At 46.0% G+C, this 134,116-nt stretch overlaps 8 protein-coding genes, 3 long non-coding RNA genes and 1 other non-coding gene across 16 annotated transcripts; 5 read left to right on the top strand and 7 right to left on the bottom strand.

Annotated features, from left to right (window-relative positions):
• The first annotated feature begins 10,043 nt into the window (after positions 1 to 10,043).
• Positions 10,044 to 11,655, top strand: LOC117834233 (uncharacterized). Its single transcript, XM_034713857.2, has one exon. The coding sequence runs from the start codon at positions 10,044 to 10,046 to the stop codon at positions 11,646 to 11,648; it is 1,605 nt and encodes a 534-aa protein (XP_034569748.1). The 3' UTR covers positions 11,649 to 11,655.
• Positions 11,656 to 20,598: 8,943 nt separating this feature from the next.
• LOC117866652 (uncharacterized) lies at positions 20,599 to 21,943 on the top strand. Its single transcript, XM_034750928.2, has one exon. It carries the CDS (start codon positions 20,953 to 20,955, stop codon positions 21,649 to 21,651), a length of 699 nt encoding a protein of 232 aa, XP_034606819.1. The 5' UTR covers positions 20,599 to 20,952; the 3' UTR covers positions 21,652 to 21,943.
• A 1,523-nt stretch (positions 21,944 to 23,466) lies between these two features.
• On the top strand, positions 23,467 to 28,511 carry LOC117833728 (uncharacterized). 3 transcript variants are annotated; one of them, XR_011898934.1, is made up of 4 exons: positions 23,467 to 23,970; positions 24,129 to 24,258; positions 24,713 to 26,684; positions 28,290 to 28,511. It is a non-coding gene; the product is annotated as an uncharacterized lncRNA (long non-coding RNA). The 3 variants fall into 3 exon arrangements; XR_011898933.1 differs by lacking the exon at positions 28,290 to 28,511 and having other exon boundaries at positions 23,470 to 23,970; positions 26,195 to 26,846; XR_011898932.1 differs by lacking the exon at positions 28,290 to 28,511 and having other exon boundaries at positions 23,470 to 23,970; positions 24,713 to 26,846.
• LOC117833727 (short-chain dehydrogenase TIC 32, chloroplastic) lies at positions 26,970 to 29,472 on the bottom strand. 2 transcript variants are annotated; one of them, XM_034713326.2, is made up of 8 exons: positions 29,301 to 29,472; positions 28,509 to 28,740; positions 28,326 to 28,405; positions 27,993 to 28,146; positions 27,815 to 27,893; positions 27,646 to 27,727; positions 27,477 to 27,535; positions 26,970 to 27,380 (listed from the first exon to the last, which is right to left on the bottom strand). In XM_034713326.2, the coding sequence occupies exons 1-8, from the start codon at positions 29,470 to 29,472 to the stop codon at positions 27,192 to 27,194; spliced, it is 1,047 nt and encodes a 348-aa protein (XP_034569217.1). In that variant the 3' UTR covers positions 26,970 to 27,191. The 2 variants fall into 2 exon arrangements, with proteins under 2 accessions (XP_034569217.1, XP_034569218.1); XM_034713327.2 differs by having other exon boundaries at positions 27,119 to 27,380; positions 27,663 to 27,727.
• Positions 29,473 to 33,366: 3,894 nt separating this feature from the next.
• TRNAR-UCU (transfer RNA arginine (anticodon UCU)) lies at positions 33,367 to 33,439 on the bottom strand. The gene has a single exon. It is a non-coding gene; the product is annotated as a tRNA-Arg (tRNA).
• Positions 33,440 to 45,232: 11,793 nt separating this feature from the next.
• Positions 45,233 to 47,051, top strand: LOC117833018 (uncharacterized). Its single transcript, XR_011898898.1, has 4 exons — positions 45,233 to 45,403; positions 46,119 to 46,203; positions 46,283 to 46,672; positions 46,751 to 47,051. It is a non-coding gene; the product is annotated as an uncharacterized lncRNA (long non-coding RNA).
• A 779-nt stretch (positions 47,052 to 47,830) lies between these two features.
• LOC117833017 (nifU-like protein 2, chloroplastic) lies at positions 47,831 to 50,516 on the bottom strand. Of its 2 annotated transcripts, none has more exons than XM_034712356.2 (4): positions 50,326 to 50,516; positions 50,113 to 50,227; positions 49,129 to 49,439; positions 47,831 to 48,209 (listed from the first exon to the last, which is right to left on the bottom strand). In XM_034712356.2, the coding sequence occupies exons 1-4, from the start codon at positions 50,410 to 50,412 to the stop codon at positions 48,018 to 48,020; spliced, it is 705 nt and encodes a 234-aa protein (XP_034568247.1). In that variant the 5' UTR covers positions 50,413 to 50,516; the 3' UTR covers positions 47,831 to 48,017. The 2 variants fall into 2 exon arrangements, with proteins under 2 accessions (XP_034568247.1, XP_034568249.1); XM_034712358.2 differs by having other exon boundaries at positions 50,134 to 50,227; positions 50,326 to 50,514.
• A 961-nt stretch (positions 50,517 to 51,477) lies between these two features.
• On the bottom strand, positions 51,478 to 56,352 carry LOC117833016 (MLO-like protein 4). The gene is made up of 15 exons (XM_034712355.2): positions 55,891 to 56,352; positions 55,722 to 55,779; positions 55,055 to 55,263; positions 54,851 to 54,967; positions 54,694 to 54,754; positions 54,512 to 54,603; positions 54,178 to 54,252; positions 53,980 to 54,065; positions 53,533 to 53,582; positions 53,394 to 53,434; positions 53,124 to 53,294; positions 52,996 to 53,031; positions 52,701 to 52,768; positions 52,302 to 52,362; positions 51,478 to 52,002 (listed from the first exon to the last, which is right to left on the bottom strand). The coding sequence occupies exons 1-15, from the start codon at positions 56,011 to 56,013 to the stop codon at positions 51,712 to 51,714; spliced, it is 1,539 nt and encodes a 512-aa protein (XP_034568246.1). The 5' UTR covers positions 56,014 to 56,352; the 3' UTR covers positions 51,478 to 51,711.
• A 9,197-nt stretch (positions 56,353 to 65,549) lies between these two features.
• On the top strand, positions 65,550 to 66,667 carry LOC117866878 (uncharacterized). The gene is made up of 2 exons (XR_011898913.1): positions 65,550 to 66,160; positions 66,269 to 66,667. It is a non-coding gene; the product is annotated as an uncharacterized lncRNA (long non-coding RNA).
• Positions 66,668 to 69,134: 2,467 nt separating this feature from the next.
• LOC117833446 (transmembrane 9 superfamily member 1) lies at positions 69,135 to 74,684 on the bottom strand. The gene is made up of 12 exons (XM_034712932.2): positions 74,503 to 74,684; positions 72,953 to 73,145; positions 72,718 to 72,822; positions 72,575 to 72,592; positions 72,396 to 72,484; positions 72,172 to 72,324; positions 71,890 to 72,024; positions 71,408 to 71,574; positions 70,652 to 70,746; positions 70,143 to 70,516; positions 69,673 to 69,946; positions 69,135 to 69,595 (listed from the first exon to the last, which is right to left on the bottom strand). The coding sequence occupies exons 1-12, from the start codon at positions 74,590 to 74,592 to the stop codon at positions 69,528 to 69,530; spliced, it is 1,761 nt and encodes a 586-aa protein (XP_034568823.1). The 5' UTR covers positions 74,593 to 74,684; the 3' UTR covers positions 69,135 to 69,527.
• Positions 74,685 to 91,412: 16,728 nt separating this feature from the next.
• LOC117866581 (uncharacterized) lies at positions 91,413 to 92,907 on the bottom strand. Its single transcript, XM_034750823.2, has 3 exons — positions 92,587 to 92,907; positions 92,333 to 92,462; positions 91,413 to 92,164 (listed from the first exon to the last, which is right to left on the bottom strand). The coding sequence occupies exons 1-3, from the start codon at positions 92,717 to 92,719 to the stop codon at positions 91,585 to 91,587; spliced, it is 843 nt and encodes a 280-aa protein (XP_034606714.1). The 5' UTR covers positions 92,720 to 92,907; the 3' UTR covers positions 91,413 to 91,584.
• A 12,876-nt stretch (positions 92,908 to 105,783) lies between these two features.
• On the bottom strand, positions 105,784 to 116,314 carry LOC117833455 (DEAD-box ATP-dependent RNA helicase FANCM). The gene is made up of 22 exons (XM_034712949.2): positions 116,156 to 116,314; positions 115,539 to 116,082; positions 114,760 to 114,903; positions 114,565 to 114,647; positions 114,338 to 114,452; positions 113,974 to 114,065; positions 113,751 to 113,805; positions 113,546 to 113,667; positions 113,356 to 113,469; positions 113,055 to 113,248; positions 112,073 to 112,197; positions 111,212 to 111,272; positions 110,756 to 110,832; positions 110,129 to 110,178; positions 109,706 to 109,871; positions 109,481 to 109,602; positions 109,093 to 109,407; positions 108,923 to 108,983; positions 107,569 to 108,666; positions 107,353 to 107,407; positions 107,042 to 107,200; positions 105,784 to 106,727 (listed from the first exon to the last, which is right to left on the bottom strand). The coding sequence occupies exons 1-22, from the start codon at positions 116,216 to 116,218 to the stop codon at positions 106,184 to 106,186; spliced, it is 4,359 nt and encodes a 1,452-aa protein (XP_034568840.1). The 5' UTR covers positions 116,219 to 116,314; the 3' UTR covers positions 105,784 to 106,183.
• Between the last annotated feature and the right edge of the window lie 17,802 nt (positions 116,315 to 134,116).

Genomic DNA, 134,116 nt, shown 5'->3' with positions numbered 1-134,116 from the left:
CGTGATGAGTTCGCTAGAGGGCCCTTAAAAACTTAGGACCGGCACTGTTTATAGTCCGATAGTCCACCAGGAGGTTACCCAAGTGGTTGATTTGTAGGCAGAGAGGATTGCGAGAACAAGAACTCGAAGGTGATCACAAGAACACGATGATTTAGACAGGTTCGGGCCTTCGTTGAGTAATACCCTACGTTGTATTCTGGTGGTTTGTATTGCTTAAGAATTGAGATGTCCTTGAGAGGCACCCTTGTCGGTGTTTTAGACCGGCAACCCGCCTAGGGGTACCCTAGGTGGTCTTTTATGCGGTAAGGGTCGTCAAGAATCAAGGAATCAATGGTGACGCAAGGAACACGATTTAGACAGGTTCGGGCCGCTAGATCGCGTAATACCCTACGTCCTGTGTGTTGGTTTGTATTGACGTATGTTCTGGTCCTGAGGGATCTATTTTGAGGGGGTCCCTGCCTGGCCTTATATACCCGGGAGGGCAGGGTTACAAGTCTGAGCCCTAGTCGGGTACTATTACAGAGTTCTACTCGGTATCGGACCGAGTAGTTTTCCATAAACACAAGACTAGTCCGAGTAGGATACGCCCATCCTTGTTCTTGATCACGTCCGAATACGTCCCTTAGTGGGCCGTCCAAGGCCTACTCGTGGGTCTGGGGAGTAGTCCCGACAAGCCCCCGAGTACTTTGTAGTCGTGCGCCATAGTCTTGGGCACTTCAGGCACTACTCGAGTAGTTTTGTAGACTGAAGCGCCCAAGTTCTATCGCGTGGCTGGAAGGTACTCTTTCTGCAGCTTCGAGTTGTCTCCGTCCAGAGCAATTTTTATATGGTAGTGCGATGTCAATCGCACTCCATATGGAGTAGCCCCCGAGCCTTAGGTTGAGTTGAAGACTCAGGCTTAGGGTCAAACCAGCTTTTGTCCATTTTACCCTCGGGGATCTTGAGAAAAGAAAAAACTAACCATCGGGTACGGTACCCGCAGCCCCCGAGCACTTAGGCAATTTATGTCGTTGAAGTGGTCAGCAGTCCGTTGAATGTAGTAACCGTTGGGTGCTTATTGCGATTAGTACACAATTTAATCTATCCGTTGTACAAACGACGCGTCGAATCCGGAAGCCGGCGGAGATAAATCTGGAAAGTCCTCTTTTCGGTTGTTGTGACGCCGCACGGGCATTTAGATCTGTTTCTTTCCTCCTCCTCTGTGCCTTGGCTCGCTGTGTCACTGTCGCCAGTGCTGCTGCTTCTGCCACTGCCGCTGTTTGAGTTAGATCTTAGTGGAAGCCTCTTCCCTAAGATGAGGTTGAATCCATCGAATGCGCTCCAAGAAGATGGGCAAGAAACACGAGAAAATCCAAGGCAAGGCTCCGGCGACGGGCAATGTTAGATCCAAGAAGGGGAAAGAGTTGGTGCTGCCGGTGCCAAAGGTGGGGCCGACGAACCAGACTGCTCCGCCGCCACCTGGGGCAACGTGGCAACACTCGGTGATGAAGGAAGAAGCAGTCCAAGCGCTGGTCGATGCCAAGCTCCTTCAGCCGAAGGAAATCGTGCAGTGGCACCCCGCATTTCCCAATGCGTGGCAGTTCGGGGAGCATCCGGCGAAGACGGTGATGCTTTCTCACTTCGTTGAAAGGGGATTGGCCGTGCCTACCTCCGACTTCTTTAGAGGTATTCTCGAGTACTATAATCTTCAGCTCGTCTACTTGAATCCCAATGGAGTACTCCACATGGCTATATTTGTGCATCTGTGCGAAGTTTTCCTAGGAGTACCTCCAAGCCTCGAGCTATTTAGGAAATTGTTCCATTGCAAGCCTCAGCCGAGTGCCCAGTGGACAGAGGTCTTTGGAGCCGCCAGGTTCCAACTCAGGAACTCGAGTGCATACATTGAGTATAATATGACCGACTCCCATGGGGATTGGAAGAAAAGGTGGTTCTACATCGGGAATCATGATCCTCGCCTGCCTGTGGTGACTGGTCACGCGCCCAAGCATGAGGAAAATTGGATAAGCGAGCCCGAGGATACCCCGGAACTTGATCTTCAGATGCAGCAAATCACTGAGTTGAAAGCACTCGGTCTGACTGGGATCAACGTGGCAGCCAGCTTCCTGAAGAGGAGGGTCTAGAAACTTTAGAAACGGGCTCACCCGGGAAGTGAGTACAAAGGTCTGAAGGATCCATCGCGTATGTCTGAAGAGGACATATCTGACGATGACGTGGAGGCACTGCTGGCAAAATTTTTCAGGAACTATCAGGGAGTTCCAGTGATCCCTGCAGCCCTTCGCCAGTATGAATCCTGGTACGAGCCAGAGGTGGTAAGTATTTCCTTCCTGACTTGTTTTCTTTTGACTTGTGATTCTTGTTGCTGACACCGATTTGCTGTTTAGAAGTCCCGAGTACTTGACGGCTACGTGGCACAGTCGGAAGAAGAATCAGAAGCCGCCGTCGAGAAGTCGGAGGACAAGCCTTCTCCTCCTGTCAAGAGGCGCAGAGTAGTCCGTAAGATGGCTGCGGCTAAGTCTGTTGCAACCACTGAGAAGTCTCGGGGTACCAAGGTATGTAGTCGGTAACTTGTATGTTACTAATGAACTTGAGATGCGTTATTGATGTGGTGAATCTTGTCTTGCTTTATTTATGAAGGTTGTAGATGAGACTGTCTCTGAAGAGATAGTCGCGTCCAACCCTGAAGTCGGTGATGCGGCCGTTGCCACATTGCCGGAGAAAGTGCCATCAACAGCTGTGGTAGCCCCCGAGTTGACCGCGCCAACTCCATCAGCTGTCATGACGTCCACTGCTGATTAGGCAGTTCTGGGGCTGCCTGCTGGAATGGCAAAGGAGGTGTCACCAGTACTTGCTACTGGCACCTTGCTATCAAATGTGATCGCCAGTGGTAAGCACTTTCCTTTTCAATTGTAGTCATTTGAGTAGTATTGTAGTCTTGACTTCGGTTTTGTAGGTTTTGGTGAGAAAATGGCACCGGCGGCCGTTCCCACGGCTCCGAGTACTCGGCCGCCTGTCACCGGGAAGAAACGTGTGCAACTGCCGCCACGTTCAACCCGGTGAGCTCCCTTGTCCTTTTGAATGATGTTGCATTGTCTGGAAATCATGTAGTAACACTTTGGCGGTGCAGGGATGCAGAGGAAACTATCCCTGTAGAAACAGGGGTAGTACCGAACCCTTTGGCCACAACATCTGTTCCTTTTGAGGACATGATTATTGAAGAAGTACCCGAGGTTGACCCGGGGCGTCTTGGAGCTACGATATCGATGCTTCAAGACGTGATTCGCTCAGTAGAGGAGCCTGCTGCTGCATCAGGCTCGGGAAGTGTCGGCCTGTCCTCATCCTCTGGCGGAGTGCTGGCTGTAGTTGAGAAATCCAAACAAGCGACTGCGCTAGGTAAATGCCTGTATTTTGTTATTTTAGTCGTAGTCGGTAGCTGATATGGTGAATGTTATAGGTGCTGCTCTGGGTACAGTTCCTCTTTTGGAGAGTACCCAAAGGCCAGTACTCAGCCCGCCTTCCAACTTGGAGCTCCAGAGGGCCATGGATGTGTTCCGGGGCGTCCAGGTAGATATTGCTGATGCTACTACAGGACCCAAGTAGTCGTGAGGCGTGAAACTTACCACAACACACTTGGACCTTTTCAGGAAAGAAACAACCAGCTGGAGCAGGAGTGCGCCCGACTGAGAGAAGCGCTTCGGGTTCATGAAGTCGGGGCAAAATCTTTTGCCGTGGAACGCGCGGATCACGCCGTTCTATAGGAGAAACTCGAGAGCCGCTATAAATCCTTGAACAAGAAGTATCAAGGTAAGCATTGCGACTACTTTGGGTGTGTCCAACTGTAGTTGGCGGTGGCCTAAGTTCTTTGTTGCTTTGTAGAGCTCAAGAAACAGGAGGCGTCTTCAAGGAACCAAGTCATTGATTGGAGGAACGCTCATGACGGAGTGGCAGATGAAGCCGAACATCTTCGGGCTGCGCTTGCTGAAGCAGAAGCTGCGTGCGAGCACTAGTGGGATCGAAAGATGCAGAATGGCGTGATGCTTGCCATGGCCATGGTGGCATGCAGAGACCATGCCTAGACCTTGGGACGACTTCGGGGCGAACTCCGAGAACTGTCTGGAGCGACCGAAGATTTGGTGAACGTCATAGCTCCCGTGGAAGGCGCAGGACCGCAATCGCTAGTAGAGCGACTAAGAGCTGCCCCGAGTAAAGTAGCGAGACTTTGCAGGACTGTTTGCAAACAGGTGCTTGCAGTTGTGAAGTTCTACTACCCGAGGGCAGATTTGGCGGCAGCTGGAGATGGCGTGGCTCGCAACTGCACAGAGGAGGCCTATGTGCAGTACCTTGAGGAGGCGGAGCCCATTGCAGCCAAGATATCGGAGTTTGTCTCCTTAGAAGAACTTTGAGTTTTTTGTGTGTACTCTTGTTCTTGTACCAAGTATGTTGATACTTTTGAATATCAAGATTTTTGGATCTTGGAGTTGTTTGTCTCGCAAAAAATAATGTTGAAGCTCGAAGTATTTTGACTCTGCTGTGCCCGACCCTTCAAGGGTGGAACTCCGCCTCGCCCAACCTTGTGTCCTGGGGTCGGGGGCGCTCGACCCCTCGAGGGTAAAAGTTCGCCTCGCCCGACCTTAGGCCCCAGGGTCGAAGTAGTCGGAGCCCCCATCATCTTGGCTTGTAGTGGTCCCGAGTGTCGAATAGTCATAATACTGTGTGAGTACTCGTCTTCTGAGGGACACAGGTGTACTGTACTGGGCTATCCTTTGTTGATGTACTCTTCGGGAGTTGGTGGTGCTGGCAAGTCTTGCATGACTCGGCGCATGCTGTAGTAGTCCAAAGCGGAGTGCTTGCTAGTCGGGTGCCATGGGCACTGCTTTTTGAGTAGCTCCGTGAAGGTTGGTCCGTCATCGTTTCTACGCTGGCCCTTTTTCCCGGAGCTGGTCATGGAAGCAACAGTGTTGTCGGGCTTCCTTTTGCGATTATGATTACCTGGATAGGAATTCCGAGCATCGTTATGATGAGTTTTATCTGTGTCATTGTTGTGGGTGTTGTCGCGCCCGCGGTTACGGTGGGAACCAAACCGTTCGCGTTCTTTGTCTTCTTCATCGGCCCACTGTTGCACCATGAGTTTGAGTTCTTTGACATCGGCTGGCCGTCGGCGACCGAAGTCTTGGTATGTTCGTCGATCATAGAGTTCGTGTTGGAAACACTTGATGACGTCTGCTTCGGAGATGTCTACTATGGTAGCCTTCTTTTCAAAGAACCGTCGTAGATAGTCGCGCAGGGTTTCGCCCTCTTTCTGCTTAATTTGTTGTAAGTCAATCTTGTTGCCTGGTCTAGCCATGGAGCCAGCGAAATTGTTGGTAAAAGCCTTTGTCAAGTCTGCCCAGGAGTCGATGGACTTGGGTTTGAGTGACTCAAGCCAGGTCAGTGGTGCGGGCTCCATACATATGGGGAAGTGAATGACTTTGGTGTCGTTGTTACCCCCGGCTGCTTGGATGGCTAGTGAGTAACAGCGGAGCCATTGAACTGGATCTTGCTTGCCGTCGTACTTGGTAATGCCGGTTGGTTTGAACTTTTCGGGTAATTTAGTTTTCATTACCCGGTTTGTGAAAGCAGGAAAGTGGTTGTAGCTGTCGACTTCCCGTTCGCGCCGACTGTTGAGGATTTCTCGTAGATCGCTGACGTTGGACATCTCGCTATTCTTCCGAGTAGGGCGAACACTTTTAACCGAGTTGGTGCAGCTGGCTTCACCTACATCTTTCTGTTGAGTAGGAGCTTTATGCTTGCTTGGACCTTGACTGTGTTGCCGGGGCTGGTTGACTAAATCATCATTTCGCGGGGTGACATCTTTATCTGCAACCCCTCTGCTTCTGTCTGTAATGCGAGGAACGGACGGGATTGGTGATTCTTTGTCAAGCAGTTTGTAATCTTGCTCCGCGAGTTGTGTGATTAGTCCGTTGCCTCGCTGCACGAGTTGAGCTGTGGCTACGTTATCCTTATCTTGAGGCATTAGAGTCGTCAAAAGGTTGATTGAAGCGATAGCCGCGAGTGGCGTATTGTGCTCCTGAGCTTGAATTGCGTTGAAAGCCCGTTCAAGATTTGTAATAGGGATATTTGTAGCCATCGACTGTCGACGCTCAGCTCGAGTGGTATTGCGCGCCCTTCTTTGGTTGCGTTGTTCGGGAGTTTCATTGTCGGCTGTGGATTCATCTTCAGAGATGTTGTCGATTTGTGCTAGTCGCCTGGGGGTTCTGTTCTAGCTAGTGCTCGGATTATTATTCTGAGTAATAACAAGGATTTCTCTATCCGGATAGTAGCTTCCGAAACTTGATGTAGCAATCTCTGTGTAGCTTGCTTCGAGGTTGGACGTAAGTGGAACGCCTTCTTGATATGGCAGGTTGTCTATATGGGCGACGAGGCGCGAGTCGTAGCCACAGCCGAGGGAAGATGGTTGCAGTCCCGGCCAATGGACGAATCTACCTTGTGGTGTAGAAGTTATTACCAACCCTTGGTCTGGACCGGATAATGGGATTTCTGGAGAGTAGGATGAGTCGGAGTCAACGTCCTCAACATGCCCGAGTTCGACTCGAGTTCGAGCAAGAAAATTTTGATAGAATTTTGTCACGTTGCGGAGTCCGTGTGGGAACCACTTTGAAGTCAAAATTGATTTGGATGCTGACTGGGGCCGTCGGATCCGAAGCGAGTCCGACCCTGAGTCCAGAGGTCGGCTGAGCCCGACCCTGTGAGGGAGTAGCTCCGCCTCGCCCAACCCCGAGTAGAACTCCGCCTTGCCCGACCTCGAATCCTGGGATCGGGAGAGCCTGGCCCTATGGGAGGGTAGCTCCGCCTCGCCCGACCCCGAGGCCTGGGGTCGGCGAAGCCTGACCCTGTGGAAGGGTAGCTCCGCCTCGCCTGACCCCGAAGTAGGCTCCGCCTCGCCTGACTTCGAGGGAGGCTCCGCCTCGCTCGACCCTGAGTACTGGGGTCGGCGGAGCCCCACCCTTGAGCGAGATGTTGGATTAGTCCGAGGCGAAGTCGAATCCGACGCGTAGTCGAACTTGAGCTTGTTGACTTTGAAATCTTGATTTTTTTCTGGTCGCTTCTTCTGGTTTCTTCTCCTGAGAGTCGACGATCTGGCGCCGGAACGATCCCGAGCCTTTGGCGATGCAGAGCCAGGACCCGAAAACGAAGGTGGCGCCGGCTTCAATGAAGAAGATGGGCCTGATGATGATTTTCGCCATTGAGTTCTCGCTGAGAAACTCGACGAGCTCCCCCACCTGGCGCGCCAGCTGTTGGTGTTTTAGACCGACAACCCGCCTAGGGGGTACCCTAGGTGGTCTTTTATGTGGTAAGGGTCGTCGAGAATCAAGTAATCAATGGTGACGCAAGGAACACGATTTAGACAGGTTCGGGCTTCGCGTAATACCCTACGTCCTGTGTGTTGGTTTGTATTGACGTATGTTCTGGTCCTGAGGGATCTGTTTTGAGGGGGTCCCTGCCCGGCCTTATATACCCGGGAGGGCAGAGTTACAAGTCTGAGCCCTAGTCGGGTACTATTACAGAGTTCTACTCGGTATCGGACCGAGTAGTTTTCCATAAACACAAGACGAGTCCAAGTAGGATACGCCCATCCTTGTTCTTGATCACGTCCGAATACGTCCCTTAGTGGGCCGTCCAAGGCCTACTCGTGGGTTTGGGGAGTAGTCCCGACAACCCTTGGCCGCCTTATATAGGCTGACCACCTAGGGTTATAAGTTCTTTTGAATATAATCTAGTCAGTTGTTATATCGAAAGCAATCTGAGTCGGATTATAACACATATCCCGCAATATCCATGCTGATTTGAATTACTAGGCCTCCTTAACTTGTGCTCCAAGTATCTTCACGTCCTTGACCCACACGTTACGGTTAGGCGGGCCCACTTGTTAGGACCGGTCAGTATCCTGGTCGGTGGGGACCTATGGGGTACCCATATCCCTCAAGCCCCCGAGCGATGTGTAGGCCAACAAGAACCTAAGGACATTGTAGCGAAGCTTGGAATGTGGTCGGCTGAAGCTGCGATGGCGTCATAGTGATGAAGAGGCTACGCAGTGCTCATAAAAGAAGAAAATTTGAGTGAACGCAGAGCCATACGAGCAGAGCGATGTCGAGCATCGAGCTGAAGGATGTCGGGCATCTGGTAGGTCGAAGTGAAGGATATGGAGGGCATCGCATGACACTCTCCATATGGAGTAGTTCCTGAGCATTGGATCCATTAGTATAATCAGTCCAATGGTCAAAAGAAAAAATTGATCCCAGAAGGAGGTACTAGTGCCCGACCACAAGGATAGGTGAAGCCAGAGAGGCACGCCGACCAGAGAGACTAAATGTGTTGCAAATATCAGTCCCAGGAGGCTGATAGCACATTTATTCAACAGATAATTCAATTACCGTACAACTCCCGAGGGAGTGGGCGTGAAAGCCACACAGCAATAAGAAGTAAATAAATAACAGCGGCTAACCAAGCGACTCCCAAAAGACAGCACTCGGGACTACACGGCAGCAGAAGCATCTTGCGAAGGCCAACACCACAGGCAGCGTCGGGTGCGGACACAACCTCCTACTCAACTCCTCGACGACGAAGTCCGGGTCTTCCTCTGTAGTAACGAAGCATGGGTGAGTACAAAACTACTCAACAAGTCCAACCCCATCCACGGAGGGGGATACAATCAAGTATATGCACAGAATATAACAAGGATATGCTAAGGTTCATTTGCAATAAAGCTACATTTTCAACACATGCACATGTTTGTTTCCAAAAGAGTTTTTTTTTTGTAAAGCTTTTCCTTTAGTAACCAAAACATTGAGTGGGGTTGATCCTACACAAAGGATCCAAATTTTATTGCTATCGGACTCCCCGTCCGCCATAGCTCACGGCACAACTGCCGGACACTTCCAAAATCCAACACACACGCCACGAAAACCATTCTTTCCAAAGTGCTAGTTATGTGACCAAGCCGTAACTCGTCCAATGCCGTGGACACGGCTACCCAGATAGGTTTTAACTCTGTAGAAGTTGTACACTTTTCCCACAAGTAGGGTACCGCAGCACGATCATCTTAATGCCGGTGTGGATCCTAACAAAGCCATTACCCACCTTAGCTAAGACTGACTAGCCAACATGGGAGCACCCAATGGGGTTAACAGCCCATCCACGAGGTCGTAACCGGGATCAAGTCACCAAGATCTTACTCCTTTTCCATGGGCTCCCGTTGCTCACCAGCACACCCGAAGACCAACAGTTTAGCTAGTGGGATTTATGCCAAGCCGTTGCCCATACAACGGTCGAGTGGTTGCACGATGGTTGAATTAGGCAAGATGACACATCAATTCGATCCTTAACCATGACAACATGGATATCTCCCAACTTTGCTCAACCACTAAGGTACGAGCCTAACATTATGGCATTTCACACAAGAAACGTCCATCCATCTCATCAACACATTCTTTGCCTTTGAACCCGGAAACCCATTTTCTCATTTGAAAACACTCACGCATTTGTTCTCCAAATAAACTATTGTAATCATGATTGAAGTTGAGTAACAAATTCCTAAGCATTCTAGCAGTAATTATCATCTAAATAGAGTAAGTCATATTTAGAGATAAATATAGGATAACAAGAAATAATCGTAACAATCAAGAGGTGGCTATCCAACCATGTCTTGCAATAAAATATTATGCATTTGATAAAACAGGTCAATAGGTTGTGTTTGAAAAAACTAGAAATTGAATATGCATCAAAGGGTGAGATTGGACTGGAAAAAACATATTATTTGGTCCCTGATCACGTAGGCGACATGGATCATGGGCAAACTTTTAGCTGACATGGATCATGGGGCCTGTAGAGAACAAAGGCGTCCTGTGCATCCTGAGAACTGCATCGTGGATACGCATGTAAATATATTTTTCTGTTTGTAGTTTAGTAGATAGAGTTAATTTTCTGTACAAATCATGGGATCTCATATTCCACCCCATCGCAATCCGAGGCAGGGGCACTGTGCAAACATGACGAAAGGATCTCGATCTTCTCGACGCGCAAGGGCAAACCAACTCGATGCGGCGGCGGCGGCGGCGGCGGCGGCGGCGACGACCTACCCTCCATGGGTGTTGCTCCATCGCTCCTGCACGGCCGTGGCACCGGGCTCCTCCATCGCAGGCAGGAACACCCAGGCGGCCGGACACACCACCACCGGCCTTCCCATCGCCGTCTCGATCTGCGTCGCGCCGCCGCCGGAGGGGTCGCGCGTGTGCGTCCAACATCCGGACGGCGTCCAATCCACTTGCGTCGTCGTCGCGGCCCACGGTGACTCCGTGCTCATCAAGGTTTCTAGCTTAGATCGCGTGACTGACCACTTCATCTACAACGCCTTCGACGCGGCCGCCGTGACCCCGCGGCCGCCGGCTTTGTTGCTGCTCCCGGTCTGCTACCTGGATCTTAATGGCACCGGCCTGCTGCGCCGCGGCGAGGACGAGTTCGTTGTGGCGGAGCTCAGGATTGGGTATGACAACACGACGCGGATGGCGGCCGGCGAGCTCCGGCTGCTCCGCTCCGGTGAGTGGAGGGCCACCCGACCTCGGGTTAGCCATGACGGCGGTGAAGGTAAGGATTTTCCGTCCACGTGGCACAACGACACCGTCATCCCCGTCGGCGACGAGCTGCTCTGCTGGGCTGACATGAGGCACGGCCTCATCTTCTCCAAAGTGTTCGACGAGAGCCCCGGCCTGCGCTACGTGCCGCTCCCCAAGGATCCCAATTTCGGCCAGACGGTGTTCCGGAACGTGTGCGTCACCGCCGGCGGCGGCACGGTGAAGTTCGTGAATATCTTTCCCCGATGCTGCTGTGGCGGACCGAGCAGAAGCAACTGCCGACTTTCTGAACATGCCTACACCGTCCACACCTGGACTCTTAACATGGACGACATGACCTGGGTCATGGACGGCATTCTCGACTCTGCTTACCTTTGGGCCCTGGACAGCTACAAGGACCTCCCACGTGTCAAACTGGAGTACCCGGTCGTGAGCTTTGACGAACCCGATGTCATCTGTTTCTTGGTGCGCGGGTGCAATAATCATGACAAAAATAGCGGCAGCACGGTGTGGACGATCGCGGTGGACATGAGGAGCAAGACACTACAATCCGTGTTCCGCTACCCCAACGTACTGGGGTCCAAAAGTTGGCAAAACATCCGTCCCAGCAGGGTCTCCGACTACTTCAATTCTAAACCAAGCAGTTTGAAGCCTGATTCTACACAGGAACAAACTGTGCCAAGCTTGGCGAACAAAAGCCATGCGGAGATTGAGCTGCAAGCCAACGATATAAGGAAATCACTGCAATCTCCAGTCGAGTCGGCTGGAGCACCTATGCAGGCATCGAAGGCCGCAGCTTCACCCGAGGCGACGATCTTGACCGCGCTTGAAGAGATACCTGGCTTGGATCCAGATGATATGCTGAAAGCCTATCGCATTCTCAGCTACGACGATAGTGGCCGCCGGTTCAGATCTCTTATGAGGCTCCCAATGAGTTTGAGGAAAGATTTTGTGCTTCTGGAGATCAAGGGTAGTGAAGCTTGCTTTATCTGCTCAGCGTGCTCGGCGGACCAGCAACTCTAAGAATGGAATATACTTTACCAAGGTACACAGACGAGAAACTGCAGTATGCAAAATATACCTTTGTTTAAAACCGTTTTCTCTGTGAGATGTTACTCATGTATATATGCTTAATACTAAGAACAAAGGATGATGATTAATACTGATGCTTGAATTAAATTGCTTGTTCATTATGCTTGCTTAGAATAAGTGCTTACTTAGAATGGATAATCAACAAGAATTTGCTGCTAAAACTTGAAAGTAAGGACCTATTTTAGAAGCTTTTGGCAAAATAAACCCCTCAGCCAAAAAGCCTTGCATGTCTAGGAGTCGGTGGATTAGATAACACCTGACGGGTAAGTCTTGTTGAGTATTAGTATACTCAGCCTTGTTTGTGGCTATGTTTTCAGGTGTTGTTAACGTGAATGACTTGGTTGCTGGTGTAACTTGGCTGACCCAGCTTCCTCCGAGTTGGACGGTTCGAGTGGGACCTGTCCTCGGTTGGGAGGAACGTGGTGATTGATATAATGGCAGGCTTCACCATGGTATTGTGTATCGACATTAGACTTACCATTTATTTTTCTGCTGCTTTTGAATTCTGAATTCTACTTTATGCATTTGAACACTTGGTTTGTAATAAATTAATTTGGGACCTGTATTATTGTATCTGGATTGTTGTAATCTCTACACTTGTCTTCGTGCGAGTATGCTTTATTTTGATCCGAGACACGTGGTTGCATCGGGTGAAACCCGAAAGGCTACCATTTTAATTCGATTAAAGTGTCCATTTGCATTTGAGGCGATGTTGAGTACACTTTAGTCAAGTTAATTTGGGTGGTTCCGTCATATTGAGAAGATGCAACATGTCCTGAATTTCTGTCCTGGCGGTAGTCTGATCGCTAGATCATATGCGAAAAATAGGAAGGAAGAGGTGGAGCACCTGGCGAAAGTCATAGATGCTTTATAGCTGCTGATGAGATCAAAAGAATTGCCAAAGGTGATAGAAGCAAAGTAAGAAATCAATTTTCCCAAAGGGAAGGACAGGACCGATGATAGAGATGTTGCGGTTGTGTCCTAATGCCATGTTTTCTATTCTTTTCAAACTAATATTAGAATTAATGGATTTTTAGAAAAGTATAAAAAATAGTAAATGAATCAAGAAACTGTGGAATTAAGTAAAATTAAAGATCCAAGGTGCGGGCAAATAGATAGTAGAATTATGCAAAATTAACAATTGGTTCTCATGTGGCTTCAAAATAAAAAAAACCAAAAAAAGAAGTTCATCTCAAATAGATATAAATACATAATTTTTTAGTAAAGAAATACCAAGTAGATTTTATATGTAATGGTAATAGAAAAAATAAACAAAATAATCTTACAAAATACAATTTAGAGTAACTAAATGTTATATTGAGAACAGAAAAAGGATTCTATACGAATATAATATGAGAAAAAGTAAGATAGCTACTGAAGGAGAGATTTGTAGGAGTAAAAATTCAAACAAATATAACCTCCACTTTTCGTGTTTTGCTATTAAATTTCATTGTATACCCAAATTAAGAGACACTAATAACAGTTGATTAGCATGGAGTATGTAGAAGCATCATCATGAAAAGGTTATATGAAACTATATTTCATAAATTTGTTGAGGAAACTTAAAATAATGCATTGGTCAATTGTAAGATAACTATATTTTGGATAAACAATAATACAGAATGAAACATCAAATCTAGCCGTGCTATTTGCACGGATCATCTTGCTAGTTCTTGGGACAGTAATGTACCAGCGTTTGTCGCTGAAATTGTAACGGGCGAATCGCCCGAAGACGTTGAGTAATAAAGTCCCAGTTTTCCTTTCAAAAAAAAGAAATTCCATCAGGAAAAAAAGAAATAATCGTAACAATCAAGAGGTGGCTATCCAACCATGTCTTGCAATAAAACATTATGCATTTGATAAAACAGGCCAATAGGTTGTGTTTGAAAAACTAGAAATTGAATATGCATCAAAGGGTGAGATTGGACTGGAAAAAATATATTATTTGGTCCCTGATCACGTAGGCGACATAGATCATGGGCAAACTTTTAGGTGACATGGATCATGGGGCCTGTAGAGAACAAAGGCGTCCTGTGCATCTTGAGAACTCCATCGTGGATACGCATGTAAATATATTTTTCTGTTTGTAATTTAGTAGATAGAGTTAATTTTCTGTACAAATCATGGGATCTCATATTCCACCCCATCGCAATCCGAGGCACGGGCACTGTGCAAACATGACGAAAGGATCTCGATCTTCTCGACGCGCAAGGGCAAACCAACTCGATACGGCCTTCCCATCGCCATTTCGATCTGCGTCGCGCCGCCGCCGGAGGGGTCGCGCGTGTGCGTCCAACATCCGGACGGCGTCCAATCCACTTCCGTCGTCGTCGCGGCGCAACTCATGTATATATGCTTGGACTGTAACATTAATGGTAGTTGGAATTCCTATTTGCCACTTTACAGCGAAAGACCCGCCGCTACCTAAAGATTTGGAAATCCCTGGTGGGCTGGGCGTGAAACACAACTGTGTGTGGTCACACAGCTTCTGCTTTAATGGTTAAGTTTGAATCCTGATTAAGATTTCATGAGATGAATGAAGCTTAATTACTCTTGGTTGAACCAAAGTCCAGATAACAAGTGTCTTTTTTTGTCCCCAAGATTTTGTGAAATTAACCTGTTAAACCAAAGGCCGACGTTGACTTTTGTCCCCAAGATTTCCCGTTGTACTGTTGTTGTTTCAACTCACAACTTCCATTTTTTTTCCATGCACAAATTTAGAAATTATGCAATTATACGACAATTACATTATATAAATTGTCTAGAAGGTCGTCTTAGGATTGCGTTGCTAAGCAAAAGGCTGACTGCAGGACTACTAATATTCTTGCCCTTAGAGGCTTAGACGGATTAGGAGATTAGTTTACATTGAACATGGGCCATTGGGCCTCCTGTAAGTCTGTAACCCGTGGAACAATTCTTGGGTCACGAACCTAGGCGACGTTCATTTGATTGACTGGTACCACACCGCTTGGCAAAGATAGGATTTCCGTGCAGATAAGCAACCATCCTAATGGTCGCATCACCACAAGGAAGATGTGGTAAGCAATCATCTAAAAGGATTAATGATCAAGTTTGAATTCTATAGCACACTATATGTTGTGCTTAGCGTTTTTTTATTCTCCCTCACCTTTTGATTATGCTGTACAAAGAGGGGGAGATTAGGTGCCATCCGCATAATACTAAATATTCTTGTTTATCCTACATTCCTATTTATTATAAGTAATACGTGTTTATCCTACATTCCTATTTATTATAGCTAATACGCGTGGTACAAAGATCATTGCAGGAACTTCTTCGAGTCATTTTATTTTTCTGTCCGTACATAGAAAACAAATATGTTGCTTCCAAATTGGAAAATCGAAATGAAGCCTGTTTTGACCTATCAAGACCTTTTTGTATGATACAGTAGGAACTAATTAATCGGAAGGAAAAGAAATTCAAGTTCTGAGTTTTTAAGTAGTCATAGTAAATTGGCACACATGCAACCGCACCAAAATGCAAAACCGATTATTAGGAGTAAATTCTCACCACGTACATGCCATCTCTGGCGCAAAACCGATGTTAGGATCCATCTTCACTGATCAACACACCAACCCATCGTCATAGATGGGCATCATCCTCAATACCAACTGTCAAGCCTATCTCTGGTGCTTTCATGGCTCCAAAGAGACACATGCATCAGCTTTGTTGTTAGAGATGATTTTTTTAGATAATGGAACAAATAGATCAACTTCGATTTTCTAATGAGAATTTCAAAGAAATCCCACTTAATAACAAATTCTCAAACTAAATGGTCATGCACACGTACGAGAGGCATAGAACTCTTGGTCCTCAGTTCGCCTGCAACTGAGCCCAAAACCGGAGTAAGTTTAGGTTGGGTTTTGTCAAAAATAACATCATTTCTTATAGCCTAGCAAAAGGCGTGATGCTAGAAGACATGAACACAGGATGACAGGAGTACAAAGTGTGAGCCATGAATAGACGGCAAGTATGCGAGGAGCCGGCTCGATTATTGCGTTCACGGGACGTTGGCTCCGGACGGTGCTGCACGGGATCGGAGTCCGTTTGCGTAAAAACTCATAGGATCCTATCACACCGCAATCCAAGGATGACGAATGGATCTCGATCCTCTCGACGCGCAATGGCAAACCAACCCGATGGGGCGGCGGCGGCGGCGGCCTACCCTCCATGGGTGTTGCTCGAGCGCTTCTGCACGCCCGTGGTCCGGGGCTCCTCCATCGTTGACACGAAGACTCTGGCGGCCGGATACACCACTACCAACCATCCCATCGCGCGCCGTCGCGCTCTGCGTCGCGCCGCCACCGGAGGTGTCGCGCGTGTGCGTCCAGCTCCCCGACGGCGTCCAGCAATCCGCTTCCGCAGTCCTTGCGGCCCACGGTGACTCCGTGCTCATCAAGGTTCCATAGCACACTTAGGGCTAAACTTTAGCTCCTCTATTTGAGCCCATCCAAATAGTATCTTAGTAGGGTGCGACAAAAATGAGAAAATAAATTGATTAATTAAGAAGATAGGATTATTTAAATCTGGGCCTACCCAAACGTGGGACCTTGGACCGTTGGGCCATGAGCCTGGTTGGACTGCGGCACCGCTCCTCTGAAAAAAAAAAACGGTAGTAGCACGTCGCCTGGCAAAGGTAGGATTTACATGGAGATAAGCAAGTACCATAACAGTTAACTCACCACGAGGTAACCGTGGTAAGCAATCATCAATATTGATTAAAACAAGCGTTCTTGAATCTTTGCACACTACATGTTGTGCTTAGCTTTTTTTTCATGTCTTTTTAACACATAATGAATTGGGACAGAAATAGGCAAAGAGCAAATTTACAAGGAAACATTGAATCAAAATATGAATTTATCAATATTTAAGCTTATATTTTTAGGACATAATGTATTACTAATTTAAATTATAGAAAAAGGCAGAGTAAATTGAAAAGTAAATGCTGAATCAAAATTTCAGTTTCACAGTATTCAAAGTTTGCAATGGACCGAGAGCTGACCTATGCCGACCTAAGTTCGAAACCTCAACTCAACACGAGTGCTCGCATGTTTCTAAATTTTCTAGAATTTAACTGGCGTTGTTCTTTAGTAGTAGATGATGTTTGTATGCGTGAATATAGATTTTTCACTGATCTTTCAATAGTATATGACATTTGTATGTGAATATAGATTTTTCACTATTGTATGTGTCGTTGTTGTCATTCAATTCACAACTTCTATTTGTTTCAATGCACAAATTTATAGATTATGCTATTACTATGAAACAACTCAAACACCTAAATGCAGGTGGTCTTCACTTGTCAGAAATGTCATCTTGGTTCGTGAACTTTTGAAAATACATATTCAGGTTTTAAAACTTATTAAAATGTGTCATCTAGGTTCGAAGTGATGAAAATATCCCTAATATTCTTACTTTTAATATCAAAAACTTCACATGGACATGCCGCATCAGCAAGTGTAGTGGCATTTTTGGGAGTTTTTACCTAGATGACCCATTTGGTATTTATAATGGTCCGCATCTGCATCGATCTAGATGACACACTATGAAAAGTTTAAAAGTTTAAGATCCATCCATATATTTTACTTAGCTTAAAAAATACATTATCAAGTTGTCTTTAGCATCACCTTAAAATTACGTGTGTACACCAATATTCTTGCCTTTTGACGAAAATGGGCCGTTGGGCCTACCATGACCCGTGGAACAACAATTCTTGTGCTGGGCCACGAGCCTGGGCAACGTTCATTTGATTAACTGGAACCACATCCCCACAAAGAAATGAAAAAACTGGTACCACACCGCTTGGCAAAGGTAGGATTTTCGTGCAGATAAGCAACCATCTTAATGGTTGGATCACCACAGGGAAGTTGTGGTCAGCAATCATCTAAAAGGATTAATGATTATGCTTAAATTCTAGAGTACACCACATGATGTGCTTAGCCTTTTTCACTCACCTTTGATTATATATTGAGATAACATCGTTAAGTGTCAATAGAAAAGACGTTTTTTGCCCCCATATTTGAGATCTCAATGCAATTCTGTTCGTAAATTTTAACAGATAGCACTGATGTTGCTTGCATCATTTTTTTTCATCACTTATAACCAAATTTGCATCAAATTTTTTTGCATCATTTAGAACCAAATCTGCAAATCGGACAGAAGCATGATTACCACACATAGACGAGGTGCCTTTAGGTGCGCTATGTCTGGACTCTGGAACCGATCTCGAGGGCGAGCACCCAGTTCGACGCCGGCGCCTCTACTCACTCCGGCTGGCCATCGAGGCTGGCTCCCGCTGCTCCTAGACGGCCGTCAAGGCCCGCAGCTGCCAAGGCTCGCGCCCACTGCTCCTGCACGGCCCGCGCCCGCCGCTCCCAGACGGCCCGCGCAGCTGCCAAGGCTCGCGCCCGCTGCTCCTGCACGGCCCGCGCTCGCGTATCGTCCGTACGCGCTGGCTGCCGCCTCAGAGCTGCCGAATCTCCCCACCGCTGCCACTGGGAAATTCTGGAGTTCGGGATGAGACGTGAGAGAGGAAGCAAGCAGGTGAGAAAGGGAAGAATCGATTCCCCCGGTTAGACTGGCATGGGGGTAAACGGCTCTTGGTCAAGTCTACTTTTGTCCTCAGGAAAAAAACTGATAGGTCTCCAAGGCTTTGACGGCAGGGCCTAACGGAATTGGTAGCGGTGTCATTTTGGGATGAAAGTTAAATCAATGTTAAATAAGGAAGGAAATTTTTTTTTGAAACATTGACAGGAGCACTACTTTCATTTAAGGAGATAGAGATAGAGGTTCAGGATTAACCTTGCAAATTGTAGACTATTACATATTAATTGTTTGAACTCGAGCACCACTAGAACTAAAAGGCAGCATAATTACTTAAGATACAAGGATCTCCTCTCCTAGCAGAGGAGTCCCGCATGCTCTTCGTCTTGTTATTACGTCATTTTGAATCAACTCAAACACCTGGTCAAGCCGAAGTGAGGAGTTGTCAAAAATCCTTGGGTTCCTCTCCTTCCAAATGTTCCATATTGTATACATCACAATTGCTGCAACTGAACATCGTTGGTTAGCATTGAGAGGCTCCAGAACCCTGTTCCACCAATCATAAATATCGCCATCAGCAGCATTGTAGAGATTGCCATCAGCACCACAGAGGATGCTTGCCCCCGGTCCCATCCAATTGGACACCAGGAACCAAATTTCTTTTGCGTAGCAGCAGTGCATACTGATGTGAATTGCCATTTCTGGAAGTTGATCACACAAGACGCACGTCTCTGAGCAGGGTCAATTTCTAGCCAACAACTTATCAGCCGTGAGTATCTTGCTTTGGATCAGTAGCCAAGCGAAGAGCTTATGTTTCCCTTCTGCGTGTGCTTTCCATATGTTGCTGCCTTCCAAAGAAGGGTACGTTCCTTGTAGCTGAGCAAGGTACGCCGATTTTGCCGTGTAAGCACCATTTGGTGTCCATCTCCATCTTATGCTATCTTCTTCTGCATTGAGTTGGAAATTCTGTACCATATCCCACAATGTGGCGAACTCAACCATTTCCTCAATAGAATTCATACGCCATAGTCCTCTCGTCCAGCTGTGATTGGTTAATTCTTCCTTCATTGTTCTGTGCTTTCTCCATTCCAACTTAAACAGATTCGGTGCAATGTCCATTGGAGCTTTACCATCCAACCAGCTGCAATGCCAAAATTTGGCTCGTGTACCGTTGCCTACTGCTACAACTGTGCTAGCTCTGAATAATTAGCGATAAATGTTGTCACAAGGTGTTGAAGTTCCAACACAGGGCCTATCAGGATTACTCCATTCATACCATAGCCATCTCAATCGCAATGCTCTACTGAAAAGGTTCAAGTCCAGGAGCCCCAGACCACCCATTTGTTTTGGAAGCAACACTTTTTTCAAATTAATAAGGCAGTGTCCTCCATTTGCACTCTCAGTCCCCTTCCACAAGAAGCTTCTTCTTAGTTTCTCTATCTTCTTTAGAGCCCAGTTTTTAAGAGAAAAGACAGTTAGGAAGTATATGAGCATTGAAGTGAGTACTGTTCTTACTAGAGTCACCCTTCCAGCTCTGTCCATGAGTTTCCCTTTCCAATTAGGGAGCTTTCCTGCAATTCTATCAATTAGATGTTGAACTTCAATTCTTGTCAGTCTTCTCAGACTCAGAGGCAGACCAAGATAGAAGGAAAAAATTTTAAGAGCCAAGAAGGGAAGGAGTCATTTTACTGATATTAAATAAAGAATTATCTCTTATATGGTATGCAAAGAGGGGAGATTAGGTGCCCTCAGCAGAATATTTTTCTTTTATTATTGTTTCTCCTCCTTTCTTATTTAGGCCTTTTGATTATGTGTACAAAGAGGGGAGATTTAATTTTGTGCCCTCTCAAGATTTTTTTATTCTTATTTATCCTTTTTTTTCTTTTTTGTTGTAAGTAATACGTTGTGGTACAAAGTTCATTGTAGGAAGTTCTTTGAGTCATTGCGAATATGTTATTTCCAAATCGAAAAACCGAAATGTGGTTTTAAACATTCTAGACCCTAAACGTGCGGCAATACAACTTTTGTTACTGCATGCAGACAAGTGGTTTTCGATATTGACCCGGACCCGGTATACCAAACATTCAGGAAAAATCCCTCTCCTAACACACACAGACACACACACAGCAGCAGCCAATAATCGGCGACGATCGAGCAACACCACAAGTGTGAACAAGCACCATCCCCACTACGAAACCAGCGACCAATCACCCTGACACAAAGCGCATTCCACTTCGACGTGCCCGCATGGCCTTCCAGTTCGTCAACGCACCACCACGCCGCCGCCCCAATCCCCGCCTAACCGAACGTGTCGTCCTGCTGCAGAAAAATCAGGCCTGACTTGTCCGAATGTCCGGTACCGGAACACGAAGTCAAGCAGAACGTGGAGCCCCACGAAATTCAGTTAACCTGCCACTCACTGCCACTCGGTGCCAAACCGCCGGCCGGTGCCCGATCTCTAGTCTCTACGCCGGCAATGACCACCGCACTAAAAAAGTTCAGATAATCCGCCACTACCTGACTGACTGATGACCACGCCAATCCAATCCAATCCGCCCCCTCCAATCACTCCTGAATCATCGCTCCGCACAATCCACCACCTCTCTATATAAAGCACGCCGCATGATCATTGATTGGTTCATTGATCAGGGACAGGGAGAGGAAGAAGATAGCAATGGCGGGGGTGGTGGTCGACGACTCGTGCCGGCGGCCGGGGTCGGTGCCGTTCAAGTGGGAGGTGTGCCCGGGGACGCCCAAGCACGTCCGGAGCAGCAGCTCCAGCTCCGCCAGCGTGGCGCCGCCGCCCTACTACTCCTCCTCCCCGTCGTCATCCGGCGCCCTCTACTCCTCCTCCAAGGTGGCCGTGTCGCCGAAGCTGGCGCCGCCGCCGGCCATGTCGCCGTCGCCGTACCACTCCCCGCGGGTCTCCTACTACGCCGCGCGCTCCGCGTCGGTGTCGCCGTGCCGGCGCCGCCCGCCGCACCGGCCCACGGCCTTCCTCGACATCGCGCCGCGGGTCGCGCCCGCTGCGTACGGTCCCGGGCCCGAGGACGAGGAGGCCGCGGCGGCGGCGGCGGCGGCGGCGACGAGGAGGTGCTTCCCGCTCCCCGTGTTCCGGAGGAAGGACCGGGACGGCGGCAAGAGAGACGGTGGCGGCGGCGGCTCCGGGCGGCGGTCGTCCGGCGCGTCGTCGTCGTCGGGCTCGTCCGGCAGCAGCTTCCGGTCTGACGGGGCGCCGGGACACGGGCTGGTGGCCGGGCTGCGGCGGTCGACGTCGAGCTCGTCGTCGTCGTGCCTGTCCCTGTCGTCCAGGAGCAGTGGCAAGCTGGCCGAGGCGAGGGAGGTGGAGGCTGCCGGCTTCTGGTTCTACTGAGACGGCGACCATAGACGAAGAACAAGGATTCGAGGAGAAAGTTTGTCTTTGTGTGTGTCAGAGTGTCAGTGTGTGACGAGACGTTGAGACCCCAGCAAGCTAAGATGATGTAGTGCTTGGCTGGAGACTGTTTGTATGCGCGCGTTCTTGCGTACAAAACAGTTGCTCGTCAATAGTTTGGATTGCAAGATTTGCAGAACTGAGGTGAAGAGGGAAAAAAATAAGCTATCACCTCACGATCGATCTAATGATCTGTAACGAAGGCTAAAACAGAGCATCTTTCTGTGTGCAAGGCGTGGTCTTTTTCTCTTTCCGGCTTGGCTACACACTTGTATTTTGAGCAAGACGACGACGTCGATCGTTGTCGCTGCAGCCGCTGACATTTTGCTTCGGTGGAGTTCAATTGCCAGACGTGCTTGCCCACCCAGATCGCCAAAAGGAAGTCAGGAGCCGCCATGGATCGATCGCTGCGCGAACTAACGCTGTCCGTTTCGGATGCGGCTACTCCTTGGAATGAGAAATTTCGTGTGTGCTTTGTTTTTGGATCAACAACAAATGTTCAGTAAACAAGTGTCGCATTTGCACAAACAAACTTATGGAGGACAAATTCTCGAACAAAAATAAAACTTATGGAGGACAAGAGTCAACAATACTGCAGCGGATTCCTCCTCTTCGTTCATCACTAAAAATCAGTTGTAAAACAACGTAGATCTTCTTGCGCATGCAACTTGCAAAGGCGTGCCTCGCAAACTGAGGACCTCTTGTGCACGCGTGAGGGAGACGGGCACTCAGCCACCCACATCGCTCTTCTCTCGATCGGAAAGATGTGGTCAGGGTTCCAAACGAATGGTGTGCGTGTTGGACGAGGAATAGACGTGGACGGCCGCCTATACCCTATTTTTACCCGGAAATCATCAAACTGTAAAATTATTTTATGGTATACCGTATATGCCGTCTAACATTAAAAAAAATGAATGACAAAGTAGATAGGTTTCCATTCGGGTTGAACTGGCGCGGTTTTCCTAATTTGAGTAGCAAAAAAAAATGGTGAAATTTAGTATAGAGATTGAATAATAGATTATTAAGATGTTAAAATATTATAAATCACTTTAAGTCCAGCTACTTACGTTCCTGGTGTTTTTTTTTCTCTTCGTTTGAAAAGAAAAGTTTAAATTGCATTTCTCCGCGGTGAAAAAACGAAACTAACATCCCGGCCCATTGCTAAGGCACACAACTGGAGCCCATTGTTACTTGGGCCTGGCCTTGCGGTTGCAACTACAACACCATCTCTTTGCAATCATAAATCTTAGCTGGGCCGTTTTGTTGGGCTGGTGTGCCTTCTGGCTGGCTGGGTCGTCCGATTCCTAAGCGGATTCGATTTAGGATGCCCACAAAACCGTGAAGATATCGGCCCAGCCCGACAGCTCCTCTCGACCATCGTCTTCTTCCATCAGACCTAGGATGGCAATGCCCCCGATCCCCAATGGGGATTTCATCCATTAGGGCTAATTTGGCAGCATAGGTATATTAACCCTGTAGGCAAAATCCTACACGGGTATTTTCATGGACCATCGAGTCCCCCTCCCCCTCCCCCGGGGGACTCCCCCTCCCCCGGAAAAGGTCTTTCTCCGCACGGAAAAGGTCGGGAACCCCGTGAGTATATGGGCTGCCAAACTACCCTTTAGGGGCATGAAATTGGGGTCATTTTTCTTCCCACGGGGAGCTTAACGGCAAAAGAAGCCCAGCAAAAGGATTTTTGGGCCAAGCCCACGTTGGCAACTGAAGCTCAATCAATCTTATCCCCGGTTCCCCACAGCAACCCGTCTCTCCTTTTTTTCTCCTCTTGTCAGTCCGCCGTCGCACGCCCTCGCCAAGCCTCGCAGCGAAGCCATGCGTTGATTCCTCTCGCTCGCCAGCAGGCAAGGCCGGAGCCGCCGGACCTGAGGTCGCCTGTGCCCGCCTCCTCTCCCATAGCGAAGCCTCCTCCAACTCTAATGCCATGCAACTGCGCGGCCCGGCCCTCATCTCCTGCCTACGCTTCTCCATCGTTGCGTCTTGAGCTCCGACGGCAATGAAGTAAGAGGTTGTTTCGGGGATTGGGGAAGCAGTGGTAGGGAAGATTGAGTTTCGCTCTGATGGTGATGCCTTCGGCCTCAATGTGCGAGCTCTTCCGGAGTCAACTGCTTCTGTTCGCGGGGATGGGGACCCCGCGGGGATTAGTCCCCGTTGCCATCCCTAATCAGACCTCGCGACGACAAAGACAAACTCCGAACGACGAAGAACCCCAGACCTCCTTCCCGCCGAAGAAGCGCCACAAAGGTACTCTTCTGTCCTCCTTCGTCTATGCCATATGGCTTAGGGTAGTAGAGATCCACCTCTCAGACTTGGATTGATTTCTTTTTAATCATTTGTGTGGAGCCCTAAGCCCCTAACTTCCTTGGGTTAATTTGGTGCGAAATCTAAAACAAAGAGTTCAGATTTTTTTTCAGATCTGTATTCCCCAAAAGGTTTTAGTTGTTAGCTGAACCTCCATGCCTCACGTTCGATGTGCCCTCGCCGGCGCCAAAGGAGTCGACGGGATCTCGAGCGTTCGAGTACACCTTGCAGGTACTCGCCTAAACTGCCTCCGATTAAATTCAATATCCGATGAATTAGAGATCCTGCATTCGATCCGGATTCATGGTCCGTGTTCGTGTTAATTTTCCTTCTATTTCTTCAGTGAATCAGTGTGACTAATCCAGGGCCGGTCCAAATTGCTCGGGGCGAAAGTAAAACTCGAGACCATGTAATATAAATATTATAACAAATATATATATATTGTTACCAATAAATACTTAACTGTATCTAAAAGCAATATTTATATCAAATTATTTATACATATTACTTTAAAAGTTTCTTCTAACATTCCTGAATGCAAAGTCACTTATGATAGGGTTGATGTCAATCTCATCCAACAATTTCTTCTCAATGCATAATGTTGCCAAACCATTTAACCTCTCCCGAGTCATTATTAACCTCAAATAGTTCTTCAATAACTTTAACTTTGAAAAACTTCTTTCAGAAACTTTGAAAAGCTTTTTTCAGCCGATGCGACAGTCACAGATACAATAAATAAGAGTCGGTAAGCAATAGAGACATTAGGATAACAATCCACATTTCCTCAAAAATCTCCATAGCAGACATTACGCCATCTGGCACAGTGAATTTCATAATATTTAATTAAGAAACAAGATCATATACCTCAACATCAGATGAACCATCAAAAGAAAAAATTTCTGCAAATTTAGTACAACATTCTTCAAGTTCATTGTCATTTAATGACTTTAATGTGCTTGAGGTCAATAAAAATCCGAATATATCTTTAAACACCATGAGTTCTTCAAATCTGTTCTTTAAAGAAGTGATCGCCATATTAACCAAAATAAAAAAATATTTAACTTCAAAAGCCTTCTCAGCTTCAAGAATTTCTTCTTGGCAGTTACTTTCATCAAACTGTTTATTTCTCGTAGCATGATGTTTTTTTTGGAAATGATGCCTCTACACCCATTTATGTGTAATACCTTTGCCGGTGATCAGACTAGAAGAAAACCCCTCATTTCTATAATTTCCAAAGTATTGTGTTATACCTTGTATTTGTTTCAAAGTAGAGTTAATGCACATGACTGATGATTGCAACTTTTTGCTCACTTTATTCATAGAAAATAAAATATCATGCTAGATAACCATACCAAGTAGAAACTCAAAGCTGCCAAGTGCATCAAATAAATTTGTTGCATCACTTTTATCCTTAGGTTCAATGTCTGAGTTACGTCATGCTTCTAACATTAAACCTAAGGATAAAAGTGATGCAAAAAAAAATTTTGATGCACTTGGCAGCTTTGAGTTTCTACTCGGTATGGTTATTTGGCATGATATTTTATTTGTTGTAAATAAAGTGAGCAAGAAGTTGCAATCGTTAGTCATGTACATTGACTCTACTTTCAAGCAAATACAAGGTATAACACAATATTTTGAGAATCACAAAAATGAGGGGTTTTCTTCTAGTCTGATCATCGCTAAAGGTATTGCAACAGAAATGGATGTAGAGGCATCATTTCCAGAAAAAACATCATGCTACGAGGAAGAAACAATTTGATGAAAGTAACCGCCAAGAAGAAATTCTTGAAGCTGAGGAGGCTTTTGAAGTTAAATATTTTTTTTGTTTTGGTTGATATGACAATCACTTCTTTAAAGAACTCATGATGTTTAAAGATATATTCAGATTTTTATTAAGCTAAAGCACTTTGAAGTCATTAAATGATAATGAACTTGAAGAATGTTGCACTAAATTTGCAGAAACTTTTTCTTTTGATGGCTCATCTGATGTTGAGGTATATGATCTTATTTCTGAATTAAAGATTATGATATTCACTTTGCCAGATGGCGTAATGTCTGCTATGGAAATTTTCGAGCATGTCGGAGATGTGGATTTGTATCCTAATATCTCCATTGCTTACCGACTCTTATTTACTGTGCATGTGACTGTCGCATCGGCTGAAAGAAGCTTTCAAAGTTGAAGTTGTTGAAGAACTATTTGAGGTCAACAATGACTCGGGAGAGGTTAAATGGTTTGGCAATATTATGCATTGAGAAGAAAATGTTGGATCAAATTGGCATCAACCCTATCATAAGTGACTTTGCATCGAGGAATGTTAGAAGCAACTTTTAAGGTAATATGTATAAATAATTTGATATGAATATTGCTTTTAGATACATTTAAGTATTTATTGGTAATATTTCATATATATTTGTTATAATGTTTATATTAAAGGGCTTCGAGTTTTACTTTCGCTCCGGGCCTCCCAAATCTTAGGAGGGCGTACCGGCACGAGGCGTGGTTGCATGAGATTGATTTGGCCTCTTTGCTCCAAGGCATGATACATGTGAAAAAAGATATAGAAGGAGGAGAAGACGACGACGACGACCCGTGATAAGATTGTAGCAAGGAAAAAAAGCTTCCTCAGCAATCAAAAAAGTTATTGCTCGCCAGCGAGGTGAGGAACCGAGGTTTGCGTGAGGATCCAGTAACTGTACTATAACTAAGCTGCCTCGGTTGCAAGTACAATTGTGTGACATCGGCAAGTGCATCATCTATCACGGGCTAACCATTTATCCGTTGTTTATAATGGGTTATATAGATTTTTCTCTTGTTATATGAGCTTGCATTATTTCTACAAAACCGTGCTCAAACGTTCAAAAATGGACCTATGGTTTCTAATTAATAAAAATACAGTTGGATTTTGGATTTTGTAATAACTGCCTAACGAGACTAGCATACGTCACCAAATGTTGGATTTGTAATAATTCATTAGAATTCATTCTAGATCTTATTTTGTTGCTTTAATTCTGCACAACACCATGAGCAAGCATCCAAGGAAAGTTGGCCACTCAAACTCGACCCTGTAATTCCTAGAGCGCCTTTACAATGTCCAGGGACCCCAAAAAAAACTTTCTTTTCAGATATCTCCTAAATGACTTTATTCATGAATATGCTAGTGCAGTCATGAATCATGATATTCCTGCACCGCATTGGCCCCTAAAAGTTCTTCACTGAATAACCATAGCTTCTTTGCCAGCTCTGCATCTCTTGCGACTGGGGTCGGTGTTGCTTCATTGCAATCCGCAAAGTATTTGCCAGATACATCTTTCAGATCAGGGTGCAATGCCAGGTAGCAAGTAGTTGCAGCTCCCTACAAACCATGTTCGTCAGATGATATTCTTATGAGTTATAAAAACAGTTATTATGTTAATTATAGTGAGTTCACTGGAAGCTAAGATTCAATAACCTGGGGTACGCCCTTCAGAACAAGTTTTGCCACAGGGGAGACAACTGAGAGTAGCGCACCTGCCAAGTATTCATTTATTTTAGTTAACTGGTGAGAGGCTCCAACAAATCAGTAAAAAAAATCGTTTTTGAGTCATCGTTTAAGGGGCTTGAGCTTGCAAAGTTATTACTGTTTCCTGCAATGTACCGGACGATATTGGTGAAGATTACTCCAGGATGCAGGGAATTTGCTGTCAGATTGCATCCTTCTTCCTAAAATTTCACCAAAAGTGGGTTAGTTTGTCAGGATGTAGTGAATGTGCAATTAGGCAATCAGCCGCAAGGCAAGATATTGCTTACCTGAAAACGCCTAGACAGCTCATTTGCATGAAGAATATTGGCCAATTTGGAATGTGAATATGCAATGAATGGTTTGTACCTATAAATTTCAGAGGAAAAAACAATAATTTCTTGTTAAGTTGAGCTCATGGAATCAGGATCAATGACAATGACAACTAAACATTAACTTCTTGCCAACCTAGCCTTATCGTTTAGCTTGTCCAGCTCAAAGCATGTACCATCACTTCTTTTATGCGCAACAGAAGCTACGTTTATGATCCTGCCTTGCACACCAGTCTGACTGGCAGTTGATTTCATCTTGTCAAGTAGGAGATTCGTCAGCAAGAAATGGCCTGCTCAAATTCAATAGATGTTTGTGCCTAATTAATCAAGCATTAATTTGCTTCGGAAGAAGTATAATATTCTTCTGAACAAAGTAGTAATAGCAATTCAGGTCATATCAGCAAAGCAAATCCCCTGATGCTACATTTGGCAGGGAATTGTTGACACGATTGACCAGTACAGTACTAACCGAGATGATTCGTTGCAAACTGCAGTTCAATCCCATCCTCGGACAGCTGGTAAGGGCATGCCATAATCCCTGCATTGTTTCTTCGGATAAACACGTTTCAGATTACCATGCGAGTGAGTTCCGAGAAACACGTTGCAGTTCAATTCTGAATATCTGGAGACTTTCAGAAGTGTCCGTACATACATGAGGATGTTCAGGTGCTTATGAGACGAATTGAAGGACTGCGCGAAGTTGCGGACGGAGCTGAGAGAGCTCAGGTCCATCTCCATGACATGCAGCTTGGAGCCCGGAACCTGTTCAGCAAGGCTCTCTTTCACCTTCAGGCCGCTCTCCAGTGTCCTTGCTGGTATGATCACTTCCGCTCCCCTCAGCGCTAGAACTCTGGCTGTTTCCTTTCCAATTCCATTTGTTGCTCCTGTTTTCAACAAATGAAACAGAAGGGAGAACAATGTGTGAGAGTCTGAGATAGGTCACGCCTACCAACTAGTGGAATCCAAAACAAAACAAAAGTGAAACAAATACAGTATTGTAATCTGAAGATCAAAATAGATACTGTATAGCATCTGTCTTAGTGTGATATAAACGAAAGTTATCCTGCAGAACGTGTTCAGTAATCCATGCTGTAAGACTGAACGATTACAATGTTTCAGGGAAAAAAAACAGACTGAACGTCTGAACAGGAAAAAACAGACACTGAACGTCTGAACTATCACTTTTGTGCACTCCATACTGGTGGCTTTTGTCTGTTCTTACAGAAATTATGTAAGTTTTTGACAGACAAATCACACAATAATTCCGTGCATAACTTTGATCTATATCAAGGCCTGAAAAGTTGGATTGTGGCGTTCTGGCCTTGAACATCCACATGACAAGTGGCACTAACTCTGCAACGACCGGCAGAGGACCGCTAGAGAGCATCGCTTCACTGCACTGAAGGAAACAAAGAAAAATGAAGAGAGGAGGAGAGATGGAGACCTGTGACGATGGCCGTGAGATGGCTGGCGTCGACGCCGGCGGTGACCTCCTCGGCGGTGGAGGCCGAGCCGAAGCCCGACGGGCCCCGGCGCCCCCACGGCCAGCCCCAGAGTCCCATCCCCGATACCGCCTCCTTCGCCAGGAACCAGTAGTCAAGCACCTGCTCAAGCATCAAACATCGCCGCAGCCTGAGCGCGAGAGCTGGACCTGCCTGTCTCTGCCTCTCCCTCTCCCTCTCCCTCTCTGGACACTTGTCTCGGGGTGGATAGGAGAGGGAAGAAAGAGGAAGCTTTGCAGCCAGTGAGTCTCGTCGACGTCGACGCGTGTTCTGCTGGGCCTGCGGCTGCAAGCCGTCCCCGTGGTTGTCCCGCGCGGCCCACCAACACCACACACTGCTTTGGCTGCTGACATTGACAGTTTGACAGAAGTGCCGCTTGACGAGGAGGAGTTCCGGCCCAGATGCGGTAAAAAAAAATCATTGGACCCTACACCCACCGAACAGTGAACACGCTACTGGTGAACGAAACAAAACTCCTAAACAAAAGAATTTTCTTTGAAAGAAAACTACCGCTTATAGTGGAGGTGGAATACACGTTTCATAAAACTACCACTGCTTTGGGTGTACTTCTCACAAATCTACCCCTTTTTACCTTCTACAATATCCATACGAACTGGGGCCCACTTGTCAATGTCACATAGCACAAAACATGGTGGTTCTACTTGGTTTTGCGTTTTACTCGGATGCTTGGAATAGTAGGAAGCAAAATGCGGCAGAATTTTTAGAAAGGAATAAAAAGGTGTTGGTAGTTCTATTAGACGACACTTGAAGTGGTATTTTTGCGATTATTGCGATAGGAATAGCAAAGATCGATTATCAATTGACAAATAGCATCACTGTTTTCTTACTACGCCAGCGAACACATATTTCTAAATGATACACCTGACCACGGTGATCCACCTTTTTTTCCACCTTAATTTCTAGGGAAGCATCGGATTGCACGAGTGCGAGACAATGCAATATGCAGCTCGTCAAGTCCTTTCTCATCTGCCCCTGTCAAAAACAAATGCTATCTGTTGGTTCATTGATCATTGTTGCGTCTAGTGTGGACACATGCTTCTGCCTCGAATTAGCGGCGTGCGGGCTAGAGAATGTCACAGTTGCTACGTGCTTACGCATCGAATACGGATCCTTCTATATTCAAATTGGCTAAATAAATTTAAACTAAAAACTACACCTCGTGGTAGAAATCAAAATTAAGATCTTGATTAGATACTTAGTAGATTGAAATTCAACATCAGCTATAGTTTTTATGACAATAAATCTGCCTGCTCGTTTCTGCTCTTTCTACAGCTGCAGCTGCAGCTGCTGCTGCATGCCAGCCAATCGGTTGGAGCCAGAACCTCTTCTTTTTCCATTCAGTCTGAGCATTTAGCTACAACTGATTGTGGTAGCTACTGGCTCCTATAAAAAAAGAAAAGGAAACTTAAAATTGTAGTCCCAATAATAATAATTAATGGCGTACACCAAAGGGGTCTAGCTCCTCCGCTGTTCTTATGGTCTAAATCATTAGAAATTGTACTTACATTTTTCTGATCTTTCCTAACCACACCACACCGTTTTAGTACTCAAAGATGTGAATCGCCCTTGCACTTTTCGAAGCGCCACTTTGCCTTCGTGTGGGCTCATGATGTCAGTTAATGTCGCGAAGTGCTTGACAAAAAGAGTACAGTTCTTCGTAACATTGTGAAGCATTATATTTGCACCGAGGTTTGGTTATCTTAAATTTTACTCTTGAAAACAAACACGGGGTTCAAAGAACAGGCTTACCGTCCGTCCAACGCGCTACCTTCACCACCAAATGGACGGCTTACGAAGATGACAGGTGGGGCCATAGACACATAGCGTCGCGGGGACACATGAGCGGACCAGCAGTACAGATGGCCAGATGGACCACTCAGCACTAGCCCGATTTGACCTGACCCGGTTAGGCCCAGCACTATCCGGCCCGATAGGTGTTTCGTGTTGAGCCGGACCGGCACTGCATGTCGAACTGCTGGCTTAGATCCGGCACTATGGCTATTTTATAGACCGGGCCAGGCACTACAAGCAAGAGAGAAGTAATGGAATCAAGATGCAAGAATCAAAGGAAATCATCGCATGAATCATCAAAATTCACGAATCCATCACAAAAACACACACAGCCCAAATCCATCCATAAGAAATGAATCCCCGTCGTGGCGTGCCATTCCCCCATGGCGGTGGAGGCCAGCGTGGCCACCTGCCCTGCCTCCACGGTGGTGGCTGTTGCCACGACTTCCACCAGTGGCCCCTGGCGGCGGTGGCCGGCGCGTCGCCTGGCCGTGGCCCCACGACGGCCGGCAGACGGTGCGGCGCCCGGTGGACGGCACAGATCCCAGCTGAAGGAGGGAGGAAGGAGCAGCTCCACGGCGACGGCATCCCATAGGGGCTTCTGGTCGTGGCCCTGGCGAAGGCGCCCGACCATGGCCCCATGGCAGAGGCGGCCGGCGCGGATCCTGATTGAAGAAGGAGAAGGGAGGGAGGGGCGGCTGCCGGCTGTAAAGGTGTTGCCAGCGGGCAGCGGTGGAGGCAGCTGAGGAGAGGGTGGCTGCGGCTGTTGGGTGGTGGAGTGGAGGGGAGAAATGAGGGAGTAGTCTAGGGTTTTTCTTATTTATATGAGCAGGGTGATGTTTTCAGGCCGACGTTGGGCCGGTCCAAAAATCGTGCCGGACCTGGGCCGGCACTACATGCCTATGTGGCGGCCAAGCACTGCCAACATGTAGTGCCGAGCTGGCCCAGGCACTGTTGACTGTAGGCCGAAGCGGGTTAGTGCCGGGCCTCAGGCAACCCAGCGGGCCTGGTCCATCTTGCCATCTATAATCGGCAGCTCTGCTCCTTGCAAGTGGGACCCACTGCCTTCGCGGCAACTCCGCGCCACGTCTGACGTCCAAGTGTTCGACGCGGCCTGCATGAGCACGCGGTCAGTATGCCCACGTTAGCAACATGGTCCCACCCGACCTGAGCCTGTGGGAGAGAGAAACGCTCGGGCTCGGCGCACCTAACGCCATCACGCGGCTCCGAGATCCTATATAAGCAGTGCACCATGGCGTTCCATGCACGGGCATCGATCACCGCATTGGCATCCTCGTAGAGATAAGGAAGAAACACCTGATCGAGGCTCACTTCCCCACCCGCTCCAATCGATCCTGATCAACAATCAATGGCCGCTGCCGTGACCTCCTCGCCCAAGTCGTCATCCCCACCGCTGCTGCTGCTGCAGGTGGCATGGCCCGCCAACAACCCGGGCCGGCATCAGGGGCCGATCCCGCCGCACGTGAAGGCGATGGCGGGGTCCCTGGGCGGCGTGGTCGAGGCGTGCTGCCTGCAGCCGACGGACGTGGTGAAGACGCGGCTGCAATTGGACCGTGCCGGCGCGGGCGGCGCGGCGTACCGCGGCATGGCGCACTGCAGCTAGAGGTGCTGACAAGAACAACCATGCCACATGGGTAGGGGCGGAGCCAGAAACTGATTTTTTTGCTTGTTAGGGGGCAACTGTGTTAAATATTTAAAATTTTTATTTGAATTTCAATTTTTTCGGTGGAAATTTGGTGTCATGGGGAGCTATTGGCCCCTGCCTGCCGCCCACATGGGAAGCACACGAGAAAAGTTGATGGGTTGGAGGTAAGAAGATATCCAATGACCTTGGTTTCAAAAATAAGATATCCGATGACTCACAATTGCGGATCATAAACAATTCATAAATTGGCGATACCTGGATAGCATGGCCTTAGTTTTGGATATTAAACTACAAAAGCTTTTTATAAAGCAGCAAATCAGGCTATTACTATGCTCAATGAACGTCGGCATTGGCCCTTTTGGTTACAATCAGCAACATCGAGGGTAGGGTCTATTTGGACAGTTTGTCCAACTAGACAAGGTTTTAAGGTTTGATTAGAAGTCAGACGCCTTATATCCATTAGAGAGCCTAACTAATAATCGGAATACAAAACAGATTAAAAAAAGAAAACCAGCAAAATCTAACTGGCACACGCCTGGTGGGACTCGAACCCACAATCGTCTGATTAGAAGTCAGACGCCTTATCCATTAGGCCACAGGCGCGGTTCAATGTGCGCGGTAAATCATACTTTAATATAAAATTTTATAGTACAACCACATGCTCACCTCCGGCTCCTTCCAGACTTCCAGCTATTCTTAACTGTATGAGTTTTTAAGCTCCACTGAAAGGGAAGCCATCTGAATTTGACAGAAATTATGAGAATATATATGTATGAAGTGTCATGAACTTATGACACAGCCACACAGGTGTCTACTAGTAGTAATCCAAGTGTGAGCGTGGTTCCATGTCCCACTCCCACCTTCAGCTGGCTGTAGAGACCTAGCTGGCCGTTATCTGTCTTGTTTCTTCAGAAAAAGATGCTGCATTTTAACCAAGCCTTGTTTTTAAGCGACCATTTCAACCAAGCCAATGACAGTGAGTTTAGTAGTTTGGCTGGCGTTGTGAAGATGTTGAAAGCAAAATAGACGTCATCACAGACTGGAGTGGTAGTATACAGCACGTGGAATATTATGGAACGGCTTACCCTTGAGCCTTGAGGGCGCCTGTCACGTTCATTATATAGGACGGAAGAGATCCTGTCCTGGATGAATTACAAGAGATCTCCGTATAGGAGTATTACAAGCATAGGACTCATGGTCCAGATAGAATCCTAGTACATGTATGTCTACATCGCCCCTCAATCACAACTTGCAAACGATTGAGATTGTTTCTAAACTCTTGAAGACAACGCTCGGTTTGAGGCTTGGTAAATCCATCAGCCAGCTGATCATTGAAAGAAATAATACGAACATCAAGTTGTTTCTGAGAAACTCGCTCTCTAACAAAATGAAAATCCACTTCTATATATTTGGTGCGAGCATGAAACACTGGATTAGCAGAGAGGTATGTAGCACCAATATTGTCACACCATAAAACAGGAACCTTATGTTGCAGCACACCCATCTCATCAAGAAGTGTTTGCACCCAAATAACCTCAACAGTCGCATTAGCAAGCACCTTATACTCAGGCTCAGTACTGCTACGAGACACAGTTGCCTGTTTCTTTGCATGCCAAGAAATCAGATTAGCACCGAAAAAGACAGCAAAGCCACCAGTAGAACGATGATCGTCAGAACACCCAGCCCAATCATCATCCGAAAAAGCACTAATCATGGAGGAAGGAGACGAACAATCTTGAGCCCATGCCACTGACATAGCGAAGAATCCGTTTAACTATTGTATAATGCGCTGAAGTAGGGCAATGTAGGTACTGGCACACTTTGTTCACCGCAAAAGCCAAGTCAGGCTGAGTGAGGGTCAAATATTGAAGACCTCCCCCGATACTTCTATACCTCGTAGCCAATTCAACATCAAGTGGATCACTAACAGTGGCTACCAATTTTTCCGAAAGCACCATAGGCGTAGGAGTGGCCTTGCAATCCTTGAGACCAGCTTTACACACCAATTCTCTAGCATACTTAGCTTGAGTCAGCAACAAGTCCTCCTTGCATGATGATACTTCAATACCTAAAAAATAATGAAGCGAGCCAAGATCCTTAAGAGCAAAGGCATCACGAAGATGATGTAAAAGCTTATCAACAGCAGCATCACTTGAGCTAACCACAATAATGTCATCGACATAAAACAAGAAAGTATATAGTAATACCATCTTGTTGAAAAAAGAAAAGTGATGTGTCGGCCTTTGATCCCTGAAAACCAAGGTCTTGCAACTTAGAGTTTAACGAGAATACCATGCATGGGGCATCTGTTTCAGACCATAAAGGGACTTGTCAAGTTTGCATACATAGCGTGGAAGAGCTTGGTCTCATACCCAGGAGGTTGCTTCATATAGACGTCCTCCTCCAGAACACCATGCAAAAATGCGTTCTGAACATCTAGTTGGCGAATACTCCACTGTTTTGACACTGCTAAGGATAAAACAAGTCGAATAGTGGCTGCCTTAACCACAGGACCGAATGTGTCCTCATAATCCAAACCATATCATTGTTTGAATCCTTTAGCAACAAGTTGTGCTTTGTAACAATCAATAGAATCATCAGCTCGTCGTTTGATTTTATAAACCCACTTGCAGTCAATAACATTCTATCCTGGCCAAGCAGAGACAAGATGACAAGTCTTATTCTTCATAAGAGCAGAAAATTCATCATCCATGGCTGCTTTCCAATCATCAGACAAGAGAGCAGCGCCCAAAGACACCAATTCAAGGTTATTCGTTGCACTAAGAAGACCATAACGAACCGTACCACCAGTGAAGACTTTAGGAATCCGGATGCTACCCTATAGGCGTGTACGAGGACAGCGCGGTGACACAGTCAATGAATAGGGCGAGCAGGACTAGGAGGGGCAGGACTAGGAGGGGGCAGCGGCAAACGACTGGAACGCGGTACAACAAAACCAGCCGGTGTAGAAGATCCAGAGGGCGCCGCAGTAGATCCAGGGAGCACAGTCACAGTAGAAGGATCAACCACAGAAGATCCAGGCTCAAATGATGATGCCGGCGCGTCAGTTGGGGAGGGAACCGGAGTAGGGACAGATGGCGCCTCAGGAGTGGTAGAAAGCGAATCAGTTGTTGTCGGCGCCTGGTCGCTCGAATCAACGATGGGATCCACGCCCGTATCAGCTTCGTTTGGTGAGCCGACTATGGTAGGAAGCCCAGAAGGGAAAGAAGCATCTCCAAATGTACCCAAAAAAGGAAAGACCACCATCGGAAGAGTAGTTTGATTATTTTGACCTGCATCCACAGAAGAAAGCTCACATGGCTCAGGTAGAGCATCAGTCACATTAGTACCACCAGATTTCAGACCTCCGTGAGGATTTAAAGTTTAGCAGGTAAAAGAAGAATTTCTTGTTGGAGATGAGATCCGGCATTGTCATGCAATTGAGGAAAGGGAAAAATAGCTTCATCAAAAACATCATCACGAGAAATATAGACACGTCCTGTAGAGATGTCAAGGCACTTATAACCCTTATGAAGATTGCTATAGCCAAGAAAAGCACATTGTTTAGATCGGAATTGAAGTTTATGCTTGTTATAAGGATGAAGATTGGACCAAGATGCACAACCAAAAACTGGAAGAAAAGAGTAATCTTGTTGTTCCTCAAATAAGGGAGTCAAGGGAGTAGAAAAATTAAGGATGTGGCTAGGAATTCGGTTGATAAGATGGTCATTAAGAATGCTTCATCCTAAAATTTAAGAGGCATGGAAGCTTGAGAAAGAAGGGCAAGACCCACCTCTACGATGTGTCTATGTTTGCGTTCAGCAGAGCCGTTTTGTTGGTGAGCATGAGGACAGGAAACATAATGTGTAATTCCAACACTTTGAAAGAAAGAATTAAGTTTTTGATACTAGCCACCCCAATCAGTTTGCATTGTCATAATTTTTCGATTGAACCGTCGTTCAACTAGTTGTTGAAAGTTGAGAAACACTTGAAAGACATCAGATCGGTTTTTTAGAAGAAAAATCCATGTAAATTTACTAAAATTATCAATAAAGCTTACATAATATTGATAGTGACTAACAGACTTGGGGGCGGACCCAAACATCTGAGAAGACTAACTGCAGCGAAAAAGAAGACACACTTGAGAATCTAGGATATGGTAATTGATGATTTTTAGCCTGTTGACAGGCATCACAAACCAACTCAATATGATTTCTAGCAAACAACAAATTATTATCTCTAAGAACATCTCAGTAATCGCCATCCATAAGGAGGCAACATGTTCATGAGAAGAAACTTGTACCAGGATTTCCCTAGTCATGGAGGACAAGAGATACGAAAGAAGCTGTTGATCTTGCACAATCCAAGTCACGTAGGCCAGATTTTCAACTTCTTCCACGACCTTGTCAGCTTTCTCAACGCGAAGAATCACCGGTGGTTGGGGTGATTAGCCCTCCAGGATGCCGATCAGGCGTGACCCACGAATAGCAGGCATGACGTGTGCTCGCCACACAAGAAAGTTATCCCTTGTAAGTTCTCCGAAACCAGGATGCTAAACATTGCCAATGAAGCCGCCGAGGAGCTGGTCGACACCATGAACATCGACGAAAAAAGATTGCTATGCGCAAGTAGATGTTTCTTTGGAGAACGAGGCTCTTATATCATGTGGAATATTATGGAACAGCTTACCCTTGAGGGCGCCTGTCATGTTCATATATATAGGACGGAAGAGATCTTATCCTGGATGAATTACAAGAGATCTCCGTATAGGAGTATTACAAGCATAGGACTCATGGTCCAGACAGAATCCTAGATTCCTAGTACATGTATGTCTACACAGTATACTGGTACGTCTTTCTGATGGGGCTGGTTAGTTGCTTAGTTCAATGCGAAGTGAAAGTGGAAAGTTTTGCTGAAAGTGAGGACTACTATATCAATGTCTCATGTGTGTTACTATAAAGTAAGTGTAGTGGAATTATGTAGCTTTCAGAAACTGTGTTCCTGCAAATTTGTTCTGAAATTCTATCATCTGGTTATCATGTTGACCGCATTATCATGCTGCTCACCAAGAAGCCCACGATGCGGCAAAAGGCTGAAAGCGATGTAGTGGCCAAAGACGTAAACGATGAAGTGATCGAGACAAGAGCTTCGTGCAGCAGGAGAGCTTGCCATGAACAAGGCCTAGAAGCACATGTTGAGCCATCCCAGATCAGAAAGGAGAGCTCGCACTCGCAGATGATGGAGGCAAAGGCAAATAATAGCGCTTACCGGAGCAACAATGTTGTCAAATACTCCCTCGGCGTGGCACAGGTCATTCATGCGACAAAGTCGAAAATTACAAATATATTGTATGAGACTATGAATAAAACAACAAGGTATACGTTAGAGGCTCAGAGCACAACTTAGCCGAGACAGTATCAAGGGCACATTGTGATCTTCCAATTTACAGAGAATGAGTGATCAAGCTATGGTATTCTTTGAAATGGCAGCTTTGAGCTCAACCATCCTTTCAGAATGAGGATGAAGCTGGCTCCTGGCGTGCTTCCCCTTCATCAGTTTCCGATGTGGCCTCAGCACAGTCATCACCACCTAGGTCTGCCAAGCTTAGTTGCCGCCTTCCCTCCCTGTCCATGATACACAAAACAAAAATAAATAAATGCTATGTTTTTTTTAGAAAAAATGAACACAATCCAATTGTTTATAAATGTAGAATCATCAAATCTTTTCAATCATTTTCTATTTTTTTTTAAAGTTTGAACTCTGAACTCTGAAGTAGCAGATTTTGACAGCATTGCTTAATTCATAGATTATACCTTGCCAAGATGTCCTTGCAGCGTTCGCTGACGGCGATCATGTAGCCGAAGAACGCCGCCATGGCCATCATCTCCATCCCGAGGCAGTACACCCAGATCCACTCGCTCACCATTGCGCGGAGGAAGCCGAACGCCATGTAACAGAAGTAGACGCGCGTCAAGGAATCCAGGGAGACGAGAGCTTCTTGCAGCAAGAAGCAGACCACGAGCAATGGCCACAAGTAGAGGTCCATTCAGATCAGCGCGGAGAGCTCAGCCACGACGAAGCTGGCGTTCTCGTCGCCGTAGCTGCGGAAGAAGACCAGCCACGCCACGCGCGCGCCCAGGCCCAGCGTCGCCAGGCTCGCCAGGAACACGCCCTGCACGGCGGTGAGCTTCTCCCTCTTGCCCAGGCTGGAGCTGGGCGGGGTGCGCGCGGCGGCCTCGTCGGCGGCGCGCTCGCTGCCGACGTGCAGCCGGTGCTCCGCGAGAGCGTAGCCGAGCAGCCCCGCGGCCCACGCCGTGCAGAGGTGCGCGGAGGCCATCCCCGCGACGGGGCCGACGACGACGCCGGCGGCGCAGGCCAGCATGGTGGGGTACGAGACGCGGAAGAAGACGGCGTGGCGCCCATGGTGCGCGAGAAGGTGTAGGTCCAACAGGCGAGGTAGGAGCAGACGAGAAGCGAGACAGTCCACACGACGGACACCGTCTGCTGCAGCGGCCGCGGCGGCGGCTCGGCCGCTCCGTCCGCCGCGGCCGCGGCGGGGTGAGTCCGCGGCAGCAGGACCACGGCGAGCGCGACGAACAGCAGTGAGATCAGGAACATGCCGGAGACGGATCCGTTGGGCAGGCCGAAGTAGTAGTGGCGGTCGCAAGAGTTGACTCCTCCAGAACCGCAGGTGAATTGGGGATGGCAGCCGTCCTCGCCGGCGAGGCTCGCGGTGCCGCCGCTGTCGGAAGACGGCGAGCCACCCTTCTCGAGGTCCACGTCCATGTCGCCTCCGGAGAATCTCGTACTGCCGCACCGTGGATCAGCAGGTCGTGGGCGTGAAATAAAGGAATTAATCATCGGCGACGCGAGGGGCATCAGGGCTGCGCCGCCGCCGCCGGCCGGCTTATAAAGAGCCAGCGCGCCAAGGTAACCTTCCATTTTCGGGATGCGAATTCGATCGGAAATACTTCTTCCTCTTTATCTTGTTTTTTGCTTTCCTTTTTCTTGAACTTGGACGTCGGCCCCAACACGATGTCACCCGGCTTGCGCGCACCTGATCGATGGGCCACTTTATCCATTCAGTATGCTACGCACGCTCGATCTTTCCTTTGTTTAATTTTTTTCACTGTTACAACTTACTCCCTCACTTCTAAATTTGCGTACAAGTATATATAAACCTAGAAAAATTAAAACGACCTACAATTTGTAAACTTAGAAAAAACTAAAACGACCTACAATTTGAGACGGAGGTAGTACAGAAGATGAAGCACATGATACATTTAGAAATAAAATATTTTTGAAATGCCAGCAGGACGGTGGTTTTGGTGGCGGATAGGGAGGCATAAGAAATGAATCACGGATGTGTCAAGTTCAATTTTTCTTAAACTTCAAACTAAGCCTTTCGATTAATTTTCACAGTTTTTAGTCGTTCGCCTGTTTCCACCGGATATTTCGCCTTCTTCTAGCTTCATTTTACTAAGATTCTAAATTCTAATTTGATTTTCAGGTACTAAGGTCTATATGGGAGGGATTCTACTTCCAAAACGGACCCAGCTTCTAGAGAATATTCGGAAAATATTTTATTGTAGCAAAACGTCTCCTTCAAATAAACTAGAGTTGGTGAAGCTATTTTTTTTCCTTTTAGAATTCACCAGTTAGAGAAACCGGAAGATTATAAAAGTGGCTTTAAATGGGGGCAGGAGGTGATGGCATAGGATCAGAGCTGAACCTGATTCTCGTCTAGGGCCACTGTGTGGAGTTGATGGGTTAGCTGGACTGGGCCTTCATTGCTACAGTCATCCACAGTGTGGTGGAGAATAGAGCCCAATAAACTTGGCCATCCGGGCCGCACGGCACGGCACTGGCACGGGCACTATCTGGCACGGCACTATATGGCACGGCACTATCTGGCACGAGTCCTTAACCGTGCCGTGCCGTGTAGTGCCGCCGTGCCTAACTGTCGGCACAGGCACGGCACTAACACCCATTAAGCGTGCCGTGCCGGGCCACAGGGCACGGCGGCACTGCAGTGCCCGTGCCGACCCTGGCACTAAGTGTGCCTACCACAAGTCCTCAATACACATAATTACAAGCACAAACCAAAACTATTAAGATTGACAAGTAGTGGAGAACATATCTTGTTGTATTCACAAATTTGGTACAAAGTCACAAGTCACAACAGTCACACAGTTATAGAGATAACAAAATAATATTTTATTGGGAGCTTTAGTGCAATGGCTGCCTCATTAAAAACCTATCTAGGTAAAACTCACCCTTGTGAGAAACCCTAGACAGGAAAAAAGAGTACAGCCCAGCTCCAATTATAAAGTTCATCACAGTCCATAAGTCCAGTACTATTACAGTCCCATTACATAAATGATAACTAATCAAGATAAAGTTCTTCAAAAGCTTCTTCAAGTTCCTTGTCCTCCACCATGTGTTGCAGCCTTGCTTCTGCAGCCTCCCAGTCTTTGATGCAGGTGAGCATCTCCACCATCTCAGGCTTTAGCTTCCTCCGCCGCTCCTCGATGATCCTGCCAGTCATACTAAAAGTGGATTCTGAAGATATGGTTGAAACAGGAACTGTTAATATATCCTTAGCCATGGTTGACAACACTGGATATGTGAGTTTGTGTTGATGCCACCAGTTCAAGATGTTAAAATCATCATCTAAATGATTCACTGTGTCACAGTCCAAGTAAGAAACAAGTTCAGAAACATTACCACCTGAAGAACTGGCAGCATGCAAAAGGGCAGTTGCAGATGTATCTCTAGCCATGCTTAGAGTAGCAACTAGAGAATGCATGCCACCAGCAGAACCAACATCATCATCATCATAAATTTCATCCCAAGCAGACCTTTTCTTACCAGATAGGTTAGGAGGTACAGTCCTCCTCAACCTAACACCTCCATATTTCTCCTCATACTTGTTGTAGACATCAGTAAGTCGAGCTCTAGTGCTAACCTGGTAAGCACTGTAATCTGTACTGGTAAGGGTACCCAACCTCCTGAGCACTCTATTGAAACCTTTCATTTTAGCTCTAGGGTCCAGGATGAATGCAAAAGAATAAAGCAAAGGTATGTCCCTCCAGTATTTGTTATACTTGTCTATCATAGGTTGAACCACATGTCTGATGTGAGTATCATTAGCATAATTCTTTAAGTGCATAGCAATCTTAACAAGATAATGAATCATAAGTGGAGATGTAGGATAGTACACACCAGACAATGTAACTGTAGCATCATAAAAAAGTTCAAGAAATCTTAGCACTTTTTCTGCCATAGCCCAATTATCATCAGATCAAAGCAACTGATCACCTTCAACCCTAGGATATTGAGCAACTATGAAAGTTGTGAATGGGACCTTATGAGGAAACAAATGCTTAAGCATTAGATATGTAGAATTCCACCTAACTTCCATGTCTAGCTGAAACTTTCTAGGCCTAACACCAGTGGCAATGCAATAACTTTTATATGCAGCAATTCTCTGATTAGATGAGTTTAAGAAAGATATTGCAATTCTAAACTTCTCAATCAATGGCTTAAGAGCAGTTAGAGCCTCCTTAACAATCAGATTGATAATATGGCATGCACAACGCTGATGCAAGAACAAAGAATTAATTGAATGTGCATTGTCATCCCTATCATCATCCACAACTTCAATACCAAGATATTTAGAAAGAACAGGTCTAAGCTTTTGCATGGCTGAAACATTAGATGATGCATTGTCCAAAGTAACAGCAAAAACTTTTTCAGTCAAACAATAGTCATCAAGCACAGATGCAACACGATCAGCAATATTTTGACCATTGTGTGAACAATCAATCAGCCTAAGACCAAGCACTCTCTTCTCTAGTTGCCAATCAGAGTTTATGTAGTGAGCAACAACACTGAGGTAGTCCTCTTTGGCATTACCAGACCAAATATCAGAGGTTAGACACACACAATTAACACCAGCAGATTTCACAATCTCAACAAGCTTAGCCTTGCAATCATTGAAGTATTTTAGAAGGTCTCTAGTGGTGGTTTGCCTAGATACTGAAACAAATTTAGGATTATGAGCAGTTCTAATGTAATCTTCAAATGCATAAGATTCACCCAAAGAGACAGGAACATCAAGCCTAGCAAGCAGTCTAACAAGTTGAGTACGGGCAACTATAGGACAGTACTCCCAATTACGAATACTACCATCAGGATTAAAAGAGATTTGTGACTGAGACATGTGAGTTTTCTCACGCCTTCTAGGGCATCTATCCCTATGGCGGGTGAGGTGACCAGTGCCACCACTAGAGCGCCCAGAGTACTCTTTAGAGCAATGGATGCATTTAGCTCCATACCTTTCCTTCTTACCGTTCACCATTTTGAATATCTTCTTGAAATCAAGCCACACGGCCGAGGTAGAGGGGCGTGAGCGCTTACCGTTGTTCTCTTCCCCGTCCCCGTCCACTGCTTGGTCATCGCATGGCTCAAGGATGATGGGAGGTTGAGCCACACGGCCGAAGAGCTCGGCGGCATCCTCGCGCATGTCATCCTCGTCATCATCTCCGGCCAACCCGCAAAGCCGTCTCTCTTGGTTTGACCCACCCTGAACCGTCTCGTCGTCGTCGGATCCGGCCATCGTCAGACGCCCGCGCCCCGGTTCCTCAACGGCTACACAAAAAGAAGAGTTAGGATTAGCATTTAGCCGGTTAGGGATAAGGGGTCGAATGAGCAAGGGTTAGGGTTAGGGTTAGGGTTTCCTACCTTGATAGCCGGAGCACCGGAGTCGCCGGCGACGTTGACGAAGCACAGATCCAGCGAGACCGACTACGGATCCGGCGAGTTCTAATGCGGATCCGGCGAGATCGACGCGGGGCCGAGACCTGGCGAGGCCGACACGGAGATGACGAGAAGGACGACGCGAAGCGAGAATGCGAGATCAAGAATAGCCATAGGTGATAGGAGTATACATGGCCGTGCCGTGTGCAAGTGCCGGCGGAGGCCGGAGGCCACCGGAGGGGGAGGAGAAGGGTAGAAGGGAGGGGATCCGGGGAGGGAGGCAGAGAGCGAGAGAGCCGGAGAGTCGGAGAGAGAGGAGAGCGACTGAGCGAGCGAAGAGAGAGAGAGGAGCGGCGCAAATGGGAGTTAGGGTTACCGTCGCCGCGTCGCGCGCCGTCGGCGCCGGCTTATATACGCGCCGGATCCAACGGTCGGATGGAGCGGGGGCGGCCGATCCGACGGCTGACAGCCGTTTGGCCGTGCCTTAAGCGGGCCGGCCCATTTAGCGTGCCGTGCCCGTGCCGGCACTACGGGCCGAATTGGCGGCCCAGACACGGCACTAACGCCGTGCCGGGCCTGGCACTGGCACGATGGTTCACGGGCCGGGCCGTTTTCGGGCCGTGCTTCTTCGTGTCGTGCTCGGGCCGGCCCGTAGTGTTAGTGCCAAATGGAAATCTATAGAGCCCAATGCCTAGAGCCATGGTCGCATTGGCAAGCCACTGGAGAAATATTATCAGATTGTGCTAACCAATTTCTTAGGCTCTTAGCAAAACATTTATAACAAACAAACAAACAACAACATAGCCTTTCAAGCAAAACATTTATATTGAGTATAAATAAATTATTTATTATTTCTATACTAATTTAAACTTTTGAGCTGGATACAAACAAGGGGTATGGCTTCTAAGCCATCACCTTCACCGAAGTAAAGTAAAAATAATACTCCCTCCAAAATCTATGTATCTAAAAAACCAAAACGACCTACATTTTGAAATGAAGGAAGTATTGACTAAGTTTTTATTAATTCAATTTTTTCCATGAAACCTACAACTATCAATCCCTTTGGTCAGAAAAGTTGATATTTCACACCAGAAAAACAAGCTAGTGGCAAGCACAATTTTTATCAAAACTTCATCTTTTCCCCACCAGAGGGAGTAACAATGTTCCAACTAACAGCTATAGTGGAGTTATAGCGGTTGAAACCAACTGCCGCTACAACAGTGTTATACTAAATAGTGGACTATAGCGGCTGTGCAAATTGTGGCATATCATAGCTCGGTAGTTAAAACATTGGGGAGTAATATGTTTCTTTTTTTTTCTCCACAATAAACTTCCCATGTTTTAGAAGATACGCCATCAGCAAAAAATATAAGGTATAGTTTTGTAAAAAATAAATATCAAATGTTTATTAGCGAAATAAAAATATGTTTAGTGTATAAAAAGTATATATTTAAAAGTCAGATTACATTGTGTTTTAACCATAAAACGGTGCATTTTTTGGTTAAAAGGTTTTGGTTAATTGAGTATCGATTTTTTAATACATTTTATGAGATAGCAATAGGCAAGTCGAATATATTCATTTTACATTTTTTATTAAATGAATACGCATTGTATTCTTTCAAGAAACGTAAAGGGGGGAGGGCTTGCAAAACCCCGATTTCCTCGAACCGCCTCGCCTCCCCAGCCCGCAGTTCGCGCTCGATTTGCGGCGGCCGCGCCGCCACTCCATCGAGCTACCCGGCGCCGCTTCACCAGGGCGACCGCGCTGCCGCTACCTCCTGTAAGCGCTCCTCCGCGGCGTCGCAGGTACGGAACTCGGGCTGGGACTCGGACTCGGACTCGCCTGCTCTCTCGATTTGGGGTTGATTTTGAGCGCGGTTGGGGGGAAGCCGCGGCGCGGCGCGTGGCGATTCGCTGAGCCACGGGGCAGACTAGGGTTTGGATTGGTGGGTGGGGAGGAGGTGGGAATTTGGAAGCAGCGGAAGAAGCGGTGCGGTCGAGTTGGGGAATTCGACCGATTTAGGGGACGCGTGCTGCCGAGGTCGTACGCCGGCGAGAGCACGGGGAACGACCTCGGCAGCGCCCTATCGGGCGCGGGGTGGCGACCGTGGGGCGGCCGTAATCGAGTTGGGGGCGCCAGCAACGGCGGCGCGCGCCCGATTTAACGCGGCACGCTGGCGCCTCGACGCGGCACTGCGTGTTTGCTGAAGCAAATCTTCAGCGTTTTTGCTTGCTGCATCTGTCCAATGTATAGCAATTAGCAAAGCATCAGCCCAATCGAATGCTACACCTAGCATTGGCACAGCCTTCGATGGAACATCTTCATTTTCACTTGCTGTATCAGTTCCAATATATAGGAATGTAACAGCCCGATCGAGCCCGGCCCCTAGCCATGCCACAGCCAGCCTTCACTGAAACTAATCTTCATTTTTGTTTGTTGCATCAGTCCAATACACTAACTAGAAAGCATCATGCAATGCTGACTGGTTGCTGACACAATTTTTCTGTTTCACCATTTCAGATCAGCGCTGTTGCCAATGGTGATTCAGAGCCTCTGCGATATTTTCAGTGATCCTGAGATAGACCTTACAAATATGACACCTGAGGTAAAAGGAAATTCTATTGTTTGTATTGTTGCAGTGTAATAAGGCGTCGTTTGTTCCAATAAGTTATGTGATTGTGCAGGTGAAAAAAGCTATAGCAAACCACAGAATGAAGAAGTATAAGATGATATGTTTCTTTGGAGCGGCTTTTGTTGTTTGGACTGATAAAGCAGCTCTGCTCAACAGGATCTACCAACACAACCATACTTCTGCTCAATTGTGCACATTTTATTTCATCATTGCCCTCGTTTCAGTATTGCTTGGCATTATTGCCTCTTCTTTTCCCGATACTGCTCCTTGGGCAATGGTTGTGGCATGGAATGGCAGTTTGCAGGCCTTCCTATTTCTCAACGCGTGTTTCCACCTTAGGATGATTGAGCTTTATCCGGAGTTGCTACACCTAACAATATCATTTATGGTCACATCTGTGATTTTTAGTATCTACTGGTCTTTCTGGGCACGAGATCCCACGGTAGGTTCCTTGATTACCTTCCAAAGTTGTCCTTATACCGAGTAAGCTTATTTGATTTGTCTGCTCAATTGTGGTCAGGTTCGTTTGGTGGAAGCTGCACGCCATGAGTAGGTTCCTCTGTGGTCAAGAGCTGGATCGGTAGGGTGCATCAAATCTTGAATCATCAATGTATGCCTTCCAAGACTAGTTAGGTGATCAAACAATGGTTAAAGTTCTGAAATTTGGGAAATGAATTTGGGTATACTGTCTGGATTTCTTATGACCAAATGATGATGTGATGGTATGAGTTATCTGGCATCGTGCATGATTTAGATTTAGTTCTGTCTACTGATGACGATTTCCTTGTGGCAATTTGAATATACTGGGATTCTCTGCATAATCTCTTTATGCTGTTATGAACTTTGGATGGCTGCAACTGGTTTATATACTTGCCATTTGGGATTTGTCCCCTGAAAAAACTATGTTATTTTTTTTGTCCTTGTCACATTTTTTTTAATGTGTGGTAGAGTGAATTGCCCTCGTATATCTGAGCTTTTTCAAAGGCCAACTGTTGTTGATTGTGAACCTGCAGCTTAGTTGCGGATCAGTAATTAAAAAAAATGCACTACTGTCCAGTTGGCAATTCAATAGTTGGCTACTAATTTATACAAGCATACTATGTTGCAAAAGATGGAGTCATGTTTTATGATCCTGGGGATTGTATCTGAGGCTTTACGGAGGATAATCGCCATGAAGTCTAAATCTCGCTAGTGGTGTCTGGCATTTTCTTTCCTGGTTATGTGTTGGCAATCTGCAATATGAAAAACTAAAACTATTTATGGAGCTTGCTCGACTTTGCGTTTTGTATATTAAGATCGACCCGCTCCCAACTGAAAAAGACCAATCAAAAAACCTTTTCATTTCGTTGTATTGCTGTTGTGTTTTCTGTATATTATTGTACAAGAAAATGAAAGATCAACTACTGCATGACCTGAACAGTTACTGCATTTCCCAAGTATATGTTGGATGACGACCATTAGACCTAAAAACTTAATTACCTTGTATAAAGGGATAGAATGGAAATTTCCCTAAATCTTGCGTTGATAACTTCATTAGGCTCCAACTGGGCATAGTTTATATTCCCTCGTGTTTACAACATGGAAAAAAAACGAGCACAGATTGTGCAGACTGAAATAAAACTCTATTATAAATCCATCCAGCAAAAGAATCCTTACAACATTCTGTAACGATCATTGTTAATAGCTGAGGTGGAGCCAAACACACATTAGGAGGCTACACATTATGATTATTGCAAATACATTTACATTGTTGTGGTTGTGGCTGGCTTCTAAATGTTCTAGGCTGCTTACGACAATAGCTGGACAGCTGCGATTTTAGGGATCTTTTCTCGGAGCTTCTGAGTAAGGGCAACTCGAACAGTCATCACACCAGCAGCTGGACCGGTAAGCCTAACCTTGACAATAGGTTCCTCAATTGCAACAAATTCGAGCTCACCACCTCCTGTACCAGCAAGGTAAGGCCTAATCTCTTCAAGTACCTGATATAGGAGAAAACAAGTTAGTTGCCTTCCAGTTTTATCTCACCAATCTTTATCCTACAAATACTGATCTATGGAGCTCGAGAAAAAAAAAAGGGTTATGCACTGAAGAAAGGAGTGCAAGTATATATCTTCAAGGCTATTTGTAAAGAAGCCAGATTATTAAATCATAAAAGCAAGATAGCAATAGCATCATTTGTTTGTTGGCCCCCATACATTCTCTGGATCACTTTCATTTTACAGGAAGTAAACTTGGAACATCACAAACCTAGCCATGGATGGTAGAACTGAGCATATCAGAATAGCATTGACTAAAGTCACTTCCTCTATCAGCTACAGCATGATGTACCAATTTAGCACAGTCAACACCTGAAAGAATGCTACTTCACATACATCAAGGAGGGAAAAGCTAAATGCATCAGTGTGTATATGGGCAGAGGCGCACATCTAGTTACCTAGGATCTGAATACAAGTTCCGGGTTCATGCTATTGAAATCAGCTCAACTAACCGAGCTGCCACAAAAAAGATAGTCAGAATAACGTGTCGCAACTATACTGAAAAGGTCCCCTAACTTACTACTACCAACCAAAAACTGAAGTCAAGCTTTTTAGCAGTGCCAAAACTTTTTAACCGTGTTCAGGTAAAAATGGCTAGCAACAAGTCTTTAACTAGAATAGAAAGATGGATCTAAAATGTGAAAATAATCAATAGTAAGCTCAATCCATCAGAAAGCTCTGGACTTTGACTTACAAAGTACACTACAATGGTGGTAAACACTGCATGTCAGAAGAATTTGATCTTATTTTAGGCTAATTCATCCAATAACTCAACAACATAAAGCCTGTGTTACTTTGACATCCTGTAAGGATCAACTGATCTTTGCTAATTGAAATATTTAGTCAACAATAGAAGGATTACCTTTTCAATGTTCTCTTGGTTTAACTCAAGCCCAGTCTCCTCATCAGCGATGGGTTCAACTGCTACAATCTCTGGTATTTTCTCCATCAAGCGTCGCTCGATACCCATCTTCATCGTTGTTACTGAAGCCGGGCATGACCCACATGCTCCTTGCAGCTTTAACCTCACCACGTTTCCATCAATCTCATGCAATGCAACATTGCCTCCATCGGCCATAAGGTATGGCCTTACTTCATCCAATACCATCTCAACATTTTCAGCAGTCAACGACAGCTCGATCGCGGGGTCTGGGTTGGCAATAGCTTGAACCACTGCTTGAGCAGGACATAGGTACAGTTTCAGTAACTTCATGTGTTACAGTTTAATCAGTTAACAAAAATGATGCAGGCAAATAGTCTGAACTCTGGAGTGCCCCAATGCCTAACCTAATTTCACTCTAGGAGATGCTCCAGGTTTGCACTAAAATGGCTAACTTTCTAGTAGCTTACATAATAATCCTGCAGATCAAACTAAGCATCCACGATGGAAGGTGTCAGATATTCCTACGAAACATTGTGGATAGGCACCAGGTGTACGAAATAGTTTTTATTCAATGTCATCAGCTTGTCACTGCATGATTACAAAGCATATCACACAACCCTCAGAATTTTGCATCTACAACATTTGGCACCATATCGACAGATTAATCATCTTGGAGCTAGCTGTCCTTGGACAACATAAGTGAACAATCAATACGGGGCGGCAAATAGCTTGCCTTTATACTAAAAGTGAAGGGGGGATTCACAACAACACAGTTTGTGGGTACAAAATTCTTCTTTTAGCAGATGGTGCCGCAGTATAATTACAGGATTGACATACGGCAAGATAATTTTTGTACAAAACCCCCCACCAATCTTGCTCATACTATCGACGCACACAGCATAGCAAGCTCACCATACCAATACAAAATCCCCAACAAAGCAAGAAACAGGAAGAGAAATAGACCCGGGAGTGACAAGGACGAACCTTGCCGCCGCCGCCGCCGACGGGCCAGGGAAGCGGACGCGGCGACAAGCCTGGGCGCGGAAGAAGCCGGCACGGCCGTCGACGCAAACCCCACCTGCGCACCACCGAATCAAGAACCCGTCAGCCGGACCGAGTCACGCAAGAAAGGCCCCCCACTCAAGAAGGGGCACGGAGGGGGAACGGAACCCTTACCCTGAAGGGGGAAGGCGAGGAGGAGGAGGTAGAGGTGGATGGCGATGGGCCCGGCGCCCACGCCACAGCCGCCGCCGCCGTCTGCATCGTTGGAGAAGAGAAGCGTGGTGTGTCTTGTTCCGCGCGGTTCTTGGCTGGAGCCCCGTGGGAAGATTCGGGGTGGGTGGAATCGTGGAGCTCTCTTCGTGGCTGTTTTGCCTTGTTCTTGTCTTTTATTTTCCCTAGGAAAAAAGAAAAAAGAATTGCTGCAATTTCTCACTGTTTCTTTTCCGTTCTCATCAAGGAAATTTTAGTGGTGTTTGCGGCGAAGTTGGGCACGACGACGACGAATCGTGGTCGTTCTTGGCTTCTGGTGCTGGTTGCCTGGTTGGGGTCTGAGCCGCACCCTTCTTGGCCGGTTGGGTGCCTGTTTGACCTGATTGATCTTTTTTGTTTTGTTTTTTGCGAATGACTTGGATTGATTTCCCCCCAACCTTAATCATTATTTTTATCACAATAAAATTATAAACATCCAATACGTATAATAGGTTCCAGTATATGGTTAGAATTCCGGTAATTTATTTCTAGAAAATGTTAAAATTCCAAAAAAAATATTTGGATTTTTATCAAAACGAATTTGTGATAGGAGGAAGTATTCTATTCGACCATAAAGAGTTACTACCGTTGGACCGTGCCATACAACGCTTGTAGTGTTAGGTTCTAGGGTATGGTAGTAGCTAACTGAAATTCGCGTGTGAAAATCCTTATAAGTTCCCCATCTCTTCTGTAGCGTAAGAATTTCACCAGAATCAATTCGGTTACAATAAATTTTTGTTACCTAAAAATTTGCATGCTAAAAGAAAGTCTTCTTCTATTTTTACTTTTCTCTTGTTACACACGGACAGGTATACTTTTGATTTCTAATGTTAATGACTGCTCCCTTCATTTCAAAATTTAGCCTATTTTAGTTTCGTTCTAAGCTAAACTTCTTTAATCTTGATCCAAATAAGATAAGAGGTTCGTACTTTGCATGGATTACATTGTTTAAGGGCATATTTGGCATGTTCAACGAGCTTCAGGCCTAACTGATGAACAAAGCCATTGGTTCGCTACCTCTACCCCCCCCCCCCCCCCCCCAACACACACACACAAAAAAAAAAAAAAAAGGTGTCGTGTCGCTCAGTTTCTACTTTGAAGCACAATATAGTTTTACACAGTGATTCATTTGGTTGCCATGACGGGCAACAGCGCCCAACATTTCTCTTACAATATACAGGATCTCAACTGCAGAGGCGCGATTGTGCCCTCTTTCTTCAGCAAATCAGGATCTCAACTGCATCCTATTACCTCCGAATACACAGGTGTAGCTCCGGCTAGCAACGTGGGGGTTACGAGATCAGCAGCATGTCAAACATCTTTCTCGATGCCGGACGGCTCGTCGTCGTCATCGACGGTGCCCACGGTGAGATTGTCGTCCAGGGACGTCGCCGACACCGTCCTCGACAGCGTGCCCACCGTGTTCGTCTCGTGGTCGGTCTCGTAGGTGGTGTCGAGGGAACACACGGACCTCGTCGTGACGGTCCCGTTCCGTGAGAAGAGCGGGTTGTGCCTGTTCCTGTCCTTGACCCTCTTGCACCAGCTGTGGAGCGACTCCCTCACGTTCTCCGACACCAGCGACTTCTTGAACTTGGATCCCATCTGCAAACTCGGCCAAGTTACATACAATGTGAATGTGAATATAAAAGTGCAACAGCAGTAGCATATCAAATTAGCAGCTGCGTAGGGGGGGAAAACACTTTTCAGACATCCTTTTTTTAATATAAAGTGCAGAAGACGAATCAAAATGGTTCATTAATAAGTAGTAAATGCAATTCGAAATGAAGGGACAACTCTAGGATAAGTTGGTACGATGGTTATGAGTAGAATATATGAAATCATGGGAAGAATTGCTATCTAAGTATGATTAAGGTTAATCTAGGTTTGCTCTTGAGGAGTACCTGAGAAATGATCACATTAAGAGGCAGTGTGCTGTAGCTGCACCAGAATTGAACTAGCAGCCTGCAATGTTCAGAAGAGAAGTTCTTTTTGAGTCTTGTGTTTAAATGGAAAAACAGAATACATCACAATAAAGTTAGTTTAGCACATAACACCCCCCCCCCCCCCCACCTCACCTATAGATTGAAGTAACACGAACAAGTTTGAAGTATGGTGATATCATTATTAAATTAGGTTTTGTCATGATGTTCTGATTTTTAAAGGAGTTTTGACATAGAAACTAATGTGAAATGTTAACTCGTGATTTCCCCCCTCAAAGCAATATATCATGAACATAAGGAGATGCCAGCTCTTCTACAATCAAAATACATAATTCTTTCATCATAAAAAAAAGAACTTACCCAGAAATCAAGCGGATGGCAATCATGTAATAGTGCTTCATGAAGCATGTTTGGGCACTCAATTCCCACTGCGCAAGATGTATGTAAGTATAAATAATAAACCAATTGTGCAGAGCTGAAAATTCGATTAGTTGAAAACTTTTTTGGTCTTTTAAAAACTATTTAAAAACTATGTTTTAGCATCAGTACTAGCAAGCTTTGATCCAGACCAGCACCTATCCTATATCTCTTGTACTATTGGCTGTTAGTGCCAAAACGATTTATTCCCGATTATAAAGATTAAGAAGATTCTCACCAGTGACCATAAGAATGTTGCCAGCTCAAAGGCATTCTGGAAGAATGTAACAAGTGTTAGAATGAGGTAAAAGATATTCATGTAAGCATCCAAGCATAACATTAGTTCTAGAGTGGCAGAAGACTCACCTGAAATGAAATGAACTGTATGAGCCACCAGAGGACCCGAGGTTTTCCAAACCAAAAGAGATCATCGCGCAGTTTGAGTTGTGTGCCAACATAAGGCGCTGTTGCCTCTGCGACTTCCAGAGCCAACTGAGCGACGACGTGCTGAAGTTCAGTACCCACTAGAAGGACCAGCTGTTTGAATTTTTTAAGGTGCATAATTATGACAAGGCATAAGAGAGACATCATTAGCTGAATCTTGTACATTGATTAGGCAACATGGGTAATACTTACAATTACAGGAAGAAAGGATAACCAGAAATATATGTTGATACCTACATTTCACAAAAAAAAAAGATATAAGAAAATATAAATGGTGTCATATGAGGATTATAAAGCTTTGGAGTGGCTGGATAGGTGCGTAGGGAATTACCATGAACATTGACCAATATGCATACGATCGCATACGCCCAAAGTGGCCAACTGAAACAAAAAGGACTTTAGCTCATGTAATGAACATAATACCTGAACAATAACTCCAACAACTATAGAACAGAATATTACAAACAAAAATGAATATCTCCTGGCATGGGCATGCTGTAACCAAGTTCTTAGAATTTAGAAAGCTGAAGGTTTACTGGCATATTGGTTGCAAGGACAAGGAGTAAAGAATTATGCTAAATTTTGGGGCACTATGGAGCTTCTGTGCACTGGAAGTATTTGAAATATTTTTCTCAGGACAGTCATCAATTCATCATATCTGATGTCATGGGAAAAATATTTTCAGACCAGTATACATTCATACTTTGATGTATGAATTAACGAATCCGTTAAATATTTCATTAAAGTCATCAGATGAAAAGTGAGAGAGTTCTATTACCTGATACCAATAGTCCCATTGTAATCATCTTCCATGCTCCGTACCATGTATTTGTGGAAGTCATATGAATGTGGTAGCTTGTGATACTGACAACAAAAAGGTAGGCAAGCAAATCATAATCCAGGGGAAACTAGAATGCTGTAAGCATTAATACAAAAGGAAAAATTATAACAAGGGAAACATATTTGGAGTACTCACTGTGACAAAGCCCAACCTCAGTGCCAAATAGTCTGACCTTTTGATGGAGCCCTTGAATTGACGCAGAAAGCACAGCTGCAATGTTCCAGAGAAAATTAGAGAAACTCCACGATCCAAGTATTCTTTTGTATTGATCACACAAGATATGCCACATATTTCAACATGCTATAACAGAAAGAAGCATGTACTCTTAGAGTATAGTTATTAAGTATTTGCAGTTTTTGGGACTCCAAGTACAGAAGGCTTTTACTATTTAAAACATGTTTACCAGATAAAGAATAATACAATCAGAATTTGTACAGATCCTGACCAAGGAATGGAAAAGGAAACTTACCATCCAGATAAGTACTTTATTTTTGCTCCATGGATGAGAAGCATGGTGAAAAACAAAGGTAGACTGCCTTCGCATCACCTTGGTTCTCCTAGCTGAGAGAGTGGTGTGTGAGGTAGAAGAAATCAACAGATGCTGCATTACAAATGGCCAAAGATGCATCACATTTCAGCTGATGGCCCTACCTTTCATCTCTTCAGCAGCGATTGGACCTGCTAGCGTTTCCCATTTCCTCCAGCTATATATCTGCACCAATGGCAGAGTGCATGAGAGGAGCACAACAAGCTCACAAATTAAAGAAGAGTAAAAATGTCAGATGAGCAACAAGCAGCAAAGACCAACCTTAATCATGGATAGAACCACTGTTACAAAACTGTACAACACATGAGTGATACCAAGGATGAACAAAAACCGATGCAGCTGCTCGAGGCCCTCATACGAGACAAAAGGCTCGTGGCCCTGCAAAGTACCAGCAGAACACCAGCTCAGTCATCAGCAAACGGGAGCGACGACCTCTGCAGGATTGAAGCGCCGCCGCTTAAGTACCTCTCCGCAAACGTGCATCGACTGGCCACCAAACATGGTCTTAGCAAGAGCCGTCTGGTTGGCGCCCTTGTTCTGCAGGAGGTCCTTGTAGTCGCTCTCCGAGCACATGTAGAACCGGCTGGTGAAGAGCGAGGATGGCACACAGATCTCGGATATGAAGCGCGACGTCTGGCTCAGCAGCAGTGAGATGACGCCGAGCAGCATGAGCTCTGCAGGCAGGCATGGTTTCTCTGGGTGAGGCATACTGTCGAACAACTTGTTGGCGGAAGCGGCAACAGGAAGTTTTCATATTGCAATTACGGACATTAATTTGGTAGCAGACCAAGACGATTGCTAAGCAACATATAGCAAAAAACTGCAGAGACCTTGGGAAACAATGTGGAAAAAGTGTCTAAACTGGTAAGATCCTAGAATTCAAGAGTGCAAGCCCACGAACAGCATCAGCACTCAATCTGTCAGTTGTTACGACTTCCATGAATACTCTGCTACCCAGGTGAGCGGCAGAGAGCCGAAGCAAGTAACTAGATATAGCGGTTAAATCCAAAAGGGGAAAAGGGGCCGGGAGACAGCTACTACTGTAACAAGCATGAGCTGATTCACTTGACTACTACAAATGAGTAAGACAAATATAGTCCAAGGATTCAGGACACGAGAGCATTCAGATTACCTTCGCGGATCTTCTCGAGCGCGGCGAGCATGGCCTTCCGCTTCGTCTTGCGCAGCCACTGCGGGGCGAGCAGAGCAACAACAACCGAGGTGAGCCAAGCGAACCAGCCGAATCACAGGCACATACGTACTGTATCTAAGCTAGGCGAGGTGGCGGCCGGCGGGCTGACCTTGGCGAAGCGCGAGAGGGAGCGCTCGATGAGGAAGCATGCGGCGACCATGAGCGTGGTGACGGTGGCCACCGACCATGTGGGCGTTTCCGCCAGCGACCTCCCCTCCGCCGCCGCCGTCATCCCTCCGCTCCGCTTGCTGCTCCGCTCCGGTGGACGACGCCACTGCCTGGCCCAGCCTACAGCCTAGGACGGCGGCATTGGGCGCGCGAGGGGCGCAGCAGCGCAGGTTACTCGCCCCCTCCCTCCCTCCCTCCCTCTGGGATGGGATGGTTTCGGTTGTGGATTTGGGCGACGGGGATTGGGATTTGGACTTCGGAAGGAGAGAGGAAGAACGGAAGCGGGGAGTAGTTAATGCGGATCGAGGCGTGGGGAGGGAGGTGGGTGCGGTCGGCGCGGGATCCATCGGCAGCACCAAGCATTCAAGTGGCAGCAGGAGCAAGCTGAGCGCTAGCATTATGGTCAGCTTCGCAGTTAGGCAGTGATGAGTGAGTGAGAGGGCGGTGGGCAGCACCAGCAGCGGAGGCCGCGGCACGTCACATGGGCGGGCACGAGCACGAGCTTGATTTGATGGGGATTTGCTTTGATTAATGACGAGACGAGGACGAGAAAGGCGGCCGCGATCGATTGTTAACGATGATGGGGACGCTGCTGCTCTGTGCACGTGCCGTACCAAACTGACCCCGACTCCTTTATAAAAAAAAAGAAAGAAAGACAAGAAACTAACCCCCGACCTTTCTGTTTCCGGAGATGCTCAACTTCAGCCTGAGCGTTGCCGTGGGGTGGGCTTCAGGCGCGTTTGGGCAGGACAGTCTCATTCGGGCCGTGAGCCAGACCTGAGGCAGACGTGTCATGTCCATGGGTGCAAATGAACCCATAGCTACCCTAAACTGCCATCTAGAGATGACGTTTGATAGCCTATATAGGTGCCCTCACCATGCACAGGCGCTATTGAAGGTTACCACATACGCAGAGGCACCCAGAAATGCAAAGAACAAAGGTTGAATGCATAAACTCTTTAAAACATCTAATTAGGGAGGTCATTAGTTGAAATATGACACAAATTTACATAGAAAGCTAATTACAACAGTTTCAGATCATCAAGAGGTTTGTTGCATGACAAGTGCATGTGAACTAAGAAGGAGCAATGGACACTTGCACACATGACTTTAACAAGCGAAAGTAGAACCACAATAGGAAATTTGACATCAAATTTGAACACCCGAGCTTGAGAAGGACTCCCACCCATAACTCCAACGAGAACAGCAGATGAAGAAATTGTGCATGCTTTATGATTGGAGCCAATATTCTTGAAACAAATACCATGAGAAACCATGAACTTCGGGCAAAATCGAACAACATCTCCAAGCACCATTACCACCAGTCGAAACCACCAACATGGGGAATAGAAACAAAATCACAAGTCAGGGAAGCTATGTAGGTGTGAATAAAGATCTTAGACAGAATCTATTTGTTAGGCAGTGATGAGTGAGTGAGAGGGCGGTGGGCAGCACCAGCAGCGGAAGCAGCGGCACGTCACATGGGCGGGCACGAGCACGAGCTACGAGCGCGCTAGCTGCCCGAGCTTGATTTGATGGGGATTTGCTTTGATTAATGACGAGACGAGGACGAGGAAGGCGGCCGCGATCGATTGTTAACGATGATGGGGATGCTGCTGCTCTGTGCACGTGCCGTACCAAACTGACCCCGACTCCTTTATAAAAAAAAAGAAAGAAAAGAAACTAACCCCCGACCTTTCTTTCTGGAGACGCTCAACTTCAGCCTGAGCGTTGCCGTGGGGTGGGCTTCGGGCGTGTTTGGCCAGGACAGTCTCATTCGGGCCGTGAGCCAGACCCGAGCTCTGTCATATCATATGTGTAAAGATGATAATTGGCAAATCTACACCCTATGGTGCTAGTTGGATCGGGAGTGCGCTGGTTATGGTGGGCCGCTGTGGACCCCATAACTACCCCAAACTGTCATCTAGAGATGGCGTTTAGTAACCTGCATAGCGGTCAGACGTTTAGTAACCTGCATAGGGGTTAGGTGCCCTCACCATGCACAGAATGCTATTGAAGGTTACCATCACGCACAGGCATCCAGAAATGCAGAGAACAAAGGTTGAATGCATAAACTCTTGTTTAAAACATCTAATTAGGAAGGTCATTAGTTGAAATATAACAAAAATTTACATAGAAAGCTAATTACAACAATTTCAGATCATTAAGAGGTTTGTTGCATGACAAGTGCATGTGAACCAAGAAGGAGCAATGAATGCTTGCACACATGACTTCAACAAGCGAAAGTAGAACCACAATAGGAAACTTGACATCAAATTTGAACACCCGAGCTTGAGAAGGACTCCCACCCGTAACTCCAACGGGAACGGCAGACGAAGAAATTATGCATGCTTTATGATTGGAGCCAATATTCTTGAAACAAATACCACGAGAAACCATGAACTTGGGGCAGAAGCGAGCAACATTTCCAAGCACCATTGCCACCAGTCGAAACCACCAATATGAGGAATAGAAACAAAATCACAAGTCAGGGAAGCTATGTAGGTGTGAATAAAGACCTCAGATAGAATCTATTTGTTAGGGATGGGGGCTTAAGGCATAGTGTCCATGGTTGTTTAGGGAAACCACACAAACACTATCTTAAACCAGCAACCCTACCAAATTAGTTCTGCCATCATTGGGGAAAAAGTAAAGTACTTGCCTATAAAATAGGACAGATGCAGGAGTTGCCTCCTAGTGAGGCAGTTAGAGGAACCCCTAACCGCATCATTAGGAGGTAACACCTACAAAGATTCGGCAGTTGCTAATGCATTCGGTCGGTTACTTCTATGCATCATCATCGCCATGGACATAAACATCACAACTGTTGAAAAACAAACAACGCAACACAATAAGAGACATGGCTTCTTCTTTAGGCTCAGCTCAAGTGCAGATGCACGCGTCAAGGAGTTGCCTAATAATGAGGCAATCGAGGCAAGGTATACCTCGTTTTCCTTAGTATGTAGGCAACATCTTGCAGCATGCATGTCGGCCATACACCTATGGGCCCACCAGAAGACTTGTACGTACCCATATCAGGAGACATACACCGAATCATATCAAGGTTTGGAGACTACGGTACAAGGTGACGTAGTCTACATGGACTCCAGGGGACTAGTCGAAGACATGGAAACTACTCCTCCGAGTTAGAGTAGGACTCTCTAGTCGAATCCGACTAGTACTCCTGTATAACAACTACCCTGTAACCCTGCTCCCCTAGTATATAAGGGCGGGCAGGGCCCCCCTCAAGACAAGTTCAATCGAATACAAGCAAATAACAAACAGAACGTAGGGTATTACGCGATCTAGCGGTCCGAACCTATCTAAATCACGTGCCTACGTACACCATCGAGCTCCTAATTTCAGCGACACCCACCAACTAAAAACTCTACATCGGGTACTCCCTAACAGGTCAGACCTATGTATATAGAGATCTGTGCAAAAGAAGGGAGTGGTTAGGGATGGAGACATGCTCAACTGTTTTCCCCGAGCTAGAAGGCAGTAGCAGCTACTACATCACATGTAGTAGTGCTTTCCCAACCAGGTCCTGAGCCAGAGAGTGCGGTGGTTCTCGCCTATCTTCACAAACGCATTGCCCTAGAACTTGTTGTCTAGGAGGTGGCTAAAAGCAACGATGAGGGCCACCTCAGAGAAGTCAGGGGTCAGCATCACAGCATTGTAGAGGTCAGGGTGCACCTGCTCAGGCCCAGCCTCCCTCAAGGCAATAGCGACATTGTTGTCATGTTGGTAAGGACAAGCACCTCTTCCTCTGACATGTCAACCATCTTCCTCTTGTTCCCAGCACAGCATATAGGGGTCTTTGAACCCTCACCAGAGCCAATAGGCTTGGTGACCGTCATCTTGTCCACCTGCTGCTCACTCGAGGTGAGGTCAGCCAGCTGCTGCTTGTCCACCTTCTTCTCCATTATCTCCCCAAACCCTGAGAAGACACCCAGCGCCTCTCCAGAACCCATGGCCCAACGGCTTGTTGCCATCCCCCTCCAAATATGATCTCCATCTGCGTGTAGTGCTCAGTGGGTTTGTTCAGCAGCTCAGCGTCCTTGGGATGATCCTGCAAAACAACAAAGCAATAACAACTTCAGTTAGTACTCAGCAAAGGAAAATGAAGGGAGTAATTGAAAAAATAGAAAGCACAAAACGGCACTCACCTTGTAGTGGCCCAGGTAGTACTCCTGCTCCAGAGTGATGCTACAAGTGTCAGCATCCCAGAGAGCATCACTGAGGTCCCTGAGCTTGCATACCCTACCCTACCTTTGCCGCCACTTACGCAGGTGGTTGTACACCTGAGTGCTGGTGACATGCTCCCCAATCCAGTCCCGCAGGGCCTTGGCCACCTTGTTCACATGCACCTCCTTGAAGCTCTCCTCAGGCCTTACACCAGTCCCTATGAGCTCACACATACGACGCAACACAAACCTGGAGGTGGTAATGGTCCACCTCATAGGAGGATGAGGAAGACCACCACCCACGCCACCACCCTATCCCTGAGCACCACCACCCCCATTCCCGCCTAAGCACCACCACCAGCACCACCACTACCCCCCAGGACCTGAGCAAGACCACCAAGAGCACCAGTACCACCACCAGCTTGACCCAGGCTAGAGGTAGCAGCAATAGCACCCTGACCAGCAAGTAGCTAACTAGCACTAACAAACCCAGCAGTAGCAGAACCAAAGAACACGTCTTTCTCAGCCATTGGCCTAGATAACCAATAGCAAAGATCGCAGCACCAACCATTAAGTACCAGACACATGATCACAAGTTAGGTCATTGCAGCCCTTTTTTTTTCCAAAGCAACAAATTGCAAGGCAACAGGAAAAACATCAAAGTAATCTCATGCTGATGAAAACAACATTGAAAGCAACTGTGCAGAAACAAACAGAAACTAAAGAATAATAGATGCAGGGAGAAAGTAAATTAAATTTAGTATAGTAAAGGTCTCAGCAAGTTCCAGCAACCATCACATAACTGCCACACCATGGTTCTTTACAGTTCCACTAAAGCACACAAGCACACAAGACACTACACCCTAGAAGACCCCTTGTTCTACCACATAGCCAAAGCCCACCCATCCCTCTGAACACCCCAGGCCCTAGCTTCTTGTGACATAGTTGCATGAGTCGGTGTAGGCTGTGATTGTGAGGCTGGTGGGGAGAAATCCTCCCCTAGGACAACTTCATCTACCCCAAACCCCAAGATCTAGTTATGCAGAATACAACAAGCAATGGCAACCTTAACTTGTGAGGGGTATGGATGATAAGGATTATTGTCTAGCATTCGAAACCTGCCCTTAAGAGCCCCAAATGCCCTCTCAACTGTTGTGCGGGGGAATGACTGCCTTAGGTTGAACAGTTCATTGGCATTGCTAGGGGTTCTCCTACCCTCAAACTCCAACATGTGGTACCTAATAGCCCAATACGGAGGAAGAAAGCCAGGCTGCAAACCGTAGCCAGCATTAGCAAGGTAGAATTTCCCTACACATGAATAGATTTACAGTACATGAGCTACCTAGTGGAAGAAAAAAATTACTTAAGCCTGTAACAAGCTGGGTGGACAATGTACCTTGTGGCACCCTCAGCCCATCATCCCGCTCTAACGCATCAGATAGGATCAACGCATCATGAGTTGATCCTTCCCACTCAACAAGGACATAGGTGAACCTCATGTCGAAATTAACAACAGCTAGCACATTCTGTGTTATGTTGCTCTTACGGGCTCTAAAAGCAGTCTGCATATTAAATGGCACTCTAACAAGAATGTGGGTGCCATCAATAGCTCCAATGCAGTCCTAGGACAATTAACATGCATGTATCAGTGTACCATGTATTATGTAAATAAAAGTGCAGCAACAACGTATAATACTAACTACCCAAGTACCTTGATGTATGGGTTCCATCTCTGGCTCCCAAGGAATTTAGGATGGGTGGCACCATCAGGGACTCTAATCATCTCACCCCTCAGCTCCCCAATTGCATAAAGGACATGTGCAAAGTACCTACTGATGGTCTCTATGGATCTCCTAAAGGCGTGATGGATCACCCTGAATCTCTAGTTGTGTCCCACAATGTGGAGGAACATAGCAACCTGTTCCTCAACACTAGTGTGTATGCTGTCCTCTAGGAGGTGCCTCTCCCTAAACAGGTTAACCAACTGAAAGAAAGGAGCTTTATGCATCCTTAGCATGCTTACAAACTCAACATTTGTGCAGTTATATATCTTATCTAGGTTTGTCTGCCTGTCAGCATCGACCACTATCCTAGGAACCCAAACATAGTTCTGTTCCTCATCTGAATTAGACCTGGCCCTCCTAAGCCTAGCATACAGAAATGCAATGTATACAACAATAAGAGCAGCAGCCTGGGAAGAAATCCTGGCATGGTACTCATGCAAGTCCATCTATATTATTGCATGGAAATAAAAAAAATTAGAACTTGATTACTGAAATGGAACTGAAGACATTCTAAGGTGTGGCAGTATATGGCAGCATGGCAACAAAGGGATCATTGCCTTGGCTGCTAGCAAAGTAGCCTCCCAGAGGCTCCTTCTCAACACATCATCGACCAAAAAATCACCCAACAAACAAATCAATAGGTCCGACAGGTATCATTGCATTGGTTGCTACCAAAGTAGCCTCCTAGAGGCTCCTCCCGAACACATCATCACCAAAAGCAGCCAGCATACAAGTAAAGAGGTCCAACATGTATCATTGCCATGACTGCTAAAAAAGTAGCCTCCCAAAGGCTCCTCAATGTCATCCAACAAAGAAAACCCCACAACAGCATCATTGCCACAATTGCTACCCATGGGTAGCCTCCCAGAGGCTCAATAGACATCACAAAACAACTATATTAGCCACGAGCAGGCTCCTTATGGGCAAGACAGACCAACAGTAGAGACATGTTCATGGCAACAAGTCCACATACACGTGGTAACTACACATGAATCGTAAATAACATCATGAATCGACTATAAGCAACAAGCCAAGGCATAGAAACTAGGACAATTCATGAGGTAGACATGCAGATCCAACGAGGATACCCCACTAACCGCACAAATAAACCGTAATATCAAATAAACAGTAATATCAGATCCCATCCGAGGGAACCCTAACCATTCACAACCCTAACTAGATTCCATGCAACAAGTAGCAAAAGATTGAACAACAACGGCGTGACTCCATCGTAGGAGACCCTACCCATCGCAAACAACAAGAACCACCACCCTAACTACAAGGTAATCGTAGATCCAGGTCATACCTCCGCGAAGATGAAGACGACCGTCGTGGGAAAGATGAGGAAGTAGCGCGTGCCGATGGAGGACCCGAGGGATGACTCGAACAGCAAATAGACAAGGCAGATTTGCTCGATGGAGAGGAAGAAGCAGGTCACGCCGGGGACAAAGAGGTTGCTCAAGTGGCTAGAAACGAAGAGGTAGCAGATTTGCTCAGTGACGAACACGAAGCACAAATCCAGTGTTCGTTGCTGACCAAGACCCGATGCTCGCCGGTGAAGATGTACCCACGCTCGCCGGTGAAGAAGTACCCACCCTCCGGATCAGGCGTCCCGCCACCAGCCGCGTTGTCGCATCCAAGTCGCCGGGATGAGAGGAGAGAAGTGGAGGAATCGAGTGCAAAAGGGAGACAGAAGAGAGGAGTGGAGGAGTCGGTGGAGGCGGCACGTCTACAAGGAAGGAGGCGACGCGGCCACGCGGCCACCGCTTTATACCGGCGGGAGGTAACCCTAGCCGGTACAATTTGTGGCACCAAAGGCTAGCTCGTCTCCCTCTGCGTGCGACAAAACACGCTCGTGCGAGCCTGCACCGCGTGAAACAGCCGGCTTTTGCGTTCCACGCAGGCTGGCGGGCCGTTTTTGCATCGTGCCGGTCTGACCCGGCAGGCCGACCAGGCTACCAATCACAGCTGGTTACACCAGCTAGGCCTGGCCCAACCTCCGTCCTGGCTGCCAAACGCGCCCTTGGTTGCTCACACGAGCATCATTACCGTGATTCAAATTTGATTGCGTGCGCATGTTCTTAAGGCAGATGGATACGTCCAAATCGATTCTCCATGCTCATCCGATTCGATAGATGTTAATTGTCTTAGGTGCAGGGTCACCTATATCCATCATTGCAACCAACGAAACATCTTCACATAGATCATTTTTATCCGCTCGTACAACTAAGCAAGTACTACGTACTCTTCTTTTGATGGTCACTTCATCCACTCAAATCTACTCCTCATCTGATATATGGTGCCGCTCTACAGCATTCATGCAACTAGATGGATCCGAAGCCACTCCTCGGCCACACGCATGATTCTTCGGATGCTGTTTGATGGAATCATGAATCATATGAAAGGGTCAACCATAAGCATACCTGCAATACAAAAGCATATGAGGGGTCCATGCCCCCTTGCCCCCAACCAAAAAAAATCAACTAAGTTCCTATACTGTGCATCTCGTAAAGTCTTAGTATTCGATGGTAAAATTGGCATCTAAGTTAAAATAAAAATAATAGAACAAAGTCGTTATAAAAAATGGTTATGCAAAACAAGACGAAAAACTTATACAAGTTGAATTGAACTCTTAACCAATGAAGATATTTTAATCTTTTAGTAGATGAACAAGAAAAATTACAGAGTAAATCACTGCAATCAGCAACAAACAAGAAAATTAATACTAACAAATTATATAAATCGGTGTCCAAGCATGTGTGAACTTAGTGTGGAACCATGGTGCATGAAGAGGTGAGGTTCATCCATTAGGAAGTCATGCGTCCAGGTATTTTTAGTTGCATGCACCATTTAACGTATGCATGGATGATTTTGGATGGTTTCATCTCATTATTATTTTAAACCATTCCATCCATGAATCAAATGATACAAGCCACCAAACACACCTGCGAACCGAAAAAATCTAAACTAAAAATGTGTAGATGTTGTTGGAACCTAGATTCAGCACAGAATTCAATCATATAATCGTTGGACGATACATTTCACGACATACAGAAGATTATAATTTACAAATGACCATCGATCATCCGCATATTGGAACAGGTACGAGTACAGGACGGGTACATGAACAGGGCACGCAAGCGTGGCGCCGCGACCACGCCACTCACGGTCGCGATGTACGGACAGAGCAACACACAGAGTCACGCACGCACGCACGCTACGCTGATGACGACGCAGATGGCTGGCGGCGGCGATGGGTAGGAGAGACTAGGAGCTAGCGGCGGCCGCAGGTGAGCACCCGGGCGGCGCGCGACAGCAGCCCGGGCTTCTTCTTCCCCCTCGCCCGGCTCCGCGGCCCGGCCACCCGCCGCCACAGCGCGGTCAGCGACGACGTGCCGCCTCCGCGGCGGCGCGACGACCGGGACGCCGAGCGGCGCGTCTTCTTGGTCTTCTTCGTCGTCGGCCACAGCGACGGCATCTTTCGATCTCCGCGTGATGATCTCAGGGGACTGGTAGCTGTTCGCCGGAGACGATGGCTACGGGTGTTTGTGGTGTGCTTCAGTGCTTGCTCGAAGCGCGCGCGGCGCCCGGTCCTTTTAACGACGACCTGGCATGGCGAGCTGGCTGGTGCTCCGGGGCGTGTGTGGCCCTGTGCGCTCGCGCCACGCGTGCCAGGCTACCTGGTGGAGGGCCGGAGATGCTGCCAAGGCGGTGTCCGTGGCCGGCGCACGTGTCGGCAGGTCGTCGTCAATCCGTTGCAGAGTTTTAAACCGTGCCAATCATGCACGCATCGTCCACCCTGTCCTTGGGCGAGGATCGTTCCAGAGCTCCAAATAAAAAATCAGATCAAGTCCATTAAATCGGATCAGTCGATATTACCCCTAGTCATTCATCGTTCAATCATTCAATGTGTGTGGATGAAAACACCCTAAGGACGCGCTGCTGCCAGGTCTACCGCCTCAAGCTGCGTATCCGTCCGTTCGCATCCAAGGCGGTTCTTGGATCGCTCTGTTTCTGGCTTCAATTCCTCTATCCCTCGGAGATCGACGAGCTCACAATCCGTTCCCCAATTGGTCTCGCTTGCGCAGAGGTGGCGAAGGCGATCCAGGCCAGCCGGCAGGACAAGACGCGGCGGTGCGAGGAGGCGCTCGACGACCGGCGGCGGCGGCAACCGTCGCAGCCGGGACACGCCGCCACCGCCGCGGGTGGCGATGCGCGGGGGCAGCCCGGCGCCGACGAGGTGGGTGATCGCTCGTCCCCTGTTCCTGGCCTCCGAATCTCCGATTCTGAATTGCGGATTCCGGAATCCAGACTCTCAATCGCTGACTTGGCCTCGTTCTTGGTCCAGGATCGGAAGCGGGCGGAGGAGGAGGACCGGCATCACCGCGGCGGGTCCGGCGGCGGCGGCGCCGTTGCGAGAGGAGGGCGGAGCTGGCGGCCGTCGCTGCAGAGCATCTCCGAGTCGGCGAGCTGACCCGACCGAGGCTGCTCTGCAACACTGCAACTGCGGCGAGCGACTCCGAGTTGTACTAGAATAGAATGGCAGGAAGGGGAGGGAGCGAGCGAGGGAGATCCGGGAGGGTTCGGGCAATAAACGAGGGACAGGAATGAAATCCTCATTTTTAGTCCACTTTAATCCTCATTTTTAATCCTCATTTTAGTTGTTTGGCATTCTAGGGATCCTCATTTTAATTCTTATGTAACTAAAATGGATAGCATTTTAGGGAATAAAAGATATGTTTTGACATTTTAGCATTTTAGGGACTAGATAGCATTTTAGGAATATGGAACCAAACCGAACATTATGAAACCAAACAGGGCCTAGATCAACTTTATGAAAGCAAAGGACCTAAATCAAATCAGATCAAATGCATGTATGGTAAATTGGTAAATATAACCAAAGTGATCAGCAGCATACAAATACAAGTATACATAAAACCAGTAGCAGATACTAGTCAAGTACGACACACGACCGTCTTGACTCGACACACAACCGTATACGAACAAGATTACAAGAACAGCAACGTAACACATCACAAGTTTGACCGATCCACATCACATTGCATTTGCATGCAAGAGGTAATCGTCCCGGCCGGTCCATCACTCGCGATGATCAGTAGTAGGCCGGGGTGCGCGTGCAGGTGATGGTCCGCACGACGCGGCGCCACATGGCGCCCAGCGACCCGCCCCGCCGCGTGCGCACCGCCACCGGGGTGTGGTGCCCAACCGCCCCCGCCCTCTTCCTCCTCCGCCACGGCGTCAGCGTCATCAGCGACGGCATCTCGTCGGTCGTCGGTCGAGCTGTGAACAACAGTAATAACAGTAATGATGCAGCGAGAATACAGGAGAGATCGCCGGAGATGATGGTGGATTCTTGATGGTCCTGATGAATTTGAATGAGTACGACTGGATCGAGCGGCCTCCCCTTTTAAACCACGGCGCGTCGCGGCCCGGCGCCCCGCCGCGCGCCGACGCGTGTTCGCGCCCAGGTGCACGCGTGGGCGGGCGCAGCGCGCTCCGGGGTGCGACGTGGTGCCCGCGTCAGAGGCCAGCCGCGCCGGCCGTGCCTCGTTCTCTGCCCTCCAGACGGTTCCAGAAAGACAACTCACGCTTCGACTGGTCCTCCTCCTCCTCCTCCTCCGTGCCCGGCTCTGGCGCGCGACGCGTGTGCGTGCGCACGGGCCACGTGACCACGTCGAGTCGTCGAACGAACAAGCAGAGGCAGAGAGGCTGGTGGGGGGCGGCGGCGCGCGACGCACGGCTCTTGTCCTCCCCGTGCCCGTGGCTCCATCGCCAGCCGAGGAGCTCGGCTCGCTCTCGGTTCGGCTCAGCTTAATATACTCTGTACTGTCGCGTGGGCTATTATTTGGAAAAAAAATACGCTCGTGGTGCCTTCCTTCACTTTCCTCCAAGGCTCCAATGCCTTCGCCATTCAACGCAAGTATGATGATCTGGCTCGTTGGCTCAAACGTGAGACAATCAAAAGCCGAGCTCCGCCCCCTCAGCTCATTGGTCTTAACAAGCCGAGCCAACTTGGTCCCTAGCGAGACGATCTGACGAGCTGAGCTGCTCAGAGCAACCCCACCTGTCGACTTAGGGAGCGTTTGAATACTAGGTGCTAAACTTTTACAGTATTACATCAAATGTTCGGATGCTAATTAGAAGAACTAAACAGAGCTAGTTATAAAACTAATTGTAGAACCCTGTGCTAATTCGCGAGACGAATCTATTAAGCCTAATTAATCTATCATGAGTAAATGGTTACTGTAGCATCACATTGTCAAATCATGAACTAATTAGGCTTAATAGATTCATCTCGCGAATTAAACTCCATCTGTGCAATTAGTTTTTTAATTAGCCTATATTAAATACTTCTAATTAGCATCCAAACATCCGATGTGATAGGTGCTAAACTTTAGCACGGGTTGATAGGTGCTAAACTTTAGTACGGGGTATAAAAAGGAGCCTTACTTGTATCTTAGCATAAGTCTAAAACTTGAGCTCCCTACGTTCCAAGTATCTCACGTAAGTCTAAAACACGAGCTAGCATAAGTCTAAGACATGAACTCCCTCCGTTCAGGTCATTTTAACCTTTTTAAGGGTAGATATTACTTTTAAAAAGTCAAAACGACCTATAATTTGGAACGGAAAACGACCTATAATTTGGAACGGAAGGATTAAAATGCAACCATGATTGCAAAGTTAATATATTTTACAGCATCAGCAGCAACGATGAAAGCCTGTTTTCTTAAACAAGCTGGATAGGATCGAGATGAAACCGAAGTAAAGCCACACGGACCAAAGAGGGGGGGAGGTAGTGATAACTGATAAGATGAAAACCGTAACATAGATCTAGAGTAATGAATGCAGCAACAAAAGTATGCTTTCTAGGTCATGATCTGGACAGGAGACATTTCAATTCATCAGGTATGAAAAGCTCAGAGCATGTGGTTATTTCTTACAGGTGTGAAATGCATAAAATCAAGATGATACACTAAATAACCAGGATTTATGAAGGGAAATCTGCCGGCCACTGCACAAACGACCTTACATAAACAGTCCACGACAAACTACTGAACTCTGGATCTATAATTGGCATATGGCTTCCAAAAAAAAAAATGCGAGGAAGTAAACCCAAGCAGCTGAAACATACATCTGCTGATGTCTGCCTCAATATACAAGTTGCAACAGCAACACAAAGCAAATCAAACCCATTAAGAATATATGTAACTTCAATATATTAGCTTGCTTATACTACAAGGGGGTATGAAAACTGGATGTGACAATTCATAAGAGGGGCAAATCTAGCCCACTGGAATCTGCACTGCGGTAATATTCATCAATGAACTCCTACATCTGACCAAAAGAGGCCTCACAAAAAAAGAACCTACATGTACTTTCCAGTCCTCAAGACTAATTCCCCAACTAATAGGTATACATTTATCAGGGCAGTTCCATGGAGGAAATAGATAAGCCAAAAAAGGAGTAAACAGAGGGAGAGCGACCTCCTGTGTGGTTTCAAAAGTTAATCAGAATCAAGTATTACTCTGCACCAGACTGCAACAAGATATGATTGTGAACAGCCTCTATCAGCAATGAGCAGAAATTTAGTCGCATTTGATATTTCTGTAGATTCTCCTCACAAATAGAGTAGAGCCCAGATAGCCAACAGCACCTACATACAAACAGAATGAATGTCAAAACAGGACCGACACATGCTTGAAATGAAATGAACTTAGTTTCAAAGCTCACCACAAAGTATCCCCAATCCAAGACAGAACATCAGGGTGTAACCAAAGTAAAAGCTTGTCTGGAAGAAGCCTGACATCTTTGTCTTCACATGATAATAGTATATGGAGTATAAATATACATACAAGGCTGTAGAAGCAGCAGAGAAGAATGATGTCCATTGCCAGTGATAGTTCTCAGCATTCAACAAGAAATAAGTACCCACGATAGTGACACATATGGTGACTATTATGAGGATGACAAACACCAGCAGCATGAAACCATAAACATAGTACACCTGCCAAGCAACAAAAGAGACGATCTTAATATTCCTCAAACTAAAGAGAACTGAACATTGACATATAGAAAAATTTACTTGGCAACCAAACTTCTGTAATTAAGAAAGTAGTGCACATCTTTCACAAATGGCAGTTATTGGAATAAAAGGTACTTCTGAGTGGTGGAGCATGCACCAACATATAGTTTTTCTTTACCTTGTAGTTCCAGAAGGAAGTGAACACAAAGTACATCTCAATGAAGATGCTGCCAAAGGGGAGAAGCCCACCCATCAATGAAATAACAGAAGGTGTAAGGTACCACTTCTTTTCAGGAATAGGACGTGGAATTGTTTTCACACGGCATGGGTTGTTGGGAGCACCACTCCAGTTTCTGCCAACTACAGTTCCCAATAGCACCAACGGGAAGGAGATGAAAGCCCAAAGAACAAATATGACAACCATTGTACCGAATGGTATAGCTGCTAATGACCGGTAGAAGATAGCAATGGTGTTTAACACTAATCCAATTGAGAAGCACAAAAATGGAAAAAGGGATGCCGTAAGGATCATGGATTTTATCCAGTTTTTGCCTGCCATGGAATGAAGTAATGCATTCAGTGATATAGATGAATTAAACCCAAGAATCTATTCACTACAGCAGAATAATATTGGAAGTTTGACATAATAACTATAACAAATAAATCAAAATTTGTGCGGAATCATACCACCATTCCTTGAATACAGGCCACCACTAACATATCCAGAGATGAAGGATGTAAGAGCATAACATACAATAAAGGTTGTGATGATAGCTCCTCGTCTGACAAATAGAGCACAGTTAGGAACTAACTGGAAAAGTTAGTGCACACTGATACAAGCTAAACAATATTTCTGTTGTGTGCTGTCCCAAAAATGAAGTCGGTAAAAGTGCAGGCATGACAAGGTTTTGTGATGATTGCTTCATGTCTGACAAATAGAGCATATATCCTGATATCTAAGAACAGTTTTGCTTCTATATTACTGACAGTTTGAAACATTCACATAATGATGAAAGCATGATAGCAGTAATTCATATGTTACAAACTTTCCATGTTTTCAAGTCTGAACAATGGCACCATTTGTCTGAAATTCCAGGTTGCTCGCTCTTGCACATTGTCTCTCATGGCAGCTAGTTCATTTCAGTTATAGGGTTCTACCTAAGTTAACAATGGCACCATTTTATATAAAGATATCCTACTGTGGCCATATAACAAAATAAGATATTAATCACCTACTGAATATCTCAATTGTACCTGTACCCAATCATTTCATCTAAAGAAAGATATGATTTACTTAAGCACAGAACAAGAATGCACTATGAAAGGTCAATCATTCTCATAGAAGATTGATCACAACAATTACTACAAAACGATTATATATTATAAACCTACTAAATTTTGCACATCCAATGCAGAAAAAAAGAATGCTGGTTGTGAACTTACCCAACATATAACATGCCAACAATGGCCAACACAATCACAAGCAGGATAAGAGCTGCCAGCTGAGTGCCAATACCAACAAAGGCAGAAAGAAACACCAGGCCACGAGGAGGCCTAAATACATCTCCATGGACAAGCTTCCATCCAGATTCCTCATTAACATCTCGCTCCTGAAAAGGGTAAATCGTATCTTAAATTCTTAACAACGCATCCCACCAAAGAAAAACGTTTACTACGGAATTTGTATGATTCAACTTGATGTTTGACTAACTATTTGACTATTTTTTCTGAATTCTGTAGAAATGGTTAACATATATTTCCTATAAAGAACGTTCAAGATTTATGCACTTCTAGAAATACTACATGACATAATGGTAATGGTCGAACATTCATCTTGGCTCTAAGAGATGCAAAAGGTAAAAACAATGAGTTCTCTTAGCAGAGGAATATATAAGTAAATTCCAGACTTCAGATTTAGAACTTACAAGAGATTCCAAGTCATCATCTTCACGAGCATATTTTGCATAATCATTTCTCAGTGTCCTCATCAATATCATTGACACTAAACCAGTCAGGAAAATAACCATCATGAACGAGTTGAAGATGGAGAACCAGTGAATCTGAACATGGAAGATGCAATGAGTCATCCATTTTGTAATTCCAAAAGATAGAAAAAAATGTTGTCAGAATCAACTCAGAATCAAGGAAAGAAGATAAAAGTGTCCATATGAAATGTTTTGCTCGTCACTGGTGCAAATAAGAATTACCTGATGTTCAAAGAACGGGTAGTCCAAGTAAACTTCAAAACGCCGTGCAAATGCCACATTTGTTTGCACCCACTTTACTGAATATGTCATATCCAACTTTTTACCAGCTTCAAGAAGCTTAGGCGACTCTTGCGTGAGATTGACATGAATTATCTACAAAGGAAATTTAATTAGCCAACATATGGGTCTCACCTAATCCTTTTAAGGTTATATACAATACATACCCTGTTACCATTGTATTTAACAACAATGTTCTTGTGAGTGTAAAGATAATGCTTGTTCTCATTGTTTTTGTCAGTTTCCCCAACAAAACCTGTTCAGATTTCAAGAGACCAAATTTAAAAAAGAAAATAGAGAGCAGAAAGAATTATGCAACAGAAAGGATAGGTACAGAACCACTTACCCCACAATGGCAGATCATCTAGGTGATTTGACCACAGCAAGAAATGGCACAAAATATGGATAAAAAGAATGTCAGAAGAAAGGAATAGCATTCAAAACAATAAAAAACTGTGCATCAGAATGGGGGAAAAAACATTTACATACCTATGAAAAGCTCAAACCAATATGAGCTCTCAATAGCATCAGAAAATTGCCGAACCTTTTGAGCATCAAGTTCAATTGTGCAAATGAGGCCCTTGTCCACATTTTCTAAAACAAAAACAAAACATTCAAATTTAACAAGTTAGTCAGATAAACCACTCAACAGAAACGAACATGCATTGATGCCTGGCCCAACAAAATATAAATAAATTCAAGGAGGATGTAAAGGTTAGCATACTTAAGAATTTTATATCAATCTGACTATCGATCAGCTCATTTCCACCGAGGACCTCTCCCAGCCCACCCCATTTATGTGTGGGGTTTTCAGATGGTTGACAAAATGGGAGGCTGTAATAGTTGTACGTTTCCTGAGGGTTATTGTATGGTCCAACCTTGTTTACCCATAGCTTAACGGTTTCTTCTGCTTTGTACTGCACATAAGAAAAACAAGCCGCAGCTGTAATGCTTTACTAGATTAAAATCAGTGAAACTAAAATTTGAAGACAAGAAGATTTCAGTTTGTTGTAAGAAACAATGAAGTTCTCTGAATTGGTATACAGTAGCAACAAGCCTAACTGTGTGGAACATAGAGAAGAGCAATGATCATGGTCACTTAATGATAATTCAAACAAACCATGACCAGATTATGAAAAAAAAAATCTGATATTTCTTAAGCCCAGGAGTTCAATCATTTCCCAACGCTAATCATTGGAACCAGAGGTATTTAACAGACTCAGCACAGAGCAGCCCTCTAGACAGAAATAAAAGGGTCAACAGTCAACAAGCTAATATCTAGGAGAGCAGCCCTCTAGACAAAAAATAAAAGGGTAAACAGCCAACAAGCTGCTAATCTAGCCTTCTAGACAGAATAAATGGGTAAACACAGGCTGATAATCAAGGAAGCATACATGTACATGTTTCACCTTACAAATAGTAAGTTTCTACTAATGACATTAAGGCCCAACTTTGTGTAACTACAGGCCACCATATAGAAACATACACTAGCTAACTATTCTGGAAGTTATAAATGCAGTTGCAAGTACCTATCTCTGTGTCATATCTGATCCCTGATTGGTGCCTAACAAATAGTGAGATAGTTTGGATGTCACGTAGCTAATTTAAGCCCTGATCGGGCGATCACTCCCAAATATGAGTAAGAACGTAACCCCAGTTGTTTAACAATAACTTAAATATGAAGAATGAAGGAGTACTTTTCGTTTGAACTACCAATACCAAGTCACTAGCCACCACAGCATGGTCTTCCAAATGTTGCGTCTTCATTGAAATGCCCATGATAACTACCACATTAAAGTGTAGTATAACAACTAAGTCTTTGATGATATGCATGCATTGTACCCTTCCACAAACGTGACGTGCAGCATCTAATAAGTAATGAGAAGCCCCCAATCTACTTTCAGTCTTACTCAAGGCCTGCAACCAGCTGTTTCCCTATGAAAATGTTACACTATTTGAAAGTTGCATGCAACCAAAAACGAACTTTTGTCTGAATGCGGTTGTCACAATCTCTTCCCGCACTCCCACAGCAACCGAGATCAAAACGGACAATTTCTGAAACAACCTTTCATCCCATTAATTCGCTCATAACCTGAGCGCCCAGCCATTCGCATCACAGAGCAACAAATCAAAGCCGTGACCTCGTACTAAGCACGCAACTCCCAGCGCTCGGCAACGTATCACCCGCGCGCCAGGCGCAGATCCGGCGCCGGCGCCTCGACGGATCCAACCAAGGAGCGTTCGGATCTAGGGTTGGGAGGAAGGGGTACGCACCTTGTGGTCGGCCTCGGAGGCGTACGCGTGCGGCAGGCGCGCGACGGCGAGGAGGACGGCAACGAGGAGGAGCACGCCGCGGCGGAGCATCGTCGGCGGCGAGATCTGGGCGGAGGGAGGCGGCCGCGAGCGTGCGGGTGTGTCTCAGTGCCGAACGAGCACGAGGTACCTCATACGGAGGAAAATGGCCGCAGTTTTGCGAAGAGGTCCCTGTGGCATGCGATATTTGATACTGATGGCCATGAGAATTGAGAACAGAACATGTATTACTTCGTTTTTCGCGTGCGTAAAATTGTGAAGAGAATGTCAAACGATAAATAACCACATAATAACCATGCAAAGATAACGAAAATTTTAATACATACAGATTAAATAAAATTGTGTAATAATTCGAATGTCATATGCATTGTTCATATCGAGAGAAGATAAAGGTGTACAAAATAAAAATATGCGGATCGTATTTTGGATTCAAATAGCAGAAAGTGGTTGTAAGGCACACAGTGGCAGAACTCAAATGTATAGTGCTAAATAGTGCCAAATCGGCTTCGCAATTATCAATATGAAAACGCAATACCATTGGAGTATGTACGAAGCTCGACAATGATGGTTTAACAAGTTAGGCCCTGTTTGGGAGGAAGCCCTCTCAAATAGAGTGCTAAATTTTAGCACTTTGGGGTGTTTGGATAGGAGGCTAAACTTTAGCACTTTGCTTGCCAAAAGACTTTTTTACCCTCATTCATCTCCTCTCCTCTACCCCTCCACAACTCCTTTCTTGTCAGCTCCAATCGAGCAAGCACGGCAGCCACCTCCTCCTCTCGTGCCCTCTCCAATCGAGCAAGCACGACGCCCTGAAGGACTTCCTCGCCTGCCCGGACCACCGCTTCCTCGGAGTGGCCGTTTCGGATCCGGCCGGAGGAGGCGGCGGGGACGGGCGGGGCCGGGCGCGGAGGCGGCGGAGGCGGCGGGCGAGCGGAGGTCGCGGGGGCGGGCGGGGCCAGCCGGAGGCGGCGGGGACGGGCGAGGCCGGGCGCGGAGGCGGCGGAGGTGGCGGGCGAGTGGAGGTCGCGGGGGCGGGCGGGGCCAGCCGGAGGCGGCGGGGGCGGGCGTGGAGGCGGCGGGGGCGGGCCCGCCGGGGCCGGCGGCGGCGGCGGGCGCGGAGGCGGCGGGGGCGGGCGGGGCCGGCGGCGGCGGCGGCGTTCAGGCGAAAGAGCAGGGAGAGAGAGAGAGTGAGGGGAGGAGAGAGAGGGGAGGGGGGCAGGGAGGGAAAGTGGTAGAGGGGGACCACTTTTTAGTCCATTTAGTCCATTTTAGCTACCCCCAAGTGACTAAATGATTAGTGAGGGGCTAAAGTTTAGCCCACAAGATTTAGCCCACCTGTTTGGGAAGATTGGGGGCTAAAATGGACTAAAGTGGGGGTGCTAAAGTTTAGCACCTTCCTCCCAAACACCCCCTTATATGAAACAATACAAAAGTAATTGTCGGAACTCGGAAGGCATCATTGACCGAGACCCATTTTACGTTTTTTGCCTTGGGAGGTTGGAATAGCCAGTGATTTCCATCAGTCGTAGTGATGGAGTTATAAAGAGCACGGGGTGTTTGGTTCCCAGCCACACTTTGTCACACCTAACTTTAGGCAAGTTTGATCAAGTTGGCAAGTGTTTGGTTGGACAATTAACTTTTTGGCAAGATTTTTTGGGCTCCACATGTCATAGAGATAAAAAGTATGGTAAGATTTCCTTTGCCATGGCAAAGTGTGGCTTCAAATTTTTTTCCCTACTTTTTGTGACTTGTTACACTTGCCGAAAGTTAGGTGTGGCAAATGGTGGCTAGCAACCAAACATCCCCGCGTTTCTGTGCCGAGGCAAAAGCCAAGGCCGCCCTCTCCGTGGGCCCCACAGTCCAGCCTCACACCACAAAAAACCCTGTCTCAACTCGAATCAAAAGGCCCCAGCGGAAAATTCCGCTCCTATTTGAAATCCTCCAACTCGTGGGAATCGTCGTCGTTGCGGTCGGCCGACCGCCGTGGAGAGGCCCGATCGCCGGCTCTACACGGGCTTTGTAGGGGCACGGAGCCACTGCCGAGCTCCGTGGGCACGTCGGATGCATCTCCTTGCCCGGTGAGCCGCTCGCGCTTCCTCCAGCTAGTTCCCATTTCGTCTAGGGTTTATATGCGCCAATGCTAGCTGCCGTTTCCCCTAATTTGACTGATTTTTCTTCGGAGATATCCCATTAGTTGATTGATTTAGTTCCCCTCGGGAGAAACTGATGGACTGAGGAGTCGGTTTGCGGGGTTTCTCCTTGAGGAATGTAAAATTTAAAAAAAATTCTAAAATACGCAGGAGAGTTGCGTATCTTTGTATCAAGAAGAAGAAATGATGGAACGTTAATTACAACGCGGGCCAACTGGCCACACGCACACGAATTATCTTATCTAGAGTTTGTACCTAGAGATAAACAACTGACAACCAACATAAATGAGCAGGGAAGGAAACTAAACGTCTAGCAGTCCTACCGACGTTGGCCAGCCTAGGAGGGACAGTTGCTTAGCACCAGCACAGCACCATAAGTGAGCTTGCTCAGCGATCTTGCGAAACAACTGTCAATGGTGCTTAACCGGTGCCCTGTTGAACACCCAATCATTCCGTTCCTTCCAGATATTCTAGGAGATGAGCATAAATGTCGAATCCAGTCCTTTCTTCTTAAGAATATCGAGCCCACTCCACTTGAGCAACCGTCGGTCGATGAGGCTGAGTTCCAGGAACGGCGAAATTACATGGAGCTTGGTCTCTTGGACACAAACAGTGGACACACTTGCGTCATTGACCACCGCACGCAACGTATCCCTACAACTTCTCGCATTCAATCCTCGCACGTTCCAAACAAGAATGTTGTGATTGCACGAATCCATGAAGCTTGGCGACAGTGGAGGAACACGTCCCACATCAGCAGACTGTGGTTGCGGTGGTTGCCTGGTTGGTTATCAGCATGAGCTCCGCGTCAGAGAGCGCGTTCGCGGCCGGGAAGATGTCGTGGAGTGCCGCGAAGTGGTGGGGTTGTATCGTTGACACGAGAAACTTGTCAAATTCCTTCGCCATCACCTGCACAGCTTCATCATCGCGGGATATGATCCCTAGCTTCTTCATCGCAAGAATTTCCCCTTTCTTCGATGGCCGGACAGCGTTGAGTGGTTGGCTGGCGATCCTGCCGCTGCGCCGGGCGTTGGAGCCGGTCCTGTCACTGTACCATTCGCCCGCAGCAAGGAAGCGAGCGGCGCCTGGAGGGCAAGGCGCACGCTGCTAAGGAAAGCAGCTATCTTGGCTTTGGCCACAGCAGTACTGGCAGTGTCTGGTGGGGAGGGTGACGTCGCCAATGCCGGTGGCTACTGGTCATCTGCGCGCGTGTCCTGTTGTGCTCGAGGTCGCACAGTATTGCTTGCGACCGTTGCCGGACTACGCCTGCCTACCGGTGTCCAGTGTTCAAAAGCATCTGAGTGGACTCAATGACTGTTGGAACCACACGCTCCGTGGCGTTGTGGTCCTGTTCGCTCTGGGTTATTGGCCGGCGGTGGTATGTCCGGATGGCGGGTGATGGCGATGCTGTGCCGCCCGGCAGAACGGGAGCCTGGTTTGGAAGCGGTGGGAGCGTGGACTCCGTTCACATTGGGTCCACTAAGCGGTCGACGTGGCGGCTTCTTACTGGCAGCTGCTGTTCGTCGACGCACAAGAGGGAGTGCGCGTGCGAATCCCGGCCAGTGTTCTCCCGCGAACCTGACGGCCCCTCCCATAAGGGCGGCCGCGGCAGGTCGCGGTTCGGGCGTGTCTGCGGTAGCCCGCAGGGCTGGAAGGCTGCCAACCCCCTGACGGAAGCGTTCTTCCCCGCGCGTCGACGAGCGGCCACGGATGGAGTGTCCATCAGAAGATGCCATCGGGGATGGCGTCCGTCTGTGGGCCTCGTGTCCACGCGGAGTCGGAGGAGATGCGTGGCGAGGGCGAACCAGACGGTGTCCCCCACCTTCACCGGATGAGACGGAGTTAACCGGACTCCGCAACCACTTGCAATCCCTAGGAAGGTGCCAGAACCCGCGGCACCGGAAGCACCTAATTGGCAGACGTCACTGGGCGACGAGATGCTTGTAGGACAAGCAGTTGAGATAGCGACCGGAGAGCTCCTGCGGAATGCGCTTGACCGGCGAAGGAGGACGCGTCTCCACCATTTGTCGCCGCTGTGCCAGCGGCGGCACCTGGACCTAGTGCGCCACCCCTCGGCCATGGTCCAACTATCTTCGGCCAGAGCCGGGGTAGTGTGGCGGAATCACCTCGGATTAACTTGATTAATCAGAGTTTAGCCGCCTAACATGCGACACTCCTGATTAACTCGAGCTAACACGAAGCGCCGTCGGATTTCATCCGATTTAACCACTTAAACAGGATCGAGTTCAGCAAACCCACACGAAGGTGAGCGGTTACAGAGAATACAGCGAGTCCACAGATTTTAAACAAGTTTTACTCATTTTGGTTCCACCGCAAAAATCCAACATTAGGGTTTACAAACAAAGATCAACAGAGAAAGCTAGCGGAAGACTTCGTCGGGGTCGGACGTCCGGGCGAGGCCAGCCAGAACATCACTGAGTCCTCTCCTCGCCGTCCGAGGAGGGGTCCCACTCGACCGTCCAGCCTGGCGGAAGCTGGGGCGGCCAAGCGCCAACAAGGGAGGGGTCGGGAACTGCAACTTCACCTGAAAAACAGGAGCCACAACAAGGCTGAGCTACTAAGCTCAACAAGACTTAACCGGGGAGGAGCCAACTACTCTTCCAACTAGACATGCAAGGCTTCTTGGCTGAGGGGTTTGTTTTGCCAAAAGCACTAAGTAACCTATTTTCAAGTTTTAGCTCCGGTTCTAGATTTACTTACCAGTCTAGGTTGTGCAACCTATTCTAAGCAAACATCGAGCCAAACAAGTGTGTAGATAAAAACAACAACCTTGCCATCATCAGATTCCTTATTTACTCAGGGTGACATAGCGATCAAGTAATCTCAAACTGTGAGAGGCAGACGAATCGATTCGAGTTCTTTAACCATGCATGGTGAACCTAGCCCCACGACATCCGCGCACCCGGAGGTCGCTTCCTGTGTCGGCCTTCCCCATCGATCCCCTAACCCGTGTCGGGCCCATTCCCTTTGGTGCAAGGTTCCACAGACCCGGTCTCTGCCGTTCTGTGGCCACGCTTTGCCACCACGTGCGACAACCAGCAGGGGAAACTCCGTTCCAAGAACAATGGGGCGACCGCTCACGTCTAGGTTCAATCAGGTACTAGGCTTCCTCATCCCATACTAAGTATGAGGCTAGTACTTTCAAACACTTGATCACGAACACCACCACTGTCGGGCCTTAGCAAGTTTTCATAGACAGACGGGGCGACCATCCGACCACCAAAGTGTTACCAACCCTGCCCCATCCATCGTCCTTATAGTTGTAACAGGAGAGTAAACATGCAACTCCTACAACTCGCGAGTGACAGGAGATCACTCGGCTTTTACCGTCTCCTATTTAAGCAATGCAGCTACTCGGTCCAATAGCTAGTGCTCATATCAAGGGTTACTAAGTCAAGTATCTAGGGTTTCACACAACTCCTAAACGTAAATGCACAAACATGCTATTCGGAAGGCATGTGCAAGTTTGGCAAAAACACGTAGAATTTTCATGCAACCGGGGCTTGCCTTCAAACAAAGAGGGCGGAAACTGCTCGACTTCGGGGGCGGCTTCGACTTCAGCGGGCAGGAACTCGGCTACAGCTTCTTCTTCGGGCGCCGGGTGCAGCTCGTAGAAGCCGTCAGCGAGATGCAACTCTACACGAATGCAATGCAGGGGTTAGCTTAAACGTTTAAGTCGACAGCAACACTGGCTCTTCTGAGCCTAGAAACTCGCGACAAGGAGCAGGAGGTTAAGGCTGTTTGAGAGAGCTGATGATGATCATGAGATAAGGGCAGGAAGGAAGCTAGTGGTCTGATCCTTGAACTAGAGGATGTGATAACTGGGATTCTCAGACGAAAGCGCTGTAGGGTTCCCACGTTTTACACTTACACCCTCAAGTTGAAGAAAAGATCACAGCCAGATCCTCGGGCGAGGCGGACGAGGGTCGGCGAACAGACAGGGTCGGACGAGACGGAACTGGGGTCGGGCGGATAGGAGGGGTCGGTCGAGGCGGACTTAGGGTCGGCACTCACCTTCTTCCTGAAAGGAAAGCTTGGGGTCGGGAAGAGGCCGACTTGGGCGCGGAACTAAAGCTTCGATCAGGGACTAAGATTGGCGATACTCCGGCGGCGGCACTGCTTCTTGCGGATCACAAGAGAGCTCTACGCAGCACAAGGAGCACGCTGCTGGTGACTTGGACGAACTGAGAAGGAACTGGGAGATGAACCTTTCAAGAACTGGGTGGGTGGCGCTAGAAGCTTGAGCAGGGAGCTAGAGGAACTAAGGGCAACAAAGGCGGAGGGAACTCCGGCGACAGGAGCATTCCTTTTATAGCTGCTGGAGCAGAGGAACGGAAACGTCGCGGAGAGAGAGAAGGGGAGCGGCGCGAAGGCCGGGGAGAAGCAATGGAGTGCTCTGCCGTGGCGGCGATTGAGCAAACCGGGCGGTGCTGCAGAACTCCGGGGGTGACGCCAGCGATCATTGCGCTACTTCGTCAGGGCGGCGTAGGCGCGGGTAGACCGGTGGTTGGGATTTGGCGGAGAGCGGGCGTCGCCGTGCGGAAGAAGTGATAGAAGCGACCGGTTAAACGGCGCTAGAATCAAGGGCGCACAGGTGGGAGAACAAGCGGACGCGGCGCGGGGGAGAGCGCGGAACAATAGATTGTCGGGCAGCTTCTGACAGAGCGGGGAAAGGGACTGTCGCGGCCGCGGTCGGGGTTGGCGGTTGGGGAATCGTCGTGTAGCGATGACCGGGCGGCGCAACTGTTGCTGGAAGGGACGGAAAAGACGGGCGACATCGGTCTCCGAGGCCGGGATCCGGTATTGCGATGATGGGCGCGGGAAACGAGGGTCGGCAGAAAGGGGTGCAGAGGGCTTCCGCTGCTATTGGGGAAAAGGGCGCGGGAACCCACTTGGTCGCTTGCCAGAGACAAAACTGAGCGGTGGCGTCGGAGAAGACGAGCCACGCGGCAGGAAAGCTCTGAGGCGGCCATGCAACTCGAGTGCGGCTGGTGCGGGGGATCTGGAAAAGATCTCACGGGTCCACCGGGGGAAAAAGATCGGACGGGTGAGGAAGATCAGCAGGATCCGACGGAGGGCTGAACTCGCCAGGGTCGGGAAAAAAGGAACGAACGGTAGGGGTCGGATCTGGCGGAAGACTGAGCACTTAGGTGCGGTCAACAGAACAACTGACTGAGGTTAAAGGCTGAGATCAAACTTAACTGGGAAAGATTAGGGGTCGGTCATTACAGGTAGCAGCGGGTGGGACAACCACCGAGCGAAGCCGGCCGCGCCCAGCGACGTGCTCCTGCCGGTGAATGGGGAGACCGTGGACCAGAGTCGCCTGGCCGCGGCGTCTCTCAGGATGGTGGCCATGGCGGTCTCCTTTCCTCGGTCCGAGGCGGTCATGTGCTGGCACAGACGCACGCCGGGTTGCAATGGCCGCCGGGGCGAAACAGGAGCTTTGGACGCAGTAGGCTCCGGCGAAGGAGGAGCCCGCAGCAAGACGTCGCGGTAGGACGGCCGCGGAAGCGAAGCGTAGATGGACGCAGCGTCAGAGTCCGAGTCGTCGAACCACCTCACCTGTTTGCCTCCCCTTGACGCACCGCCTAGGTAGAAAGGCACGGCATCGGGAGAGAGGGTGAAGGGGGATGGGCGTGGGCTGTCGGGTTGTGGTCCGATGGTCACCGGCGCCGGAGTGGAAGCCGGTGAGGGTTGGTCGTGGGGACCGGGGAGGGGGGGAGCGCGAGCGAGAGCCACCCTCTGCGAGTGACGCCGTGCCGACGAGTGCTGACACGCCGCTGGAAGGAGCTCCGCTGTGGCCGTCGTGGCCATACCCGAAGCCAGCTCGATCTCCTCCGTCCCTGCATGGCTTATGACGGTAGCTGGATGAGCTTGTAAATCGTTCGCCGGCGCCTCCGGATCTGCAGTGGATGGAGCTAGGTTGGCTTTGATGGTGGTGGATGGAGCTAGGTTGGCTTTGATGGTGGTGGATCTAGACGGGATTTGAATTTGGGTTTGGGTTGTAGGCTGGTTTTTACCATGGGAGTCGCCTCCCGCGGGGAGGAGGGAGGGGGTGGATGGGTCCATCGCCGCCCAGATTGTAAAATTAAAAATCAATCCAAGCGAAACAAAATAAATAAATCATGTACAGTGCACTAGCAGATCAGTTCCTGTGTTCAGCAGAGGAATTCGGATCAGTCGCAGACGTACAGTGACTGATCATGCCATTTTTTTTCTGGGACGGACTGATCGTGTCATCGCTAGTTGAGACTGAATATGAATGATGAATGACAAATTGACGTTCTGGTCTCTATAGAATTAGTGAATTTCTGCAAATGCTAGTCTAAATGATGCCTTCTATCATGAAGTAGTCTGAGGAGTGACGAGTCTGGAGCTTGGTTCTAGGAGCTCCGCAGGACTACATAAAAATATAAAGTATTTGCAGAAATAGCAACAAAATGTTGATCGGAAACTGTTGTCGCCTATTTGAATAACTGGAAAAAAAGATAAAGAGATTTGTTTTAGGAAACACAAGAAATTATGATTTGCAACATTCCTGATGCAAACCAGCCAGAGATAAGCCTCACGTCTTATATTTTCTATGGTTTGAAAATGAGTTGTGAAGCCTAGATATTTGCATAAACAAGGGTATCACATGAATTGGATTTTTACCTGTGAAGTTTCCTGCATTCCAAACTGAACTTGGACATAATTTTCATTTTTAGCTTTATTTTGATTTGTTGTAAGTATAATATGATATTCATAGAGGCTAGGATTTGTGAATTATTTTTTAGTTGACCTTATCTCTGATCTAGCAAGAGTTCTTCATGCCCTAAATCAGACAAAGAGTTTATATTCTTATGTACAATATCAGATTTAATTCAAACCATCAAATTGGCTGCACCATAAACATTTTGTCTCAAAATCAAGTATGAATCTTAGGATGAAATTGAATGGATTGTCTAATTTTAAAACTATATTGTTATAACGTTACATGTCTACGTCAGGACTGTGCATGTGCAGATGTCAGCAAAGCTCAAGGTTGGACCAGTCAATGTAATGTTCCAGCCACAAACGGAAATGTATTATTACAGGCTAAAAGCTGTGCACGCAACAACAGGTAGAATTGGAGTTTTAGACAGAAGAGAAAACATCTGTATGACCTAAGAATGATTGCTAAGGCAGTTTTGGTTCAGGTATGCTATCAAGTATCAACCTGATATTTGTCAATTTAAACGACTGCTTTCCCTCCATGCACTCCAACAAATTCTGTTCTTGGTTGGAAATTTTGTTATACGTTCAAATGATGTTGTTATAGTTATTCACAATTATGCTGTTTGGAAATCCGAAAGATCATATATCATCTGGTCATTTTGTCAATGCTGTTATGGCTTATCTATATTATATGCTCGCATAGTGCCATGGATTTCAGGCCCATGGCCCAACACTGGCCTTCTTAATGCTTCCCTCCTTCCACATTCTTAAGCAACAGGTTGGTCCATGCGCTTTGCGTGAACTTGCCACCAGCCCATTCAGGCATGCATATCTCGTTTCTAAACATTTAGCCAAGTGCTCCAAGTGTTCAGCCTTACCCTACATAGTGATTTAGCTTGTGCCATGAATACATGAGTAAAAGTAATATCGTGTGGTTTTAAGACTTATCATTTCGATCATGTCTGTTCTTAGGATGACTTCTTCAGATAATGTAGCTAGCTGTCTTCCCAAAAATCTGTTTATGTCTTCATCAAATATGTTGGACAGACATGATGCCCTCGCTGTATTATCTTTCTGCATCTGATTGGTACTACTAAATTCGTTAAACTCAAACATACCTGCATAAACTTTTATCTCACACCCTTCTGCTGTTCTGCGCTAACAGGGTCAATCCATCAAGTTATTCATAAGAAAGGGCATATCCTGAACCCTTGGGTAGGGAAATAAGCTCCTCTTGTGCACAAGCTTAGGTAACTCACCAGCACAAGCTAGCTTTGCTATTTCGTACATGCTGTGGATATTTTCCTTGCTCTTGTGAAAATCGTGAGATGACATGAATCGCTGCATTAACTAGATGCTATTGCTTGAAAGTGGAACAGCAGAAATATAGCAAGAAAGATTTTTTCTCATTTTTTATTATCTCCTGGAAACGGGAGTTGGACAGGGACAGTGGTTCAATAAATTATCACCAAAGGTTCTAACAGTGATGTCATTCCAGAAATTTTGAAATATGCTCTCTTGTTATCTGCATGTTAGGTGGCCCGGTCGCCCGAGTGATGCAATGACAAAGATCCATAGAAGCTTCCAACCATCGAGCCTACCACATCTTCATGCCTTTTATGAACTGGAGTGGCCTAGTGGGTGCGCTGGAGGTTATTGTATCTTTTTACTCACTTCTCTTGTTAGGTGCTGGTTCTGATGCACTGACAAAGATTTGAAATATTTTTTCATCTGACCTACCTCATTCTAGAAGGGCTCATTTCACTCTTCATCATCATTGACGTTACAGATAAATCACTTGCACCATCTTTCAGTTGCTCAAACTGTGGTGTTAGGTAAAGCTATACAGGCTTTGCATCATATCCGCATGCATCCACAATATCCCACCCACTTTATTTTTCTTCTCTCTTTTCTTCTCTTTTTTGTTTCATGGAGTCCTCCTCAGAGGTAGAACCTTCACTAGACCTAACTCATCCTATGTAGTATGAATGTCAAAACATCTTTACATCTTTTCTTCCCTTTTGCTTTGGGAACCAGATTTATCCAAAAGCTTATGTGACTTTCATCTGGAAAAGGTAGTTGTGCACTTATCTGCTCCACTCATGTCATGTGTGCTGCATGTCGGAAAAGATTGAGAGCAATTTGGCATGCAGTCAAACCAGCTGGGCATTTCACCTTGCTGATGGGGGAGAATCTCACCAATGTTTGTAGTGCTCCATAATGGAGTGCCTCTGCCATGTCTTAGAGCACAACGATGAATAAAGTAGCATTTTGACTTTAGAAGAAAACCACTTGCTACACATGTGCCCAATATACTGCCTTCTTCTTTACATATTCTGCCACTTTAACGGCAGCATGAGTTTTTAGAAGCTGCCTTTGGTGCGAGACTATTGATTCGACAGTTGCAGAAAAAGTCACTCCCAGTATGTTTTGGGTTGGTATTTGGTAACAAACAGGTACAACTGTTACACTATTACTAGCGGCAATATTTTGTGGCATACACTATTCTGTTAACACTCCCAATGCAAGATGGAGGATTGCTGCGACAAGTCCTCGTAGGGGCCACTAAAACGAAAAGTGTAAAGCTAAGATCAACCGCAATGGGTCGGTGGTTTTAGGATCTAGTTGCTGTCAATGCAGACAAGAATCTGTGTGGATAGATTAGGGTTAATTTTGCAATAAGTATTCCGATGACCAGTATACATATTATCACCTCACTGTTTACGTGTTCAACAGAATCGTTAATTCATTTTTGTTTCCTTTTGCAAAGATAAGTGCACACGATATATTCTTGATGTGATTTGGCCATATATAACCAGGCCATAGTGCACAAGGTTAATCTTGTTATCGCTTTTTTGTTGGGCCTTCCTTAATATGCAGGCTACTATGACCTGTACTATGTCTGTTCTGCAGTTGCAGTAGTTGCTTTTTGAGAACATACATCAAAGAGCTCAGTGAATGGTCCTGAACAGCTTGAATGAAGAATCAGACTTCAAAAGTAGCTATTACTTGGGCTATCATCCTGCAAAGCTGCTGTAAGGTACTGTTTTCTCAGCGATTTTCCTAAGCTACCTTCAAGGATGCTGACTGAACAAGACTAAGTAATTGCGGCGTATGGTTTTCATGTCGTTTTTGTAGGTTACATCACATATGGCAATATGTGAGGATGCATACTTTTGCTGGACTGCCTGCCCATACTCAAAGCACGCATTGTGTCTTCTACACAACCAGGTACGTACCATGTACACATAAAGGACGCTCATCTAGGTATGACAAGAGGACGAAGTTCTTAAGTGGGATTGAGCATCATGAACATGTGATATTTGGATGGTTAGGCAGGAAGATAAGATTGCTTTTATTCTCCAACAAAAGATCAGCATATCGACCACCAGATACAAGTTACCACTCACTGGATACCACACAAATGGATGACATGATCTTAGAGGTGTACACCAAAGTTTAGCGACATCGATCCTGACTGTTTAACAAACGTTGGCCGTTGGTGGACCAGGGTGATCCAAAACCGTGTAACTTAACATAAAAGGATGAATATTGGACTTCCACTAAAGTTAGCAATCGATAAGCTGTTGGATTTTTGTTGCCTCGGCCAAGACTATGAAACAGCCGGCTGATATCACTTTCAACTTTTCCTGGACTGTAGCAGCTGCTCCTTTTCTGAAAAAAAATTAGGTGACCCGCAATATCGCCCGCCTTTTCGCATCCATTGCCGCTCACTGATAGAGATAGTTTTGCAAGCGGACGCTGCATCCACTGACCACACTTGGGAAGTCAGTCATTGGGGTTGGGACGGAGGAGTCACTTCACTTGGGCTTCTAGAAGGTGAGCCCCAGCAAAAGAGAACGCTTTTTCCGAAATGCCATAAAAAAAAACTTGCCAAGCCATTGGAAAATGACGCTTGAAAAGGATGGTTGAGGTCGGAGATGAGATGGGAGCAATTGGCAATTGTGGGTGCACGCAAAAGCACAGCCCGGGGATTCGTGGGAAGAAGAAGACCGGCTGTGGCCTGTGGCTGCTGCTGTCTTTTGGGGTGATGTCATGTGGGCTACCAACCACCAACTACCACCGCCCCATGTTTCCCCTGGAAAACCTTAGCGCTTATTCCATTCCCGCCCTCTCCTTGTCCATCCATTACTACAGTCATCTTCATCATCCTCTACCAAGTTGGTGCTGGTGGCATCTCCTTCACCGTGAAGATTCTGATTCTTTTTCTTTTTTGCAAGTGAGTGGATTGTGATAATTTTGAGTGGTCGAGAATGTAGATGCAAATTCACAAGGAAGTTTTCAACATTTTGTTACTCATGAAACCGTGATCGTCCGGTCACATGATCTGGAATGGATCAAGCAGTGCCGTATGTACTCCTGCATGCATGGTCATAGGCGTAGGACGTTCCGGTTAAATTCGTGCCTATCCAGAGGAACATAGTGAATCATCATCGGCTAAGAATATGGATGGAGGTCCACACTTGCTTGAACCACTGGGGGTCAGCACAAAGGGGAAAAGGAGAGCGATACTTCATATTTCGGTGGGGAATTGTTTTGTCATCTGCGTCCTTTCTGGCGATTGTTGAGGGGGCTAAGAATATGTTTGCTCCATCATGCATTCAGGTGGTCAAATGGGAAGGAGCTTTTGCAGTCACAGAGATTCTTGGCCGCTTTTTTTCCTGCATTTGCAGTTAGCCCCTCTATAGTCACTGCCTGTTAGAAAGTTTTGCATAAGATCCTGCCGGCCAACCTGTAAAATAATTCATCTTGTCAGTAGATCACAGGTCATTGTACAAATTACAGTGAGTCAGCAATCTTATGCATGAATGGAAGCATTATTGGGTGGAAGGTTCATGTCACGAGCGTGGTTCTTTCCTTCAAGGAAACTTTCTTTTTCAAACATTAGAGCACTTTTAACCCTCGGCTCGGCCAAGAGAATTATTGGATCGCACAAGTCCTCACTGATTCAAACTGTGGAAATTCTGCTGCAGCTGATGTGTTTGCAAGATAAAAATTTTCGCAGACATATCTGGACAAATCGTTACATAAGATCTGTTGATATCTTAATTATTGCCATATGTTTCCACTGGACTCGCTCTCTGTTGGCTATTAGCTAGCGTGCGCGATTTGACTAGACAAGATGAGCCAGTTCTTTTTTCCCACCAGGAGTTCTTTGGTTATTAAGTCAACGTTTAGCTTTGGCACAGTTCCAGTGAACAGACTTTCTTGTAGCAACAACTACTCGACTAAGTATCCCAGTTTTTAATTGTGCTCGTTTAGATATCTCAGAGAGATCCAATCAATGGGATTTGCGAATAGTTTTTCCTAGCTAGGAACACCAACAAAAGGGAGAGGTGCTTCACTACGAATACAGATGTCACGTGCATGCCTTACACGGGTGTGATGAGATCTGTGTACTGTTGATATTGACTCGTGCATAATTTTATTCAGCTCCGGCCTCTGAGTGAAGACTAATTTTGGCAATTACTTGTTTCAGTTTAGGGCGTGTTTGGATCCTCGGATTAAAATTTAGCCCTGGTCATATCAAATATTCGGATGCTAATTAGAAGGACTAAACATGAGTTAATTATAAAACTAACTATAGAAGTTCTGGGCTAATTCGCGAGACGAATCTATTAAGCCTAATTAATCCATCATTAGCAAATAGTTACTGTAGCACCACGTTATCAAATCATGGACTAATTAAGCTTAATAGATTCGTCTCGCGAATTAGTCTCCATCTGTGCAATTAGTTTTGTAATTAGCTTATATTTAATACTCTTAATTAGCTAAAGTTAAGCAGGTAGGAAAACTCTTCGCATGGAAACTACTAGTTTGTTACCTCTTCATATTAGTAGTGACAAAATAAGAGAGGTCACAAGACTAACAGGTTGATGCACACCAATTATATATGGTGTTAATATTAGTAAGAAATCAATGGACAGATCTGATGAAGTCAGATTTACTTAGTCTGTATATAACATGGGTCAGATGCATACCTCATTTTTCTCCAGGTGTAAGCCTCTCTATGCAGATGTTTGGATGCTAGGGTCTAAACTTTAGCCCTTGTCACATCGGATGTTTGGATACTAATTAAGAGCATTAAATATAAACTAATTACAAAACTAATTGCATAGATGAAGACTAATTCGCGAGATGAATTTATTAAGCCTAATTAGTCCATGATTTGACAATGTGGTGCTACAGTAACCATTTGCTAATGATGGATTAATTAGGCTTAATAGATTCGTCTCTCGAATTAGCTCATAGCTTCTGCAATTAGTTTTATAATTAGCTCATGTTTAGTTCTAATTAGTATCCGAATATTCGATGTGACAAGAACTAAATTTTAGCCTGATGTCTAGTCCCATACCGCACCTGCATAGAGAGGCTTACACCTGGAGAAAAATGAGGTATGCATCTGACACATGTTATATACAGACTGAGTAAATCTGACTTCATCAGATCTGTCCAGTGATTTCTTACTAATATTAACACCATATATAATTGGTGTGCATCAACTTGTTAGTCTGGTGACCTCTCTTATTTTGTCACTACTAATATGAAGAGGTAACAAACTAGTAGTTTCCAAGGGAAGAGTTTTCCTACCTGCTTATTTTGTCATCTAGGAATTCAGATATTGCGAATCTTTGCAAAAGATGGGTAGCCTGACATTAGGCCACAAAGGGAGAATTAACATCCATTTTTTAACTGATGCCTTGCTTATGTTACAAGATAAGTGGAGAACCATGTTGCAAATAATTATAAGGAAAAATAAATAGGCCTAGATTTTACCTTTACTGCATCACCGGTAATTTATTTACAGGTCTCATCTTTCCTTTGACTCCAGACTTGAGAGGCCTAAGAATATAATCTTCTCCTTCGATTGCATTATGATTTATCAGAATAGCATTATCGCATTTCTTTTCTTTTCTTGAAGAAAGCATTATCGCATCTCAACCCTTCCTTTACAATGAATGGTATACTGGCATTCTACATTGCCCTCTCACCAGGGGGGAAAAAAAAGAAGAGGAATGCTTGCATGCCTTTTTTGTTTCGAAAAGAAAATTGTTGCTGTTATTGAAGTGAAAGAGGAGCTGGTCTGCATTCTGCACCATCCATTGGTAAATGATTCCTGTACGTCTGTAGTAGCTACAACAGTCAAGTATATGGCTCTTTTCTGGAAGATCCTCACCACACCCAGAGACTAGAGTTCACCACTGCTGTCCTGTCCTCCTTAAACTTGTGATGAAGGTAGCCTAGATCACCATTACTGGCCCCCACTCTGCTCCAAAAGATCCAGTACTGCTGCTACCAGCCATAGACTACAGCATCAGGCAGGCCATCCCTGATCCATGATAAAAACTAGCAATCGATCAGACCACCAACCACCACCACCTCCCATCGCCTCCGCGCTCCGGCCAGACTGGTCATTAAGAAACCAAAAAGCTTCCCCCAATCCATGCCGCTCCTCCGTGGCACTTTATCTCCCCTCTGCATTCACTCACTCGCCAACACCCCTTCCACCCCTTCTACCTACCTACCTAACCAACCGGAGCAAGGGCATCTCGCTCACATGCTCCCAACCCAACTCCCTTCCCTTCGCTCTACAAGACAATCTCTTTTGGAGCCAAAAATCGGCGCCATCCTTTCCCTGTTTCTCACCGAGTGGTCATGTGGTTGCAGACATTCAGGGACGGGACCTGACCTGACTGACTCTCCCCCGTAACCACCAGCACACAACCCCATTCACTTTCAGCATCTCGGGCAGCCATGGCTCATGCATCTTGCAAAGGTTTCCCTTGGGTGGATTCAAGCACGTCTAGGTGAAGATCATAAGGGTTTTTTTTAAAAACTTGTTTAGTGTTGAAAAGACAAGCAACAGACAGAGGAGGTAGGTGGAGGTAGCAGAGATCATGAACTGGTAGTACTATATGCATGTCGCCAAAGATGATTTGTTGAGGAGGGATGTGGCATGAACACGTTGCCCGAGGGCTCGGAAGCGACAAAACGAGAGCACATTTTCCTCATAGAACCATGGTGCATGTTACAGAGAGCTGCTAAGCATGTGTGGCTTTTAACTAGTTAATTAACTATTATATCTGCCCCCTTCCCTCCCTCGATAATCCCCTCCAAGATTATGTCGTCACTGATCACTCTTACTGCTACACTACTATTGGCCTCTGTAGCAGGGTGCTGCCTGTAAAAAATTCCGAGCCCATTGCTCCTGCCTGGCGGCGCCGCAGACGCACTCGACGCCCGGCCGGTACCCGAGGCTGTTCAGGCACAGGCAAACCGCCGCCGTCGCATTGCCGTGTCCAGCTGTCGCCGCCGCTTCCTGCTTCAGTGGCTTGAAGGAGTCCTCCGGCGGCTCGTAGGGCGCCAGGCTGATGGACAGGTTGAGGTCGATGTCGAGGTGCCGCCGCGGCGGCGCCGGCGGCGGTGGAGGAGTGGCGGACCGCGGCTCGTCGTCGCTGCTGCGGCTGCAGGCCTCAGGCGAGTTCGAGATGACCTCGAAATGGTCCTGCTGGTGGTGATGGCCCGGAGCGGCGGCGGCGTGCAGCTTCGGCGCCTCCAGCTGGTAATGCTGCTGCTGTTGCTGCCCCGGCGCGCCGCTGGCGGCGGCGGCGATCGGCCGGTGGGTCTGCGGGTCGATGCCGCGGGCGACGAGCTTGCGCTTGATGTGCGTGTTCCAGTAGTTCTTGATCTCGTTGTCCGTCCTGCCCGGCAGCCTCCCGGCGATCAGCGACCATCTAACGATAAGAGAAGAGATAAACGATCAGAAAAAAAAGAAAAGAAAATCCTTCCTCCGATCCCCAGGTAATAACTCTGGCTGATTGATTCCTTGACGAATGCTCTGATCTAGTGATCTTTGATATACATGGTATATATGCCAGGACTGGCAGCACGCAGCAGCTTACTTGTTGCCGAAGAGCTCGTGGAACTTGATGATGAGTTCGTCCTCCTCCTCGGTGAAGTTGCCGCGCTTGAGGTCGGGGCGCAGGTAGTTGATCCACCGCAGCCGGCAGCTCTTCCCGCACCGCAGCAGCCCTGCACCGCGCGCCGCCGTAAGTATCATATCACACTCACACGCATCTTCCCGGCCATCTCGTAACATCATCATTCAAATCCAAAGGCATCTAGATGGCCGGACGGATTCGCATGGTACACGCACCTGCGGCCCTGGGGAGCGACCTCCAGCACCCCTCGCCGTGGGCCTTGATGTAGGCGATGAGGCGCTGGTCCTCCTCCTTGGTCCAGGCGCCCTTGTTGGTGTGCGCCTGCTCGCAGCACGGGGACCTCCCCATGCCGGACGCGGCCGCCGCAGGTAGATCCTCCTCCTCCTCCTCCCTCCTTCGATCCTGCTCCGGCCTCGCGGAGTGGAGTCCGGCCGTCGCCCGCGAGAGAGGAAGGAAGAAGAAGACGAGGGGGCAGGCGCGTTGCTTGGGTGATGGGCGGCGATGGAGTTTCGGCAGCGCGAGCTTTTCGTGAACAAGGGGAGACGACGGGGAGGGAGGGGGTGGTTGGTTTTATACGAGGGGAGGGGGGAGGAGCGAGCGGGGGTGAGGGCCCCATTGACCCGGATCGCTGTGAGCCATGCCATTTGACCGAGTTGGTGTGATGGGGGGCGGAGGGGAGCGGGAGGTGGGGCCGGGCGAGTGGTTAGTTGGGGGGGGGGGGGGGGGGGGGGGGGGGGGGGGGGGGGGGGGGTCTGGATTTGGTAGGTAGGTGTGCTTCACTTGAGTGCCCTTTGTCCTATTCCCTTTTCCGATTCTTTTATTGCTGCCTCTCTTTTTTTTTTCCCTGGTTTTGCTTTTCAGTTTGTTTTTTTTGGCAGGGGGGGGCTTGTTAGTTGTACCCTGCGGTTGTACCCAGCTGCGGGTAGGTGAAGTTATTTGGCAGGTTTGCCTTCGGTTTATGTTCTGTTTTCAGCTATGGTGGGCCGGATATTTGTACTGTAGCAATTAACTCTGTATAAATATTGCTCTTAAAAAAGATTTAATACTGTGCTATAATTGTTTTTAGAAGGATGTGCAAATTGTTAGTGCAGCTATGCGATTCTTATGGTTATTTATATTGTAGGTAACTTTTACTCATGTTATCATCTATAATTTTTTTAATAGATTCTATGGTAATTTATATCATGTCATCACACGCATGCGATTCTCATGAATTTTTATAAAAAATTTCTATCTCTAGACTATTCATTGCTTTTTCACTATAGATGCAAATTGGGGCTATCCGGTATAAAACAATATAAAAATGTAATTTTGGTCTTGTGCACATGCATGAATCAAAATAGGAATCAAAGTGCAACTACATGAAAGCATGACAACCCCCTCCCTCCCTCCTTAAAAAATGTATTCAACAAAGCCAGGGATTGAGGGGTGAAATGAGAAATTATAATTAGTTACAAATGTATGAAAAAATGGAATCTTGCACAACTCCAGGTGGGGGTAAACAGTACCATCATGGAACTCTGTCTTCGAGTTTGAATGAATTCTCTTGTCCATTTTCTAGTTATATTCTTATCGAATATGTTCATGAGGTCACAATATTTTATATAGCTCATACGACAACAATTGAATCACGTCCAACTATTTGATTAGAAGTGAAGGGGTGCGTACAAAGTGTTTTTTATTCTAATAATTTTCATTAAATCATAGTTTTTAGATCCTGTCTGAATTCCATCAACTAAACTTTAGCTGACTAAATTTTAGCTGAGAACCTTCATCTTACCTATCACCCATCTAAGCCAGCTAAACTTTAGTTGGTGGGATCCAAACATAATTTTAGAGTGACAACTGAATGCCATGGAATAAATCATCGTCTCTCTTTCTTCACTATATGTCATATTACTGACCGCACCACTTTTCTTTGTTCGTTAATTTTGCTCGATCACCAAACATTTTTTTTGTCTCACTTCTCCACTATTACGTACCGGCCACGACCGAAGCTTTGACACGCGAGAGCCTGTTGCTTCACGATGGGAGGAAAGCTGAGCTGGGAAACAATCCCCAATGGCTCCCCATCATCCACACTTCCAAGCCACTGGAGCTTTTTTGGAGTACACATCAGCGGCACATGACGATGATGCTTAACGGGTGTGGAAAGTGTTTATTCCCTCCCTACTCTGACTCAAAGGGTGCGTCGTCGCTTGTTTCATTTTTTTTAATATTACATCATATCCACCACAAGTATTGTATATTACTATACATTTTTATTTTTATTTTCCTGACTCACCCACCGACATTTTTTTGGCACCCCACGACGCCATCTCCCCTCCTTTTATTTCCGAGATTCTAGAAAACCCAGAGGGAGCGGGCATGCATGCCTTTGTGTGTGGGACTGACTCCGCACGAAAGAAAGCCAGAGCTGAGGGAGCAAGAAAGGAAGGAGGGGGGAGAATCTGATGAGCAATTTGGTGAGCTACCCTTTCTGCTTCACTTCACTTGCGGCGCCCGGCTCCACGCCTCCCTCTTGATGTGCGGCAAAGATTGCCCTCTTGTTTAATCCGGATTGGTGGGGGTACGGGGTTTAAGCTACCCAAAAAAACTTTACTATGGGACGTTTTCTTCCACTGACTTATTTTTAGCACGTGTCACATCAAATGTTTAGATACTAATTAGGAGTATTAAACGTAGACTATTTACAAAACCCATTACATAAGACGAATCTAAACGACGAGACGAATCTATTAAGCCTAATTAAGCCTAATTAATCCATCATTAGCAAATGTTTACGGTAGCAACACATTGTCAAATCATGGACTAATTAGGCTTAATAGATTCGTCTCGCCGTTTAGATTCGTCTTATGTAATGGGTTTTGTAAATAGTCTACGTTTAATACTCCTAATTAGTATCTAAACATTCGATGTGACACGTGCTAAAAATAAATCAGTGGAAGATAATGGACCATATATAGAGACAAATAAAACATCAAGTAATGGTTCGTTCAAGGTTCAGGTTGTGCCAGCTGGACGTGGTCTTGAGTAGAGTTTGAAAAATTTTAACATGCTTTTTTTTATAATCAAGAAAATTATGGTATGCTTTGAACTTCATATGAACGCTATATACATTTCTCAATCTAGAGGGCCAGAGAGCTATGCTAATGATCACGAGGACTAGGAAGTAGGAACTAGGGTGCGTTTGGCAGACCTCCCAATGTTGATTCTTTATTTATTCCAGTAGGAGTTCTACCAAATGATTTTTCAAAGAGAATTGATTCTCTACTAATTTTATGAAGTGATTCTTTAAAATTAACTAAGAGGCTGGGAGCTGAAAAAAGTAACTTCTCCTGATTCCGTGGAGTGATTCTACATCCTGATTTCAAGAGTTTATGCTATTGAATTAAAGATAATCACTCTCAGCCACAAAATCACTTTTCTTATAGAATCAGCTCCAATAGTTAATTAGATGGAGCTCTCCCAACATACTTTTTAATGAAGATGTTCACTTTTTTAATTAGAGGTTAGGCAGAAAGAAGCATGCAACTGTACGCTGCAATGCACATGGTTTTATTACTAGGGGTGTCTAGTGGAGGTGGTTGGACTAGCTCCAGGGTTGCTAGCCTCGAAGTCCGGGCTGCACTCAGAAATCTGTCACGCCGTGTACCTCAGCAACCCATGTCGACCCCCCGAGTCCCCGACTGCATGTTGGTCCGACAAAAGAAGCTTTCCTTTTTTTTTCTTAATGCATTGTTCTCCCAGGATGTTTCCTTAAGAGTCGTTAACCAACTCGCTCATCAGGGTTAGTGGTCAGTGATCACAGAAGAGCCACAGGTGAAGAATGGTTCATTTCTTTAAAAGAAAAGGAGAGACTGATTCCAGGTACTCCGGCTACCCCGTCCATGCAACCGTTCCCTGAATTTTTGGTGATTAATGGCAAAGTTAAATTAACCTCTCAATAATGCAGCTTTTTCACGCTGCGTGACAACTGACATCTTGAACACCCTGGACAGTCCGTCAACCCGAAAAAGCGCACCACCTGCTTCGACCAGAAAGATGGCGAGCTGTGCTGGACTATTTTTTCTAATGAAAAGATAGGTAATTTCTATATCACAGAAAAAGTACAAGACTTACAATCTTGGAGGTCATAGTCATGAAAAGAAAAGAAAATAAGAAAACTAAAATTTAACTGGTTGGATTGGGATATCAACCTCACTACACAACTCAAAATTGACGCAACATACTGCCGGTTGGATTGGAACTTCAACACGACATCAGCACTCAGCTCAATAGGAAGTATCCAGCCGATTGTACTGGGACATCAATACGGCTGGGCTCATTAGACCGGTTGGATTCGAACATCAACACAACCGAGCCACTCAACAACACCACTGGCTGGTAAGATTGGAACATCTACCGGACCACTAGCAAGTGTCGCGCGCTGGAACAAGCTACAAAGCCCTACCGGAGAAGATGACCTCACACCGGAAAAGCCGCCACTAAGCGTGACCAACCACCGCAAGGCCACGAAGAAGCCGTAAGCTCTCCGCCTTATCCAACAATGCCAAGCCGCACACCGTAGGGACGTGGAATCATGGATGCTGGCATTGACAGGGAGTACAAAGGGACCGGGAGAGAGAGAGAAGAAGGATTCACATGTTTCCATATGAACCCATCGTTGCCAAAACAACCAAGAGTTCCACAGTCGTTGATGAGCTACAGGCAAGGTGGATAGGTTAGAATAGGACCTCCCAAAAGCGACACCTTCAGGAAAGAAAACAATGCCGAAACACGCCGTCATCGCCCTCCCAAGAGTCCTTGGGCAAGGTTTCACCCAGTCAAGGGGGTGGTGAGGTCTCAACAACACCCCCAAGAGGGAACGTGACACTCAAAAATGTCACCGCTATCAGCCCAGCAAGAAGCCGGGCACAGCTTTCGCCGGCAATGTCTCCACCCCCTTGCCGCTGAAGCTCCATCGCTTGCCCTAGCCACCACCACAATCCAAAACCAGCACGCAACTGCCGCACCACTGGTGCTGCATGAACAAAGTCGTCTTCGCCACCTCCGTGCCACTGCACTGCCCACGCACCACACGAGCCCGACCATTGCCGCTCCACACGCGTGGCCACCTCTCCGCACGCCATGAACACCATGCGGCCTCCTCTCGACACTCCCCGTGCACGGCCGCCACTGAGCCGCATCCCTGCCGCTGCGCCGTCACCCGCGTAGCCGGCGAGCAGCTCTCATCGCGGCCCCTCAATGGAAGCCACACACGCGCAGATCTACTCAAGAAGGTCAGCCTCCGAAGAGAGGTGGCCTGACGCCACCAGCCACGCCTCCATGGAGCCACTGTCGCACCCTTGCACCGGCTGGCGCCAGCCGCATCACCATGACGCCACTGGAGAGGCCCACGCAAGCCACCTTTGGTCGTGCCACCACGACGCCACCAAGACCATGCAGATCCACGCCTGCTCCACCTCATGGAAGGCCGGACCTTGCCACGGAGCAGGGATGGGACGCTGTCGGTGGCGCCGGATGCTGCTGTCGCCCAGACGCCTGCGTGCCGTCACTTCGCCTTGCACCGTACCCACCACAGCAGCTGCTTCGCCCAGCTCCGGTGCAACTTGCCGCGCCCCGTGGCCGCCAGGTCACCTCTCACTCTGCACTGCCACCGTGGCTCCTAGCCTGCCCTGCCGTGCCCGACGTGAGCTCACTGCCCACTCGCCATAGCCACCTCCTGGTCTCTCATCAGATCCGGGCGCACGCGACCAAGGCAGGGCAAAATTGCCCCGCCGCCACCTTCCTAGGGGCCGTGCAGACTTCCGGCAGCGAGGTGTGGTGGAGGAAGGGGAAGGAGCGGCGGTGGCTAGGTTTTCGGCCGCCGCCCGTGTCGCCTGAGCGGGAGGCGACGTGGGGGCCCAAGAGCACAGATGGGGGGAACCTGTTCTTCTGCTACAAACTGATGCTGTTGTTGGACTACTATTGGTACCGCGAACCATGGCACCCCAAATTAAGGGACGTGTGCAATGCAATCACTTTTATTTTTCTACATTGTACTCATGTAGCATTGGTTGAGAATGAATTGATATAGCTGATGTTTATTAGGGGGTGTTTGTTTCTTTAGGAGCTCCTAAAATTTCTATCACATCGAATGTTTAGATACTAATTAGGAGTTTTAAATATAGACTAATTACGAAACCATTGCACAGATGGAGGCTAATTTGCGAGACGAATCTATTCAGCCTAATTAGTCCATGATTTGGTAATGTGATGCTACAGTAAACATGTGCTAGTGATGGATTAATTAGGCTTAATAGATTCGTCTCGCGAATTAGCCTCCATCTGTGTAATTAGTTTTATAATTAGCTCATGTTCAGTCCTCCTAATTAGCATCCGAATATTTATTGTGACATGAATTTTAGTCCGGACTAAAGATCCAAACACCCCGATGATCCAGCGATAGTTGTCATCAAAGGGTAGTTGGTGGTGTTCTTCCATCTCTGATTGGTCGAGTTCTTGTCATGTTTTCAGGAAGAAGATCCGGCCGTCCGCACAGGCACAATAATGCCGGGAGATCGACAAGAAAGGTGACGACGACCGGGGTTGGCCTCTTCCTCCTCCCGTCCTCCGGCTGGCAGAACAGCCTAACAACAAGCACGGAATGGGAAGGCGAAGTAGCTCGGCATTGATTGGCTCGGAATAACTCCTGGTGCTAACCAGGTTAGGTTCGTTTTCGTTTTCCCTCCGTCCTCCTCCCTGAGCAGAGGCAGAGCTCCGTGCTGCCGGCCGGCGCCGGCGGGATCCGCTGGTATCTTTGTCCAGGCCATGCCGCCATGGCATGGCAGATTGGCAGGCGAGCTCGAATGAATGCGTGCCGGGTGCCGTGCCACCCCCTCCATCACCTACCTACCTACCAACCACTCGCATGCATGGGCATGGTCACCAGCTCGGCCATGGCAGTGGCCAGTGGCCGTCGTCGTCCTGGGGTCCGGCTGACTGATCCTGCACCTGCAGCACCGTCCCGGCTCGGCATTGATGAGGGTGACCTGCAGGGACCAGCCCCCTACAAAGACCAGACCACGGCACAGTGAAGGAGTAGGAGTACTGGAGTGAGCTGCAGAGACTCGCGTGCAGTGCAGGGGGGGTGCTAGCTCCGGAGTAATGGCGGCCATCCACCCGGCCTGCTGCGTGGACCCGGCCCTCGTGGACCAGGAGTCAAAACGCCAGTACCAGTAGTGAGTAGTGACAATCGTGACGGTTGGGTCGTTCGTCCTTGGGAATGACCGTTTGGTCCTTGGCTTGTTTTCTTGTTTGTTTGTTTCTACTATAAGTTCGTCCTTGGGAGTACAATGCATGTAAGGGTCCTTTGCTTTGACCCAAGACCGTGGGTGGTCGACAATGGCACGTCGCCGAGAGGCCGTCGTCGACGACGACGACGATCCACAGCAACCTTCAGCCTTAGCCGTTGGATCTCCCGTCGTACGGCAACGATCTTTTGCGACATGTACGTACTCGTCAGCACGTACGTGGACTGTGGCCGGCAGGTCCGGCAGCGGCATTGTTTCCCCGGGGGGGGGGGGGGGGGGGGGGGGGGGGGGGGAGGCCGGGATGAGAATGAAGCAGCAGGGCCAGGACAGTGGACGGCAGCAGGAGCAGGAGCTGGTGAGCGAGGTGGCGTGCGTTAATGAAGATGAAGCCATGAAGGCATCAAGGTTTGGCTGGCCACACCATAGACCTCACCCACCAACAAGAGGTAGGTATACCCTACGCTTCAATAAACCGGCTCACCTGCATCCGCTGCTGCTGCTCCTGCTGCCGTCTGCTTGTGGTACTACTTAACTTGCCAATCTCTCTCTCTCTCTCCAGTCAAGAGAGAGACGGTGAAGAAAAGTTACCTTTCATTTCAAAAAGTGAAAAAAAAAACCTTGAGAAATTAAACAAGAGAGTTACTACGTATACTAGTACCGTTGTAGTTGTTCTCTACTTTTTGTTGCTTTCAGGCGAAGGATGATGGAAGGAACTTGACCGTTGTCTATGCCTGGAACCCACACCGGTAGGCTCCAAATCTTTCCGGCCATGGAATGGAAGAAGGCGCCAAGGGTGGAGGAGGACAGGATTGTTGAAGCAGCAGGAAAACGGAACCTGCATGCGTTAGCTACTTAGCTACAACAAGACAAGGATCGAGCACAACAGCAGCTCCTGTTCACTTGAATGCTCAAAGGACACGGCCCTTGGCTGCGGAACCTAAAAGCAACAAGCACGAGGACCATGGCCGCGGCCGGGGTCCAGGTCGCCGGTCGGTCAGGGCCGTCAATGCGGATCGGAGTTACGCTTGCCTGACCGGGCAACAGTTTGTTTTCCAAGCGATCGAGAGCAGTAGGTTTTTTTTTTTGATACTGATCGAGAGCAGTTAGGGTACGTACGCTATATCAACCATGCATCCTGTAGTCAGTCAGTGAAGTGTGCCGGGCCCCAATCCTACTGGAAAGTTGCCGTACATAGTACGTGGTCGTGGTCTGGCACTAGCACAGTCCACAGTCTACACCACGTCTAGCTCTACTCCTGCCGCGACTCCAGTGACTTCTTCTCATGCCGGCCGGCAGCTGACGCGGACGGCCTTGGCCTTTGGTTCTTCTTCAACCTTGGCACAACTCATCACAAAAGAAAGAAAAAAAAGAACTTTTTTTGGGGGGAAAAAAAGAAGAAAGTGTGGATGGGTCATGTGTGAGCTTACGTCGAGGCACAGGGCAGTGGTGGACTTGCTGTGGAAGAAAACAAGCGGCAGCAAGGGGAGGATAGAATCATAGAACGTGGAGACGACTAGGGTGGCGCAAGTGCTGACTAGTAGTAGTAGTACTAGCTTCCGGTGCTTTTAGCTCTTTTCTAACCTGCGCTAGGTCACGTACTCACGTGCGTTCAGATTCGTTAGCATACATGCATGCTCTACATGCAGATGTAGTGGTGTCACTGGATTCGCCGTTCAGAGGAGGTAAATGCGTGTTTCCATTTGTAATTTAGAACGTGCAGTGGAGACTAATTAGGGTGGTTAATAGTCTAATAATCCGTGCTAGAAGCTTAGAACACGCGCATTCAGATTCGTTCCAGATGGAAAATGTTGGTGTAAGCGGACCCTGTCATCCGCCAGTGATTTGCGACCATTATATATGCTTCTTCTGTTGACATGATAATGACGAGCGAAATCCGTGAGAATAATGTACTCCCTCCATCCTAAATTACTATTCATTTTAGCTTTTCTAGGTACATAGTTTTTTCTACGTGTCTAGATATAGTATATATCTAGAAAAGTCTACGTATCTAGGAAAAAACCAAAATGAATAGTAATTTGGGACGGAGGGAGTATTATCCTTAGCAGAAAGAGTTCGTTGTACATATATTATGAGGTGAATGACAATATTCTACGTGAAATTGTAATTATATCACACTGGTCATGCCTATCAAGTTCGTCAAAGGACAATCCTACACAGACTTATAGGGTAAGCATTCCACAGAGATTTTGCACATGATTACAGCAGTTAACGTGCGAAACCATCTACTACACAGGCTACACGCCAACGTTTAAAACGACCGCAGATGGAAGATCGAGTGATCATACAGCAGCGGAAGTCCCGACGCAACACGGCGTTGATCTCCCGACGCAACACGGCGTTGAGCTCGATCAAGCTAATGCTGAGAGAGACGCTTCAATTCCCGCGACCACGCTAAGCGTTCGATCCCATTGGCACACAGGTCAGGTCCGTACAACGCCACGTCGTCGTCTTCGTCGCCGTCGTCGTGTCGTGTCCATCTCTCCCTCTAAGCGTTCGTTCCATGGCGGCCATTCTCGTCAAGCAGAAGCTCTGGAAAAAAAAATCGAAGCAGGAGGACGTACATGGCGTACGGTACGACCAGCGCCGCCGTCATCGTCGCATCGACGAGACGGCGACCATTCCTGCTAACCGGGCTGTCGAATCGAACAGGTCGCGTGTTGTTGGTTCGGGTGCAGATCTTGTCAGGCGTTTCAAGTTTTTTATTTTTATTTTTTTTGCATGTTATAATCAACGGTTAGGGATGCTGTCATTATCTTCCTTTTCTCTAGATAATCGTTGTCAGTTTGTCACTAGCTACTGCCCCTTGCGTTAATCTTCGTTTTGTCTTTTGCTGTTGGCTTTTCTCGTCGAATATCTGGCGTGGATTTATTTATAGCATCATTTTGACATGGCAAACACGTACAGGGAGTACTAGCTAGGGATAGGGACGATATTGTTAGTGTATTTATAGGGTTTCTAACTTTAACCTGGAAAATTAAGTTAGTGGTCTTCTAATTAAGATGCCATTCCACATGAGACTTTGGCTTGTTCAGAATTTCAATATTTATTTTACTAGATTTAATTAACCTCATGTAAATAAAAGCTGTTGGGTGCTCCTCTTGGCTAACCACTCTATGTAATAACGTGTTTACACTAACTTGTAACAACTAACTCCAAAGACTCTCAAACAAGTGATCTGTGATATTAGGATTGGGAAGAAGGTTTGGGTCCAAACATTTTTAAGTGGAGTGAACCATCACTTAGAAAGTTGATTTAAAAACCCACAGCCTTAATTTTAGATTTATGGACTTAGCTGAGAATCCACGAAAAGTTGTTCATGATTTCTCGGTCATGAATGATCCATGGTTATTGGTCTTCTTCATTTCTCTAAAATAGCTGCATTTTAGCCTAATTAAGATAGTCTCCGAGAGTCGTCATTTATCAAGTAGCCATCTGTTTCCTTTTTTTTATTATTTTGGAGAAATATAGGTCAGGGATTCATGTTGCTAATTAAATTAGACTAGAAGAGCCTCACCTGCTTTTTAAGAAATTATGAATAAGAATAATCGTACTCGGCCATTTGAAAGGAACACTCGAGAAATCTTTAATGTCATGTAGCATGTGCACTTCTCTTCACGGGTTTATATACTTTATCACGCCATATATATAACCTATATTTACTCATATTTCAACAAAAAAAAGGCTATAAGCACACATTCACACTGGTAGAAGGTTGGTACGGATAAGTCCGAAAGTGAAATTTGTTCCAAACTTTCTACACAGTACTGATTTGAAATTTATGGTTTGTTGAAGAAGTGCTATCTCTGTTGAGGTTTTTGTACATCATTGCACTGTGTTGCTGTTGAAAAATAGTGATCGTTTGACATGAGTGTTAGGTTTTTGCCCCCAAAAAGAAACGACCCAACTCTGTAGCAAACACGTACGGACCAACCTCATAGTAGGACGGGACGGAGTGTCGTCCTTGTGATGGACAAAGATGCGCACGATTACCTCACTGAATACACTGCATCGTTATTCGCACACAAAAAAAAAGAATAATACGCTACATCGTGTACTTACCAAAAACCAAATTCGTACGTAAATACAACGACCCATCGCTGAAAACTACATAATATTCCACACACGCACAATCTCTAGAAAGCGAGGTGTCTGAATGAAGAAATACTCTGCCCGTACGTGTACACGACCGTATCCTTTCAACGCTAAACAAATACTTGAATTGTAATGAATGACCGTATCTATACAAGTAAGAATGTAACGTACATGTACATACAAACCAGGAGCACCTTTCATGCGACTGGAGGACAAATGGCCTGGATTCCAGGCAGGAATTGACGGGTCACCTAACAGTGCCCACAACAAAAATCCACCAAATTCAACTTTGATTTGAGATGCCTTTTGGTGTTTCTGCCTTCGTTTTGTCCATTTGGGAGCACTCCAACGAACCCCAGGGACCAGGGTGGTCCTATTTGTTTGTTGGGTTCCAGAAAGATTGCCTACCTACCTATCAAACCTACCTCACCTTATTTGGCACATAGAGCAACTAAATTGCTGATGTTAGCTACTGCTAGCCCTTTTAGTATACTGACCACTGTGTTAAGGTTGTTGAGTAGATTAGGGCATAGCTTGTGGCCCTCTTACATTTGGCAACCTATGGTGCTAGTAGGCTCTTAGCTATGAAAAGTCATGCTCTTGATTATGCTTGTAATGTTGTCATCTAAGTTGGATCAGCAATGACTATTTTTGTGTCAACACATAATAAGATGCCTTAATTAATATAAGGATGCAAATGCAATTAGATGATATCAATTTTCATCGGCGCATTATGTCTGTCAATTTTCATCATCTTGAAAATAGTTTCACTATACTTTATTACTAGTAGATATTGTTTATATTCCTAATTTGAGCTTTGATTGTCCAAGTATAAGTCTACGATGAAGAATCACGAAAATCGTGCACAGACGAGCAACTAAACTGTACATGCACACAATTCAGAAGAAAAAAGAGATATCCTTCGAATAGTATTATCATCCCAGAAGTGAGATTTTTGCATTACTATTTAAGAAATTAAAAAACCGCACCGAAGTTAAAGTTGAAGAGACACTAGCTTAAGGCTTAAGGAAAATCCAAGCAAGTCGGGCACGAGCAAGGAACTACAGCTGGTAAAGCTTTTTGTCACTGACACCGAAACACACATGGATCACCGATCACACACACACATGCGCATTGGTCTGTTCAACAAGGAATTAAAAAACAACGCCGGCGATCCATGTCTGTTCCTTGCAGCCATTGCAACGCTTTAAGCCCTACTGGTGTAAGCTGCTGGGTAGAACTTTCTTCGTGGCACGCTATGCAATTTTTTTTTGTCTTTTTCGTTTTTCCTCGTGTGTGTGTGTGTGTCTATCATTTTGCGTTCAGAATCTCTCAGTTCACATTGCATCGCGGAAATGCATGCAGCTCCGGCCAAAATATACCAGCTCCTCCGCTGCATGTCACGTCGATCACTCGGCATGTGAATGTGACCGTGACGAACACTCCATCATTGTTATTGTAGGTTTGTGGCCAATGTGTTTTCAAGATCACGCTGCCGTAACATTGGCCAGTGAATTGTCGTAGATTCGTGACCAATGCATATGTAATGTGATAGCTCTTTTTTCTAAAGAAAATGCATTGGCTACAAGTCTAGAACAAACTGTGCTTACATGAAAGTGATTAGCTCTAAAACCGCGTGAACAGATGATGAGCAATTGGCAGCCCTAAACAGATATAAAGACCATGGAGAAATTTGCCATGGTGCATCCATCTGCTGAGAGTACGGACACAGACAGCGATTTTTTTTCTCTCTCTCGATAATACGCCATTAGAACGCGCTTAGAGTTAATGCATTGTCGTCAGGATCTCCGTGTTCACATTTTCGCACAAGGGCACGACAGCACGGACGTTAATTGAGGCCGACAGAAATCGACAGGACTGGAGCAAATATTGCCTGTTTTCAGAAAGCAACCAGGCACCATGTAGCAACCACTCGTCCTATCAACCAAACAGCACGTTGCCATCATGCTTGCAGCCATGACCCGTCCATGCAAAATCAGTCGGTTCAGGATTGAAAAGCGTGGCCAATACTGTACAGCAAAGTGGCAGTGCCGTCATGATCAAAATTTTCAAGTGTTTCCATACAGACAGACACTTATATACAGGCAGTATTTACAGGGGAGAGACTATACAGGGTCTGTAATTCTGTACTGAGATAATACACTTCTAGCACCAGTATGTATATGCAAAATCCACCTCCCGCTGATCTTCCAGCGCACCCATAAATATCATAGCTGAGATCTTACCAGCAGCGTGCCAGATCCTGTGGCGTTATCATGTAGTGCGGGTTCAAACCTTGGCAGAAAAGCTCAAGTGATATGCTCTGTGCCTCACACAGCTCGAGTGAGATGGCCAGCTGCAGGTAGATGGTATCCTAAAAGGATGCTCACTTTTACATGAGGTATCAGAAACCCAGGTCGAATGGAGGAGGTTCAAAGCTAAGGTCCGACGCTTTCTTAGTTTCCACCGGTTTCTGTGTCGACTGTGAAGTCTTTTGCCTCCACAGCGCTGTTGCTTCTGCTTCAATAGCGTCGAGATCAAGGTTCTCAAAGAAAGCATCATCGTAATAATTGTCATCAGTGACTCCGGTGGCAATGTGTGAGGATGATTCTGGTGCTGGTTCCGGTTCAAGGTTTATTACAGGGATCGTGGCAGGTTGCTGGAAGCTTAGCTTTCTCTTTCTGCAATCCAATTTAGTTGATGATTCAGAATTTGCGAAAGTTGTCCCACATTGATCCTTAACAAAACTGGCTTTTCCCAGTAAACTTTGTTGGTATGATGGACTTGGGTCCATGGTATGATGTGTTTGAAGCTCTTTTGGAGTCTCAATAGAATTATGCCCAACCTCTGAAGAACAGCTTGCATTACCAGTCCAAGAAGCAGAATTGTCGGAAACATCGAGGTATCTTGAGGGTAGAAGTACTGGGGACTGGGTAAGCAGTGATTGCCTGCACAGGCATCAAACGGAAATTGAGTTTAGCAAAAACTAATGTATGAACTATACTCACCATGTCAGAACTATGGATGCAAATAATGTCAGAATGTATGTTTTACAGTCTGGGTAGCTTAATTACATTAATCTAACTGCACAAGACCATTTGTGTTCAGTTGTAAAGCAATGCTGTACCACTGATTTAAAACTTCTCTGCTTATTGATGCCAGATTGAATGGCATGAACAGAATAGCAACGAACAAACAATTTAAATAGGATATATCATTTTAAACACGAGCGAAAAGGAGTTGTGTGATGATCTCATATTACCTGTAGAAACCCATCATGTCCCCACTGATTCGTCCGCCTTGTTCAGTTTGGGTAAATTCACCAGTTGGAGTTGACTCATCATCAATGAAGCTATCTTCATATTTATCTTCACTCTGATTATCATCCTCATCCTCTGAAACATCAGCATCTTCAGACACCCTAATGCAATAATGCAAGAGTGAAGTTGATAAGATCAGTTTCTTCTAAGAGTGAACACGTAACATAGGTAAGCCATGACGATAGCAAGAAGAATCACTAGAATCTTGCTGATATGTAATGTAGTTTCAATCTGAAGGAGCTAGTAATCTTACTCGACTTCCTCATCAATATAGGTATCCAGACGCCTCTTAGCCTTCCCTTTTTTCCCTAGTCAGGAGGTTCAGAAAAGTCTATCAAGACAACAAAATATGCAAATACTTAAGGGTTCAAATGACTGAAAGAAATCTAGCAAGCAATATAATAAAGAAGTAAAATTGACTATATTAACAAGTGAGTTAAAGGTTTTAGAAGAAATAAATTCAGCTCACCCGTAGCATGCTCTATTTGGTTTGACATAGCTCTAGCAGCAATATTGTATTTTTCAAATCCATCATGACAGGCATCAAAAGAGATGGAGACTCTTTTGATCTTGTCACCGTATTTGCATAGTCTTCTGTACTTAGGAGCTTGTGGAACTGACCCTGATGCACCACCTCCAGACCTAAGGAGACAATCACCTGAGAAACTATCATGCAGCAGATTCTCAGTAGGAATATGTTTGGTAGGAGTACATATTTTCACATTTGAAGGTTGCGTTGGCTCTCCTGTTTTTGCTTGAGTATGATCTAGCACATTCTGCCTTGCTGAGGCACCAAGCTCAGTGACAACAGAAATCCATTGACTATTTTTCTCTAAGTCAAGCGGTCCTTTTTTACATCCAGCTAAATTGGCGTGAGCTCCCACACTGAGCAACTCTGGAGATGCATGCTTTGGCTCAAATCCAATATTCGCAGCTCCATCTATCCCAAGATGCAAGTGGCTAACTTCAACAACTGGAGACTCAGGAACAATTCCTTCTTCCATGTATAGTGTTAACCTGGGACTAAGATCCATATCTTCCTGATATGAACTGGTGGACTGTGGCAGTTTAGTATTGCAGGTAGTGTCCAATTTTTCCCTTGGGCTAGTCGATGTTTTAGGTAGTAGAGGTGTAAGCACATGATTGTCATCAACATTATCGCAGGGCCCAGCATACTCAGGGGAATGCATAGCTGAACTTGATAAATTATTCGTGGACATATGTTTGGCTGAATTAGTAACAGGGCAAACATATTCAACTGATGTCCAACTGATGTCTGCCACTGATCTACAAGGTGTGGCCTTATTCCGGTCTTTATTATGCCAATCTGCATTCTTTGTATCCTTGAGGAATGCAGATGTCTGAGGCAGCACAGGTACAAAAGTAATCGAAACATTGCCTCCCCTATCCACGGTTACATAATCAACACTGAAGAACGAGTGAATAGGATACTTTCTAACTGGAGAACCTGGCACAGAAACACTTTGATACTGCACTAGTCCGGGTGAGGCTTCCAAGCTGTCAGATACATGAGGCATTGCCTCATTTCCATTAGCAGCATAGAAACCTAAACATGGTTAAGAATGCCATCAACCAATTAAACAGAAGTAAATTTGAAACTCAATGCTTGTAGTAATGAAATTGCTGAACAGAAATCTTATACACTGAACAAATGAGCAGCCATAAGCCCAGAGACAAAAATTCAAGGGAAAAAAACTATTAGAAGCTTATAGCGCTAGGATATCAGCATCATAATCTAAACAACTGAAAAAAAAATTCACATAGATCATCAATCAAGGAAAGAATATGACTGCTGTTTGTACCTCCATGTACATGACCCTTCACAGCTGCAACATCAGCAGATTCTTGCAAAGGTTTTTCACACTGAAGAAGTGTTCAGAAGCAACAGTATCAAGCAATAAACTTTTTTCCATTTCTAAATTATATCGAAAAACAAATGAAAAAAATGCACACTGATCATCAATGAATATACCTTTGTCCTAAAAAAAGATGGATCTTGAAGTTGTTGCATAGCATCAGTTAGCATATCTGTCGTCCGGAACGAGTGTGGAACTTTGTGAACAAGACTTGGACAAAGCTGGAATCTAGGAAATGCAACTAGGGATGGCCTCCAAACATCTTTGCATGCACCAAAGTACTGAGCAATCAATTGACCATCTGCCTCTGACATCTTCCACGGAATTGATGATGCTTCTTTTAAAGCAACCCTCATTTTGTTTGAGCTAGGAATATATTTGTCTATTGTCAATTTAACATACCTAACTTCTGGTTTGTGGATATGTGGAACCTGTTAATATGGATAGTGAAATTAGCATCTCAGGAGAAACAATTTTGGGAACAAGTAGATTATATAAACTTACCATCCTAGGACTAGCATGGTACTCAAATCTCTCACTGTTACGTAATAGCTTCCTCATGGTTCGACTATCTCCTTGTTTCTTTGTGTATCCAGTCAACTCCTGTCCTTCACAAGCCAAAACCAGTACGAGCAGTTAAGGTAGCAAATGCCTAAGAGGGAAACAGGTTAGCAATGTAACTTTTGGACGTAAACATTTTGTATCTCATCATCACAAAAAAAAGGATATCAACTTGCCCTTCATGCTTTCTCCCAGTTCTTCCCATCCGTTGAATCATCCTTAATGGTGAAACATTGGCATCAAAACAGATCACAAGATCAACCTCAATAATATCTAGTCCTTCCTCACCAATGGATGTTGCCACCAAAACATTATATACCCCATTTCGAAATTTCTGTAAAAGATCTAGAACATGAGAAAGTAATGCAAATCAAGAATGACAGTGATAGATCAAGTCATGTGTGTATTGGGTATGGTTGGTGGTGCATGTGCACCTTATCTATCTATGTATTAGCTATGTTATCCCTAAAATACCCCTGCTACCTACCCCTGCTTATCTCTATATGTACCCCCCAAACTGCTATCTATTGTGTGGTTAATGGAAAGAGATCATTTGGGGCCAACAGACAGGAGCTACTGTTTGTTTGATACCTGCAGAATAGCTTGTTGAGTTTTCTGGGTTTGCCCCTTCAACCGTTTACCTATCAAAGACAAAAGCTCTGAATTAAGTAATGTGAAACCACAATATGGATTCATGATTCATCTACTGCATTTTTAAATACCCCACATTTTGTTGAAAATTTCTGTTGTAGACAAAGGATATAAAGGGTATCGCTAGGTTCAACTGAATGTAGTCCCTCCAACCACATGTTGCAATGAAAATACTTACATAACATAAGTAATCTTTGCAATATAGTACTACCTTCAATCCAAATACGTGCCATTTTGGACATACATGCACTCAAGATCTTGAAATTTTGACAATTAATAAGTTTTCAAAATTTTTATCAGAAACATGGTAATTGCATAAGGAATATGAAGTCATGTTCTGAATTTACTTTCATAATGTAATAATTCTATTGTGTTTTACATGTGCTACAATAGAAAATACTGGTCAAAGTTACATTATGGAGATCACATCAATGTCTAGAACAGCATGGTTTTATGACCGCAGGAAGTGAAACAACAGCCCATATGAACTAAACAAAATATAATTGAAAGTCCTACTTCCGCAAAAGCAATAATGATTTTATACATAATGAATAAATATCCCCATACCTGAAGAGCTTTGACCAATGAATTCGACAGGTCTGATACGTTTATCATCAATATTATGTAGTGAGCAATATATTTCACTGCATTACAAAGCAATCACCAAAACGTTCAACCTTTCTGATAAACTTAAGAACAGACAACCAAAACACTACATTATTTTCCAGCCATAATACAATGAATATTTTCTGTGTCATGTAAGGATTGCAAACAAAATTCAACAAAACAACTGTGTATACTTATTGAAGATTACAAGACTTTGTCAAAGACAAAAGAGTGAGATGCTTGTACAGTTTATGACCCAACTTGCAAATGAAAGCAAACGAAATTTGATAAATATGAATCATAGCTTCAATCATCAAATAGTTCAGAGTTCATCAGTAAATGTCAGAACAAAAACAAAAGGCTCTGAAGAAATTACTTAGTAGGAACCAAGACTATGTTGCAAGGTTTGATTCTTACTTGACACTTCCCCGGAAATGGGAAAATATAATAATCCTGGAGTCCTGCGAATTAGTCGTATCTGCATCAAGACAATCAGGACCTATGCCATTCACTGTAACATGTAAACTTAACAAACTGTGCATAAGATCAGTTAAGGTTAAGCAGCAGTTGGATTTCTTGGTGGCATGTGTTGGAACAGAAGTCCTTCCTTGGAGATGTACATAAATCAACGGAGGTATAGTGCAGTGGTGTGTCCACTCAAAAGTCAAAACAGATGGCATAATTCCACATTTGCCAGAATACTACCATCAAGGGTTCTGATAAATTGCTAAGTGAACAGTCAAATCCAATAATTTAAGACTACTTTGCTACAGAACAGTATGCCATCCTTACAACATGTGTTTGACAAGGCAGTCCTAGGCACTGCTTCGTCTAGGCACTTTAGAGTGGTTTAGGCCATGATCCATTTATTAAAGTGGGACAATTTGGAGATGGGGGGAGATGAATTATGGCCATGAAACTCAAGGGTACATGATACTATGCTAGTGTCAAATTCATGGTTTTAATATGTCCAGTTTTCTCTATTTGACATGGCATTATTCTAGCTCACTGGAAAATGTACAAACATCTAGGAACACCGAGGCGCAGCCTGATAGCCTACCTAAGCGTTTTTGAAACATTTCCTACAATCAACAAATAAACAGAACTAATGCTACACACATAATACACAATAGAGAACCAGCTCCAATCATTAGGTTACAGATTTTGTGATGTCAGATAGAGAGATTGATTGTCCTCGAAAATGTTTCCATTCATTGTACATCTACTGGCGCATCATTGAATTCAGAGGATACAACATCAGGAAAGTAGGTCACTTACTGAAGTACTCATCCATCAGCTTTATCAATTCCCGTATTTTTGGAGTCGAACCTTGAGATGAGACAAGCTTCATCTTTTCTTTTAGTTTCCAGAAGAGTTCATTCTTGCGCATCAAATTTAATGACCTTCAATAAACAAAACATTGCTAAATATGAACATAGATAAAGCTTGCTTGTAAACCTATGTGCAAAAATAAGAACAAGTACTCCCTAAGCATCACAATCATAAAACTGTTGATTAACAGGAAACAAGTTTAATATTGAACAAGCTCCAATAACCTTGGGTATTAAATTCTGGAATAATCAGGTTTCCTGAACAGTCATCGCAACTGCCCAATATCATGCAACCATTCAGAAATTCAACTGGATGTTCATTAACATTACGTCCAGTTATTTCAGAAAGAATGCTGCGCAGTTGAACAGGATAGGCTGAGTTTCTTTCACAACTAAGATGCTTATTATAAATTTATAGCAATAAGACACATTATGCATATAATTTCATAAGTGAATGGAACAAGCGAGGAAAATACAGCTCTCTATTTTTCTTCCCAGATTCCCGGTGTAGACAGCGTATTTTTTTTAAAAAAACTGATTTTTTCTCATAATTTTATTTAAATTTCCTGCAACAACCTCCAACTTCAAACAACACAAGTTATCAAATAATACTTAAATAAATAACAAGAGCAAACAACATATGGCAGCTGGTCACATTGTAGCTACAGCCTAGTAAACATTGGTATCTGGCAAAATTATATAACCTTCTAACAGCTGAAATGTGACTACATTGCACTGAACCATCCTACATTGAAATCACAACAAGGCTGTCAACAATATTCCATACATCAAGAAAACAGGTCTGTCCAGAATTTCCATACAGCCTTACCAAAAAGGATATTCCTCACATGATACATACATATAAGCCTACTTATGCATGACTTCATATAAAAGCACAGTTATGTAGCAAAAATATGTGCAGACAATACCCTTTATTAACACTCTCTTCAAGGAACTGGTGTGCTTGTTGGATTCCATGGCTCCAAAGCAACTTCCTCATGTGAAAAAGTGAGCCAAGAGCTACGAAAGACCTTCCAATTTCCCCTCTCTCCTTTTCACGGATGTTTGATGGGGGTGCTTCCTTGAATTTATCCTTATATTTAATAAGTTCAAATGGGGTCCACTGGAGAAATCATGTGAGCAACACAGCCAGAAATGGGTCAATTATTGACCTATAAGTGGAAATCCATGTAACATAATGATTGCCATTTTAAAGGATGAGAATCGTACTTTTGCATAATCACGATGATCAATCACGCCAGCATCACGCAACCGATTAAGATGTGGGCGTATAATATCCATAAGCATATCGTCGACTTGAGTTGCATCGCTTCCAAAAGGGACCTACACTGGAACAAGTGACTTTTACATCGCAGAAGAAAAGATCATTACTAATTTACTTACCAAAGCTCATGCATACCTTCACAACTCGAACTTTGCGTGTGTTAACATATTCCTTCACTAAAGAATCCTCTTCATCGCAATAAATCAACTCCGAAATGCATAAATTGTTTATAACACTTTGAATACCTGCATGCTTGGCTGAACCACAGGCAGGATAAGATTGCAAATTTAGATGATGGCTTCATGTATGGACAAGTCTATTTTAATGTACACAGACTTACATCCTGGTGTAGCAGTTAGAGCTAAAATCCTTAAAGGAACACGAGCTGCTAGCAACTGCGAAAATGAAAATAAAGATTGATCAAGCCAAGTTGCAGAGCACTCAAAACAACTATTTTACCAATATTATCAAGAATCAAATGGGCTAATAATGGAGGAAAATACTGATAAACAATAGGATTGTAAAGTACAGATAAACAAATGAGTGCAGTACTTGAAACATGCCTCTCGAATAGCAATGCAGTAAGCATAATTTCCTGAGGCACGATGGGCTTCATCTATCACCAAGCAAACTATTTGCTTTACCATGCATATACCTGTCAATAAATTCAAAATGCCAAATTTGACAAGAGTTAATAACAATAGTGTTAAGTGCATGATAAAAGTGTGACCTACATACATAAAACAAAAAATGGGTACAATAGTTCTTAAGTGGCCAGTCCTAAGATAACTTGATGTAGATTTCAAAGTAAGTTCATGTTAAGTTATCATTATAAAACAGCCAATGGATCTTCAATTGATGGAAAAATGTGTTGGTGAGCTCAAATAAGATTAATAAAGATCGTCAGGAATGATCAGAGATAATCACCAGATTTTATATCATTCTGAAGAATTTGTGGAGTGACAAAGAACACTCTCTTTGACTTCCAGTGAACTGATCGACTGGAAGGGTTTTTATTCCCTCTCAAATCTATTGTCCACTCCTGAAAATAGGTAATTATGTCAGTTTCAAGCATGGAGCACAGAAATATCAAAGCAAACAAGAATATTTATAGATAAAAAAGAAAATCAGCAACTGCAAAACTATTATGGTACCTGTGGTATTCCCACTGTATTGAGACATGCCTCAATTTGCTGAGCAACAAGAGGACGTGAAGGGGCAGCAAATATTATTTTCCCTAAATTCCCATTTATAAGATCAGAAAAACTTCTCAGCATGTACTTTCTGTGAGAATTGAGAAAATACAACATCAGAGAGGAAAACGGTTACAATGCAAAACAAAACCTTACCTTCAGGAAACCATCGATAGTAGTTGTACATCACTACGGCAGCAATAAAAGTTTTGCCAAGTCCAGTCGGCAAAGCTATTAACGTATTGGTAAATAGAGACTTCTCAACCATATGTTTCTGGTATTCTCTGACGTCTACATTAGCTGCAACACAAAATAAAAGGCAAAATTTTACAAATCTTTGCCTGACCCAGTAAAGCCTGTGCATTCTAAAGACATGGATAATTGGATATGTAACAGGAGAAACTCCAAGCACCCAACCTGAGTCACCAATTACAGTCCCCAAAATTAAATTTGTTTGATGCAACAGAAAACACATTGCCAAGGGTGGATAAACTTCTTGTCCATCTGCTCCAGTAGAAAGAAGTGGATGCTTCTGCGAATGTGTTGCTGCTCCGGGAAACTAAACTAATTGTGCTAGATGTTTTAGTTTTTGTTTGATTATTACTATTGTAGTCGTCTTTCTGATATGGTGCTCAAGAGCTCAGCAAACTTTGAGTACAGTTTATAGTCAGGTTCTCCAATCATCTGGTGTTCAGTACCAGCAAGCACTGCTTGGATTGTACTCCCTCTGTCCCAAATTACAATTCGCTTTGGTTTTTCTAGATACATAATTTTTGCTATGTATCTAGACATAAGTATATATCTAGGTGCATTATGCACCTAGAAAAGCCAAAACAAACAATAATTTGGGATGGAGGGAGTAACAAGTGAGATGCTGGCTTATGTCGAGTAATGAAGCGTAAGTATATATTCACTAAATGAAGCCCAGAGCTCACTAGGATAGATCCACGTCTGCACCGCCTCGAGGTCCAGGGCCACAGCACAGGAATCGAGCTCGACCTCAACATTGGCCCGCCGCGGGCATCCCTTGTTAGCGCGGGCCGCAGGGCGCTTCCGGCCACCAGCCGGTGCCGCCGGCGCAGCCCTCTCCTTCTCCCGCTGTCTCCTGGTGAAGGATTCGACGAAGCGGTCCTCCACAGCCTTGTCGCCCGCCTGTCGCGAGCTCCCCTCTCCCGCGAGGACTCCTGGCCGCCCCACACCGCCGCCACCAGGCTCCACCGCGGGGGTGGGTGCGGGCACGGGCCCCTCTTTCTCCCGCCTCCTCTTAGTGAAGGAATCGACGAAGCGGTCGAGCGTAGACTGCCGCGCCGCGCCGCTGCCAACCGCCGCCGGTGGCCTGTGAAGCGGCGCCGTCGCCGATGGCTCCGGGGGCCACGGCGGCAGCGGATGATGCGCCGGCGCCGGAGCGGAGGCGGAGGCCGACGCCCGGGCGGCGCAGGCCTCGTCGATCTCCCGCACGGCGGCATCCCAGTCGAAGCCCTGCGGTTAGGGTTGCGTGAGCGGGGACGCGCGAGAAGGGGAGGTGGGGAGGGGAGGGGCACGCGGAGCTTACGTCGTCATCGTATAAGTCGTCGACGGTGAACGGAGGTGCCTGGGGCGGCGGCGGCGCGGACATTGGAAGCCTTCGAGAAGCTTCGCGAAGTTGGGGAATGGGGATTGGGAGCGAGGCGCGCGGGATTTGGGCGGGGAGAGGGCGAAGTTTTGGAATTTGGGAGAGGGAGGGGAAGCGGCGGAGAAGACGATGAGCAATTATGGGCCGTTGGGCCAGGAGGTATGGTAACAAGCACGACCCAACAACTTTCTAGAGGGCCAAGCCCATCTGGTTTCTGGGCCTTCCATTTTCAGCCCGCGCCGAATGTAACCCAGCCACCGTCTGCTTCCGGCGCCGCCGTTAACCATTTGCGCCTTCCTCCTGAGGTGATCCCGCCGCCGGCGCCGCACCCAGCCACCAGCCCTTCCAACTACAACCACGGCGCCGTCCTCCCGTCGCCTTCCGCGTCGAGGATCTTGGCGCCCCGCGCGCGTCATCCTCAACACCGACGCCGTCCTCGGCGTCCACAGCAGCAGCACCACCGCCGCCAGAGACCGCACCAGGAACGGGGAGCCAATCTCCGTCCACAGCTCCGACCTCAACCCGTCCGTGGCCCCGGACCCCCATCCTCTTCTCGGCGGACGACCTCCTCCTCCTCCGCGTCAACATATGGGGTCCGGGCGTTGGCCTCCTTCCTCGTCCGGATGGCCATTACACCGTCGCCGCGTTGAATTTTTCACGGGCACCGCTTACCGGTTCCAGCTCCATTGTTCCACTCCGACACCTAGACCTGGAGCAGCAGCACGGTGCCAGTGGAGGCGCCGCAGGAGGACTTCCAGGTGAGAATTCCCAGCTGGAACTTTGGTGGCCCCGGCTTTTTCACCACCATACAACCACCGACCACCGTGATGGCCGGCAGTGATGATGATTTATGTAGTAGTGCAGTATCCTTCATCTTCAGCGATTAGCACCTTCATTTTTTGTTGCAATATGATGCAAGTATGCTGAGTTTTAAACAAGCATGGGGATTTGATTGTTTGTATCTTCTTGTAAACATAGTTTTAATGTCCATGCTACCTCTGGCTCACTAATGATCCCACTCTATTTGGATATGCATATCGAAGCCAAACATTATTTTTTTATGCTAGCACAGAGTACTAACGATGTGCATAAACAAATCGTTAACATTGCTCCTACCTGTAAATGCTCATTCTCTGCAGAATTCTTTGATGCTAGCGCATAGCACAGCTAGAGGAAAACAAGATCACTGAAATTCACTCTATAAGCTACCTTGGTCTACTTGGTAAGAATATCAACTTAATTGCGAATGCTCCTGTTGCTCCAGTCCTACCATGGGCTGTTGCTGATCCTTGATATGTTTGATGAATTACAGTTAATGGTGTCTATACTCTATCTCTTACAACTTCTTATGCTATTTTGTGTTGGATAACAATCAACATTTGGCTTTGGTTACACTATGATGATTAATATATCTATGGTTGATTTAACTGAAACATTCACCAGCTTTTGTTGCAGAATACAAGCGATGTATGCAAAGTTTGGATAAGATTATATGTCCGTGCAGTGAATGGTGGAGCCGTGGCTCTACAAATATGTGCGACTTTATCCACTTGCCTGCTCTCAATTTCACATCAAAATTGGATCTTTTTAGGATGTTCACATATATTATACTTATTGGTTGCTATTCACTTCTGTTATTTTATTCAGATTGTAGTTATTAGTGAAAAAATTAGAAATATTACTATGATATTGTCATATGTTTCTTTACGAAGACAATTGTGTACGACATGTTGGATGTTGGTTCTTGAATAAAGTATAAATGTCTATATAAATTGTCCCTACATTTCTTAATACGTAATATGGTGTCACTATAAAAACATGTCTATAGACAACATTATGTCACTATAAAACGTGTCTAAAGACACGTAATAAAATTGTGCCTATGATATTGTTTCTACATTTATTAACACGCAATTAGGTGTTACTATAAAACATGTCACATGCCACATCATCTGTCACATCATTGCCATGCTGTAAAATGTGAAATATAAATGTATCTACTAAATCGTCTCTATACTACTTACTGCGCTATAAGGCGTCATTATAAAACATGTCTATATTAATAGGCATGTTTTATATATGTATCTATGAGATTGTCTCTATATTTCTTAACACGCGATAAAGCATTACTATACTACATAACTGTACCACTAGACACGTTCTATACATGTGTCTACAAAATTGTATCAAGATGTGTAGATATGCATCTAACGTGTCTATGAAATGTCTCTTTCTTTCATAGAAACGCTTAAAGGATTCGTCTCTACAAGGTCTGACACGGTCCATACGAAGATGCTTCTAACACGCTTTATGAAAGTGTGCCTACATTCAACCGGATGAAGTACTCAAGGAGTATCAAGAGTAGTCGGTGGACACTTCAAAAGTACTCGGTTTTGCTACATTCGGCTAAAAAGTACTCGGGGGTTTGTTGTACATACATCTATGGGCCCACCAGAAGGTTTGGACAGTCCCAAATATGGGGCTGGACATTGAGGCGTATCTGACATAGAGACCACGGTGCAGGACGGCGTGATCTACATGAAAAAGACAAGAACTAGTCGAAGATTAGGAAAGTACTCGTTGTAATAGCAATAGGACTTATCTAGTCAAATCCGACTAGTATCTCTGTAAATAATTAACCTGTAACCTTACCCCCGGATATATAAGGCGAGGCAGGGACCTCCTCCAAAGCATCCATCAATCAATGCAGCCAACACATAGGACGTAGGGTAGTATGCTATTCAGCGACCCAAACCTGTCTAAATCGTGTGTCTGTGTTCACCTTCGAGTTCTTGATCTCGGCGAGCCCCACCACACCAAACACTACCTCGGGTACCCCCTCGGTAGGTTGCCAGGTATAAAACACCGACAACAAGTGAACCTGTCATAGCGGCATGCACTGGCATGCTCAAGTTGCAACAGAGACAGGGGAGGTACCAGCTCAAGAAAAAGTTCTCAATGATGTTTCAACAAATGAACTCCCAACCAAATCTCCTGTGACCAATTTGAATGATGACTAGTGGAAAGCTTTGGTTACGTTGTGCTGTAGCCCAGATCACAAGGTATGATAGAACTTCAACTTGCCACTATCACATTTGCATGATCTGTTCCTCTTATTCATGTATCTTACACAAGGTTTTATTATTGTAAAGGACAGGTGTACTACAAACACCAGTAATCATGCACAGGTAAGGTTTCCTTAGTGCACAAGATCCAGAAGCTACGTTGCACAGGCTCATATTGTGGTAAGCAACTGAACAAGTCATGCTTTTGCTTTGTACTTTATTTGATGAACCATTGTTCAAGGCTAATAGTTTATGCATGTTTTCACATCACATTAGAAGCAGAAGCATGTTCGAGGAGACCCAACTCCAATTGATCTTTTCAAGAATTTCCACTACAGGAAAAATGGCTACACTGCTTCGGTACAGGCAGCCATTGTAAGTACTTATTTACTTTGCATTCTTCTTTGCAATAACAACGCTAGAAACATTTGTGAGTACTTTTGTGAGACCTTTCATTTTCTTTCTTTTATTAGGCTCGGATGGAACAAATTGTCACCCAACTTGGAGACGACTAACAACCAAAAACTGCTGCTAAAGTAGTGGCTGAAGTTGTCCAATCTAGGACATTTCGGAAGGTTGCTAGCATTCGCCCACCCTCCAAGAAAAGGACTAGGGTTGGTACTACGCTGCAATTGAAGAAATACAAGCTCATCTTGAGAATGAGAAACAAGGGAGGCACAGCTTCGGCAAAAGATTACTGAACATGAGTCTGAGATGGGTGCATTGAGATTGAGGGTTGAAATACAAGAGATAACATTGAAGTCTCAAATAGAAGGGCTCAAAGGTTTGAAGAACACCACAAACCAGTTGCATTCTCTGATTTCTAGCCTACTAAACTTCAGCACCAGTCAGAGCTAGGTGAATCCTTCCCTCAACTGAAGTGTGTTCCTAGTGAACTTGTTTGTTGATGATGAACTTTTGTTGTATGTTGCATTGTTGATGCTAACTTGTTGTATGTTGCATTATTATTACTAGTGAACTATGCATTGATTGTGATGTGAATAATATGGAAGTTGGAAATGAGCTATTTTTATGTCTGTGATTGTGTGATGGTGATTAGCAGCCAAAATTGAATATATAGCACTGCGAAATGCAATAATGGGCTAGGGCCTAGAAAAAATCAGCCCAATATGGTACTACGAAATGCAATAATGGCTCTTTGTTAGATGGGCTAGGGCCTAGAATAAAATGGCCCAATATGGCGTGCAAACAAACATTTTTCGGCCCAAAAAATAGAGCGGAAACCTAAAATGGGCTAAAATTGGCCCAACGAAATTGGGCTCATAAAGGCTCTTACATGGACCGGGTTTCAATTTGTGACGAACCAAAATTGTCATAACACCCCTTCCACGTCGGAGCCACGTTGATTCTTGTCCAACGTGGCGCAACCTTCAAAACAGTTTTATGACAACATGTGGGATGAATTTTCATTCGTCATTATCTTAGTGATAGACCGAAATAAAGAACGTCACTAGTCGCGGTTTATGACGCTCGACTAGTGACGAAGGGTTTCGTAACACCCGGCGTCATAAATCACGGTTTATAATGAAAAAACGCATTTATGACACCTTTTGGTTCGTCACTAGTCGGCATATTTCTTGTAGTGATTGTAGCAGCGGAACTCCAACGTTGACGATGTCTCCATAGGCAGTTGAATGGTGGCACACGTACGCCTAGAACTCCTCAAAGTCTCTAGGAACCTCCTCGAAGTTGATTTGGTCTGAACAACGGTTTTAGCAAGGGTGAGTACACTTATGGTTGGTACTCAGCAAGCGTGGGGAATGTGTAGTGTAAGGCTATGCAAGGATAGGTGTTGGTATATTTAGCGATGTGGAATGAATCCGCAAGCGCACGGATACCATTGTAGCTTTCACCTCAAACTATTCCAAGGGTATCGAATCCAAGGGAACGTGTGTGCACTAACTTCTGTTCTAGTCGATCCAAGGACACACCCAGATAGATGGCGAGGGTAGAGAGGATTCCTAATGATAACACTATAGGGAAGGTCGATCTCTCGGGTCAAATACTCGCTTCGAGCACCGGTTACCCTGAATTAGTCAGGTGCCTCCAACCCAGAGCCTACTATATACCTTAACATGGAGGATTACAAAGGACCAATAGGACTGCCACCACTTATAGCCTACCTCTACAACTCGTGGGATATACGGTAAACGAAGGATAACCCTTAGCCCAGACACCACATCTATGCTATTGATTACTACTGTAGTCTAACTACATTTGGACCCCCCTAGCAGACTACAACACTTGTATGAATATAAAGCGATGTACCCGCGAGTAAGAGAACTGATCTCACGCAAATATAAATGCTACTAGTGTATACTATTGACATACATGAGAGCACTCAAGCCTATACTATGATAAAAGGGTATATGACTAGCATACGAGCATATAATCCAAGCATATAAACAGAGCAAGGGAATAATACTACTCATGCAACCAAGTGTAACACTATAAGAAGGAATCACGAACGCTTACTTAACTCCGAAGATTATAACAGCATCCGTAGAGGTACAAGCTAGGAGGAGAGTGCCGACACTCTAGCACTCCTCCCAAACACCTCTCACTCTCTCTCTACTCTAAGCACAAGCTAGGCAAGGCTCTAAGCTCTCTTGGATGGTGTTGTGTGTGTCCTCAAATGAGCCCCCTAACCTACTATTTATAGAGGGGAGGTGCCTTGGGAGAGTGGAGTTCCTCCAAGCATCTCAAGGGAATCTTGAGGAAATATTATCCTCCAACTCTCCTCCTTGTGCCACCTACCAGTGTCTGAGGCAGCAACTTCACGGATAATGGCCATAACCGCTTTGGGAGGTCACTAGGAGCCGACATGTGGAAGATGGGCTAGAACGGGGATCAGCCGAACCCTTTTCACTGCCTCTCGCGCCACCCTTCGTCTGGGATGCTACCTGGTGGGCCCTCAAGTCGTTTCTGGGTGCCCGCACCAAGTTAAGGCGATTTACCCCCTTTGGCGGGCCCATGGATCCATGTGCTCTACCCTGATTAGCTGGAGTTGTTTTTTTTGCCACCTGGGTGTGTTTCCTCCTCCTTTTTAAGGATAAATCACTTGCATACAAATATTCACCAACACTTGTGGAAATGGTTAGTAATAAACCCCTATCACTAGGTTGATGCTCATCTTTCCGGCATTTATGTAGGAGTTGACAGCCGATAAATTAATCATGTGAGGGTCCAAACTGCTCTGGATCGTAAGCACAGCTGATCGATCAGTTTTAGACACTCTGCAGAGGTTGTACACTTTCACCACAAGTCGCGTAATAGTTCAGAAGAACTTTAGACCCAACCATAATGCTGTGCGGGCCAAGCACTTATTACACTACCTAGGTCTGATTGCACAGGGACGCTACGAGGCCTTTACAAAGATTCCCAATAAGAAGTAGCCCACTATAGTTTCCGGATCAGTAGCAGAGAATAAACCTGTCTCAAGACTGCAAAACTACCATAGAGCAGATCAGTCTGAGGGATGGGCTATGCCCCATCTATCGTCACCCCTCTTTCCATTTCGGTGAGACCGCTTCAAACTAGAGTCTTTAATTAGTTAGCCAAGACCAGAGCCATATAGTTCTTGTGGTTGTACTGTTTTCATGGGTGGTTCTCCATGTGCATGGTGATCTTGTGTTAATGAAAGGTATAGCATAAATAAAACAAGTTTAATCTTTGGTTCATTAATACTACCATAACCAAGTTGAGCAACTAAGCAAGTAATATCCAACAAGAAGTAAACCCAGGTTGATCAAGGTATAAGGATGAAACTAGGCACAGGTTAAATAGGGCCCATCATGTTTAATAATAAAAGTGCATAACATATGTAAATTAACATAAAAGTAAATATTGCATAGGTTCGAACTATGATTAAGGACATGACTTGCCTTCCTGAACTGCACTTGCTGCTCAAAGTCTTCAAAGCTTTGCTCTTTGAATCCCTCGAACCGCAATCCTTCTATGCCAATCAAACAAGTACATACAAGCAAACAAAGAATTCAAATAAGAAAACAATACACCAAAAAGTAGCAATAGAGCAAAACAAGATCATGAAACTATTCTATGAATTAACACAAACTCATAGGCATAAGAATTGCTTAAAACGGATTTAAAATGGTAAAGATATGAGCTAAACAAGGTTCAAGGGCTTAACTGCGAGAAAAACTAAGCTTCCAGGGGCTAAACTAAAAGAAACCAAGGACTAAAACATAATTAAACATATAAACCGAAGGTCTAATAAGTAAAAGAGCAGATATAGGATGGCGGGTGATATTCTATAAAAGAATAGGGGCTTAAACAGAAGAAAAAGAACCTAGATCTAATTACTTTTGAACTAGATGGACCTCAGGTGCAAAAGGAGAAAACAGTGGGGGCTTTTTAGAAAAAGTGGTGGGAGCGGCTCGGGTTGACCGGTATTGATCAGCTTGGACTCCGGTTAGATTGGATTTGACCCGTCCGGAGCAGATCGGATGGCTGGTGGATCCAGTGGCGTACGGCCGGCGGAGGCAAGCAGCGCACGGTGGTAGCGGGCGGCAAGTCATTGGAAGTTGCTCAAACTTGAGCTTCCAACCACCAAACACTAAAGAAATATGTAGATCTATGATAAAAATTTTATGACACATTATTCTCGTCATAGATCTATGACGTTTCTAGCTGAAAACTTCACAAAGTTTCACATCCTAGCAAATTTAGTGACAAAGTTAGCAGACGTCATAAAAGTTGCCACTATAGCAAAAAAAATCATCGCTCATTATTACATGGTGGTTTTGTGATGATATAAGCTCCACGAAAATGTCACAAACCAACTAGGATCCCTATGTAAGCATTTGTTTAAAAATAAGGTGTGCAAAAATGTCATAAATCGAGGGAGATCCCCCCATGCAAGATGAGCTGAGAAATAAAGTGTTGCAATTCATCATAAAATCTAGCAGAGTCCCACAAGTCAGTCTACGATAAAAAAAAGAGAGGAAAATAAAAAGGCAAGAGTGTCAAACCAGGGGTTGAATCTGTGACCTCTTGATTTTGAAGAGTCAGCACTACCACTGAGACATAATGCAGATTATGGTTTTTGAACAAGCAGCTTCTTTTTATTACAGTTCTAATAAGTGTGGTCCACTTTCCAGTTGCAAGCTAGAGCAACGGGTATATCTGCAATGGCGTACACTGCAAGGGACTCGCCAACACGCTCCTGTTGGTTGTGGCAAAGACTTGAGCCTAGAGGCATTAGCGCGAAGATCTGCAACAAGCGGTGGGAATGGCACATCCTAGCAGTGGAGGGAGAAGTAGGAGCTACAGTTAGGTTAGTCCCCTGTTTTGTGCCGCTACTTTCCTTGTCGTCAGAGGGAGAGAAGGGGATTTCTGCAATTTGGGATTTTGGTTGAAGGCAGTACATTCTGATTTCATCCTACCCTTAGGTTTGCATTCCGATTAGTTTTAGAAGTTGATAGGCTATAGTTTATGAAGTGCAAAACTAAATATTGATTTCAAGTTACAATGAATTTTTGAAGCATCCGAGTATTCCGGCATCTTCTTCCTTTGGTAGCTACTGCTCGGAGATATCTTCCTGCAACACTACCCATTGGCCTCCTGAAAACAAGTATGATCACGGGTTGAGAGCTGTGGTGAAGTATTCTTGGACCTTTCTCAACCCTGGCCGCCAGCTTGCTTGCTGCCCAAAGGTAATGGCTACCTACTTCACAGAGATTTTGATTTTGTGGTTTCATGTTACTGTTGTCAATGATGATTTGTAAAGGGGCGTTTAATTTGCATGAAGAAAAAAAAAGCAATGCGGTTACATGATCTGGGTTGATCTAGAATGGGATGATAGGGCCTTGGGTGTTCAGGTGAAGCTAATGAACAAGAAGGTGTAAGCTGAAGAGTATGTAAAGAAGTGGGAGGAAGAATTAGGAATAGCTAACTGAGAGCTTAGAGAAATTAGGAATGAGCTCAAGACGGTGCAGCAACAACTTCAGAAGGCTATTGCCGAGCTGAAGTCAATTGGGAATTATAGGCATAATGTCAAACTCGCGCACGTGCTACTTGCTTTATTTGTTGTTGTTGTGGGATTGATGCTTGGTGGCAAAGCTAGTTAAGTAGATGGTTTAGAGGTGGGATGTGGCTCTTATATTTTGGTAGCTAATGGTACTTAGAGTGTGAAAGTTTCATAGGATTGCCTTATGTTTTTGAACATTTTCTCGATGACGTATTCTGCAAGTGTCACTTTGGTTATGTTGCCTTATGTTTCTGAACATTGTGCTGATGATGTACTGTCACTTTTGCCAATCTCATTGCATGATTTCACTTCATTGTTCCAAGAGTGCAACATCAATAAATAAAAATGAAACCATGGATGAAATTCTAGGTCTGCTTGGTTGTCTTGCTCAAGTGGGGATGGTAAGAATAGTCTGGCCTATTCACTTTTCCAAATTCTTATTTTTACCCCAAAATCAACGTGGTTTGGTTATAGATGGGACGGGCTACCACTTCAACCACAAGACAAACCTTCTACATCTCCTCTCGGCGCAAGACAACCCTTCTGCATCCCCTCTCGATGAGAGTACAGTGCTCTCTCCCTAGTCTCTGTATCGATTTGTATGCGCATTCGACTTGGCCTCCTGCTGTTTGATCAAACTATTTTCAATATGAATTTTAGGATGCCGCAACCATGTCGTCAAGGCGGCTCCTGTTGTCGTTGGTAGCGCTCTCTACCGAGGTGACCGTTGAGAACGTGGGCCACCTTGCTGCGACCTTGGAGCGGGTCATGGACGACCTCTGCAACCTACGAGCGACCTGCCGGGACATACGTCACTTGTGCAGCCACGCGGCCGTCGGTCGACGCGTGGCACTAGAGCGGTTTGCCATTGAGATGTAGCGGAATGACCGCAACGGCTACGACGCCCTCCTTGATCGTTGACTCACATCGCCAACCCAAAGGCCTGCTTCCTCATTGGGATGGATATTGACTTTGGGGAAAACTGCAGCTCCTGGCCATGCCTCAACATGCTCACTCGCGCTGCCGCGGGCGGGCACAATGTGGCACACTATGTGGTCGCAATGGCAGCGTCGACGATGATGACACTGCTAGGTGGTACATAAGATAGGTCGAGGGTGAGGAAGAATTGGCGGTGGCGGTAGGTGATGATGATCCGGATGAACAAGGGGTGTCTGCGGTGCTACGAGTCAGCCGCACAGGTGGTCCGTCGAGTGACGTTGCGCTTGTGGGCACCGTTGGCGCCGACAGTGGTGCGCGGCAATCATCAGTGCACAAGCGGCCTCTGCTGCATGCGGGGATGGCAAGAATGGTCTCATTTTTGTAGCGAGGATTGTAGGGTTCATGCCGAATGTGATCTGTTCTTCAGCAAAATCAGATATATATATATATCCAAACTAATTCAGTCTTTACATGCTAGGGTGAATTAGATCTTTTACTTTGCTATGTTGTTAATTAGTAACTTTAGGTTTCGTTGGAACATTAGGTGTTCTTTTGTTTGTATAATCAATGGACTGTTTCATTTTGGATGGAAGATCAATCCCATGATTTCCTGCTCAGTTTCCTTTCCCTCACCCTTTCTCTCTTCCTTGGTTCCCGTGTAGACATGGTTACTCACACACGCACTCAAAACCAACTTTTGGTCTTCCCTCATTTATTTCCCAAGGGGTTCTACACATATTATGAAGTCACATACCTCAAGAGGCCAAGATGGATTGAATTTTATGTTTTATTTAATGTGATTTTAGTTGGAATAGTGCACCGGTTTTTGGAGAGGTTGAAAATCAATATGGGACGAATATTAACAAATACGTAATGTGATCCTATTTGGATCTCTCTTAAAAGCAACAAAATCTTTGTTTGCCTTGCCAAAATTCAAACCATTTTCATAGCAGAGATCAAAAGTTTTATTCCGGCCTATTCACTTCTTCGACAATGTAATTTCTGACTAGCTTCACCAAGACTCATAACTCAAAGGAGAGGTGGTGTTGTTATATATGCGACGGCTCTCCACTTCTTCTTCAGCTGGCCTCAAGCACAGGAAAACCCTTCTTCATCTCCTCCTCCTAGCGCAAGAAAACCCTTCCGCATCTCCTCTCAGGGAAAGTATAGTGCTCCCTCCCTAGTCTATCTATCAATTTCTATGTGCATTCGACCTTGCCCTCTCTTTGATCAAACTAATTTCTATGTGCATTTCGAAACTTCTCCCCCAATGGATGGCGTCATTCCTCGCGTCCATGCCGAAGCGTCACAATGGCCATCCTTGATGCTCCCCCTCCCACCGTGATATAGCACTGGCCCAATCTTCCGTTAGGTGGGGATAACTCTCGATTTGGTGGAGATGTAACACACGCAATCCAACTTCTGATCAACAAGATCTGAACCCCGCAATCGTAGCATCACGTCTCCTCTGGTTATCAACCATGCATAACATGATTGACTTCGCCACGAAGGCTTTTCCTGCAAGCGTATCGAAGAACACAAGCAATAACGTGAAGAAGGCAATTTGAAATTGCAGATGTGAATGAAGCAATGGATAAAAGAGTTCAAGCTCTTGGCATGAAAGGACTAATTGCCACAGTCAAGAAGAACAAGAACGGGGGCCTTGGATCACAGCAAAAGGACTTGTCGCCATAGTTACAATGATCAAACTCCGTTTCTCTGAAGAAAACTAGATCTAAACAAAACCCAAACCCTAATGTGGTGGTGGATACTAAATATATGAGGGTTAGGTCGTGCATGACCCCCCTGGACTTGCCCCTATGGGCTCCAACACGATACACGGGCCAATGGCCCTAAAGACGGTGGCGCAGCACCCTAACAGATTCTGGACATCCACTTATTTTGATGATTTCCGTTGACTCCGATGGAATTTTTATGTGGGACCAATGCCATTGGAAGCTCTATGAAATTATATTTCCATCCATATAAAGAACGTACAAAATGGACTCCGTATGTGACCTGGGCTTCGTTTTTGGTGTGTGCTGCTCTTGGACACCGAGGTGGGCTCGAACTTGAGTTGCTTTGGCCTCCACCTTGGTGACTCGAACTTAATTATCCTCGGGCCTCCTTCATGGCTTGGACACTCTTGCTGGCCTCCTCCTACTCCATGCCATGTACCAATCATAGTCGTATGCATGGGTGTCATGTCCTCATCATCCTCCCCTTCTTGACGAAAAGTCGTCCTCGGCGTCAATTGTGCTCTAAACTGATCCTGCAGAACACAAAGGAGAACAGGGTTGCAAAAATAAAGGGAACTGAAATGATTGTAAGGAGGAATGTGACCATGTTTTCAGTTTTCTAGTGTGTTATCTCGCTTAAAAATTTCAGCAAGCATGTGGCTCCTTGATCGGAATGCACACGATGTATGTCAAATCTATCCTAGTACTTACAAAAGACAATGCAGGAATAGAGGGTCTTATATTAGTTATAATATGTTCATTGCAAGAAAATTCAGCTCTAGCAGGCATAGGTAGCAACCAACAATGCTCCCCTTCTTGGGAATGAACCTGTTTCTTGAAAACAAAACTAGATGAACATGTGGTAATATTTGTATTATGGCTGCCCTCTAGTCGATCACAATCTTGCACAACAAAAGGAGAATTCTTTTTTTTTCTTTCTTTTTTTTTCTAGAATACGCAGGAGAGCCGCGTATCTTTGTATTAAGAAGAGAAATTAAGTTTTGTTATAACGTGGGCCTACTGGGCGCATGCACATGGGAGAACATCAAAGATTGTTACATGAGTGAAACAAACAACCAAAACGCAAAAGTAGGACAATTGGCGGGGGGGGGGGGGGGGGGGGGGGGGGGACTCAATTGAGGCCCCTCTCGCCGGCCAACTGATAACAGCCATGTGTTTGGCGCCGGCAGTGCTCCAAAGGTTGGCCTCATCAGTAATGTCGCAAACCAGCTGTGTGGGGGTCTTCGGCGCTGTTCTTTGGAAGACGCGGTCATTGCGTTGTTTCCAGACCCGCCAGGACACCAACATGAAGATAGAATTGAGGCCCTTTCATTTTTCAGCACTGATCCCTTCTCTTTTCTCCAACCACCAATCTGACAGAGAGAGGTTTTGCACTGGCCAAACGTTCTGAATGTTCAGAATCGAACTGAGAATGTGCCAGACTTGTTTTGTATAGCAACATCTAGCCAGCAGGTGCTCTGAAGTTTCAATTTCTTGATCACAAAGTGCACATTCAGCTCTGTCTTGCAGCCCGTGGCGTTGTCTCCGAGCTGCCGTCCATAACCTCTCTCTTGATGCCAACCACATGAAGAATTTTACCTTCAGAGGTGCCCAGGCTCGCCAAACTGTCTTTGATGCAGGAGATTTAGTGGAGCCGATGAAGAAAGCTTTGTAGGCCGATTTCGCCGAGTAGGTGCCTGAGCTCTCCCACTTCCAGGACACTCTATCCTCAATTCCTGGGCTGAGCTGAACTGCTGCCATCGCGTGCCAAAGGGAAACATACTGGGAGATGGCTCGCACTGTAGCCCGTCCGACAATGTCTTTAATCCACCGTTTGTCGCTGAGAGCGTCAGCTACTGTCCTAACTCTCTTGATCCTGGGTCTTATGAGTTGACAGAGATCTGGAGCAAGGATGGAAGGCGAAGATTGGCCGAGCCAATTGTCCAGCCAAAACAAAGCTAGATTGCCATCCCCCAATTGTACTTGAATAGACGCCTGAAACATCTGTTGCAGGTTACTGTCCTGGCCAAAATCTGTTGGTAGGTGCCTCCAGAGCCTGTTGGCGTCAGTCTTCTTGAGCCACAACCATCTCAGGCGAAGTGCAAAGGAGGCAAGTCTGAGATCTGGAATCCCAAGTCCTCCAAATTCAGTTGGCCTGCATGCCACCGGCCAAGCCACCATGCATTGGCTACCGTGAGCCTTGCTCTTTCTTGCCCAAAGGAATCCTTTTCTCCTCTTGTCAAGTTCCTGCAACACCCAGTCTGGGATCTTCAAGGAGATTAGAGTATGTGTGCAAATGGAACTCATCACTGCTTTAACAACTGTTAACCTTCCTGCTTTGTTCATAAGAGGAGCTTTCCAGGTGGGAATTGTGGCAGACACCTTATCAATCCGATGTTGGAAGTGACTTTCTTAGGCGTCCAACAGCTAGAGGCAGCCCCAAATATTGAATAGGAAAATCAGTGATCTGTGCAGGCATGATGTTTGTAATCCTGCTGATCTGACCATCAGAGCATGCAATGGGAGCTATCAAACTTTTATGAAGGTTAGTGTGCAAGCCTGATGCATTTCCAAAGAAATTCAGCACCTCCTTTACAGTGATCGTGTCTTGAGTTTGTGGAGCTACAAACAACACCACATCATCAGCGTAAAGTGAGCACTGATGATGAATTGTAGGATCAGCAGGCGGTGTCAGGACCCCATCTTGTACAGCTCTTCTAAGCAGACGATGTAATACCTCCATGAGGAGAATGAACAACATTGGGGAAAGGGGATCCCCCTGTCTTAACCCCCTGGCATTATGGATGACCCGTCTAGGTGTGCCATTTAGCAGAATTCTAGTAGTAGCTGTTGAGATGAGAGCAGATACCCAATCACGCCATTTTACACCAAATCCCATGGCTTGCATTACCTGGACCAAGAATGGCCAGCAGACTGTGTCAAAGGCCTTGGAAATGTCCAACTTGAGAAGAAGGCATGCTCTTTTCTTGCGGTGTAGAGCTTTAGCAGCTTGCTCCACGAACTTGAAGTTATCGTGGATGGAACGGCGCTTGATGAAGGCGCTCTGGTTGACGTCCACAAGTTGATCAAGTTCTGGAGCAAGCCGGTTGGCCAGGAGCTTAGCCACTAACTTAGCGAAGCTGTGGATCAGGCTAATTGGCCTGTAGTCTGCCGGCGTTTTGGAATCCTGTCGCTTGGGCAAGAGTGTGATCAAAGCTCCGTTTAGGCGGTTAAATTGCCCACAACTTCCCCTATAGATTGCGTTGAACGCTGCTAGAGTGTCCCCCTTGATTACTGGCCACGCAGTCTTGTAAAATTCAGCCGTGAAACCCTCTGGACCGGGAGACTTTTCGTTGGGCATCGAACGTATGGTGTTCCAGATCTCCTGCTCTGAAAATGGGGCATCCAGATGGCTAAGGTTTGCTGGTAGAATTGCCAAAGCAGGGATGTCAATGATCTCAGTTCTATGAGATGGCGTTCCCATAATTCCCTGAAAGTAGTCAAATAGCAGCTTTTCCTTTTCTTCCTGCGAGAACGCTACGACGCCATCATGTTCTAACTTCACGATGAACTTCTTCTTAGTACGAAAACTTGAGTGCATATGGAACAGCTTAGTGTTCGCGTCGGCGTCACATAAAAACAGTAAAATCAGTAGTCGAGATCGCAAGCGAGCCATGGTTCTCTCCAAGGATGTAAGGCCAAGCACTTTACATTTAAGCTGTCTCCTAAGCTCAGATTCCTCTTGAGTTAGAGATCTTTCCTCTTGTGCTCTGTCCAGCCACATGATCAGAGTTCTGGCCACTATGGTTTGTGTTTTTATCTGGCCTATGCTGCGACGGCTCCAGCTTTGAAGATCTTTGGCTGTGTTTCTAAACTTGTGGTCAAGCCGTGCAAATGGATCCGTCAGTGTGTTGCTGCACGTCCACCCTGTGACAACGGCATCCATATATCCAGGGCCGGCCCTGGTGGGGGCAGGGGGGCAGCCGCCCCGGGCCCCCAAATCCTAGGGGCCCCACCCATGGTTTCAGGTGTGCTTATGGCCTAAAACGCGATTAGATCCAATTTGATCACAAGTGGTTAACTGGTGACTCACGCACCGTCGGCGGACCAGTCAGCATTGGCGGCGCTCGCGGAGTTGAGCGGCCTGCTCCGGTGCGCGAGCCCCGCGGAAGCAGCCCGAGGTGAGCCTGCACTCTCGAGCTCCAGTACTGGCCCGTTTTGATTCGAGATGGAGGCATACAGGTGGTGTGCGTGAATTCCAATCATCTAACTCCGCACTCGAGTACTCGCTACCGGAAACCGAGATAATGCCGAGTGTTTTTATCTTTGCCGAGTGCAATCTATTGGGCACTCGGCAAAGAACATGTTTGCCGAGTGTATCCACATATACAGTCGGCATTCAAAATACACTCGACAAACATCCTGTTTGCCGAGTGTCACTAATGAAACACTCGGCAAAAAACGACAACGACACTCGGCAAACAGAACGCACTCGGCAGATCCCTAACACGTGACAAGCACGCGCGCTAGCCGTTACGAAGCGTGCCGGACGTTTGCACTTTGCCGAGTGCCCGGTAGCGGCACTCTCGGCAAACCGTAGGTTTGCTGAGTGTCCGCCCGAGGCACTCGGCAAATTACACCCTTTGCCGAGTGTTGCTCCAAAGGCACTCGACAAAGTTTATTTTTGCCGAGTATTTTCTGTAGACACTCGGCAAAATAACATTTTTTCCTTCCATGCCCTCCAAACTTTTTCCACTCTCCACACACAACATGTGATACTACATGTTCAAATTTCGTATATTTGTGGATCAGTTTGCTATATTTAATAAATTTATAGCACAGATAGGATTTTTTTGGTTACGGGCAAATTTGAACTGCAAGTGTTTGAAATAATGGAATAAGTTCAGTGGAAAAATCCTATTCATGTTAGTGAGTCCACTCTTGGGGCCTTACCCAGAAAATGAAAAGAAATTTCAAACATCTTGGTCAAAAAATACGACCACGAACGTGTGGTACAATGATTTTTAAATTCTAGAAAAAACAAACGAACTCTGAAAATCACGAGATTTGTCAAGATCTCATGATGTCATACATGGAGACTTTGGAAACAATTGAGAAGGTTTCGCACCTTCTGTCACGTACGACTCTTACAAACCGAAGCATCTCGAGAGAAGAGTCTAGAAGTTCAGAATGATCTGTTAAGATTTGGAGTCAAAGTGACGGTCGAATTAAAGTTGGACTTCAAAACTTTTTGTATAGGCAATGGACAATATAGATTGGTTCCTTTCAAATTTTGGGAATTTTTCGTATCCTTTTGATAATTTTAATGTATTAACTTCAATTATGCAATTTAAATTGAGATAAATTAAATTTGAGCTATAACTACCTAAAATAATGGAACAATATTCGTAGAAAAAACAAATATGTATTGTTAAGTGAATTTGACCATGTTTTTCGAAGTAGATTGAAAAAAATTTAGTAAAGCACGTTTGGGAAGGTATTTGTACATGAAATATGAAAGAAGTTTGCCGAGTGTTTCACGGTTTGCCGAGTGTTTCGGAGAATACACTCGGCAAACTTAGTGTATGGGCCCACCATAGCGCGTATACCGTTTCCAATTGGTTAAAAAATATAAAAAAAGTGTTTGCTGAGTGTTCTGGATCTGGGCACTCGGCAAAATATAGTTTGCCGAGTGTTTTGGATCTTGACACTCGGCAAACCCTGTTTTCTATCCACGGCGCCCGCACAGTCACCTCACTCACTCAGATCACTTTGCACACCTCGAGCTCCCTTCACCCGCCGCCGCCCTGCCTCGTGCCCACGTCCGGCTCCCCGCCTGGCCGCCCCTCCGGCCCGCCACCGGCGCCGGCCCGGCCACCCCTCCCTCCCCGGCCGCCCCTGCTCCGCTGCCCCGGCCCATGGCCAGCGCTCGCCCCCTGCCGGTTTCCACCCCTCCCTGCCCGTGGCCGGCGGCCTCCAAGGTAGGAAAATGTTGAAATTAGAAAAAAATACAGTAGGTGATTGATATTAGAAATTAGGAAAATATTGAAATTAGAAAAAATTACAGTAGGTGATTGATATTAGAAATTAGAAAATGTTGAAAAGAATAGAGAGGTGGTAGGATGTGGTAGGATTTTTTTTTCAGAAA

Source organism: Setaria viridis, chromosome 8 (genome assembly GCF_005286985.2).
Source record: "Setaria viridis chromosome 8, Setaria_viridis_v4.0, whole genome shotgun sequence".
Taxonomy (NCBI): Eukaryota; Viridiplantae; Streptophyta; class Magnoliopsida; order Poales; family Poaceae; genus Setaria; species Setaria viridis.
This window is presented reverse-complemented; position numbering and strand designations above follow the sequence as displayed.

Bases quoted from the DNA above. Each gene is read 5' to 3' on its own strand.
- LOC117833446 (XM_034712932.2), bottom strand. From the start codon at position 74,592: ATGCTCCGCCGCGGCGTGCTCCTCCTCGTTGCCGTCCTCCTCGCCGTC. The intron at 73,146-74,502 runs GTGCGTACCCCT...TCTTATGTGCAG, and splicing joins CCTCCGAGGCCGACCACAAG to TACAAAGCAGAAGAAACCGT. The intron at 72,823-72,952 runs GTATGCTAACCT...TTTTTGTTTTAG, and splicing joins GATTGATATAAAATTCTTAA to AAAATGTGGACAAGGGCCTC.
- LOC117866652 (XM_034750928.2), top strand. From the start codon at position 20,953: ATGGCGGGGGTGGTGGTCGACGACTCGTGCCGGCGGCCGGGGTCGGTG.
- LOC117834233 (XM_034713857.2), top strand. From the start codon at position 10,044: ATGACGAAAGGATCTCGATCTTCTCGACGCGCAAGGGCAAACCAACTC.
- LOC117866581 (XM_034750823.2), bottom strand. From the start codon at position 92,719: ATGGGGAGGTCCCCGTGCTGCGAGCAGGCGCACACCAACAAGGGCGCC. The intron at 92,463-92,586 runs GTGCGTGTACCA...CGCGCGGTGCAG, and splicing joins GTCGCTCCCCAGGGCCGCAG to GGCTGCTGCGGTGCGGGAAG. The intron at 92,165-92,332 runs GTAAGCTGCTGC...TCTTATCGTTAG, and splicing joins CACGAGCTCTTCGGCAACAA to ATGGTCGCTGATCGCCGGGA.
- LOC117833727 (XM_034713326.2), bottom strand. From the start codon at position 29,472: ATGCTTGAGCAGGTGCTTGACTACTGGTTCCTGGCGAAGGAGGCGGTA. The intron at 28,147-28,325 runs GTTAGTACTGTA...GAATTTGAGCAG, and splicing joins GTTTGCAACGAATCATCTCG to GCCATTTCTTGCTGACGAAT. The intron at 27,894-27,992 runs GTTGGCAAGAAG...TGAAATTTATAG, and splicing joins AAGCTAAACGATAAGGCTAG to GTACAAACCATTCATTGCAT.
- LOC117833017 (XM_034712356.2), bottom strand. From the start codon at position 50,412: ATGCAGACGGCGGCGGCGGCTGTGGCGTGGGCGCCGGGCCCATCGCCA. The intron at 50,228-50,325 runs GTAAGGGTTCCG...GGTGGTGCGCAG, and splicing joins CCTCGCCTTCCCCCTTCAGG to GTGGGGTTTGCGTCGACGGC. The intron at 48,210-49,128 runs GTAATCCTTCTA...CTCCTATATCAG, and splicing joins ACCAAGAGAACATTGAAAAG to GTACTTGAAGAGATTAGGCC.
- LOC117833455 (XM_034712949.2), bottom strand. From the start codon at position 116,218: ATGTCCGCGCCGCCGCCGCCCCAGGCACCTCCGTTCACCGTCGACGAC. The intron at 109,603-109,705 runs ATATCCTTTTTT...AACTGCTCGTAC, and splicing joins AAAGCATGAAGGGCAAGTTG to TGGTTTTGGCTTGTGAAGGA. The intron at 107,201-107,352 runs GTAAGATTACTA...TTATTGCATTAG, and splicing joins TATATTGATGAGGAAGTCGA to GGTGTCTGAAGATGCTGATG.
- LOC117833016 (XM_034712355.2), bottom strand. From the start codon at position 56,013: ATGACGGCGGCGGCGGAGGGGAGGTCGCTGGCGGAAACGCCCACATGG. The intron at 54,968-55,054 runs GTACTTAAGCGG...GGTACTTTGCAG, and splicing joins CGATGCACGTTTGCGGAGAG to GGCCACGAGCCTTTTGTCTC. The intron at 54,755-54,850 runs GTTGGTCTTTGC...CCATTGGTGCAG, and splicing joins TGGTTCTATCCATGATTAAG to ATATATAGCTGGAGGAAATG.